Genomic DNA, 144,179 nt, shown 5'->3' on the forward strand with positions numbered 1-144,179 from the left:
AAGGATTCTGGGAGGTTGGTAGGACATGTGGACTGGCGTCTCCTCTCTCATTCTGACCTTCCCGGAGTTCTTCGGCTTGGTGGTGGCTTGTTAGTTCTGTGTTCCTTACCAACATCTCCTGTTGTAAAATAACTCATGTAAATTGTTACTCTTTCCCTGGCCAGGACGGGCGGTTTTAGTCAGTGTTTCCCTTAACAGATTCACCCCGAGAGAGTCTGTGGAGGGAACTTGGCCCTGTGGACACCTTGATTTCAGACTTCTGGCCTCTAAAACTGAGAGAATTAATTTGTGTTATTTAAAATCACTCAGCTTGTGGTAATTTGTTATGGCAACCCTAGTAAACTAATACAGTGAAAGGAGTCAGACGTGCAGGAAGGGAGCGAGGATCCTTCCTAGGTTTAAACGAAAGAGCCTCAAGGTGTGCGAGGAAAGGGGAGAGGTGAGCTGAGTGAGAGGAAGCATAGGGACCACCCACGATTTCCTCTTCCCTCTCCCTCCCTCATCACCGTAAAAGCCTATGGTGGCTCTCCTGTGTTTTAGGTGATATAAAGATGGAAAGCTTTTGCACTTGCACCAAGCTGCCTTCAATGTCTGCCCAGAGCTTTGTCCTTAACAGAGAAATTTCAAACTCATAATCACATTTGACCCTAAAAAGAATCCATTTTACTGTTGAGAAAGCTGAGGTGCAGAAGACTAAATGAATTATTCAAACTTATAAGTGTCTGTGTCAGTCTAAGTCTTCAAATTCCACGTTATTACCATTCCACCATTTTGTTGTGGGACAATAATTCTTCCATAAAGAAAAAAAAAAAAAAAAAAAAACAAACCAAAACGAGAAACAAAAACAAAGAAGCAAACCCAGTTCATGAAATTTGGTCATGAGCAACAGAAACCATCGGAGATTGTGGGCACTCAGCTCCTGTGTCTGGATGGGCGGAAACAGGACATCCTTAAAAGAAATTACCTGCACTGAGACTTGGGTAAACTTTGGTATAATCATTCAGCATTCTTTAGTCACCTTCCTTTGAGGAAATAAAATGAGGGTAAGAGCTTTGCCTGAATGTATAGTGTTAAATGAGTCAATATAATCTTTGAGGGTTTGTGTGCTAAATACGTGTTTGTTTCCAGCAAAGACTATGGACGGATTTCGGCAAGCGTGGTTTGTTTGGTAAAACGGCAGACTATAAAGAGATTTAACTTTGAGAAGGCAAGCGCCTGAAACTTCTTCATTCATAACTCGGTTTTTAGGACCAAGTTACAGTTTTTTCCCTTCTTAGTCGGGGAGGGGGTTGCCATACCTGCCTGGCAGGAGGTGCAGAGGCCATTCTTAGCGGGGGGCTTCTCCTCCCTTCCGCTCCCTACTTCCTCCACACCCCGGGCTGGGGCAGCCTCCTTTGCAGTATTTGCTTTCAACACTTTGAATTCAGTTTGTTTGACCTCGCAGTTTTTTTTTGCAGCTTGAAATTACACCCGAAAGAGACCTGTACGAGATTTCGGTTCCATTCCATTCAGGGACGATCTGGAAACCCTGAGAGCCTGATTTTCTAATCTGCTACAGTCCCAACATCCCTTCTCCCGCTTATTCTTAAAAAAACAGATCAGGTTTCTAAGAGGCATGAACCGCAGTGAAGTAGATACCCGTACGAGGTTTTGCCCTTCAGTGTTCTAAGAAGGGCTAGCAAGGCAGCGGTGCGGGGACAGGAGTCCCTGGAGGCGCGCGTCAGCTGGGAGAAGCGTGCGCGGGCCTGGCGTTTTCCTGTGGCTTCTGTGCGAAGCGTGATGGGTAAAAGGTAGGGGAAGCGGTGGTTGGAACTTTGCCCCAGGAAGAGAGCGACCCTCAGCGGAAGGATTTCTGTGCCAGGGAAACGGCGGCTGAGCGCTGTCGGCGCCTGGCGGAGAGAGCTTTCCCCTCTCGGGAAGAACAAGATCTCCGCCCGGAGCTCCATAGGGGAGGGAAGGGAAGGAGGTGGGAGAAGGAGGGGTGGGATGTCTGGAAGCGCAGGCAGCCGCAGCTCAGCAGCGCCCTGGGCATCTCCCTCTCCTTGCAGGCCCTGCGGAGAGGTCGTTTTATAGCCACACGAACACGACCTTCTCGAGCGTCCCGGACACGTCAGTAGTTTCTTCTGGGGGGTGAGAAAACGCTAACGTTTTGCAGATGAAAACTCGGCCGCCTCCCTGAAGGAGCTCCGCTGAGAGCGCTGGGGAGGCGGGGCGCGGGGAAGACGGGAGGCCGCCCGGGAGGCCGCGGCGCTTTCCGTGCACACCCCGCCTGGAAGCTCCCGGTTGGGTGGCGGAGGAGGTGGGGCGAGGGCGGGGGGCAGAAATAGGGCGCCCGGCGCGCGAGCGCAGCCCGCCCGCAGCGCGGTCCTCGACCCGGCGCCCGATCCGCGGGTGTGCGGTGGTGCGCCGCGGCGCGCCGCGGGGACCCTCGCTCCCGGAGGACCTCCGTGAGTCACCGCAGAGGTGTCGCAATCGCCACCCAGAGGAAATCAGGCACAGGGTGGGGCACGTTCCCCGCTGCGCTCGCCCCCAGTCCTCGTCTCCCGGCCGGCGCTGCCAGGGCTGCGCACGCGGCGGCGGCGGCTTCGGCGGGGGCCTGGGCCGCCAGCGGAGAAAGAGTTAACTGGCCGCGGCGAGGAGGAGCCCGAAGAGGAAGGAAGGAAATTGCTGTCCTTCTGAAAGTTTTTTCCTTCCTCTCTTCTTTTTCCTCCAGAGGTGAGTGCCGGGAGGCGTTGGCGCTGACTCCCGGGACCCGGGTTCCGCGCCTCTGCTCCGGGAGCTGCCTTCCCGACTACCTGGGGACAGGGACAGCTGTCGCGCTCAGACCTCCTCCGTGGACCCCTTCCGAGTGCGCCGAGCCATGGATGGCGTGGAGCTGGCCGGGACGATCCTTTACACCTGGCTGACCCTGGTGCTCGGCCTCATACTCCTGCCGTCGGCCTTGGGGGTGTCTTTGGGCATCTCCGAGCTCTACATGAAGATCCTGGTGAAAACTTTAGAGGTGAGTGCGTGGAGGGATGCTGCGCCCCCTCCCCGAGGGTTTTAGGGAGATTCTGGGCTTTGGGAAACGAGAATGGAGCTGAAAGCCGAATAGACGCGAGGGGACCAGTGAGGAAGGTCAGTGGTTCGTAGGGGTGTGCGTTTTAGTTTATTCTCGGCGGCATCCCGCTTTTCCCGCAGAGCTGGAGGGATCCGGGCTGAGACCACTGGACCACCCTGTTGTTGCTGTGGTTGAAGGCAGAACTACCCCCACCCGCTGCTGTTATTATTATGATGATATTTTACTGATCAGAATAACAATGCAAACGCTTTTTCTATCACAGAATTTCTTTATATCCTTTATGCAGGACAGTTGTCACCTCAGTCTCCTTAGTTTTTACAGCCCCAGGTTTCAGAGGTCCTTTCATGGACTAAGGCATCCTGTCCAGAAAGGCATCATGTTCTAGTTTATGCTCAAGATAAGAAACCAATTACTGGATGGTAGAAAGCAATCTGATTATATTTTAACAGAGTTATGGAAATTTAGTCTAACCAATGGCACTTGAAATGTCATTGAATATCTATATTCATTGGCCTCAGCTCTCCCTACACTCCTGTTTCCAAATTTTGCAAAGAAGGGTGAATGAAAGCACTAGATACATAGGAAATGCTCAAATCTCAGTGGCGTTTGAATTGGCACACTCTTCGGTTGTGTTTTTGGGGGTTTTTGCTCCTGTGTGGCTAAGATTTAACCTATCTTCAGGTCTTTAGTGGGTCAGCACACACACATAGTCAGAGCAGCCTGCTCCTGCCTTTCATTTTAGTTTTTATTCTTTGCCTTCCCGTCTCCTCCATCCACCGATTAGTTTCCTGTCTTTTTAAAAAGGCAGGGCAATAATTTTCAGGTGGTTAACACCTCTAACACTCAGGTATTACCCCTGCTATTGGAAATATAATAAATGCTAGAAGGCCATGACTGTAAGTAATAATAAAGAAAAGCTACCAAAGCAACATGCTTTTCAGTTAACTTAATTCTACAACACCTCTCTGGGAAAGGGTCTGTTATTATTCCCATTGATAGCCTGGGGAATGGAGGTTCAGAGAGGTGGTTTGTCTGGACAGTGGCATACAGCTGTGAGTGGTAGAATCAGGATTTTAATCTGAATCTAGAGCCTGAGTTCTTACTCTGCCAAGATGACAGTCTCTGCTGAGAGACTTTTATTTTGCTACAAATGATGGCCAGCTATTATTTAAGTCTAATCTTTTGAATTTTTATATAATTTTATACACTTTTCCCTTTTTCTTTCCCTCTCTTCAGTCAATTCTTAAATGTTTTTTTCAGTGTGAAAACTGAAAGTTGAATTGTCTTGGTGACGGTCACATTTTTGCAAGCTTCTGGCCTAAGTTTTAAAAATTATACTTAACCCTTTCTTTTTGGTGAAATGTGGATAGCTACTTATTTTCTTTTTTTTTTTAAGAACTTTTATTGAGATACAGTTAACAGACAATAAACTGCATATGTTTAGAGTATACAATTTGGTATTTTTTTTCTTATTAGTAATGTATATATGGCAATCCCAATCTCCCAATTCATTCCCTCCCCCAGCTACTTATTTTCTGAAATAAGGATTTTGAAATTAAGTGGCATGACAACCTGATTGAAAGTTGTCACCCTCCTTGGTAGGGGGAGTGAGATGGGAGTAGTGGCCGGGATTGTTAAAAGCTGCTACCTTCAGGGTCCTTTGCAGATAGAGCTGCATCTTTCCTGGTGCCTTCAGGTAGATGTGTCCTGAGATACCTCAAGAAATCTAGAACCTCCAGAGAGAGATTCTTCCTCTGTATTTGGGCTTACCTGATCAGCTAGAGAAGCTGGCGTGGTGAAAGAGAAATAGCTATTTATTGGGAGATGCACTGATAGTTTGGAAAAAAACTGATCATTTTGGCACCTATATAGATGTGGGGTGTGGGGAGGGAGGAGAAAGCCAACATTTTTCTACTTTGTGGCCAAGTGTGTGTTGGTCATTGGATAGATTATCTCCTTTAGTCTTTACAACATCCCTTGGTATTGTTTAGAGATGATGAAAGTTAGACCCCAGGAGGTTAAAGTCTTGCCTGAGATGATTTCAGCAAGGAAGTGGCAGAACTACAGTTCACGTGTACTTTTGTCGGTCCAGCTGCAAAGCGTAGGCACTGGGCCACTGTCACTGGGGAGTTAGCCCAAAGAAGAAAACGGTTTTCCAGTACAAATTCCCTTTGGCATTAAGTGACTTATCCTCCAGCCATAAAACTTGCTAATCTTGAACATGGTAGCTACATTTTGGAGGACAGACTTTGCAGTTAGCCTTTCAGGAGAGGGTCTGTCTTCTTCTTTTTTTTTTTTTTTTGGCACACGGGCTTAGTTGCTCCGTGGCATGTGGGATCTTCCTGGAGCTGGGATCGAACCCATGACCTCTGCATTGTCAGGCGGATTCTTAACAACTGCGCCACCTAGGAAGCCCTGAGGGTCTGTCTTCTGAAACTTCTGATGCTGGCACAGAGAGCTCTTTGGAGCAGATGATATTATTGGGGGACTGCCCCCATATTAGTTTGCTGCCATAACAAAGTCCCATAGACGGGTGACTTAAACCATGGAACCATGGAAATTTATTTTCTTACAGTTCTGGAGGCTAGAAGTCCAAGATTAAGGTGTCAGCAGGTTTGGTTTCTTCTGAGGCCTCTCTCCTTAGCTTTAGATGGTGCCGTCTTGCTATGACCTCACATGGTCTGTCCTCTCTGTACATTCTCTTCCTCTTATAAAGACACCAGTCATACTGAATTAAGGCCTCACCCCAAGGGCCTTATTTTAACTTAGTCACCTCTTTAAAGGCCCAGTTTCCAAATATAGTCACATTCTGAGGTACTGGGGGTTAGGGCTTCAACACAATAATTTTGGGGGGGCTTGGGAGGACACAGTTCAGCCCATATTAGCTATAGAATACCAATATTTTCCATCATAAGAGCATGGACTAATTGTCCTAGTCTAAGGTAATTACTATTTATAGAAAATGTAAAATCATATGCCCACAGTGAAAAAAGTGAACTCCAGGATAAGGATGATTGATTGTTTACAAAATTTTATTTTAATCATATCTTTGGTCTACTTACAATTGATAATAGGTAACAAGGCTTTAAAATGAAAAACTATGGAAATAAAACTTTACCTGTATTGAGAAAAGATGGGAAGTATAAGTCCAGAGTTTGAGAATTCCTGCCCCAGATCAACAAGGAAGAGAAAAGGATGCAACCAGATTAAGACTCTGAGCCTATTATCATTTGTGACTTGCCACTTGAAGCCGGGAAGATTAGGCCTCTATTTATAGGTTGTTTTCTAAGCACAAATGGCATGTTCCTACTTTGCTCTTTGGGATGTTGTGCAGGGGTCCTGATGTAGTCAGATCATGTTTTCCTCCTTGACTTTCATGTACACGTTTTAGGTTATATATTCTCTATCACTTATTTTCTTATTTGAGAAAAAATTTTTACTTCTCTGCTTGGTCCCTTCAAGCCCAGCAATAACTGAGGATTTTGCCTTGACATATTTAATAAATTCTGTCTTTTTGCCTCTTCAAGGGTGACTAAGTCCTAATTATAATTATTACAGTGCCTTTTACCTCTTGTTTTGCTCTTCTCCCACCTCCCCAAATCAAGTCAATTTAGGCATTGTTAGCTTCTAGAATTATAATCATTTAGATAATATTTTAATTGTTCCTTTTTCTAAACTAGAGAAGTAGCCATTGGGTTTTCTGGAATGGTGTCAAAAGAGTTCACTTGCAGCCTTTTTTTTTTTTTTAAGATTTGTTTTATTATTTATTTATTTTTGGCTGCATTGGGTCTTCGTTGCTGCACACGGGCTTTCTCTAGTTGTGGAGAGCCAGGGCTACTCTTCATTGCTGTGCGAGGGCTTCTCATTGTGGTGGCGTCTCTTGTTGGGGACCACAGGCTCTAGGCATTGTACTCCTATTTATATTCAAAACAAAATGGGAGTTAATTTTTCCTGTTCTTAAATTCTGTCAAACCTGTGGTTCCTTATAATCATAACATTTTCTGTATACATCTTAGTAGGTAAGTGACCTGGTGGGCAGATGTCTTCTTACTTTTTTTGTTTGTTTGTTTGTTTTTTAATTTTCATTGAAGTATGGTTGATTTACAATGTTGTGTTAGTTTCAGGTGTACAACAAAGTGAATCAGTTATACATATACATAAATCTACTCTTTTTTTAGATTCTTTTCCCATATAGGCCATTATAGAGTATTGAGTAGAATTTTCTGTGCTATACAGTAGGTCCTTATTAGTTATCTACTTTATATACAGTAGTGTGTATATGTCAATCCCAGTCTCCCAGCAGATGTCTTTAGTTAGTGATTTCATGGATTCCTTTCCAATTTTCCAGGTCTCACACTGCTCCTTCTGCGAGCTTCTGTCTAATACAGGCAATTCGGCATCTTTGAGTGTGTCTCATCCTTGAATGCCTAATTTGTTATGAAAATAATATTTTTTGTGCCCTGTGTTTATGTCTTTACATGTGTTAATCTTGTTTAACCCTCATAGCAACCCTACAGAATAGGAACTATTATCCTCATTTTACAGATGAGGAAACTGGGGCTAAGAGGGATTAAGTAGTTTTAAAGCCAGATAGGCTTGATGCCATAGTCTGTGCTCTTGCCTTTCATGCTTTCCAGCCTTTCCAAGGAGTAATTTATTGGGCTACCAGGTGTGTGTGAGGGGTTTAATAAGGTAAACATGATCTTTTCCTCATTTTATTTGGTCATTATCAGTAACTAATACAAGAGTATGCCTGGGACTTGGTATACTATTGTATCAGAGATTCGGTGGGGTATCTTTTTAATTCATATAGTACCAGGGCTTAATGATTAATTTCATGTCTATATAAGCATGGTTTAAATATTCTGCATTCTGTCTGTGGCACGGTTTACATTAATACTTCTTGTTTTTTGAATAGTGGGCCACATTACGAATTCAAAAAGGAGTCTCAAAGGAGTCAGTTCTTAAAAACTCAGCTTCTGTTGGTAAGTCTTCCTTTTCATTATGATGGTTAAAGTATCCAAATTGGGTAAATTTGTGTCTACCCAATTTGAATTTGAAATATGCATAGAGCAGTGCATTTTATGGGCCTTGGATTATTCATAATTCTGTCCTTTATGCAAAATAGCTGCCTTCTGAGTTTTGGATGAGTTTTTACTGAATGGTGGTGATATGTGTTGGTCCATATATGTGTTCTTACTGGGTATTTTTAAAGATATGCATTTAAAGGTGGTCACCTTTGTTAGTTAATGGTCTTAAGGGGAAGAAAAGGCCAATTGGACTACCTGGGGTTAAGTTAAACCTAGGTTCGAGGTTTCATTAGCACCTTATTCTAACTTGTGCTTCTCAAAGTACAAGGACGAGTCAGAAATTATCTGCACTCTGGCTGTAGAATTTATTTTAATTAACTTTTAGAAGAGACAAATACATCAGTTTTTGACATAATCTGCTTGCTTTTCAGTACACTTTGTCCATCTGTCAACAAGCTTTTGTATTCCCTCATTAAAAATGTTTTAGGCCCTGAATGCACCACTGTCTTCACTTCTTCATCAGAAGTGAATCTTCTTCCTCATAGGGCTGCTTTCAGGGGACCAAACAGGTGAAAGTCCGATGGAGCAAGATCAGGACTATAGGGAGGATGCTTTAACACCTCCAAACGAAGTTTTTGCAGAGTGTGGACAGAAGTGTGTGGACGTGCACACACTCAGACCACAGAAAACGAATCACTGCATGCTGCTCTCCTTTCGTGCAAATCACAAGTGAGGCATCCATTTTTGTTTGCATCTTTGTTACAAAAGAACTGATGTAACATGTTCACACCTGCACAGCAGTGACTGGGGAGACAGTAGCCTTGAAGGGAAAGTGCTGATAAGCTCAGTCAACAGAAGTTTTAATATAACAGGAGTGCAGATAATTTTTGACTCAGCCTCGTATATTCTGCAAAATATTTTCGTACTAAAAACTAATTAGTAACTCATGAAATAAAAAAATAACTCCCTTGTGAAATAAGCTTGGGAATCACCACATGCTACACATTCCTTTTAGAGACTAATAATGTATAGTAACAAAGGCTCAGAAAAGTCCTGTAATAAAGGAACTCGCTTAATTTTTGTTAGAAGTGAGTTAACAAATCAGCTAAGCTAACCAATCCCTGCTTTTATTTGTGTGCTTTGCCTCTGTCCCAATAAACCCTTCCACTTGGGTTAAGAATTTTAAGACTTTTTTAAGACACTGGGTTCACAGGGGAGTAGAATTCTATGGAAGCGATGGCTGTGAAATTAGGAAGAAATAAACCCTTAATTTAATTAAAAGATTAAGGCTTTATGTGTTTTTCAAAAGTAATATGGAAACAATTTTGTGTCCATTTGGTTGATTAAAGATGGTCAAAATGTTAAACACTTCACTAGAAGGAATTTATCTTCTGAAAGACTGTCTAGAGGAATTGTGGAAATTATATATTATAGTATGTTTTGGAAATAAAGAATTTGAGTGAAAACATCTGTGCGTTTTTGTGTAATTAGATTGTTACGTTCAAATGATTGAAGAAACTAGTAGAGCTTCATGGTGTCTACTTAAACACCAAAGGATTAGAATCAATAACATTTTAACCATGTTTGGATATTTCTGGCTATACTTGATCCTCTTTATTTTTTTGGATCCTCTTTTTATTGCCAGATACCTTCTCTTAGGTATAGCAGATCTAGTAATTTTTTTTTCCTGGTTTCTTTTTAAATGTGTGCCCTTGTAATTTAAGGAGAGAACAAACTTTATTGCTGACTTTCTGTTGTACTTGGTGAGACTTCGGGCTGTCATTGATCTTGGGTGAAATTCTATGGGACCCTATAGATTGGGGTGGTGATGTCATATGTCTTGGGCCGTGAATTTAAAAGGGCACAAAGTGTTTCAATTTGGTAGGTTAAGAGGATTAAAAAATCACTAGGTGAGTGTGTTTGTAGCATTGTTTTAGTTTTTTCAGCTTAATGGGAGTGACTATTTCCACTTGTCGAATTTTCTTTTTTTTTTTGTCATGCATCTGTCTTTTCTGTTTTTGGTCTTTGCCTTTTTCTTGTTACTTCCAGGAAAGAGTGGAAGTGAGCGGGAGGAGAAATATATGTATAATAATGGTTTAGAGTAGGCTGATGCCTACAGAATTTATTATATTTCATTCAGAGTGGCTGTTCTTCCTTTTAGCCCGTGCAGCTGGCAATTGCAGTTACTGAGCATTTGCTATCTTTTACAGGGGATCCAAAGATGATTGAGACATGGTTCCTGTGGGGAGACAGGCATCTGATAGGCCACTGTGATAAATGCTAAAATAGCCGCATAAGCAGAGGAGGATGTGAGAGCTCGTTTAGGCTCTGCTGTGTGCTGCTTTTCTCTCTATTAATCCCACAGCTGTGCATGGTATGCTCCTCTACTCCCATCCTGACTTACACCCTGCTTGGGTCGCCCGGTGGCAGGGTGTGTGCCCTGTTGATACATTCTGGTGTTTGAAGTCAGCAGAGAGGTAGTATCACAGTCCTAGACAGAGGCAGAGGGTGATGAAGCACTGAGCACTTGTGTGCCTGGCTGGTGCATCATGTCTCTGTACCGCAGCCAACCAGAGCACAAGTCAGTGTTGAGCCAGTCAAAGTTTAGGCAAGGGTCAGTGTCAGGCCACAGGCTCCAGAGGCGCGGGTTGGATTTTGAGATGTCTGAATGATATAGTGCTGATGATAGGTTTGGAAAACCGAGAGGGGGAGAGGAGCTAAACAGAGACAAGAGTTATGTTTATTTTCTGCACTAGAAAATTCTTTCTGCCGCTCTTTTACTTGGTGAAGCACATTTTTGGAAACAGTTTTCAAATCTCCTTCTCCAGTTAAACCCCTCTTGTATTGTATTTCTTCTGTGCTTTTATTGAATAAGCCAACTGAAAGCCGAACCTCGGGAAGTATTATCTTTGTGTTTAAATACTTCTTTGCTTTCCGTGGCTGTACTCTACCGTGTCTTTTATTAAAACACTGTCTAGCTCATTGAGCTTCAAATATGATCATGAATAAGAGCTCTTTAAGAAGCTCTCTCATTGTACCTTCCTCTTCTGGGTTTAAGGACTTTTCGTCATTGTTAATACAATGGTGAATATGAATTTTCTCCTCTCTTCAAGTAACTGTGTTATAGATAAGCATTAACCTTCAGTGGAGAATATTCTACCCTAGTTTTTGTTCCCTGAGAACTGATGTGCTAGAAGGTAAAAAGAGAAGCGTCTTGGGTCTTTTGCTCCTTTGCATCAGTTATACTTTTAGCACTCTAGCCACAGAATAAGTGAATCTTTTCATACCATGGCTTGTGGTCTGATGGAGATTTTAACAGCTTTTATTTTACTCTGCTGTAAATAGTGCAAGGGACTGTTTGACTTTCAGGAGCCACCAGTCTCACTCTTTGGGTACCTGAGTTCCAGAACTTATGCTGTCAGACTTGAATGAGTTAGTAATTTTTTTTTAAATTAATTTTTTATTTGCGTATTTATTTTTGGCTGTGTTCAGTCTTCGTTCCTGTGCGTGGGCTTTCTCTAGTTGTGAGCCGGGGCTACTCTTTGTTGCAGTGCGTGGGCTTCTCATTACAGTGACTTCTCTTGTTATGGAGCTCGGGCTCTAGGCGAGTGGGCTTCAGTAGTTGTGGCTCACGGTCTCAGTAGTTGTGGCTCGCGAGCTTAGTTGCTCTGTGGCATGTGGGATCTTCCCAGACCAGGGCTTGAACCCGTGTCCCCTGCATTGGCAGGTGAATTCTTAACCTCTGCGCCACCAGGGAAGCCCTGAGTTAATAATTTTGATTGTGATTGAAGTGAATGTAGTTAATTGTCATTTTCACGACTCAAGGTTAATTCCACTGTAATTGCATTATGATACTAGGACATCATAATGATTACCAACTAAATGTCGACAGTCAGGAGTTAAGGCCTGCGTTTGCCCTTGCCTGGAGTGAGTCACAAACAATACAAATAAACAGAGGCTATGGCTCAGTCCTTCTGACCAGGTTCCCTGGAGTGTGCTGCTGGCCTGACTCAGCATTGTCGGCAGTGGGAAATGCACTTAGGTCCTCCATGTTGCCCTGTTCCAGCAAGGATTTGGGGTGACGTGGCCTACCATTAATTAAGCCCCTGGGCTACATTTCTCTTCTGCACCGTATCTCTTGTCCCTCAGCACCACCGCCCCCCCCCACCGCCACTCTCCCCCCAAACGCACACAAAAGACAAAATGCTGTGTTGAAGCTTCTGATGTTGTACCTGTTCAGAGAGAATTCAGGCTACCTAGTGTTTCCCTCTAATTTTACATTTGAAATTCTTTTGTGAGAATTGACTAACCGTGTGGATACCAGTACAACATTGGTTACATCAACATTAATCAGATCTCTTAAATTCACAGAAGATGTGGGGTAGTACGTTGTAACAAAAATTTGAGGAGTGTCATTTTCTATACTCATTTTGTCTTGGGTGGGCCATTTTTGATCGTCTGTTTAAATCAGCTAAGTTGATTTAGTACTGTAGTCTTGGTGTAAATTCTCTGAATATAAATCAGTGTCTGCTGTCCTCAAGGAAGTGAACTATAATGCATCTAATGGGGCTATCTTGCTCATAAAATCCTAGAACTTGTCTAACTACTTGAAGAGAGAAAAATAATCCAGTTATGGTATATGGAAGGATTATAGGTTGAGATTTTCTTGATCACAGTCAAATGTCTACCTGCTTTTGTTAATCTGTCTCTTTTGGTAACTCTTGTGCCTGATGGTGATGACAATTTTCAAACATACGCGAAAGTAGAAAAATAGTATAATGAGCCCCATGTGGCCAACTTGTTTTTGGTTTTTGTTTGTTTAACTGAAGTATAGTTGATTTACAATATTGTGTTAATTTCAGGTGTATAGCAAAGTGATTCGGTTATACATATATATGTATCTATCTATCAGTATTCTTTTTTGCTTTGATTCTTTTCTGTTAAAGGTTATCACACAATACTGAATATAGTTCCCTGTGCTATACAGTGGGTCCTTGTTTATTTTGTAAATAGTAGTGTGTATCTGTTAATCCCATACTCCTAATTTATACCCCCCACCCCCGGCTTCCCGTTTGGTAACTCTGTTTGTTTTCTATGTCTGTGAGTCTGTTTCTGTTTTATAAATAAGTTCATTTGGGCTGTTCTTTAGGTTCCACATATAAGTGATGTCATATAATGTTTGTCTTTCTCTGTCTGACTTACTTCACTTAGTGTGATAAACCACATAGCCAACTTTTGTCAAGATTTTGCCACACTTGATTCATCTGTCACTCCTCAGTTTTTGCTAAAGTGTTCAATGCAGATATACGATTTCATCTTTAATAAAAGGACTTTAAAAGATAACCACAATGCTTTTCTCTCTTTAACAAGCTTAATAATTTCTTAATGTCATCTAATATAGAGCCCATATATAAATTTCCCTAACGGTTTCAAAACGGTTTGATAATTGATTGTTTGGCTTGAGATTCAATCACAGTCCACGAATATATTTGCTTATTTATTTATTTATTGACACTGCCTTTGTTGGCCAGAAGGAGTACAGTTTCTCTTCTTGGAACAAAAATTACTTAATAGAAGGCGATTCTGAAAAAATTCACTAGCATACCATATATTTTAATCCTCACATCTTAATGTAGTTCTGCAAAAGGCAAAGGTGTGATTCTTTTTTGTTTGCTTGTTTGTTTGAAAGGTGTAAGATCAGTCACCTGCATTTCTAAGTGCAATATAATGAAAACGTAGTTCAGTGACACTTTGGAGAGCAGTTTGGCGATTCGTAGCACTGTAACCCCACAATTCCACTTCTCTTAAGATATCGAACCTACCCAGACTCTCAGCATGTATGTGTTAGGGAACATGTTACAAGTGCATACAAATAGTGGCAACGTGGAGACGACCCAGTTGCTCCTTAGGAGGAAAATTATGTAGGCTGCTTTATCTATACTGTACAGCGATCAAAATGAATTACCTGAAGAAAACAAAATGGACAAATTTCAAACACTATTGAGAGAAAAGAAATGTATAGTATAATAACAGTCGTTTAAAATTTAGTACCTTAGATACTATATATTGATATTTATGTGGATGTATGTAGGTAAGTATAAAATAACACGTGGAAATGATATATCTGCTAGGAGGGAGGAGAAGAGTTGGGGAGGTGTGCCTCAACTGTACCTATAATTTTTTCCTTTAAAAAATATCTGAAGCAGATATGACAATGAGTATTTTTTCTTTGTTGATCTCGTATTTTTTTTTTTTTAGTTAAACTTGTATTTGAAACAAACATTAAGAAAACCAACCAAACGAAATATTAGTACTCATTCAGCTAGAGTCAGTAGTCTGATGAACGGAGTAGTTTCATGTGAATAGAAAATAGGTACCTGTCTCTGGGGTGTGATTGATGCTCCCGTGCTCCAAAATACATTCCCCAGTCCGCGTGCCCAGTGCCTGGAATTTAAACTGAAACCTGTGGAACAAAGGCGTTGTTAACTGAAATATATTACCTCTTAGAGCTGGGTTTCGCAACCTCAGTACTATTGACATTTTGGGCTGAATAATTCTTTGTCACAGGGAGTGGTCCTTGGCGTTGTTAAGATGTTTAGCAGTGTCCCAGGTCTATCCTTATTAGATCAGGGAATCCCCAACCCTCTGCTGTGTGGAACGGGGTGGGGTGGGGTGTGGGGGGGCCGCACGGCAGGAGGTGAGCAGCGGAGAGTGAGCAAAGCTTCATCGGCCACTCCCCATAGCTCCCCATGGCTCACATCACCGCCTGAACCACCCCCCCACCAGATCCGTGGGAAAATTCTCTTCCGCAAAACCAGTCCCTGGTCCCTGGTCCCAGTAAGGTTGGGGACCATTGCACTAGATGACAGTTGCACACCTCTAATGTGACAACCAACAGTGTCTCCAGATATTGCCAGCTATCCCTTAGGGACAAAATCCTCCTCTTCCCTCCCCCATCCCTCCTTGCATTCCTTTGGGAAACACCTCTCCTAGTGAATAATGCATTAATCTATAGGTACCCACTCTCACTGGCATAATTTATTTTAGTTTTCTAGCTAATAGCCCCTTGAAAGAGCAGAACTTGATTTCTACAGTTTTTGATGGCTGGTTTGGGGGAAGATGGAATGCAAGATAAGGCATGGGAATCACAGGGTTAGCAGGGTCACTGGATGGTGGAAGAGGAGGCATGTTCCTTCAGGAGAAGGAGAAGGGAGACAAGGGAGTCGTCCTTCAAACTTCACCTCATAATCCGATGAAAACAGACTGCGTCTTTTGGAGGAAACTTTAGAGTGGATTAGAGACTTGCATGTGACGATGTGCTCTCACCTCTGAAAACAGATGACACATATAATTCTGGCATACCATGAGTAAGTGGGATGGAGTGGGTCTGGCAGGAAGGAGGAAGACAGAATGTCAGAGCAGACTAATGGTCTTAACTGCATAGTGAGCGATGGGTGGAAAAAGAGCAATTTAAGCAGTAAGTCACAGAAAGGAAGGTTCCCATCCTAATAAACCAGTTTTTCCAGTATGTTTTAGCCCATAAAACATGCTCTATTATTTTTCAGATTGTTTTTCTATTCATATAGCTGTAACCAAATGGATGATTTTCCTTGTGCCCTGTCCCTATTTTCTGTGAAATTAGTCTTTTTAAAAAAATGTACTTCATATAAGCAGGTTTTTAATCTAGTGTTCCCAAAACCAACCTCCCCACCCACCAAATCCCTTCTGGCCACACTACCCCACAGAGAAAACCCTAATCAAAACTCCAAGACTTCTCCATTTTGTTACTACATTATAGACAAGAGCTTACCAATAATAATAATAATAATAATAATAATAATAATCATAATAATAATCACCATTTCTTAAACAGCGACTCCAGTGTGCAAAATTAATTTACATTATTTATGTGAGGATAACATCTTGTTAACCCTCATTTTACTGATGAGAACACTGTAGGTAAAGAAGGTCAAGTAACTTGCTTCAGATCATATCGCTAGTCACAGGTAGCCTGAAAAGGAATCCCAATTTGTCTTTCCTACTCAGAGTCCCTTGCCACCACTTTCTACCCTGAAACCATGCCTTCCTTACCAGCCCCTCTGAGTGTCAGTGCCCTTCTCATTCTTCCTTTGAAGGTTGAGGTGACTCTTCCACAAATGGAATGTTCTCTGCTGAGTGTTGGCTTTATCACATCCTAGGAAACTCATAGCATTTCAGTTCTAAATCATCAACAGAAATTTTAAAGAAACAAATCTATTGACTATCCAGCATCATGATCAAAGATACTGTACATAAATGTCAAACCATAAGGTTGACATTTTAATTGAATGAATGGTTCATTTGATGATAAAGTTTTATGGACACTTATGTATTGTGGGATTTCTTGTTTAATCAGATTACTTATGTCCCAATCAACTAAGTTAACGTGGATGTCAGTCAAGATATGGGTCAACAGTGTATTGAATGAGATGTTAAAATGTTAGTTGTTAAAATGAAACTCTGCCTGTTATTACAGATGCCTGTTGGTTTCTCTGCAGTATTGATTGACAACTGATTACAATGTCCATACTTCCACACCATTTATGCTTTAAAAAGGTATAAACACATATTTAATTCCATGAGTAGTATTTATATCTGGGGCTAAAATCCTCCCACTTTGTAATTTGCATTGATTATTTTGCAAGTTTCTGGAGAACTACTGGGGTAAATAATGGTGAAAAAGGAGGTAGATTTTCTCATCCACCTTTCTCGAGAGACTATAAAAGTACATCTCCGGTACTTCTGGCTTAGTGCTTTTATTAGTCTTGATGACTGAGAAACACTAATAGAAAATTACAATAAACACAGGCAAATTATTCCATTATAAATATATAAACCATGTAGAAATCAGGGAAATAGAGGCTTTATTTCAGTAAAGCTTTTGATGCTATCTTAATCCCAGATAGCAGGGTCAAATCCATTCTACCTGTTACCCTTCCCATGACCCTGGCAGATATCACTAATTGATGACGTCTTTGTCATTGAACCAAGGTGTGGCCTCAAAAGTCTTCCTTAGCACAACCTGCAGACAGCTTCTCACTCTGGACTAATCTGGGGTTGGCCTTCCTCATGAAACCTTGTCACACTCCTTATCTGGAGATTAGTTGCAGCTTCTCACACTGCTCACTGGAGGACTACTAACTGAAAGGAAGGGAACCTGTTAAGTATTTGGGTTTGGCTTAGATTTGGTTGTATTGTTTGAGGTTGCATTGATGACTTTGACATCATTGAAAGTGCAGTGTGGTAGGCCGAATGCTCTTAAATTAGTCAGGCTTTAAACAGCCTAGGAAAGAGGAATAGAGTTTAAAGTAACCTTGATGGTTCTGATGAATGAACAGTCAGAGAGAGGGAAAACATTCAAGATCCCTTTACCCAAGGAGGATGCTCCAAAATGGGATAGGAAACCAGGCTGATAGGAAAAGACTGGCCCTTTCAGAAGGCCATAGGCAGAGTTTTATTTTATTTAATTTTTTATTTTTTCTTTACTTTTTGCCTGCATGACGTGGCATGTGGGATCTGAGTTCCCTGACCAGGGATTAATAGAACCTGAGGTGGTCCCCCCCACAGTGGAAGCGCGGAGTCTGCTGGACTGCCAGGGAAGTCCCAAGGCAGAGTTTTAGATGAGCAGGCAGTGGAAAGCAGGGCAAAGCATAGAACCTAGAATGATGCTGCAGTGCATAAAAGAACCAGCGTGTTTAACTACAGAGCGACGCGCTGCTTTGAATCAGTGGCCCTGGTCTCGGCCGTGAACAGTGCTTCCTGAGTGTCTTCTGTGTGCCTCTTTTACATTTGGAACTATGCCCACAAGCAACCCTTAGTCTAATTACAGAGATATCACCAAGATCCAGATATCCACGTGGCAGCTGAGAATCAGGCAGTATTGATGTTCTTGAAGTCCACATACATATAAATATAATTAATTTGAGGAAGAAACTTCATGAGCGTAGAATGATAGGAGATCATTTTGGATAGGGGATATCAGAGAGGGGTTTTTGTGGATGTTTGGTGTTGAACTGGCCATGTGGAGGTGGACTGGGGTTAAACTATGGTGACGGCTTTCTAAACTGGGAAATGGAGGGAATTGTTTAAATAGCAGTGGGAGTGAGCTTCGTTTATAGAAGAGACAAAACGTAGAAATAAGATGAGGTTATGAAGGGCCTCAAATGCAAAGCAGTTCAGATGTGATGTAAAGGCATAGATAAGTCCAGGTTTACTGTTTGTAATGAAGGGTGGTAAAGAGGAAACGCTGAAGCCTTTAAAGAGGGTTAAACGAGATTTGTGGGGTTTGATTATTGGATTTAGAAAAAGAAAAAAAAAACAACCAAAAAACGAGGGATGATACATTTTTCAGTTGGTTAATTATTAGAAGGAGGAAGCCATCCCACTTTTCCTCCATGTCCATAGAAGATGGAACAGAAAGATTGGCTTAAAGTGAAGTAAAAAAATTGGTAGAGGTCAGAATTTCTTGTTAGCAAAAAATGATCAGAAAACTGGACCAGGCTAGTAGGTAGATTGCTTAGAGATTTTTTTGCAAACAGGATAGATAGTTGAGGATTTGGGGAGAGGTATGAATTATATAACAAAACTGGTTTCATTTTTTAGTGGTGCCTTGTTGTCTTGGTTGTAACAAATTCCCTATATACGTTTAAGTATTTCAGTTTTCAATGTGGTGTTTATCTCTGTAACATTGATGTCTGCTTATGGGTCACTGGCTCTATGGGCAGAGAAAGCAAGAAAGCTCTTCATCAGTTCTTTTATTCTGACAGCAAGTAGCAACAACCCCTCAAGCCTTCTTCACCTTTTCTCCTTTCTTCAAGAGATTTTGTAATAACATTTCCCTATTTTCTGGGTTTTTTGTTTTTTTTTTTTTTTGCTAAGTTTTTGAACCAGCAAGAACGTGAGGGGCCAGGGCACCAAAGCATGCCTCTTACACAGAAGGCTGGGGAGATGGGGAGCAGATAGATCCCACTGGACTTGTGGTTAGACAGTTTTTTCCTTGGGTTGGGGTAGGAAGAAGCCAGTGATGTCTGGATGCCCTGGGGGTGAGCAGACCTCTTAGGCAGGGGCTTCCTCCTTTGTGTGCCAGCCTCAGAACAGTGTGATGAAAAGCTCTACTCTGGACCCCTTCACTCACTTTTCTAGGTCAGGTGCCTGGTATCTCTGTTTCTCTTTCTCAAAGCTGTTTCCCCCAGAGCTTGGGCTGGCTAGAAGAGAGCTTCTGTGCTCTGGAGTCCTAGCTCGTTTTCTGATGGTTCCTCAGGGAGCAGAACCAGTAGACCCCTTGTGTCTCCTGTAACTTATGGGATACCTGATGAACAAGAGTAAAGAACGGGATGCTCTTCTGTTAGGGCCTTAGAGCCTTCTTCTTTTCCAGGCTCTGGAAACAGGTTTGCCTCTGGACTTCTCTGATGCTAATTTCACCTGGGAAGTAGGAGTGGACCCTGATGCCTGAGGATGCAGGAGATTTCTTGGACAAACTTTGTGGGTGGATCATTTGGCTTTATTATCTTTGAGTATCTGGAAAAATGCATTGTATGCAGAGGACAGCAACTTGGAGGAACACGGCTTCAGGCCTTTACAAAAAGTTAAAGTACCTTGGAGACACTGCTCATATATAGCAAATGACACCTTTCTTAAAGTTGCAGGAGAAAACAACGTTATGGGCAGTGATTTTGGGTATCCCTTTGAAACCAGTGGCATTCTCTGGGTTTAAGTAGAGGTGAGGGACTTCCCTGGTGGTCCAGTGGTTAAGACTCTGCGCTCCCAGTGCAGGGGGCCCGGGTTCGATCCCTGGTCAGGGAACTAGATTCCGCATGTCACAACTAAAATCCCGCACTTGGCAGCGAAGAGCCCGCGTGCTGCAACTAAGACCTGGCGCAGCCAAATAAATAAATTAAAAAAAAAAAGCAGAGGGGAAGTTGATAATTCATTCCAGAGAGCATCTCTTAAGAAAAAGGAGAGAGAAAATAAGATTAAGATTGGAGAGAGAAAATAAGATTAAGATTGGTTAGAGAGCACAGGTGTTGGCTGTGTGTGATTAATAGCATTCACCTGCTTGGTAGACTATGTAAAGGGTAGGTGTATGTTCTTTTTTTCAAAGTGTGGTAAACTTTTTGTTTATTAAGTTGGTATCTGTTAGTGTATCATGCAGATGAATCCTTTCCTCTTCCTGCTTCTGCAACAGCACTGGCACAACTTTACCTGAATAAATGAACGTCCTCATTTTCAGTGACGCACGTGTTCTAAACAGCGAATTTCCTTGCCAATCAGTGGTCAACCCACATGACCCTTGACGACAGACATCGTGTGTGATGCCAGCAGGCATTGTGAAATCCCAGTGTGTGACGGTGCTCAGCCTGGGATGCTCATCCCCACGAGCCTGTGCCCGAGATTGCTAATCAGTAGAGAAGCATGTGTATCAGGGTATGTGTGCAAGAGAAAAACACGCATTTTGTAACCAACAAGAAGAACTAACAACCTTTTTTTTTTGGTGTAACATGGACTTTTCCCCCCATCTTTGCTGATAATCACTTAAAACAACTCCTGTATCATATAATGAATGGGGTTGGTGGTTCATGGGCTCAAGGAAAATGAAAAAGGGGAAAATGGAAGTTGGCTGATGTGAAGAATCTTCCTCAATTTTAGGGAAAGAGGTATCAGGTAGAAGAAATTGTAAGCAAAGGCAGGAGAGTAGGAGAGCCTGAGAGATATTAGGGGCCCAAGAACTGATTTAGTCTGGCTGGAGCTAGGATGAGTGAAGATGAGTTGGAGGTGGAAAGAGTCGACATTGGATATTTCAGACCTAAAATGCCTTGAATGCCAGGCCAAGACATTACTTACTTAAATTTAGGACAAATCTGGTAGCTTTGTGGAAGTGGGGTTAGACAGGAAGAGAGTGGGGGAAGTGGAGAAAGGAGGGTTGTAGATGGAAAGCCATTCTGGAAGGTAGTGGGGCTTTGAACCAGAGCCATGGGGCTGGTGCAGAGGTGCACAGTCTGCTCAGCCATCTAAAAATGTGGGCCTTGAGGAAGGTCAGGACTAGAGGTGCACATTTGGGAGTGTTTTGCAGAGGGTGAAAGTTGAAATGGTAGATTGAATGAACTCACCAAATGAAAGACATTTATAGCGGCCAGAGGAAAAAGCCGGGGGGGGGGGGGGGCGGGGGGGGGGGGAAGGGCAGGAAGAGATAAATGAACCGGATGAGGCTCAACCAGGGGAAGAGATTAGGAGCAGAGGGAGTAGAAACTCAGAGGAGAGAGAGTTTTGACTTGGTATTTACTCTCTCCTCATTCCTCTGCCCACTGATACTCTTTCGTGCTATATTTTTCAATAGGTATTTTCTATCAACTCCTTTTCAGAAATAAAAACAGTGAATACCTTATCTGTAAACTGCTTTTCTGTGAGTGTATACACACGTGAGGTGGTGGTAGGGTTATCAGGGACTTCTAAGCTAACACAGAAATTACATATTGTAGGGTAAGATTTGAAATGCAGAGGTGACCCTGGTTATGTGGAAAGTGGTCATAATACAGTTTCACTTTGTTGCATCTTTGCAGTTCTGCATAGGCTGAGTCATTAGACTCATGGGATTCTGGGAGACCCAGCAGATGGCACACAAAGGATATGTGTGTGCAGGTGCTTGTGTAAACATTTAAAATTTGGGTTTGCACATCTTTTAAAAACTTTTTTGCATAGGTGGTATTTACATTCACGTGATACAAAAGTCATAGCAATTTAAAAACATGCTTTGATAAGTGTAGCTTCCAGCCGTTACTTTCTACCTCTATGCCATGTTAGTCTTATGGATGTTCCAATGGTTCCTTTTTTTTTTTTTTTTAATTTATTCATTTATTTATTTATTGGCTGTGTTGGGTCTTTGTTGCCGTGTATGGCCTTTCTCTAGTTGCGGCAAGGTGAGTGGGGGCTACTCTTCATTGAGGTGTGTGGGCTTCTCATTGCGGTGGTTTCTTTTGTTGTGGAGCACGGGCTCTAGGCATGTGGGCTTCAGTAGTTGTGGCACACGGGCTCGGTAGTTGTGGCTCTCGGGTTCTAGAGTGCAGGCTTGGTAGTTGTGGTGCACGGGCTTAGTTGCTCCACGGCATGTGGGATCTTCCCGGACCAGGGCTTGAACCCGTGTACTTTGCGTTGGCAGGAAGATTCTTAACCACTGTGCCACCAGGAAAGTCCTCTAGTGGTTCTTTATATGACCTCAAACATGCTGTTGTAATGGAAATGTTTGTTATTTTCTTGAGTTGCTAATACCAAAGATGACGTACAATAAACACTACTCTGAGCCTTGTGTTTTTCACCTATAGCCCTTTCCATATTATTACTTAGAAAGTTTCTTCTTTTTTAACAGCTACAAGAAATTTCATTACATGAATGTAAATGTTTTTTGCCTGTAGTTCTCCACTTTTTGCCGTCAAAAAAATACCCAGCGATTCACACTATCTGTAACATAAATTACATGCAACATGAATCTGTGGCATGAATGGACTTGCTCTGTCAGAGAGCATTTGTAATTTTGATTGATGGCCAAAGCACCTGTCATTAATGGTTGTACTGTTTGTACTTCCACTAGGAGTGTATGCAAGTGCCTCTTTCTCTACACCTTCACCTATGGTGTAAATATGGGTTTGTGCCAGTCTGATAGGAAGTGGAAACTCGGTTTAGTCTTAATTTACATCTCTTTTATAGAGAGTGTGATTTGGTACACGTTTTATGTTTAAGGGCCATTTGTATTTCTTTTTCTGAAAACTGTCTACTCTTTTGGCCATTTTTCTCTTCTTTTTGGCCATTTTTCTCTTTCTCTTGATATCTGTTTCACTTTGATTTCTAGGACCTTCTCATATATTAAAGTGATTAGCTTTTGTCTGTGCTGAGATAAAAATACTGCTTTCAGTTTGCAATTTGTATTTTTCCCTTTGCTTATTATGCTTTTACTATGCAGATATTTTTCATTTTTTATGTAGTCAAATTTATCAATATTTTCTTTTTATAGCTTCTGGATTTTGATTTTTTTAGTAGAAAAATTTTCCCTCAGCCAAGTCTTAAGGGAATTCTCCAGTGTTTGCTTTGATTACTTTTATGACTCTAAAAAAACTTTAAATCTTTGATTCATTTATTCCAGTGTGTTTGTCCAGATGGTTTTCCAGATGTTGCAACACTGTGTTATAAAGCCCATCTCTACACAACTGATTGGTGATGCAACCTCAATAATTTTCTGAATTCTAGTATAGTTTTGGGTCTATTTCTGAACTTTCTATTTTGTAATGTTTACTTGTCTACAGTCTCATGTACTGGTCTGTTTTAATTATTGCCGTTTTCATATCTGGCAGGGATCGTTGTGCTCATTGCTTTTCCTTACAGAACTGCCTTCTTAATTCTTGCTTTTGACCCGTATGATCTTGAGATTCAGCTCATCTATGATGCAGAGGAAATACAGCTGTCTATTTTTATTGACATTGTGGTAAATTTCTAAATTTACTGAGGGCAGTTTGACATGATCTGTATTCAGCCTTCCTCTCCAAGGACATTACCTCTTTCCATTTGTTTAGGTGTTTTTTTTGTATCCTCCAGAGGTGTTTGAAAGTTTTTCTTAGACAGTGTACATTTCCTCTGAAGTTTGTAATTCCAGTTGACATTATAAATGGACTATCTTCTTCCATTGGATCTTCTAACTGATTGCTGTTTGTATATTGGAAACATACAATATTATGTTTATTGTATGTTTATTAACATACAATATATTACAGTATAATACTTTTGATATTAGTAAGGTGGAAGGATATAAAAAACTAAGAATTCTCCTACTGCATGTAGGTTTTCAGATTTCCTTTTTTTTTCAGTTATGCAGCTGTTTTATCTTCAAATAGTGATAATTTTACCACTTCTTATTCAACTTTAGTTTGCATTTTATTTCTTTTCCAGTTTATACTTTATTTCTTTCCCTTGTCTAAGTGTGCTGGCTGCTACTCCAATACAGCATTGACTAATAGTGGTGTTAGTTGCCCTTCCTACTAGGGACAGGCTGCAGTGCCTGCAGCGTCTTCTCTGTAAGCATCAGGTTGGCTTTGATCTAGTTTTCCATCTTATGGTAAATACTTCTTGATGCTTGTTTTGTAAATCAAGAATGTTGAATTTTTCATGCTTTTTCAGCATATTTGGTGGTGAGTATATATTCCCCCCACCCCCTTAGGCATAGTATGGTAATTTACATTAATAGCTTAATATTAGAGTCATCTTTGTGGTTATGGACTAAACGTTTAGTCATAATACCGTGTTGGAAACTGTCTGCCACAATTGGAGTTAGGATTTTTGCAATTGATCCTTATACTTGAGATTAGTGTGTTACCTACCCACTTACTTCCCTCCTTCCTCCTTTTCTCCCTTCTCAGATTTAAAGTTTTGGTAGAATTCCTGTTAAAACAGTTCGGGTCTCTGACAGGTAAAATTTCTTTACTCCCCACAACATTTCATTTGTGCAAATGGTTCTCTTTAGAGCATTCATCTATTGGTGTCAGTATTAGTAATGTTTTCTTAGTTAGAAAGCTATCCATTTTGCCCAGCTTTTTATTAAATTCATTTGCATAGGAGTTTGTGCAAAGCTGTTTCTTATGATTTTTTTTAAAAAAATTATTTATTTATTTTATTGGCTGTGTTGGGTCTTTTTTGCTGTGCGCGGGCTTTCTTTTTAGTTGCGGTGAGTTGGGGCTACTCTTCGTTGTGGTGCACGGGCTCCTCATTGCTGTGGCTTCTCTTGTTGCGGAGCACAGGCTCTAGGCGCATGGGCTTCAGTAGCTGCAGCACGTGGGCTCAATAGTTGCGGCTCACGGGCTCTAAAGCGCAGGCTCAATAGTTGTTGCACATGGGCTTAGTTACTAGCTACGCGGCATGTGGGATCTTCCGGGAGCAGGGATTGAACCCGTGTCCCCTGCATTGGCAGGCAGATTCTCAACCACTGTGCCACCTAGGAAGCCCTCTTATGATTTTTATACTTTTCTGTTTATGTTATTTCTTCTTTTGTGTTATATGTGGACTTTTTCCCCGTCCTTATTTTGTTTTTCTTACTTGGATTAACTACTAGGATATATAGGTGTTTAAAGTAAACTCTACCCTTTTCATGTTAAAAAAAGAAAAAGTTGAATGTGACTCAAATGTGCCAACTGGGGAAACATTACTGGGGGGAGCATGAGTAGTTTCATAACTCCAATGCTTTTTTAAAAACTAGGCAATCATGATTGAGTAGCTCTTAGGGAACCAGAGGAGATGCTAAGTCAGCATTTATTTTGAGCACATTTCATGTATATGATGGGTCATGATAGTTCTGCTGATTTTGCCCCTTTTCTTTTTTTTTTTTTTTTTTTGGCACATGGGCTTAGTTGCTCCGCGGCATGTGGGATCTTCCTGGAGCTGGGATCAAACCCGTGACCTCTGCATTGGCAGGCGGCTTCCCAACCACTGCGCCACCTAGGAAGCCCGCCCCTTTTCTTTTTATTGGACCTATTGTATGGTACATACGAATCTCATTCTAAAGCAGGGACACCTGTGAAACTTTTATGTAATGAGGTTTTTTTTCCCAGTTTGCATTGTATTCATATTTCTGTTTTTTATCCTTACCAATCTCTCTACTTCCAAGAACAGATAAACTTCAAACCTTAAAACAACAACCAGAAAATGACGTAGCCAACAGCAACCCCTCTTACAAGTGCAGTGCTAAGTTGACCATCAAATAGATAAAAATATTACCAATCCTAGGTGAAATTAAGCAGAAAGGAGTTAATGGGTGTCTGTGAACTCTCAGTGTTCTAATACTTATTGGTAATAACATGTTTCTCTCATCCTAAGTAGTTCTAAATCATTTTAGGTTGTAGGGTGAGGGGTTAACATAGATCTGCCTCTCGTAGCAATGAAATGATAATTTGATTCACAGGCGGGCGCCAATTCAGGTTTTGTGGGGGTCTGAAGCTTATACAATTGGGAGATTTTCTTTTAGAAAAAGAATACACAAAGTTAGGTGTGGGAGCTTGTAAGGGGTCATGCAGGTGAGGAGACTGAAGCTTAACCTTATTAGCTTCATGGGCAGTCTGTCTTTAGCTCAGAGACCTTGAACTCAATGTAGAGTCATGGCTGAGGATATAGCAGATGGTATAGAGGCTGTTTTCTACAAACCTTGGCTGGGTGACAGTCCAGGTTAATGAGGATGTAACAGAGGTAGGTAATTTTAGAATATACCTTAACAGTGACAACAATAAAACATCAAGGGTGATTATCCTTTCTAAATCTTGACTAACCTGCAAGATGCCTGGGAGAGGACTTGAAGAGGAAGGATACTGGCAGGACATCTGTGTGCCAAATCATAAAGTGGAAAGAACAGCCTCCTTGGACAACTCGGACCTGGCTGAATTACAAACTGAGGGAATATTAAGTGGACCACTGCCCAGGGGCTGCCTTTTGTCAGGCTTGTTGTAGGAAGACCTAATCAGATGTGCTTCAGGCTGTAAAAGATCCCTGACCCAGCTGGAAAAAAAAAATAGTGACTTGAGTTCTGGCTTCCTGGGAGGGATGATTAAGCATAAATCAGTCAGTGGTAACTGCATGTCCAGATTTATGACACATGGAGGCCATGTATAGGTTTTCCTGTATCAAAGTTCTATTTCTTCCTTCAAAGATAGGAGAGATACTCAGTAGAACTGCTACTCAGGGCTTCAATTTAGCAGGGAAGAACTGGAGCTGATGTCAAGTTGATGGGAAAGATCTTACATCTTTGAGGTTTGTCAAAGAGTGACATGGAATTTGAAGGTTTAGGATATGAGGGAACATTTGGTTTTGGAGTCATAGACTTGGTTTCAAATTCTGGTTCTATTCCTTTTTCTCCCCATGGCCTCAGGCAAGTTACCCAATCACTCTGAGCCTTAGTTTCCTAGCCTGTAAAATGGAATAATAGACAATACCTCATAGGATTATGAGGATTACATAAGTGTATGCGTCAAGGGTTTAGCACACAGTCTGGCATCAGGAAGCATTCAATAAATGTCAATTGTCTTTTAGTTTAGGAAGGAAGACAAAGATATTCATGGGAAGGGTAGGTATGATTGGCTAGAGCCTCTAATTGGGATTATAGCTAAAAGTTGTGGAGACTCTTAAATGTAACAGTTTTCTTTATATATATTTATATCTATGTGTGTGTGTGTGTGTGTGTGTGTGTTTAGGCTGCGCTGGGTCTTAGTTGTTGCACAGGGGATCTTCATTGTGGCATGTGGACTTCTTAGTTGCAGCATGAGGTCTCTTAGTAGCAGCATGCATGCGATCTAGTTCCCTGACCAAGGATTGAACCCAGGCCCCCTGCATTGCGAGCTTGGAGTCTTACCCATTGGACCACCAGGGAAGTCCCTATGACAGTTTTCTGATTCCAAAAAAAAGTTGAGGCATAATTAACATACATTAAACTGCACAAATATCAACTGTTCAACAAGGTGGATTTTTACATATTTGTAGACCCACGTGACTACCACCCAGATTCAGCCAAAGAACGTATTCATGATCTCAAAGTTGTCTCCGGCCCCTGCCTAGTAGACGTGACTCATCCCTCAGTCCCCATTGTAAACTCTCTTTTGATTTCTGTCATCATTAATGACTTTTTCTTATTTTTGAAATAAACATAAATGAAATCATACAGGATGGGCTCTTTTGTGTTTTTTTTTTTCATGCAACATAATGTTTATGAGATTTCTCCATGTTGCATGAACCAGTGGATTTTTAAAAAATTGCTGTGGAGTATTTCTTTATACAAATACATAATAATATGTTTACCCATTATTGTGTTGATTGACATTTGGGTTATTTACAGTTTTTAGCTGTTAGGAATAAAGCTGCTATGACCATTGTTGTGAACCTGTTTACTTGTTTTTCTTGGGTACATACCTTGAAGTGGAATTGCCGGGTCATAGGGTAAGCAAGTGTGTTTAACTGTTGGAAACTGCGTATTCCAGGGTGGTTGTACAGTCTCAGAGCTGTGTCTGAGTTCCATAGCCTCTTCAGTGCTTGGTATTTTTGGCCTTTTAAAATATAGCCATTGTGGTGGATAAGCAGTAGTACGTATCACATTTTGGTTTTCAAAAATAGCATTTTAAGTACTTTTCTCTCACTATGTAAAATCATACATATACTTTATCGAAAATTAGACGTTGCAGGTGTATAAATAAGAAAATTAAGTCACCCACGTGAAATGTTGTTACTCAGAAACGACCGAATATTTTGATGTCTTTCCTTATAATTTCCCCCCATTCCTATATATTTAAAAAAAATGTAGTTAGTTTAGTAGATTTGGGGTTGGACCCTGATTTCTTTATTTTTATAGATTCCAAAGATATTCTGATTTGCAGCTATGCTTGAGAACTACTGAGTTAGTTGGACTCCCTTTTTTCCCTTTTCCGTCTGTGTGTTGAATATTTTAGTGCCTGGCACTGTCTCTGTAGTGACTGACTGACTGAATGAATGAATGAGTGCTTTTGATTTTGATGAGGAAATTGATTCCCAGCTAAATTGACTTTTCAAATGGGTTTCTTAAATAGGTTTAAAAAAATATAGTATTCATTTTTAAAAAGTAAAGAGAATAGTACAGTTAATTCCCTTATAGCCATCACCAAATTTAACAAAAATTTGCTTCATCTAACCTTTTTTGCAGTTCTAACTTTGTGGAAGTATTTCATTTAATTAAAAGTTTAATTGCAGATGCAGTATGTGGGCAATGTAAAAAATCAGAGAATACAGATAAGCAATCAGAAACACCGTATTCTCACCTTAATGAATGTCCTTTTATGGGAGTATTTTAAAACTAGATGTTATGTCATTTTACCTCTAAGTACCTTAGTATGCATCTCAAAAATCTGACTTTTTAAAAACATAGTCAGGATACCATTCTTACACATAACTAAGTTAATAACAGTAAGCTGGATTTTTAAAAAGTACTTAGGTAGGAGAGCAGTGGTAGTCAGGAACACAAAGGATTGTGAAATAAGCACAGTCAAGTTGCCTAATTTATGTGCTGGAAATTGTAACTTGACTAACGGCCCAGGGAATTTTTTGCACATGCTTAGCCTTGAGATGGTAAATTATTTTGAAAAAAAGGTGGCAAAAAATGGACTGGAAACCTGTGCAGTGGGGTGACTGCATAGTTGATGCACTGATTAGTGTGTTAATATCTGTGATGACTAATGAATTGGAGGAGAATGAGGACAGAGCTCAGTGGTCTGTTCAGGGATCTGTCCTTGGCCCTGGCTTGTTAGAATTGTATCAAGACCTTGAACTACGCCTTAGTGATTGAACATGGGTCTTATCTCTCTGGAGGTTGGCACTAAATATTTACACTCTTTAATCCCAACTGCCCTGAGCCACCCTACTCCCCAGCCCCAACCGCATACAATTAATCTCTACAGCTACTTTACCCTGATCTCTTTAATCAGGCCAATCACATTTATGGATCAGGAAGGATATTGGGGCACCAGAGGGAAGAATGTAGACTTGGCTTTCTTGCCAGAGCCCTTCAGAGGAGAGTCTCATAGCAGAAAAAAGACCTTGCTACCAGTAGTTGGTACTGGGACAGGTAAACTCCTTCCTGCCTGATTGGTTAATAATTGAGTAGGGGGATATAGAGTAAACCTTTTTTTTAAGGGATGTAGTATTTATTTAATCCTATGATACATGAATCATGGAAATGGGGATTAACGGACAGTTGTCTCCTTCAGTTCTTTTAATGAAGAATTAATTAATGTAAGATTTACCCTCTTAACAAAATTTTAAGTGTATGATACAGTGTTGTTAACTATCGGCCATACTGTACAGCAGATTTCAAGTACAATTTTTTAAAAATTGAAGCATAATATACATAGACAAGAGTTTAAAACTATAAATGTACAACTTGATGGGTTTCCCAAAGTAAAGGAACTCAGAACTGCTAATCTAGATCAAGAAATAGAACATTACCAGTGCCCCAGAAAGTTTCCCCTTATGCCCACTCTAAGTCACTACAGGATGAGGAACATTTTTGGTTTTGTTTATTCCAAACAGATTTAATTTTAAAATTTCTTGTGGAAATAGTGTTAAAGAAGATTTGTATTTCATGGTACTGCTACTATATGATCATGTATATTTTGGGTTAATTAGGCTTATGATTGGATAGAATTCTAGCTCAAACAGACTAATTCAAACAACGTTTTCGTGAGAGAGTGTTTTAAACTCTGAGCCTCTGACTTTTGGAATACAGTTCAATGGTAGGTTAAGGATCAACTTCTACATATAAGCCTGTTACTTCCACTTTTGGTCTGTAGTGGACCCTGATTTTCTGTAATGCTAACCTAGAAAGCATACTTTATAGCTGGAAGATGGAAAAACTAGCATGATTTATAAATGGGCAGTTATTCCAAGAGTTCACTCAGCTAATTTAGAGTTAATTTTATTTGTGATGGTTTTAACTTCAGCCTCCGTTTCTTTTAAGAGGCCTTTCACAGCTGGTATTATTTATGTACCAGTGACTTGCTCAAGGCAGGTGGCACAGGCAACTTGTGCAACCCATCTCTTGCATTAGGTTTAGTTATTCTAATCTCTTGCGTTAGATATAGTTGTTCTAATTTTATTTTCATCCAAGCATGAACCTTGTCGAGTTGGCCAGAGCATTTGGTATAAGGACAAAGTTCAAATGTTTATGGCTTTCTTTTTTTGAAGTTAACTTGTGAAACAAAAGGAAATATTTTCTAGAATCAGGGTTTTACCAATTTAAGAACTATGGATTGCTCTGAAGGATCAGGATTAATTTATTAATAATAATGAGGTTTCCTTAATGACAATAGAAACCAGTATAGAAATTGTCTGTGCTAGTTAAATCTGATATGTATTTATATCTATATTTTGAAGACTTTTGGTCTACTTATGAACATTTTTTGGTGTCAAATATTTCCTCTTTTTCTAAGGTGTATTTTGGTGCTTGATACATAATGAGTGCCCCTATATGTGGATTGAATTGAATTTTTTTTCCTGTTAGACATTCATACTTAGGGTGAATTCAGTCAGTATTTCTTTTTTTTTTTTTTTTTTTTTATTTTATTTTATTTTTTTTGGGGGTACACCAGGTTCAATCAACTGTTTTTATACACATATCCCCATATTCCCTCCCTTCCTTGACGCCCCCCCCTCGATTCCCCCCCACCCTCCCTGCCCCAGTCCTCTAAGGCATCTTCCATCCTCGAGTTGGACTCCCTTTGTTATACAACAACTTCCCACTGACTATTTTACAGTTGGTAGTATATATATGTCTGTACTACTCTCCCGCTTCTTCTCAGTTTCCCCTTCACCCCCCGCCCCCTCCCATACCTCGAGTTCTCCAGTCCATTCCCTGTATCTGCTTCCCTGTTCTTGTCACTGAGTTCATCAGTACCATTTTTAGATTCCGTATATGTGAGTTAGCATACAATATTTGTCTTTCTCTTTCTGACTTACTTCACTATGTATGACAGATTGTAGTTCTATCCACCTCATTACATATAGCTCCATCTCATCCCTTTTTATAGCTGAGTAATATTCCATTGTATATATATGCCACATCTTCTGTATCCATTCATTTGTTGATGGGCATTTCGGTTGCTTCCATGTCCTGGCTATTGTAAATAGTGCTGCAATAAACATTATGGTACAAGTTTCTTTTGGGATTATGGTTTTCTTTGGGTATATGCCCAGGAGTGGGATTACTGGATCATATGGTAGTTCTATTTGTAGTTTTTTAAGGAACCTCCAAATTGTTTTCCATAGTGGCTGTACCAACTTACAGTCCCACCAACAGTGCAGGAGAGTTCCCTTTTCTCCACACCCTCTCCAACATTTGTGGTTTCCAGACTTTGTGATGATGGCCATTCTGATTGGTGTGAGGTGATACCTCATTGTGGCTTTGACTTGCATTTCTCTGATGATGAGTGATGTTGAGCATCTTTTCATGTGTTTGTTGGCCATCTGTATGTCTTCTTTGGAGAAATGTCTATTTAGGTCTTCTGCCCATTTGTGGATTGGGTTCTTTGCTTTTTTGGTATGAAGCTGCATGAGCTGCTTGTATATTTTGGAGGTTAATCCTTTGTCCGTTGTTTCATAGGCAATTATTTTTTCCCATTCTGAGGGTTGCCTTTTAGTCTTGTTTATGGTTTCTTTTGCTGTGCAAAAGCTTTTAAGTTTCATGTGGTCCCATTCGTTTATTCTTGATTTTATTTCCATGATTCTAGGAGGTGGGTCAAAAAGGATGTTGCTTTGATGTATGTCAAAGAGTGTTCTGCCTATGTTTTCCTCTAGGAGTTTGATAGTGTCTGGCCTTATATGTAGGTCTTTAATCCATTTGGAGTTTATTTTTGTGTATGGTGTTAGGAAGTGTTCTAATTTCATTCTTTTACATGTTGCTGTCCAATTTTCCCAGCACCACTTATTGAAGAGGCTGTCTTTTTTCCATTGTATACTCGTGCCTCCTTTGTCAAAGATAAGGTGCCCATATGTGTTTGGGCTTACTTCTGAGTTCTCTATTCTGTTCCATTGATCTTCCTTTCTATTTTTGTGCCAGTACCATACTGTCTTGATCACTATGGCCTTGTAGTATAGTTTGAAGTCAGGAAGCCTGATTCCACCAACTCCATTTTTCCTTCTCAAGATTGCTTTGGCTATTCGGGGTCTTTTGCATTTCCATACAAATCGTAAGATTTCTTGCTCTAGTTCTGTGAAAAATGCCATTGGTAATCTGATCGGGATTGCATTAAATCTGTAAATTGCTTTGGGTAGTACAGTCATTTTCACGATGTTGATTCTTCCAATCCAGGAACATGGTATATCCCTCCATCTGTTTATGTCATCTTTGATTTCTTTCATCAATGTCTTAAAGTTTTCTGCATACAGATCTTTTGCCTCCTTAGGCAGGTTTATTCCTAGGTATTTTATTCTTTTGGTTGCAATGGTGAATGGGAGAGTTTCCTTAATTTCTCTTTCTGCTCTTCCGTTGTTAGTGTATAGGAATGCAAGAGATTTCTGTGCATTAATTTTGTATCCTGCTACTTTACTAAACTCATCAATGAGTGCTAGCAGTTTTCTGGTAGAGTCTTTAGGGTTTTCTATATATAGTATCATGTCATCTGCAAAGAGTGATAATTTTACTTCTTCTTTTCCAATTTGGATTCCTTTAATTTCTTTTTCTTCTCTGATTGCTGTGGCTAACACTTCCAAAACTATGTTGAATAACAGTGGTGAGAGTGGACACCCTTGTCTTGTTCCTGTTCTTAGAGGGAATTCTTCCAGTTTTTCTCCATTGAGAACAATGTTGGCTTTTGGTTTGTCATATATGGCTTTTATGATGTTGAGGTAATTTCCTTCTATGCCCATTTTCTGGAGAGCTTTTATCATAAATGGATGTTGAACTTTGTCAAAAGCTTTTTCTGCATCTATTGAAATGATCATATGGTTTTTATCCTTCAATTTGTTGATATGATGTATCACGTTGATTGATTTGCGTATATTGAAGAATCCTTGCATCCCAGGGATAAACCCCACTTGATCGTGGTGTATGATTTTTTTAATGTGCTGTTGCAGTCTGTTAGCTAGTATTTTGTTGAGGATTTTTGCATCTATATTCATCAGTGATATTGGTCTGTAGTTTTCTTTTTTTGTTACATCTTTGCCTGGTTTTGGTATCAGGGTGATGGTAGCCTCATAGAATGAGTTTGGGAGTGCTCCGCCTTCTGCAATATTTTGGAAGAGTTTGAGAAGGATAGGTGTTAACTCTTCTCGAAATGTTTGATAGAATTCGCCTGTGAATCCATCTGGTCCTGGGCTTTTGTGTGTTGGGAGATTTTTAATCACTGCCTCAATTTCTGTACTTGTGATTGGTCTGTTCATGGTTTCTATTTCTTCCTGGTTCAGTCTTGGAAGGTTGTATTTTTCTAAGAATATATCCATTTCTTCCAGGTTATCCAATTGATTGGCATAGAGTTGCTTGTAGTAGTCTCTCATGATGTTTTGTATTTCTGAGGTGTCCGTTGTGACTTCTCCTTTTTCATTTCTAATTCTGTTGATTTGCATCTTCTCCCTTTTTTTCTTGATGAGTCTGGCTAATGGTTTATCAATTTTGTTAATCTTCTCAAAGAACCAGCTTTTAGTTTTATTTATTTTTCTTATGGTTTCTTTCCTTTCTTTTTCATTTATTTCTGCTCTGATCTTTACGATTTCTTTCCTTCTGCTCACTTTGGGGTTTCTTTGTTCTTCTTTCTCTAGTTGTTTTAGGTGTAAGGTTAGGTTGTTTATTCGATCATTTTCTTGTTTCTTAAGGTAGGACTGTATTGCTATAAACTTCCCTCTTAGAACTGCTTTTGCTGCGTCCCATAGGTTTTGGGTTGTTGTGTTTTCGTTGTCATTTGTTTCTAGATACTTTTTGATTTCCTCTTTGATTTCTGTAGTGATTCCTTGGTTGTTTAATAGTGAATTGTTTAGCCTCCATGTGTTTGTATTTTTTGCAGTTTTTTTCCTGTAATTGATATCTAGTCTCATGGCGTTGTGGTCTGAGAAGATGCTTGATATGATTTCAATTTTCTTGAATTTGCTGAGGTTTGATTTGTGACCCAAGATGTGATCTATCCTGGAAAATGTTCCGTGTGCACTTGAGAAGAAAGTGTAGTCTGTCGTTTTTGGATGGAATGTCCTATAAATATCAATTAAGTCGAGATGGTCTAATGTGTCATTTAAAGCTTGTGTGTCTTTATTTATTTTCTGTTTGGATGATCTGTCCATTGATGTAAGTGGGGTGTTCAAGTCTCCCACTATAATTGTGTTACTGTCGATGTCCCCTTTTATAGCTGTTAGCATTTGCCTTATGTATTGAGGTGCTCCTATATTGGGGGCATAGATATTTACCATTGTAATATGTTCTTCTTGGATGGATCCCTTGATCATTATGTAGTGCCCTTCCTTGTCTCTTTTAATAGTCTTTACTTTCAAGTCTAATTTGTCTGATATGAGTATTGCTACTCCAGCTTTCTTTTGACTTCCATTTGCATGGAATATCTTTTTCCATCCCTTCACTTTCAGTCTATATGTATCCCTTGGTCTGAAGTGGGTTTCTTGTAGGCAGCATATAGAAGGGTCTTGTTTTTGTATCCATTCAGCCAGTCTGTGTCTTTTGGTTGGAGCATTTAATCCATTTACATTTAAAGTGATTATTGACATGTGTGTTCCAATTACCATTTTCTGAATTGTTTTGGGTTTGTATTTGTAGGTGTTTTCCTTTTCTTGTGTTTCCTACTTAGAGAAGTTCCTTTAGCACTTGTTGTAAGGCTGGTTTGGTGGTGCTGAATTCTCTTAACTTTTGCTTGTCTGGAAAGCTTTTGATTTCTCCCTCAAATCTGAATGAGATTCTTGCTGGGTAAAGTATTCTTGGCTGTAGGTTTCTCTCTTTCAGGACGTTCAGTATATCCTGCCATTCCCTTCTGGCCTGCAGAGTTTCTGTAGAAAGGTCAGCTGTTATCCTGATGGGTTTTCCCTTATATGTTGTTTGTTGCTTTTCTCTTGCTGCTTTTAATATTTTTTCTTTGTGTTGAATTGTCGTTAGTTTGATTAATATGTGTCTTGGTGTATTTCTCCTTGGGTTTATTCTGTATGGGACTCTCTGTGCTTCTTGGACTTGGTTCATTATTTCCTTTCCCATGTTGGGGAAGTTTTCCACTAGAACCTCTTCAAATATTTTCACAGACCCTTTCTTGTTTTCTTCTTCTTCTGGGATGCCTATAATTCGAATGTTGGTACGTTTAAGGTTATCACTGAGGTCTCTGAGGCTGTCTTCTAGTCTTTTTATTTTTTTATCTTTTTCCTGCTCTGTGGCGTTTATTTCTTCCATTCTATCTTCCAACTCACTTATTCGTTCTTCTGCCTCAGTCATTCTGCTGGTTAGAGCATCTAGAGTATTTTTAATTTCAGTTATTTTGTTATCCATTGCTGTTTGTTTTTCTGAGTTCTTATGAACTGTTTCTTGTACTTTCTCTAATTTGTTATCCAGATTTTGTATCATTTTTACTATCATTACTCTAAATTCTTTTTCAGGCATTTTTCCTATTTCCTCCTCATTTATTTGGTCTTGTGGGTTTTTTTCCTGCTCCTTTGCCTGCATGGGGTTTCTTTGTTTCCTCATGGTTGTCCAAGCTTTTGGGGTTGCTTGTCCTGGTGATAGAGGTGTTTATAGAAGACTGTCCAAGCCTCAGACTAATGTCCAAGTATTGGATTAGACGAATATTCAGTTTGTATTCACAGCACCTGGAACAGTGCTGGGCACATCATAAATATTCAGTAAATGTTTGAAGAAACTCCCAGCTGTTATAATTTGTCTCATCCATCGCTCTCTTGTAGAACCAGCCTTTGTTCCTTTTTTTCAGTGCCAGGGACTTGCTGCGTTTCACCTGATGTGATTTGTCCAGGCATTAATAATGCATCTTCAAGATGCAAGATGCATGAATTCCTTTAGTAACAGATCTGCTGGCAGAGGGCTGTATTGTATTGCATGGCTTTGCTTTTTTTTTCCTGTGCGCTTAGTCTGGTTTCACTGGCTCACAGGACGCCGCGCGGAAGCCTCGCACCTGCCCCTTCACACCAGGGCTCCCCGTGCAAAATGGCTGCACAGTCAGTATTTCTGACTCTCAGTAGTCAGTATGTTTCAGGAAGGAAGTAACATTATAAATTCAGTAGTGCTTCTTTTGACATCTAATTTTATAATTCCTAATTTCAGATTTTGTGTGCCTTATTAAAAAGCTCCTAAACTAGTACCTGCTCTCTTACAATATAGATTTCATCTTGGGAACAATTGTCAGTTCCATATTACTGTTTTTTTTTTTTTTTTTTGGGTTATAGCACATGTGTAGCCACCATCTAATTTAATGCATAGAACTTTACAAAACAAATTCTTCTGTTTATCCCTTCCTGATTCCATTGCCCTGCAAACCCTGAAACTATACTTTGATTTTGATATTTATTATTTTTATGCGTATTTTCATACTTCTCTTATACATGTATGTATCCTTAAAAAATACATAGTATTTATTGTTTTGCATTATTCAAACTATAAAAATATCACCTTTCACATACTACTCGGAGCTACTTGTTCCTTCTGATGTGTGTGAATTATCTAAGTTGGTAAATATTTAGTTAGTTTCTAAATATTAGAAAGTGTATACTACTGCTATGTCTTATACACTTCCTATATCCATGTTAAAAATCATGACCTGCCACTTATTTAGGTATAATTGACATATAACATTATATTAGTTTCAGGTGTACAACACAATGAATCACTATTTGTGTGTGTGTTTATGTGTATATATATTAATTTAATTTAATTTAATTTACTTTTTCTTGGCCATGCCATGTGTGCAGCATTCGGGATCTTAGTTCCCCAGCCAGGGATTGAACCCGTGCCCACTGCAGTAGAAGCACAGAATCTTAACCACTGGACCTCCAGGGAAGTCCCGATATTTGTACGTGTTGCTATATATCCACCTACTGAATGAACCTTTGTATTGATTCCACTATTTTGCTATTATAAGCAGTGTGGCAAGATGTTCTTATATATGTCTACTTGTGCACCATTTTATAAGAATCTCTTTAGAATATAAGGAAAAAGCTCTTCCTTAAAGTGGAATACCAAATAATAAATGTGAAAGGAATGAAAGAGAGAGAAAATACTATTTTAAAAGACACATAGTGACAATTTATTTGGGGTGAAAGTTTGAAGAGCAAGGTATTTCTGTAGTTTCAAAGCATCTCCCTTTTATAGATACTTATAGGTAATAATTATCTGCTTATTAATCAGAAAGAGAAAAATAGTAACTTCACAGTGGAGGAACCCTGAAAGCACTGACTACCTTAAACCAAGTGATCAAAGTTAAACGTCACAAATCATGGGACAAACTGACATCAGTGCCTCCCCACGTGATGTATTGAGAAGGATACAGCATCACTTACATAGTATTCCTGCCTGAAGTGTACAATCTGCATCTAATCATGAGGAGACATCACATTAACCCAAATCAAGACATTCTCGTATAAAATAAATGGCTTGTACTCTTAAGAAATGTCAATATCTTGGAAAACAAAAGCTGAGGAAACTTTTCATATAATAAGAGACTACAGAGACGACATGTAAATGTATTGTGCAATCCTGGGTTGAATCCTGGACCAGGAAAAAAATGCTGTGAAAGATACTGGGACCACTGTCAAAATTTAAATAAGGTCTGTAGATTCTAGCATTGCAGTAATGTCAACTTCCCTGATTTTGATAATTGTACTGTGGTTATGGGCGTTCCCTGGCGGTCCAGTGGTTAGGAGTAGGAGCTTTCACTGCTGTGGCCCTGGTTCAATCCCTGGTTGGGGAACGAAGATCCCACAAGACCCGTGGCAAGGCGCGCCCTCCCCCCCCCCCCAAAAAAAAAGTACTGTGAAGTGAAGTGTCCTATGAAATAGGACCTATGAAATCTATGCTGAAATATTTTGTGGGTAAGGAGCATGATATCTGCAATTTATTCTCAAGTGATTCACAAAAAAGCATTGTTTTATTCATACAGAGATATAACAGTAAAGCAAATGTGAAAAATGTTGGCAATTTGTGTATCTGGGTAACGTGAACTATGATTGCAATTTTTCTGTGTATTTGAAATTATTAAATACAAATCTTCCTGAGGTGTACCAGGGAGTAGAATTGCTGGGTCTTGGGCTGTAAATATCTTTATCAGGCAGTGCCAAATTGTCTTCTGGTGTGACTGTGCTGATTACATTCCCATCATCCCAAGTCTTTACCAGTACTTGATATTATTAAATGAAAGATTTTTATCGGTCTTTATGGGTGTGAAATAATATCTCATTGTTTTAATTTGCATTTCTCTGATTATAGGGAAACTGAATATCTTTTAAATAGTTATTTAAAAGTCAGTTAGTCATTAAGGCTGACTCTTTTTATGAATTGCTTGCCCTATTATTAAGCATTTTTTTTACTGAGTTCTTTGACTTTTTTAAATTAATTTTTTGTATGTCTTAATATATTCTGGAAATGGATCCTTTGTCAGTTAGATGCATTGCAGTTACCCATGTACTTTCAAAAGAGGCTTAAGGAAAGTAAAAAATTGAGTTATATTTTGAGTTACACAAAATAAAGTAGGTCAGGGGGCAGAGAAAACATTGCACATCAAATGTGTAGGGGCTAAGGGGCTGGCTTCTATTTACAGATCTCTTCTCTCCTGGCTCAGTTAAATAAATATGAGGCAACTTGTACTCTTATCTCTGGTCCCTCTGAAAAAGGTTATTTTTAGAAGGGCTGTCTCCTGTCTCCAGTGTGTTTCATTTAGTGATTTCCCAAATAACTGTTCATCTCTCCCCCTCTTGGCTTAAAAAAAAAAGTCTATATACATTGCTAAATAATTAACTCTTGCACTGCTAAATATTGGCCAATGCTTGGATTGAGTAATTTGCTCTCAGTGGTATTTCAGTACCTACAGAGCAAAGAGGGTAATTCAGTAGCAAAACTATTTGGTTCATTTTCTAATACCGATTAAACCTTTTCCGAGATGAAGAAACATTAAACCACTTGGACTATGCTACTGAAAAAGATAACCTAATGATCATTCAAGAACTTACTTCAGCGCTCTCATTGTTATGGTGGTTAGGTATTAGCTTTGCATGTGGACAAAAACAAAACCCACCAAAAAACTCAAAAGTAAAATCAGAAAACTTTAGCCTTTGTAAGGATGCTAAACACTTTCCCAGCCCCTTCCCAACCCCCCCCCCATTTACAAAGGAGGACGAGTTCGATGACTTATTGGTTACCCCCAGTCATAGAGCTGGTGGTTGTCCTAACGGAAGTTGACTTTGGATTCCAGATCCTCTTTACTTTCTACTCTAGTGCATTATGCTGCCATTCCTTCAAAGAACGGGTATGTTACAGCTGCTACTACGGATGCACATCCAAGTTCTCTGGAGGGTAGATAACAGCTCTCTCCACTTTCCTCATTGACTTCCTAGTAAACTGAAAAATGAGAAAATCAAAGGGGATCTTCTTTCAGAGAATTTAACATCTTAAATCTTGACTTTTCTAATTAATGTAGGAAGTAAATTCATTTGTGATACGCCCCATAGGGACAAATGGATAGCTATATCACTGTGTATATACTTACTTTTTATTCTTTGAAGATCTGCTCATCTATTATTTTTATTCAGTGGGTAGAACTGGGTGGCAGTAGTTGTTTTTCAATTTACCAAACTTACTCTACTTTAAAAAATCATTGAATTATTTTCTTCATGGAAAATACAATAATAGTATAAAGAGGAAAACCTAGTCCTGTTGCCCAGAGATAACCACTTAATGTTTCCTTCTTGACACTTTTACTATATGTATATTTCATAGAGTTCAGAGTAAACCATGGTTTAAGATCCTGACTTTTTCACTTAACATTGTACTTTTTATTAATGGATGCACTGTATCCCATTGTCTGGGATCTATTACGATGGAAATGCCACAGTGACCACTCTTGCCTGCGTTTCTGATTATTTTCTTATGACATTCCTAGAATTGGAATTATTGAATCATCAGTAAACCTGTTTTTAGTTTCTTCATGCCAAACAGATTTTGACAAAATTGCTCTTAGTTCCACACTCATACAAATTAGGTATGAGAGTACCTGTGTCATTTCTGTCTTTGAACTTTATCCTTAAACAAACATGTTGCCGATTTGATCATGCAAATAGCCACTCTTCGTCTGATTCACGTTTCTTTGATTACTAGTAAAAAGGCTTTGGTATATTTATTAACTATGTTGTTTCTATGAATTCAGTTCATGAACTTTACTTTTTTTCAGAAGCCTATGTTTTTCTTATTAAATAATTTTTACATATTAAAAACATCAAACTTTTGCCATTTGTGGTAAATACCTTTTGCAATTTTGCTTGCTTTCTGGCTTTATAGTTTTTATGTGGGGAAAACATAAATCTTTGTTTCTACGTGGCCTAGATTTGTACTTGGGGAGAGTTTGTTTCTGTGAGTTCTTTTGCTAATGATTCGTAGGAAGAAAATGTAAGCAAGAGGGTTATTGAGGACCAAATTCCTCTGTAATGGATTGAAATGATTAGATAGAAGCCATTTCATGCAGACGCAGTGATTTTACCTCTTTTCCCACTGCAGTCGTTTGTCTTTTATTTCTGAAATCTGTTTTATGTTACCCATTAGATTTATTTACTTGTCTTCTGCATAGTTAAAGTAAGTAGTCTCTTTGATCAGTTGTTCTTCTGTCCTATGGCATTTTCTCATGTCCTGATGCTTTCTTTTAAGGTATTATCCAAAGAGATGAGTCACCCATGGAAAAAGGGCTGTCTGGTCTGCGAGGAAGGGACTTTGAGCTGTCTGACGTGTTTTATTTCTCCAAGAAGGGATTGGAAGCCATCGTGGAAGACGAAGTGACCCAGAGGTTCTCCTCAGAGGAGCTAGTGTCGTGGAATCTCCTCACAAGGACCAATGTAAATTTCCAGTACATCAGTCCGAAGCTCACCATGCTGTGGGTGCTCGGCGTCATAGTGCGCTACTGTGTCCTCCTACCTCTGCGGTACGTCTCCTGCCTCGTGACTTGATGGTACAGTTGGTTCAGCTTGCTTTTTAAATCATGTATGTAATGGCCACATGAGAGTATTAATGGTACTAATCCATCCCTTCCTATTTAGAGAACACCACTAAATGTTTCCTCCACAAAAACGTATTATTTATTCTCTCCCATTTTCCCCAAGTGAAAGTGTATATTCAGAATCCAATATATATTAACTGCATCCATTGTTCTTTGAGTCATGGAAAATTTGAGGATGGATAGAAAAGGGAAGTTAGAAAAAAGAGAAGAGAGAGGATTTAGAGTTTCACATTTACTAGAGTATTACCTTAATTGTGACTGCCTCTCTTTGCTGGTCTGTAGCCGTTCATAGCTGCATAGGAGAGAAAAAATTCCCGAGGGTGGTTACCACACGGGAGAAAGATATGTGGAAGAGTGAATTTGTTCCACCTAATTCCATTTTGATCACTCACTTTTCATATTAAAAGTTCACCAATTGGGCCCCGTTTTGGCTCTAAGTTTGCATGCTGCCTCACGAGGAGGTAGCCTCAAAGCCCAGTTTCCTGGAACCACAGTGTGGAACGTGACTAGAAGCGGTGACACTGGGCAGCGGGGTGAAGTGGTTCAGGTCTGTTTAGCGTGGTAGTGGCAGGTAGTAGCATGGGTACCAGTCATGATATTGCTGGTTGTCTTGCTTCATGTCGCTGGATATGGCCTTGGTGAGCTCTCAGTATAGCTTTCCAGACAGTTGCTTCCAACCAACTAAAATTGGCACATGAGTTGAAACCACTTTATCATCCCTAGGGTGGCCTATCCTTGCCTCATTCAGATTTATTATAAGGGAAGAGATTGCTTAAGTGTAGGCAAAGGCACATTTCTCAAAGAGAAAGGCTCTTTCTCTTTTTTTGTGTTCATGTTACCACTGTCAAGATGTTGGGGTGTGTCTTTGGGGAATCATTTCAGCTGTGATAGCACAGTGAAATTAGGACACACTAGCTTGAATGTTAAGCCAGTGTTCCCAAAGTGGGGTTCATGTACTCTGGGGATGCAGAAGATTATCCATTAGTGTGTAAGAAGGAAATGTTTCAGCTTTTATTTATTAGAAGTTTCTAGTCTATTTATAATTAGCGCTTCCATTGGTTTTATTTTTATTCTTACAAAGAAATGAAATTTCAGTAAAATTGAATACATAGATGAGCTCTTACATCTTCACTTGGTCCCTGGATCAGGCACCGTATCCAAGGCAACCTGAAGAAAGAGTGAGGATTTTACAGCCCAGAGTACTTGAGATGCTCTCATATATTGGTTAGCTTTCACTTGCTGGGGGTGCCCACCAAATAGTGGTATGAATCTATTATCTAGTTTAAATTAATGCTCATAAAATAGTATGTGACATAAAAGATTCTTGCAAAGAAACCACAGATTTAGGATAATCCAGTAGTATAAGCACCCCAAAACAAGAAGAAAATGGCAGAATCATGTGAAAGAATTGCTTTGAAAATGATTTTTAAAAGGAACAGTTGCTATAAAGTGAGCATTTAAAAAACAGATTGTGCTAATAAAATTGTGTTGATGGCTATATAACTCTGTGAATGTGCCACAAGCCACTGAATTGCCACTTTAAGTGGGTGAATTGTATGGTGTGTGAATTGTATCTCAGTGAAGCTCTTAAGCAAAACAGATTACTGCAGAAAACGTGTCATCTGTGAGAGCTCTCATGTTGGCTCACTGAGGCTGGGAAACAGAATTTTCTGTTAACTTAGCAAATAAAAATGTTCAATAGTTTTGAACCTGATACATGGAATATTTATAAATGGAATGGAATATTTATAAATGGAATATTTCCTGCCATATCAGTACACAAAGGATGTCACAGTCATCAATGATTGCAGCCCTCCAGTGAGCCCTGAGGAAACTCAGGGCTGAAAAGAATACCTGCCATCTAGCAGCCAACAGACTACTGCCACTCCCTATGCTGAGCCCTGAGGAAATTCAGGATATGAAAACACAGGATACTGGCTCTAGATAGCTAAGGTGCATATCGAAGGAATGACTTCAGTGAGCCCGGACGCTTGCATCTTCCCATACATAGAAAAGCCTGAATTCCTTAACTTGAGATATCTGGTTTTCTTTATTTAACAGTAATCTCTTGACCTTCCCAATCACCCAGCTCTTTGTTGAGCTCTGTCTTATTTTGCTGCAGTCTTCATTTTGCCCCAAATAAAACTTAACTTGCAACTCTCATGTTGTGCATATATTTTTTAAGTCAACAAATCCAGTTGTTAAACATGTTAAAATATATAACCTCTTCTGATTTAATGTGTGGGAACAAGTGATTCTCATTAGGGCAAGATGGCACAACATAATTTGAAAACTTTTACATAATTGATGGATGAGTTTAAGCAGTCATTTATTTATAACAGTTATTTAATGTTATTGCGTTAGTGACTGACATGAAAATATGGCAGCTAAAGAAAAATGAATCGGACCTTCAAATTGCAGTGTCAAAAGATGTTAAACCAAGACTTTAACAAGATTTAACAACCTAACAAGGTCTCTATGAGGAAGCCCCATTTATTTCGAAAGATTTAAAATCTCAGCTTTTTCTTTTTGAGTAGTTCTATTTACGTTTCTAAATATGACCGTTTTTCTTTTTGAAGTGATTGGCACGGCTATTAAAGCAGTTTTCAAAAATGGGAAAGTGCCTGTGGAGATGAGAGGCGTTGTCTGCCTTGTTTACTAACTTCTGAGCTATATAGAACCACACGGGCACAGCAGTTAGATGTGCATGGAGGGACTCCTACGTGGTGATATAATTTGGTATTCTTGTTATGAAAGAGCCTTTAAATAAAACTTCCTTGCTATTTGCTATACATTTTAAATTTCTTTGAGGAAAATTTGAATTGTACCCTTTTGCCTCAACATTAAAAAAACACAGGAAAACAGGCTATATTCAGAGCTTTACAAGACATTTCCTTTTACAGCCTCACCACACCACACCAAAGAATCCTGAACAAAATAACTGCTTTCAACCTGAAATGACTCCTTTATACAACATAAGACTCTTTTCTTATATTATACAAGAAGTTAATATGTGTATATTTTTAAAAATTTAAAAAATACTTCAGAAAAGCAGAAGGGAAAGACTTTTAATTTATTCTCTTCACTAACCCACTTAACCCTTGGATGATTGCACAGATTGAATGTGGCAGTTTTGTGAACAAATTTCCAGGCCTGCTATGTGCATCTCTAGACTGGTTATGGTCTTGCCGGTTATTTTGAAATTGTGTCATACTGTGCACATTATTTTGAAATGTACTCTGCTTTTTTCCTCTCAGAATGTACCCAGAACCATTCTTCCATGTCAGAGTCGATTGATTTGCCTCATTCTTTGAATGGCTGCATCGTATTCTGTAGCATGGATGCTCCTCAACTTGTTTACAGTTTCATTGTTTATGAAATTTATATTCCTTCCTTTTCCCCTCTACTCCTTTTTTTTTTGGATGTACCACAGGTTATTTATTCACCGACTGAAGGATATTTTGGTGCTTCCAAGTTTTTTTTTTTTTAAAGAACTTTTATTGAGTTACAGTTAACATACAATAAACTGCATATATTTAGAGTTTACAATTTGGTATCCCAATCTCCCAATTCATTACCCCCCAACCCTCCCCACTTTCCCCACTTAGTGTCCATATGTTTGTTCTCTACATCTGTGTCTCTATTTCTGCCTTGCAAATCGGTTGATTTGTACCATCTTTCTATAGTCCACATATGTGTGTTAATATACGATATTTGTTTTTCTCTTTCTGACTCACTTCACTCTGTATAACAGTCTTTAGGTCCATCCATGTCTCTACAAATGTCCCAGTTTCATTGCTTTTTACAGCTGAGTAATATTCCATTGTATATATGTACCACATCTTCTTTATCCATTCATCTGTGGATGGACATTTAGGTTGCTTCCATGTCCTGGCTATTGTAAATAGTGCTGCAGTGAACATTGGAGTGCATGTGTCTTTTTGAATTATGGTGTTCTCTGGATATATGCCCAGCAGTGGGATTGCTGGATCATATGGTAGTTCTATTTTTAGTTTTTCAAGGAACCTCCATACTGTTCTCCATACTGGCTATATCAATTTATATTCCCACCAAAAATACAAGAGCATTCCCTTTTCTCCACACGCTCTCCAGCATTTACTGTTTCTCGATTTTCTGATGATGCCCATTCTAACCGGTGTGAGATGATACCTCATTGTATTTTTGATTTGCATTTCTCTACTAATTAGTGATGTTTCAGCAGCTTTTCATGTGCCTCTTGGCCATCCGTATGTCTTCTTTGGAGAAATGCCTATTTAGGTCTTCTGCCCATTTTTTGATTGGTTTGTTTGTTTTTTTGATATTGAGCTGGATGAACTGTTTATATATTTTGGAAGTTAATCCTTTGTTGATTTGTTTGCAAATATTTTCTCCCATTCTGAGGGTTGTCTTTTCATCTTGCTTATAGTTTCCTTTGCTGTGCAGAAGCTTTGAAGTTTATTAAGTCCCACTTATTTAATTTTGTTTTTATTTCCATTATTCTAGGGGGTGGATCAAAAAAGATCTTGCTGTTATTTACGTCGAAGAGTGTTCTTCCTATGTTTACCTCTAGGAGTTTCATAGTGTCTGGCCTTACATTTAGGTCTTTAGTCCATTTTGAGTTTATTTTTGTTTATGGTGTTAGGAAGTGTTCTAATTTCATTCTTTGACATGTAGCTGTCCAGTTTTCCCAGCACCACTTATTGAAGAGGCTGCCTTTTTTCCACTGTATATCCTTGCCTCCTTTGTCATAGATTACTTGACCGTAGTTTATCTCTGGGCTTTCTATCCTGTCCCATTGATCTATATTTCTGGTTTTGTGCCAGTACCATACTGACTTGATCACTGGAGCCTTGTAGTATAGCCTGAAGTCAGGAAGCCTGATTCCACCAACTCCGTCTTTCCTTCTCAAGATTGCTTTGGCTATTCAGGATCTTTTGCGTTTCCATACAAATTGTAAAATTTCTTGTTCTAGTTCTGTGAAAAATGCCATTGGTAGTTTGATGGGGATTGCATTGAATCTGTAAATTGCTTTCAGTAATATAGTCATTTTCACAATGTTGATTCTTCCAATCCAGGAACATGGTATGTGCTTCCATCTGTTTGTGTCATTTTTGATTTCGTTCATTAGTGTCTTGTAGTTTTCTGAGTACAGGTCTTTTACCACCTTGGTTAGGTTTATTCCTAGGTATTTTATTCTTTTTGTTGCAATGGTGAATGGGATTGTTTCCTTAATTTCTCTTTCTGATCTTTCATTGTTAGTGTATAGAAATGCAAGAGATTTCTGTGTGTTAATTTTGTATCCTGCAACTTGATCAAATTCATTGATTAGCTCAAGTAGTTTTCTGGTGGCATCTTTAGGATTTTCTATGTATAGTATCATGTCATCTGTGAACAGTGACAGTTTTACTTCTTTTCCAATTTGGATTCATTCGATTTCTTTTTCTTCTCTGATTGCTATGGCAAGGACTTCCAAAACTATATTGACTAGTAGTGGCGAGAGTGGACATCCTTGTCTTGTTCCAGATCTTAGAGGGAATGCTTTCAGTTTTTCACCATTGAGATTGATGTTTGCTGTGGATTTGTCATATATGGCCTTTATTATGTTGAGGTAGGTTCCCTCTATGTCCACCTTCTGGAGAGTTTTTATCATAAATATATGTTGAATTTTGTCAAAAGCTTTTTCTGCATGTGGTTTTTATCCTTCAATTTGTTAATATGCTGTATCACATTGATTGATTTGCATATATTAAAGAATCCTTGCATTCCAGGGATAAACCCCACTTGATCATGGTGTATGATCCTTTTAATGTGTTGTTGGATTCTGTTGGCTAGTATTTTGTTGAGAATTTTTGCATCTAAATTCATCAGTGATACTGGTCTGTAGTTTTCTTTTTTAGTAGTATCTTTGTTTAGTTTTGGTGTCAGGGTGATGGTGGCCTCATAAAATGAGTTTGGGAGTGTTCCTTCCTCTGCAATGTTTTGGAAGAGCTTGAGAAGGATGGGTGTTAGCTCTTCTCTAAATGTTTGATAAAATTCACCTGTGAATCCATCTGGTCCTGGACTTTTGTTTGTTGGGAGCTTTTTAATCACAGTTTCAATTTCATTACTTGTGATTGGTCTCTTCATATTTCCTGTTTCTTCCTGATTCAGTCTTGAGAGGTTATACCTTTCTAAGAATCTGTCCATTTCATCCAGGTTGTCCATTTTATTGGCATATAGTTGCCTGTAGTAGTCTATTATGGTACTTTTTATTTCTGTGGTGTCCATTGTAACTTCTGTTTCATTTCTAATTTTGTTGATTTGAGTCCTCTCTTTTTCTTGATGAGCCTTGGTAGAGGTTTATTGATTTTATTTATCTTCTCAAAGAACTAGCTTTTAGTTTTATTGATTTTTACTATTGTTTTATTTGTCTCTATTTCATTTATTTCTGCTCTGATCTTTATGATTTCTGTCTACTAACTTTGGGTTTTGTTTGCTCATCTTTCTCTAGTTTCTTTAGGTGTAAGTTTAGATTGTTTATTTGAGATTTTTCTTGTTTCTTGAGGTAGGATTGTATTGCTATAACCTTCCCTCTTAGAACTGCTTTTGCTGCATCCCGTAGGTTTTGGATCATTGTGTTTTCATTGTCATTTGTCTCTAGGTACTTTTTGATTTCCTCTTTGATTTCTTCAGTGATCTCTTGGTTATTTAGTAGCATATTGTTTAGCCTCCATGTGTTTGTGTTTTTTACAGTTTTTTTCCTGTAATTGATTTCTAATCTCATAGCATTGTGGTCACAAAAGATGCTTGATACGATTTCAGTTTTCTTGAATTTACCAAGGCTTGATTTATGACCCAAAATGTGATCTATCCTGGAAAATGTTCCATGTGCACTTGAGAAGAATGTGTAATCTGCAGTTTTTGGATGTAATGTCCTATAGATATCTATTAAATCAAGCTGATTTATTGTGTCATTGTGTTTCCTTATTAATTTTCTGTGTGGATGATCGGTTTATTGGTGTAAGTGGGGTGTTAAAGTCTCCCACTATGATTGTGTTACTGTCGATTTCCTCTTTCACAGTTGTTAGCATTTGCCTTATGTATTGAGGTGCTCCTATGTTGGGTGCATATATATTTATAATTGTTATCTCTTCTTCTTGGATTGACCCCTCGATCTTTATGTAGTGTCCTTTCTTGTCTCTTGTAACATTTTTTATTTTAAAGTCTATTTTATCTGATATGAGTATCGCTACTCTAGCTTTCTTTTGATTTCCATTTGCATGGAATATCTTTTTCCATCCCCTCACTTTCAGTCTGTATGTGTCCCTAGGTCTGAAGTGGCTCTCTTGTAGACAGCATGTATATGGGTCTTGTTTATGTATCCATTCAGCCAGTCTGTGTCTTTTGGTTGGTGCATTTAGTCCATTACATTCAAGGTAATTATCAGTATGTATTTTCCTATTATCATTTTCTTAATTGTTTTGTTTATGTTTTTGTAGGTCTTTTTCTTCTCCTGTGATTCCGGCTTAGAGAAGTTCCTTTAGCATTTGCTGTAGGGCTGGTTTGGTGGTGCTGAATTCTCTTAGCTGTTGCTTGTCTGGAAAGCTTTTGATTTCTCCATCGAATCTGAATGAGATCCTTGCTGGGTAGAGTATTCTTGGTTGTAGGTTCTTCCCTTTCATCACTTGAAATATATCATGCCACTTATTTCTGGCTTGCAGAGTTTCTGCTGAGAAATCAGCTCTTAACCTTATTGGTGTTCCCTTGTATGTTATTTGTCGTTTTTCCCTTGTTTCTTTTAATAGCTTTTCGCTGTCCAATTTTTGTCAATTGGACTATTATATGTCTTGGCAAGTTTTTCCTTGGGTTTATCCTGCCTGGGACTCTCTGTGCTTCCTGGTCTTGGGTAGCTATTCCCTTTCCCATGTTGGGGAAGTTTTCAACTATAATCTCTTCCAATATTTTCTTGGGTCCTCTCTCTCTCCCTCTTCTCCTTCTGGGACCCCTATAATGCGAATGTTGGTGCGTTTAACGTTGTCCCAGAGGTCTCTTGGGCTGTCTTCAGTTCTTTTCATTCTTTTTTCTTTATTCTTTTCTGCATCAGTGATTTTCACCATTCTGTCTTCCAGGTCACTTATTCATCCTTCTGCCTCAGGTAATCTGCTATTGGTTCCTTCTCGTGTATTTTTCATTTCAGTTATTGTGTTACATATCTCTGTTTGTTTGTTCTTTAATTCTTCTAGGTCTTTGGTAAACTTTTCTTGCAACTTTTCCATCTTTGCATCCAGCTTTTTCCAATGTCCTGGATCATCTTCACTGTCATTATTCTGAATTCTTTTTCTGGAAGGCTGCCTATCTCCTCTTCATTTAGTTGTTTTTCTGGGGTTTTATCTTGTCCGTTCATCTGGTACAAAGTCTTTTGCCTTTTCATTTTCTCTATCTTTCTGTGGCTGTGGTTTTCAGTTCCACAAGATGAAATACTGCTGATACTGCTTGATTCTGCTGTCTGCCCTCTTGTGGAGGAAGCAATCTAGGAGGCTGGTCGGTGCTTCCTGATGGGAGGGACTGATGGTGGGTTGGGCTGAGTGGGTGGAGCTCAGTGACACTTTAATCTGCTTGTCTACTAATGGGTGGGGCTGTGTTCCCACCCTGTTGGTTGTTTGGCCTGAGGTGACCTAGCCCTGGAGCTTACAGGCTCTTTGGTGGGGCTAATGGCGGACTCTGGGAGGGCTCACACCAGTGAGCACTTCCCAGAACCCCTGTCGCCAGTGCCCCTGTCTCCTTGATGAGCCACAGCTGCCCCCCACCTCTGCAGGCAACCCTCCAGCACCAGCAGGTAGATCTGGTTCAGTCTCCTATGGGATCACTGCTCCTTCCCCCTTGGTCTTCGAGAGCATGCTTTTTTGTTAGCCCTCCAAGAGTGGAGTCTCCGTTTCCCCCAGTCCTGTGGAGGTCCTGCAATCAAATCCTGCTGGCTTTCAAAGTCTGATTCTCTGAGGATTCTTCCTCCTGTTGCTGGACCCCCCAGGCTAGGAAGCCTGATGTGGGGCTTAGAACCCTCACTTTAGTGGCTGGACTTCTGTGGTATAACTGTTCTCCAACTTGTGAGTCACCCACCCAGTATTTATGGGATTTGATTTTAATGCATTTGCGCCCCTCCTACCATCTCATTGCAGCTTCTCCTTTGTCTCTGGATGTGGGGTGTCTTTTTTGGTGAGTTCCAGTGTCTTTCTGTTGATGACTGTTCAGCAGTTAGTTGTAATTCCGGTGCTCTTGCAAGAGGGCGTGAGCGCATGTCCTCCTACTCCACCATGTTGATTCCTCTCCCTCCCCTGTACTCTTCAGCTAGATTTTGAATTACCGTTTCTTTTCTTTTTCAGAGTTACCTTGGCTTGCATTGGGATCAGTTTGTTGGTTATAGGAACTACCCTGGTTGGACAACTGCCAATAAGCAGGTGAAATGTTTCCTTCCTCTCAGCCATGAATAGGATTATTCCTTTTCTTCGCTGTGTCCACAAAGAGAATATTTGTGTGATTCCTATGTACTGCATCAAATTTATGGCCTCCACACACATGTTAAAATGCTGCTCACTTTATCTTCATAGTCTTTATTTGTTTTCCCATCACGCTTTCATGTAAATTGACAGAAGTTGCCTTTTCAAAAGGAGAAAGGAAGAGAAGGAAGCAAATGGACTGAGGGACTCAAGGAAAACCAGAGAGTCTTGTAGTATTGCCAGATTCGTTAGGCCGAGACCAAAGAAGCCTCAGCTTATCTTGGTCAGGATTTATCGTCAGTCTGGGTGGGAGCTATTTTCCATTAGAGTTTTGTCCTAAATGCCTCAGTGAGACTGTGAGAATTGAACTGTACGCTGCTGTGAAGGAGCACATTGAAGCTTTTATTGTATTCTTTCTTAGGGGTGCCCAGAGCTGCACGATAAAATGTTTTCTCTTTCCTTCAGCCTCAAAATGTGGCTGAGTGAACTGGTCCACCTGACTTGCTGCCGGATCTGTGTTCGAGCCCTCTCTGGGACCATTCATTATCATAACAAGTGAGTGTTTGCTACCTTCCTGCCTGCCTTTCTCTAGGTAAATCAGTGCGTGATTGACAGTAGTGGGTCGGAGGAAGCAGGTGAAATAGGAGTACTTCTGGTGTGTTCATCCTCTGCTTAGAGCGTCACAAGCATAACAGTGCACAAAAACACTTTTTAAAAGCAATCCGTTTGCAGAGGGAACATTATAATAAACGTGTAATGACCTCAGTAATTAGGCATTTATGGTGTGCAGGCCAGGCATGTGCTTCTCATAGGTCATCCCTATGAGAAGGTGCTGTCTTCCTGTTTCATGGGTGAAGAAATGGAAGCTCTGGGTTTGATTGTCTAGGGCCCCTTGGCTAGTAAATGGCTGAGTCAGGTTTTAAACTGGATCCATGTAAAAATTTTTAAGTGGTGAAGGTGACAGGCCTGTAGAATGGTGGAAAGAGGTCGAGACTTGGGAGTCCTGAGGCTGATTTCTAGTCTCAGCTCTGCCGCTTCTAAAATCCCATAACTAAGCCTTAAAACAGACCCAGCATTCTGCTTCCCTCACCCCAATCAGAGAGGAGAAAGGTAGTAAGTGAACTTATTAGCTATGTGAGGGTCATTTTGATTGTTTTGAATTACTTTTCTGTAAATTCAGGTTTTTTTATACTTAATATCATTATTTTGAAAGTTCCAGCACAAGCATCTTTGTTTTTTTACTGACTGGATCTTTAAAAAAGTTGTTTTTATTTTTATGCAACTTTTAAAGGCTACTTTCCATTTACAGTTATTGCAAAAAGTGGTTCTATTCCCCATGTTGTATAATACATCCTTGAGCCTATCTTACACCCAACAGTTTGTACCTCCCACTCCCCACCCCTGTGTTGCGCCCCCCCTCCCCCTCCCCCCCTTGTAACCACTAGTTTGTTCACTATATCTGTGTGACAGGATCTTTGTGTCTCTTTTGTAGACGGGAAACATTTCATCATTTGGCTTTACCATGTGTTACCAACATAAAAGTTCCCTTAAATTTCTAAAATTACATAATTTTGTGATTGGACTGTGAGATTTGGGATGAGGAGTAGAAGAAAATGCTTTGGGGGACTTCCCTGGCGGTCTAATGGTCATAAAACTTCACCCTCCAATGCATGGGTGCAGGTTTGATACCTGATCTTGGAGCTAAGATCTCACAGGCCTCACAGCCAAAAAACAAAACATAATACAGAAACAATATTGTGGCAAATTCAGTAAAGACTTAAAAAAAAATGCTCTGGTAAAAGTGTGATCAGAGGAAACAACTTCTACAGAAAAGGTGCTTTAATTACATAGAGAGGAGTTCACAACTTACTGTAGGATTGCTTCTGATTTTGAAGAAAACACACTAAAGTTGTTATACAGTTGGTTTGCTTTCTTTGTATGGGCCCAAAGAAAACTACTTTGCTTTATTAGTGTCAAATACTGTTTATACTTTAGGACAGAGGTCGTTGCACTAAACTATGGGCCTGTAGGCCAAATGTGGCCTGCCATCTGAAACACAGGTATACTCATTCATTTACGTGTTATCTGTGGCTGCCTTTGTCCGAAAACAGCAGAGTCCAGGAGTTTTGACAGGGATTGGCTGGCTTGCAAAGCCTTAAGTATTTACTGTCTGGTCTGCGATAGGAAGAGTTTGCCAACCTCTGTTTTAGGGGGATAGGAAGGAGGAAACTATGGTAGATTTACTCTGGCTCACCCTGAAGCCACTAAAAGTGACACATGAAGATTGAAATAATATGAAAATACTTATGGTAAAATAAATAAACCTTACACTTAATATCATAAAGTTTATTAAAGTTATAGAATATTTATAATTCAGACTAATATTTTAAAATTATTTTTTCATCATAAAAGAACAATGTGATCATTACAGAAAAGCAATATAAATATGTGTGAAGGGAAAATCATGCACCCCTCCTCCTATACTCTTACCCCACTCCCATCATACTGCCTGGAGACAACCTTTTTAAGATGAGCCCGTACACTTTGAAGCTTTATTTTTTTAGTGTACTTTTAAGAACAAAACAGCGTGAATTTCTACTTGCTATTCTGTAAAATGGTGGCTGTTTCTCAAGATTTAGTATTAACCATCGTTTGTAATTGCAGGCAGTACAGACCCCAGAAGGGAGGCATTTGTGTTGCCAACCATACCTCCCCGATAGATGTTTTGATCTTGACAACGGATGGTTGCTATGCTATGGTAAGAGCAACTCATTGCTATTTCAAGTAATTTCATGTTTTGTGGATTGTTCAAACTTTATTTTTGGCACAAATTAGAAACTTAGTTTTATGTTAGAAAGTGACTGGGTTATATTGCTATAACTTATAACTTATTAATATATTTACATGAAGAATATATACAGCAAGAAAAAGAAAGAAAATAGCCATTATATTTAAGGTAGTAAGAAATTAGCTTACTGAAATGTAGACATACTTGAGCATGCTAGGGCTTTATAAAGTTGATTCTATCTTGCTCCTAAAATCTCTGCAATATTTAATAAACAATAAAAAAGTAAGAAAAAAATACCTGCAACGTTTAATGATACTTTGAGACGTTAACGTCTTCCTCTTTAGAGCTGTACAAATCCCTTACTAGCCAATTAGTTTTATCTCCCTTCAGAGTCACATGCAATTAAAAAAAAAATCCTGACTCTTTAATGAAGATCAAGCAAGAAAGGCAAATATTCTTACCACGTTGCCTTTCTCAGTTCTTGCCTACAGCCCCAAAAGAAAAGGAAACAAAACCCATCAACAAACCACATAGCCCACAGTAAAATCAACCACCTCCAAAGACCTTTTTGTGGCATTTCTGGCATGTTTTCAAATGAAAGGGTGTTTTTTGTCACCCTGAAGAACTTGTAAAGATTTCTTTCATCTCTTTTATGTATGTGTCAGGTAAAATTTGGAGGATCACTAAGGATGTTCTTTCCTGCATGGTGGTAAATATGCCCTAAACTGGTGTGTGAAGTAGAGTGATAGGAGAGGAATCCAGGGGAGGAGTCTTCCTTTCATATCTCATGGTGATGGCTTGGGCTTCAGAGAGAACAGATGGATTTTATTTCACTTGTCAGCTCCAGTGACTGATAATCATGGTCTGGAGTGATTTTCTGGGAAGGCCTTTGAAGGGAACCGTTAATTAATTAATTAATTTGTTTTGAGGTATAGTTGATGTACAATATTAGATAATTTTCAGGAGTACAACATAGTGATTCACAGTTTTTAAAGGTTGTACTCCATTTATAGTTATTGTAAAATATTGGCTGTGTTCCCTGTGCTGTACAGTACATCATCGTAGCTTATTTTTCTACATAGTAGTTTGTACCTCTGAGTCCCCTCCTCCTGTGGTCTGGTGTGCTTTCCTGGGAAGGCATTTGAAGGGAGCCGTTGTTGATTTAAGTGTCTGCTGCAGGTAGGTGAGTGGGGGTGCTGGCACCTGTGTTGGTAGTTGATGATCCATGGGCTATACAGTCATTGTGGGGGGTTTGAAGACCTTTGTAAAGGCTCCTAGCTCACTGCCAGATATTTAATCTGTCTAAAATACAAGTTCAAATATATAGCTTTTGGGCAACCACATTTTAACATGTTAATAAATTTCTCTAAGTTGTGCAGCTCTTTCTGAATCTAAGGAAGCTTTAACCCCCTCTCTGAAAAGAACTATGGGAATTGGTAGTTCTTAACATTTTTTTGGTTAGCAATCAGTTAATACTTATGTATCCTTTTTTTAGAAAAACAACAACATACATTTGCATCATACAAACAAAATTTCAAGATGTTTGTGGATCCCAGAAGGCCTGTCCAGAGACCCTCATGTTAACAGTCCTTGAGAGACACCCCCCCAGTTGTGGGTGTATATAATAGTTCCTTGCATTTATGTGGACAAGCACTTTTACATCTCTTATATTTGACCTTCCCTGTAATCCAGAGAGGTTAGGGCTGAGACGTTGTAGTTGAGAAAGCAGAGGTTCAAGTATCTTAACCAACTTGCCTAATCATGATTTTGTTTTTCTGAGATAGTATTCATTCTGTGTCCTGGTCAACAAACAGTTGAGTGTAACTCATTTGTGATTGAGGGCCTCAGAATTTTGTTAACATTTTACATGCTTCTTGATCGTATATAACTGCAATTACAGCTGCAATATACAACTGAGTTACAGTATTAGCCAAGGCTTAGAAAAGTATAGAACATGCAAACTTTCCGATGGGTTGAGTGCTGGAAACTAAAAGCCAGTTGGATTTATTTTTTTAGTTTTAATTTTTTAATTGTAGTTGAGTACAGTGCTATGTTAGTTTCAGGTGTACAACGTAGTGATTCAGCACTTATATATATACATTATGAATTGATCACTAAGTTTAGTAACCATCTGCCACCATATAAAGTTATTGCAACATTATTGATTATATTCTCTATGCTGTACATTACATCCCATTACTTATTTATTTTATAACTGGAAGTTTGCACCTCTTAATCCCTTTTACCTGTTTTGTCCCATTCCCCCTCAACCGCATCCTTTCTAAGCCAGCTGGGCTTAAGTCAGAGGCAGCAGAGGGCAGAAGTGGGAGGAAGTGCACTGCTAACCTCCAGAGGTCATATTTGTCCTCTTTTGGCTAAACATAAACTATACATCTGAAAACATTCAACATCTCTTATTAGTGGCTTTTCAGAGTTTTTTTTTTCCCTTCCTAAACAAAGCTCTCTACTTTTTTTTTTTTTAAATCTAGAAATATTTTCTAACTTACAGAGAGATTGTAATAATAGGAATGTTGCATGGTATATCCATATGCCTTTTATGCACATTTACCTGTTGGTAACATTTTGTACCATTTGCTTTATTATTTACATTTTCATGTGCTGCTTTCTCTCTCTCTAAGTAAAAAAAAAAAGTGTGTAAAATATTTCTATTTTTAATGTTTACATGTGATATTTATATATGATATTAATATAGCATTGGAAATCTGAGTCTGTAACAATTCATTCAATTCATCAAGTTCTTTGTTAGTTTTCCCCAACCTGTATTTGTATCTTCCTTTTTTTCACAGTGAATACCCTGTTTTCCAACAATATCAACATTTACTCATTTTTCTCAATCCTATATAATACATCAACAGTTGCTTCAGAATTGCTTCACCTGTTTTACTACAAAAAAACAAATGTCGTAAGAAGAATTCGGGGTATTTGTAGTTCTTGGTACCCCACCCAAGATGGAGCAGATGTGGTCAAATACTATCTGTACATTTCTTGGATTTTTTTTCTTCCCCTTCCTCCAGTGTTCTTTTGTTCATTTGAAATACAGTTGGGTTCATTTTTTAAAATTTGCTTTCACTTTGCTAGTTGCATCCTTGTTGATTTATTTTTTGAATTTGTGGGACATTAATATGCTTCGAAATGTTAAAACTAGACAAAAAGGCTATACTCACAGAAGTCACTCCACCCATGTCCATTCTACCCCATTCCCTCCTATCCTTGTAGGTTTCCAAGTACACTGGTTTTGGGTGTGTTTTCTTTTTGTAGAGATAAACGAATATATGTGTATATTTCCCCTTCCATCTAACACAAGAGGTAGCATACTTTATTTGCTCTTCTGCAATTTGCTTTTTTCATTTAACCTTATCTCTTAGAAATCATTCCTTATCAGTCATAGAGATCCATCTTGTTCTTCTCCTAGCTGCATAGTACTCCACTGTGTGTATGAACCATAGTTAATTCATCTAAGTTCTCATGTTTGGATATTTAGGTATTTTCCAATATCTCACAATTACAAATAATGCTACAGTTATAACCTCGTGCATATATATTTCCATTTTGTTGGAGGTATATATTCAGGGTAAATTCCTAGAAGTGGAATTACTGAGTTGAAGGATAAATCTATATATAGTTTTTAGATATTGCCAAATTTGCTGCTATGGGTGTATAATCTCCTCATCCCAATCAATGTATGAAAGTGCCTGTTTCCCACAGCCTTGGCTTAGAGTGTATCATCAAGCTTCTGAATCTTTGTTGAAATGATGGATTTGAAATCGTATTTCATTGTAGTTTTAATTTGTATTTCCTCATCATGACTGAGTTGAAAGACCTCTGCTTTTTAAAGCTAGAGTAAAGTTAGTATAGCAACATAGCTTAAAATTCAAAGGTGCTATGAAAGACCACTTTGTGTTTATGTTCAGCCAGTCATATCCTTTGAGCAGGTTGAGAATGTCAATCAGTAGAAGGCCAGTCTTTTCTCTGAGTGGGGAATAGGAACTTACTGGTACTAAAAAGAAAAAAAGGCTTTCTTTGGATCGCTATACCTTTACAGTTTCTCCTTTTTCTCATGGTCTTTCTAGGTTGGACAGGTTCATGGTGGATTGATGGGAATTATTCAGAGAGCTATGGTCAAGGCTTGTCCACATGTCTGGTTTGAACGCTCAGAAATGAAGGACCGACACCTGGTTACTGAGAGGTAAGCACTGTCATTACTCGGTGTCTGTTGGGGCAGCATAAAATCTTTTAAGTCTTGGTTTTCCTGCCGAAGAAGGAGTACTAAAAGTTAAAACTAAAACATATGGAGCTCTATTTGTGGTTGGCCTTTTCTGGTGAATCACCTGTCTTAGCTAGATTTAAAAGTTTTTGAATTGTGTTGGCTAAGTAAACAGATGCTGGATTAAGTGTTTGCTGAATGACTGTTAGCACTTAAATCCATCTAGAGACAAACAGAGATAATGCTATGTATGGAACAGGAGGTGGAACTTTAGGGGTTTGGTGTGTAGTTAAGCTACCAGAAAGCTTTGTTTGGAAACAGCTTTTTGCCTGAGGCTTTTAACTGAAGGCACTCTGGTCATTGCTTCTGTAAAGATGAAGGTGGGACATGCTTTTCAGAGTAAAATGAAAAGTACCTGTTGAAATCTCTTTAAGGTTAGAAACTGTTCCTCATCTTGAGATTATTGAGCACTGGTATATACTCTGGCAGCTGTAATCTGTTTCAGCTTTACCAGCCCTTACACTTTTTTAGAAAGGAACCAACTTGAGTTTATTTTCTTTACTTGTATCTTATTTTTTTTCCTTACTGCTTTATAATTATATTTGTGCTAGTAGAGAGTAAAGAATACCAAAGAGGATTCCCACCTCTCTCTTTTTTAAGCTATAATTTTGATCCTTTATTTTTCTTCACAGACTAAAAGAACATATTGCTGATAAGAAGAAATTACCCATATTAATCTTTCCTGAGGGTAAGAAGGGGGAGTGCTCACCAAGTTATGTGGTTGATAACACATACCAAAAGTATATGAGGAGTTGGATTGTTCCAGAGTTGGCATTCTTAGTCCAGATCTATGCTGTCCTGTAGGGATGGGATGGCCTCTGAGCTAGTAATTCCCTGCTTTCTTTTGAGATTTGTTGGAAGGCATGGTACCTTTTTGACCTTAGAAGTTTTTTCTGGGCAGTGAACTTTGAAAGGTATCTTCCAGGGACTTCTAGGTGGCGCAGTGATCAAGAATCCGCCTGTCAATGCAGGGGACACAGGTTTGATCCCTGTTCCAGGAAGGTCCCACATGCTGCAGAGCAACTAAGCCCATGTGCCAAAACTACTGAGCCTGTGCTCTAGAGCCCATGAGCCACAACTGTTGAGGCTGTGTGCGGCAGCTACTGAAGCCTGCACGCCTAGAGCCTTTGCTCCACAAGAAGAGAAGCCACCTCAGTGAGGAGCCCACGCACCACAATGAAAAGTAGCCCCCTGGCTCGCCGCAACTAGAGAAAGCCCATGTGCAGCAATGAAGATCCAACGCAGCCAACAGATAAATAAATAAACAAATAAATAAATAAATTTGTAAAAAAAACCCAAAAAACAGAAAGGTATCATCCATGCCTTTTTAAAGTTTCTTATTTTAAGATGTACTGAAATTGTCATCTGTTGTGAAGAAATTGTATCTCTAGAGTAGTCAATAATAAAGTAAAAGTTTGTTATTAAACCTGCTTAGAACTGTCAAATTACTACTACGTAAATTTTTTTCTTTTTTAAAAAAATTAATTTTGATATGACTCGAATATTTTAAATTATTTTATATCAAAATGATCCCTTTTAGAAATGACTGCTTTAAAAAATATTTGCCCCCTACTGCTGTTTCCGTATAGGAACTTGCATCAACAATACTTCAGTCATGATGTTTAAAAAGGGAAGCTTTGAAATTGGAGGAACCATATATCCAGTTGCAATTAAGGTAAAACAGTTCACCCACCCTCACCCCCCAAAAATAAGGCAGTGACTTGGTGATTTTATTTTGATATAATTTCAAACTTAAAATTTGTAAGACTAAGGAATACTTGTGTCCTCTTTACACAGATTCACCAGTTGTTTACGTTTGTCCCATTTGCTTGATCACTTTTTCTCTCTATTGATATATGTGTAGATATGCGGGGCAGTACTGTGTGCCCGGCCAGTGCCTGAGTACTGAGGACACCATGATAAGCAAGACAGAAAACTGTTCCTACTTTCGCCCCACCTTCCAGTTAATTGGGGGGACAGATATTTGAGTCCTGTCAATAGCCCTCCTGTCTCAGCACTCTGTGGCTCTAGTCAGGGAGAGCTGCCTGGCCTGGTTTGCTCTTTGTTTTTTTGTTTGTTTTTAAAATTTTTATTGGAGTATAGCTGATTTACAATGTTGTGTTAGTTTCAGGTGTACAGCAAAGTGAATAGTTATACATAAGCATATATCCATTCTTTTTTAGGTTCTTTTCCCATATAGGCCATTACAGTATTGAGTAGAGTTCCCGGTGCTATACAGTAGATCTTTATTAGTTATCTGTTTTATATATAGTAGTGTATATATGTCAATCCCAATCTCCCAATTTATCCCTCTCCCCTCTAACTCCCTGTAACCATAAGTTTGTTTTCTACATCTGGTTGCAGTTTGGATCCTTTCTGTCAAGTGAAGTAGCTTCTCTTTTTGGGGGGGTCTGATAGAGATGTTTGGCTTGTCATCCATTGACATGGACAAGAGAAACTGCCACTTAATTCCTAACTGGAATGCATTTTCTTTTCTCTTTTCTCAGTATAATCCTCAGTTTGGTGATGCGTTTTGGAACAGTAGTAAATACAGCATGGTGAGCTACCTACTTCGAGTGATGACCAGCTGGGCCATTGTCTGTGACGTGTGGTACATGCCCCCCATGACCAGAGAGGTATTCCATAGATAAGAGTTGGTCTTTGGTGCTTTATCTAGTCAGATAAAGGCAAGAAAATTTTTACCTGAAAACCTGGGTATCTCCCTTCCTCACATGAGCTAGAGTTGGACCTTCTTTCTGCTTTCTCAGCATGAGTCATTAAAAAAAACCATACATATATGTGTATATATCTAGCTCTTTTCAAAATCAAGCTGGCTTTATATTCAGAGACTCTTTTCTGTAATAGTTTGTACAATTGCTGTTGGTTTATTGAACCTACAGATATTGTGGAATGTTGTATCTTGAATAAGGCTAATAAAGAGCATAATAAATATATATACACGTGATAAAAATAGTAAACAATACAGCTCTGCATTTTCTTGATACATCAAATGACATTTGCTGTGATTCAAAATAGAGCATATTTGAGCTAAAATGAATCTTATACTTTAAAACGAATCTAAATGATTGTGAGACATTTGAAAGCATTACTTGAAAACTCTGTCCTCAGGATGTACTTGTAATTTTTTTTTCCAGGAAGGAGAAGATGCAGTCCAGTTTGCTAACAGGGTTAAGTCTGCTATTGCTGTACAAGGAGGGTTGACTGAGCTTTCTTGGTAAGATATTTTTCAGAAGTACTATCGCTTTTAAATTAAGATGACTTTTAATAATGTCATTTGTTATGCTTGTTAGCTGGAGGTTTAACTGACACTGACAGTGGTTTATACAGCATAACAATGGCTTTACTGAGATAGAATTTTACTTCTCATACTTAAACATAGGCAGTCTAGACTGGTATAACAGTTCATTCTGTATTGGTCTACCATCCTCAGTGCGCTTCTGCTTTATGGTCCAAGACGGCTGCTCCAGCTTGACCCAGTGAGTACAGCAAAATCGCTAGCAGGGAGGAACTAAAACGAGAAGGATGTGTTCATGTCTTTAAGAGCGCAGGCTGGAAGCTGGACGAGCCACTTCCACTTGTATCTGTTTGAACTCAAGTCGTGTGATAACACCTTGCTGAAAGGAGGCTGGGAAATGTAGTCTTTGTTCTGCATGGCTACTTGTCTAGCTAAAATTTAGGGTTCTTTCACTGAAGAAGGAAGTGAGAATGGATTTGGGGGAATGGACCCTGGGAGGCAAGGGGCAACTTAACAGACTTGTTCATACTTAACTCCAGCCATGACTATATTAAAGAAAAAAGCTTGACAGGAAATAAGTGAAATATTTTAAGTATGGATATCTATGGCTTTAGTTTTTTGTTTCTTTGAGCAAGATTGAATGTAGGTGGGAGTATTAGTCTGCTCAGGCTGCCGTAGCAAGCTGCCATAGCAAGCTGCCATAGACTCGGTGGCTTAAATGACAGAAATTTATTTTGTCACAGTTCTGAAGGCTGGAAGCTCTCCGGTGTGTCTTCTTATAAGGGCACTATTCCCATCTTGAGGGCCCAACCCTGATGACCTCATCTAAACCTAATTAGCTTCTAAAGGCCCCATCAACAAATGCCATCTTATTGGGAGTTAGAGCTTTAGTACATGAATTTTGGCAGGGGGCGCACAAACATTTAGTCTGTATCAGTGAGGGTTATAATGCGAGATTGAATTCTTACACACACACACACAGACATTGGATTAGCAAACTGGCACAAAACAGTCCGTACTTCAAGTCCTGTAAGTGTAATAAAGTCCCTGCTGTCTGTCTTTTTGGTGTTCTGAAAACACTTGACATGTAAAGTTCATCGGAGGCAATTTTGGCAGTGTTGTAGGAGCAGCATGTGGTTAACCAAGTCAGGCTGTCAGCCAGGCAACCAAAGCCTTCTGAACCCGCAGAGGGACCCAGGGCTGTGTAGGGTTTAAGCCTCTGGAAGAAGGGCTGGCTGGATTCTTATATACCCTTTAATGCAAGGATGGAGAATGTCTCTAAAATATTTTGTCCATCCACATATCTGAATACAACTAATTTCACCCAGGAAAGGCTGTTTCTGGCATCTATCATGCTAATTAATAAACCACTAATTTCTACAGTGAAAGCCCATTCCTAAAATTCCTTCTGCTAGTTAACAGATCTTAGGACGTTGATGGGAGATCAAGACAGCTGAAGCCTTAGAGTGGCAACTTTAGAGGGTGGCCTTCTGATTAAATGTCTGGCTCACCACTCTGGGAGTATGAGTTCTTGATTTAGGGCAACTCACTGGCCCTAAAGTCAAGACTAGGGTTAAGACAGGTTAAGACTAACTTTTGTATGACACTCTCTAAACTGGAATATATGAAACTAAATTGCCAACATCCTACCATTGAAACTGTGCATCTCAGATTGGGACTTGAACCCACGTGCCGGGACTGAAACCCAGCCTAAACCCAGACTGGGACTCGAACCCACAAAGCTGGGGCTCATACCTGGCCAAAACCCTGACTGGGACTTGAACCCATGCTCCCAGGACTCAAACCCAGCCAAAACCCAAGGTCTTTCAACTGAGGTCACACACCTGGTCTCAGGACTTAATGAAGCTCAGGTTCTTGATATTTCACAGAAAGAATTCAGTGAGAGACAGAGTGATAGGTAAGAAGTAGATTTATTTATTTAAAGAGAAACACACTCCACAGTCAGCCATCTCAGAAGGTGAGAAAGGCACCAGGGTATGGGGTTGTCAGTTTTTATAGGGGTGGGTGATTTCATAGGCTGATGAGTGGGAGGAGTATTCCAGCTATTTTGGGAAAAGGGTAGGGATTTCCAGGAATTGGGCCACTGCTCACTTCTTGATCCTTATGGTCTAGCCTTGAAACTGTCATGGTGCCTGTGGGTGTGTCATTTAGCTTGCAGATGTGTTACAGCGAGCATATACTGAGGCTCAAGGTCTAGTGGAAGTCGACTTGTCTGCCACCTTGGACCCATTTGGTACTAATCAGTTTAGGTCATGTCCTCGGGCCATGGCATTCTTTCAAAGGTTGTGCCCTGCCCCATCCCCTCCTGTTTCACCATCACCATCAGGCTTACCAGTGCCCTAGTTTACAGATGTCCTAGTGACCCAAGTTCATATGTGTAACTGGCTTCCTCTTCCTTGTTCATTGTTTTCTATTCTTTATCTCCCTTACTCTTACCTGACATCCCAGCCCTGCTCCTGCCCTAAAGCCATTATGAAAAGCTTAGAGCTTTGGATCTATAGCCTCAGATCCAAGGAAATGAAGAAAGCCTTGAGAAACAAAAATAGCCTAAGGGAGTTAGCTCCAGGACAGACTCCCAGTCAGGTTGGCTTGAACAAAATGGCAGAAATGATCCTCAGAGTTTAAAATTTTTTCAGGTCATATTTTTTTTTCTCTTTAAATTAATTAATTAATTAATTTGGCTGTGTTGTGTCTTCGTTGCTGCACACGGGCTTTCTCTAGTTGTGGTGAGCAGGGGCTGCTCTTCGTGGTGGTGTGCAGGCTTCTCAATGTGGTGGCTTCTCTTGTTGCAGAGCACTGGCTCTAGGCATGGGAGCTTCAGTAGTTGTAGCATGCGGGGCTCAGTAGTTGTGGCTCTAGAGTGCAGGCTTGGTAGCTGTGGCACAGGGGCTTAGTTGCTCTGAGGCATGCGGGATCCTCCTGGACCGGGGATCGAACCCATGTCCCCTGCCCTGGCAGGTGGATTCTTAAGCACTGCGCCACCAGGGAAGTCTCCCATGTGTCGTTTTATAATAAAAGGATACTTTTAATTACCTGGCCTCTTCTTTAAAAAGAAAATAGGCTCACTGCCTTTCCAGATGTATTTGTCACTCACCTATTGGGTATGAATTAACATGTCTAGATTTTTTTCCCCTAGATTAAATGAGAGCTTAATTGTGTCATCTTATGCTGGCTTTTATATATGCTGTTGCCCTCCTTAAGAACTAACATCTGCTGCCATTGCGAGGGGGAATTGGGTAAAACTGTAAAGTCTCTAGGGGTGGCAAGTCACAGGGGTTTTCTAGAGCACTTGGGAGGGAGGATTGTATGAAAATAATGTCAGGATGCTCGAGGACAGATGTTGCTAACAGTGAATTTTTACCTGTTTTGGCCGGGACCTCAGGAAAGGAAGAATGGCCTTTCTTCTCTCTCCCTCCCTTCCCTAGTTCTTACTATTCAGAATTCACATAAATGCTCTGAATAGTTAGAGGCGGCTCCTGTGGATGAAAGAGGGTCTTGTGGACAATTCTGGAGACCTAATGGCAACTTATGACCTTATTTCATGGAAATTTCCTACAACTGGCCCCCTGGAAGATTTGTGGACCAAAGTCTATTTTTAAGTTGAGGACTCCTGATGGGCCACGTCTTAGTTTTGACTCTAGAGGCCAGACCGTTGCAGTGGTCTCAGGCAGACGTCTGTTTGTAGGTCAAGTTCTGTCTTCATGGCATTGAGTTCACTGGCTAACCTATGAGCCATTCATCGTCATTAGAGAGCACTTGGTAAACATTCATGCTTAGCTGGGTTAAAATTAAAACAGGCAGAGTATAAAGTAAGCAAGTTCTTGGTCCACGCTCTCCTAGGAGTTAAAATCTAAAACATGAGATTAGGAGAGAGATAGTGGTCCCAGTAGTCCAGTCCCCTTGCAGCTCTTCCAGCTTGTTATTTCTTTGTATTGTCCAAAGAAGGAAAGGCACTCAGAATCCTTTTAACCCAGGCAGGTCTGTTTTCACCACCCTGGAGAGAGTTCAAAGATTCAGAGGCTCTGAATTAAGGAATGCTGCTTACATAGGCACTATTATTGGTTGAATGCAATTTATGTTTTTGTTGCTTGTTTTATTTTGAGTCTGTTTTAGAATATGGAAGATTCTGAATACTTGAAATATAGCGCATTGACTCAAAACGTGACTTGTTTGACATAAGATTAGATTTGAATAATGATGAATCAATTTCTCTTTAAGGAGCTTACCCACACATACACAGTACTCTCACCATTTCTTATGTGTATATTTAAAAATTTCCATATGGCTTTCTAGTAAGATATAGGTTGATTTGGATTAAGAAACCTGGTACTTTGCTTTCCTTGGGGAAAAGATAGGTAAACAATCCTAGTTTTAATACAGTATCCAAATATTGAATATAGTAGCCCTAACTTCTAAAAAGAAACTGAGCAGAGAGGTCGTTCTCTATTTTAACCAAAGATCAGAGAGATCGTTCCTTCCTTAAAGTAACACAGGCCTGGTTGAGTGGCAGAGCAGGGATTGAAATCTGGGTCTTTCTGCTTCCAAATCCAGTGTTCTTTGTTTAATAGCTGACCAGCTGCTACATGGCACTGTGTAGCATGTAACCCTTTTAAATCAGTGCTGGGAGTATCTTTTATTTATTTGTCTTTCTATTCTCAGGGATGGAGGGCTAAAGAGAGCCAAGGTGAAGGATACCTTTAAGGAAGAGCAGCAGAAGAATTACAGCAAGATGATTGTGGGCAATGGATCTCTCAACTCGGAATCGGACTGAATGCCACCCAGGCTTTCCAGAACTAGTTCTTAGAAATGGAATGTGGTGGAGTATTTTTTGGGGGAGGAGGAGGGCGTGCTGTTTTGTTTTACCGTTTTTGTTTTTTTATTGTTAATCTTTTCTACAGGATGGTTGTCTCTACCTCTTTATGCCAGAGGCAGAACCCATGGTGCCCTTTTTGGCTTTTGTTGTTGTTATAGCATTAGCCTCGTGAAGTGTAAGGTAGTTTACTGAGTTTGAGCAGATTCTGTCTTTTGTAAAATGATTGTGTCATTGTGGAGTGAATGAAATATTTGTATAGGAAAAAGTGTTTCTAAAACACTTTTGGAACTCGTGTTTGGAACTCGTTGATATGGTAATTCTCAAAGGGATACCCCAAAGTTTCTTCATGATTAGCTTTCTCATGCTCTTTCCTCCCACTCCCTTTAATCACTTACACGGGGATGACGCACCAGTTTGAGTTACTGTCATGGTTTTGTTCTACTACAAGGTTGAGAAGAAAAATGGAGGACAGCGTTTAGGAGAAAGGACAGCTTTGTGCCCACTCGTTCTGAAAGTTGAAAGGGCATTCAGTATTGTTTACTAGTGTGTTAGAAGAGTCATACCAAAGAGAAGTGAGTCTGCGTTACTGTGTGTGCACATTTACATGTAGGCAACTTGCAAATAAACATATGTTAGCCAGCAACTGGTGATAAAGTTTTTAGTTTTCCTTGTTTGTATGCTGAAGATGTATACCTAAGGCCTCTCCCATCTAATGATTTGTTTGATCTTGTAACCAAACACATTTCAAATAGGAGGAGCCTTTGCCAACAACCACAAATCACATTGAGTGTCTTCAGTGGGGGTAGGAGTGAGTGAAACGTGTTGTACTGTCCTTCCGCCTCCACCCCTTTGTCCTTTATTTCAGAACTTTCCCAGTTTCTTAAACAGGAAAATAGGTGGTAAAATTACCTTTTGGAAACTGAGCCTTAAATTTTTTAAAGGGGAAAATAAGTGTTTCCCGACTCTGTAGCGTAAGAAATGTTGATAGCAATACAGTGCCATTGGAGTGTTATTTCTCTTCTGGTAACCATGTACAAAATGTGACACTGTCTTCCGGTGAATATAAATAAATTCTATATTTCTTAATGTGTGTTGCATTATTTTCCCCATATCTCGACCCTCTTTCCCTCTTCTGATTTTGAGTAAGTTAAATTCTTTCTCATTACAAACGAGGATTGTTTGTTTTACATTTCAATGACATAGTTAGATTTTATTGGACTGGAACATCTGGGAAATGAGAAACATGAACCACTGGTTTTAGTGTGTTTCTTCTTTTTTTTTAGCCTAGTTGTCTGGACTCTGACCCTTGGATTCTGTCTTGAGCAAAGTCATAGACTTTAGTTCTTTTGCAGGTGAACTCAGGCACCTCTGTCTTAACTGACTCTGGGTAGGCCTGCCCCTGCGGTATCAGTGTGTATTCTTCTTATCGAGCTACGTGGATTTGATCCCAAAGGAAAATTTGCAAACGGGTGACCATCATGGTCGGCTACCCTTCTCTTTTCACTTCCTCCCAGCTTTTCCCTTTGTTCTTGCTTTAACCTTTGCCCCTAGCACCCCCCCCCCCCAAAAAAAAAAAACAAAAACCACACACCAACAAATTCTGCTGGGGGTGAGCTTGACCGAAAATCAGCAAATCCAAATATGTATGTTGGGGGTGACTCTTTGTCTTATTTGTCTTTTCTCAGAAGATTGCCTTTTTCTTTTTGCTTTTCATATTCAATATAGCTTGAATTAATAAATCCATTTTATTAATTAGGTCAGTTCTCAGAAAAGCTGATAGAACAGCTAACAGCTGTTTTATTTAGACACCGATAATATGTATCTTTCCAAGGGCACTGTGAAAGCAATGATGCTATCACGTATTCACTAAAAAATCTAATGCTATTTTAATCAGAACCTTTGTCTTGTAGGTCTGTGACTTACACAACTCGCTTTTAGGTCGTTTTAGGAATCACAGTGTTATTGAAAACATGTTTTTAGAAACGAAATACTGCTCAGATTTAGCTTATGTCCCTAGAACTCCTTTGAACTTGCCTTCCCGAATATTATTTTATACCCACTTTAGAAATATTGTGCCCAGAGTTTAGTATTCCTGAGTCTTCTGTAACTGTATTGGGAAATCAAGGGTAGGCGGGACTTGGTAGAAAAATCCCATTAGGTAAGACCTTTCATCTAACCCTTGTACAGATTCATTCACTGAGCCTTGAGGTTGCCTTTTTTTTTATTCCTACCCTTTGTCTTGGTGACATGTATAGACCTTGGGTTTCAGAAATGCCAAGGGTTTCTGAAATGTCCTGACACATCCTGGGATTGGATGAGCAGCGATGTCTGAATCAGCATATACACTCAGAGCATAGCGGGAGTAGTCCCAGGTCACAGTCTGGTGCAAAGGGACAGCGGCGAGGAAAGTTTCCTTGTATAAGCAGACTCTCCAAGGCCAGTTCAACTTTGTCTTGGTGATTTGCCATTATCTCCTCGGTGCACATGCTGCGTTTGGGGCATTCTGTTGATACCTGGAAATATATGATAAGGGCTATTGGTTTCTTGTGACTACAGATAATATACAGTGATCATGAGGGCTGCCTCTTGACCAGGTTTGCTTATTTATTTGTTTATTTATTTATTTATTTATTTGGCTGCATAGGGTCTTAGTTGCAGCACGTAGCATCTTTTGTTGTGGTTCGCAGGCTCTTCATTGCAGCGTGTGGTCTTCTCTTTAGTTGTGGTGTGTGTGCTCCAGAGTGTGTGGGCTTAGTTGCCCCACATCATGTGGGATCTTAGTCCCCCAATCAGGGATGAAACCCACGTCCCTTGCATTGGAAGGCGAATTCTTAACCACTGGACCACCAGGGAAGTCCTGGCACTTTCTTAAACGTGGTACTGCAAATCTAACCTCCTTCTTGCTGGGTCTGAGTAACTTCTGTTGGGAGGCTGAGAGGAGGATGGGATCTGGGATTGGTACTGAAAACTAGGGGCCCTGTTAGGAACTTGACAAAAGCTATATGCTTGCTTTTGTTTTTTTAACGCTGGTTTCTAGTGGATTGATGCTACTGGTGTTTGATGTTATTTTTTTTGGAGTAATGGTTAAGATGGGATAAAGAGTCATAAAGACATTTTCTAACTGTGGCTCTGGCACTCATCAGCTTTTCAGCCTTTGACAACTTCTCTGATTCTCACTTGTCTTTATTTATTGTGAAATTCTAGAACACACACAAATGTATATGAAGATGTGCAGGTACACTTTAAGGGCAATGATAAAAACAGATACCTGCATACTTGTTACCAGGCCAGTAAGTAGAACATGACTGTATCCTGGAAGGTATGAAAAATCACAAACTATTATTTCCATATACAGTCAATGGACAGTAAGGTTCTTTTTTAGCTTATTGTAAACATGCTTGCTTATCTCTTGGTAGACGTGCTCAAGAGTTTCTCTAGTTGTTTGTGTAGTAGGAATTAGGATGGCTCCAGGATAGGGTATGAGCATTTCAGCTTTAGCGTAGAAACAACCAAACATTTCCAAAAAGGTTGTACCATTTTACACAACCTGTCAGCAGAGTATGAGAGCAGCATTTGCATTTAGTGTTATAACATACTTGGATTTATTTTTAATCTTATTTTGTGCTTTCTCTTTCTTCCATTTTTTAAATCTCTCTCTCCTTCTTGTCCTCTTTTGGATTTATTATTTTCCATTTTCTCTACTTAAATTGAAGTTTAATGATCTTATTTGCTTTTATTCTGTCGTTACTTTATAAATTTCAACTTGCATACTTATCAAAGTCTAAAACTGATGACTAGGACTTCCCTGGTGGTGCAGTGGTTAAGAATCCACCTGCCCACTATTTACAATAGCCAGGACATGGAAGCAACCTAAATGTCCATCAACAGATGAATGGATAAAAAAGATGTGGTACATATATACAATGCTTTTTTTCATTGCTTTTTACTCAGCTGTAAAAAGCAATGAAACTGGAACATTTGTAGAGACATGGTTGGACCTAGAGACTGTCATACAGAGTGAAGTGAGTCAGAAAGAGAAAAACAAATATTGTATATTAACACATATATGCAGACTATAGAAAAATGGTACACATCAACCGGTTTGCAAGGCAGAAATAGAGACACAGATGTAGAGAACAAACATGGACACCAAGTGGGGAAAGTGGGGAGGGTTGGGGGGTAATGAATTGGGAGATTGGGGTACCAAATTGTGCACTCTAAATGAATGCAGTTTGTTGTCTGTTAAAAAATAAAAAAAAATAATAAAAAAAATAAAAACACCAAAAGGAAATTAAGAACAAAAGCAGAAAAAAAACCCCAAAGAATCCACCTGCCAGTGCAGGGGACTTGGGTTCGAGCCCTGGTCTGGGAAGATCCCATATGCCATGGAGCAACTAAGCCCGTGTGCCACAACTACTGAGCCTGTGCTCTAGAGCCCGTAAGCCACAACTACTGAAGCCCTTGCACCTAGAGCCCGTGCTCTGCAACAAGAGAAGCCACCACAATGAGAAGCCCAAGCACCGCAACGAACAGTAGCCCTCGCTCTCCTGCAACTAGAGAAAGCCCGCGTGCACAGCAATGAAGACCCAATGCAGCCAATAAATAAAGAAATAATAAATAAATCACTAGCCTTATATTCCTGCGTAATACAAGGACCTTGAATTCCTGTCATTTATCCCTCCTGCCAATTTATAGATACCATGCGTTTTAATTACTCATATAATCCCACAAAATATCATAGTCCTTGTTGTCCTCATCATCGTTTCTGTTATTTTATATAGTCAGCGTTTACCTACACATTGACCGCTTTCTTTGTTATTCCTTAGCTCTTTTATCTCAGTCCTTCCATCAGGGCTCGCGTCCTTTATGGAGAGTTTGCTGGTGGCAAATTCAGTTTTTGCTTTTCTGAACGTTTATTTTGTACACATTCTTGAAAGTTTTTGCTGGGTGTAGAAGTTCATGTTCATATCAACAGTTATTTTTCTCTAAACACATCAAGGATCATTCCATAGTTGCTACTAAGAAGTCAGCTACCAGGCATAATTATCACTTCTCTGAAGGTAATGTTTGTTTGAGTGTACTTAAGATTATTTGTTCCTGTTATTTTACCACTTCACTGTGATGTATCTAGTGGATTTCTAGTTATTTATCTTGCTTGTGACTTGTTGGCTTCTCATCTGTGGTTTAGCATTTTTCATCAATTCTCAGATATCCCTTTTGATAATGTCCTTGTTCCGTTTGCCCTCTCCTGTCTTTTTAGAAGTTCTGCTTAAACAAATATTAGACTTTCTAACTCTATCCTACATGTCTCAATCTCTTTTTTATATTTTCTACTTCTTTGCCTCTAGCTAGACTTCTTTCTGGACAACCTTATGATTGTACCATTCACTAATTCTTCAGTTCTGTCTAACCTGCTGTTCTGTCCCTTCACTGAGTCTTTAATTTCAGTTTTTATATTTCTCATTTCTATGAGTTTGATTTTTTTTAATTGATGTACAGTTGATTTACAATATGTTAGTTTCAGGTATATAGCAAAGTAATTCAGTAATTCATATATTGGGTTGGCCATAACATCTTATGGAAAACCCAAACGAACTTTTTGGCCAACCCAGTATATATAGATATATACATATATTTATCTATTTCAGATTTTTTTCCATTATAGGTTATTACAAGATATTGAATATAGTTCCCTGTGTATTTGGTTCTTTTTCAAAGTGCTTACTCTTCAATAAGTTTTGAAGCATGTTTATTGATTTTATATGTTTTTCCAGCTGTCCCAAAGTCTTACATCTTTTGTGAGTCTGAGTCTTTTTTTCCCCCTTGTGGCTTCTCATTAATGGAGTCATTTCATTGTGTGTTTAGAGAATTTTCATAATGATGTCATCTTTGGAATTTTACCTTCCTTCATGCCTTTAGATCAGGGATCAGCAAACTACAGCTCATAGGCTAAATCCTGTGCTCTGCCTGTTTTTGTAAGTAAGATTTTACTGGAAGACAGCCACACCTCTTTGCCCACTCACCGTGTTCGCTTCTGCGCTACAGCAGCAGAGTTGAGTCGTTGCAACAGTGACTGGATAGCCCACAAAGCCTAAACTACTTACTCTCTGGCCCTTCACCTGGAGTAGTTTGCCTACCCCTGCTCTAGGGCATAGTCAATCCGGGACCACTTTAAACTAACTTATTGGCTTGAGGTTTATTGAACCATGTAAATAGTGAGAATTTAGCCTGTAAACCCAAATGAAGCCATCTGGTGGTTCTGAATTCTCTGCATGATGTTTTTGAGATTCATCCATGTTGTTATGTGTATAAGTAGTTTTTTTCCTTTTAATTGCCAAGTGGTTTTAAATCCTTAGGGAGAAATTATTTTTTCCTTTCACTTAGCGGTAAGGTTTGACACACAATTTTTCGGGCTGGCATCTGGAAGTGAGGGATGGGTGATTTCTACTTTCTTCTTACTTAAAAGGGTGTAGCCCTTTGAGAGCCCACCGTTCAAGGGAAGGGTTTCTAGTTAGACTTCCCACCTTGGGCTAGCCTTCAACTTTGTCTCTTGTCCTTAGGTCCTTGAGGCTGTGGAAACCACCGCTCAAGTTTTCTTGGCTCAGCCAACACCCTCAAGGTGAAAGCTGACAGCTGGCCTCTGCTCTGCTTATCTCCTGGGATAACCTATCTTCCTCCTATCTTTAGCTTGAGTAGTCATAACCTTGCTAGTTTATGGAATCAGTCAAAATAATTTTCTTTTATCATTTAGAAAGAGGGTGGGTACATATTGCTAGAAATTAAAGTTCTAGAAAGCAAGAACTTTCAAAAAAGTCATTTTTTAAAAATTTTATTTATTTGGTGGCATTGGGTCTTCATTGCTGCACGCACAAGCTTTCTCTCTAGTTGCGGTGAGCGGGGGCTACACTTTGTTGCAGTGTGCGGGCTTCTCATTGCCATGGCTTCTCTTGTTGCAGAGCGTGGGCTCAATAGTTGTGGAGTGTGGGCTTAGTTGCTCTGCAGCATGTAGGATCTTCCTGGACCAGGGATCAAACCCGTGTCCCCTGCATTGGCAGGCGGATTCTTTTTTTTATTATTATTTATTTATTTTATTGGCTGTGTTGGGCCTTTTTTTTTTTTTTTACTGTGCGCGGTCTTTCTTTTTAGTTGCGGTGAGCAGGGGCTACTCTTTGTTGTGGTGTGCGGGTTCCTCATTGCCATGGCTTCTCTTGTGGTGGAGCACGGGCTCTAGGCACGTGGGCTTCAGTAGTTGCAGCACATGGGCTCAGTAGTTGTGGCTCACGGGCTCTAAAGCACAGGCTCAGTAGTTGTGGCGCGCTTGCCCCGCGGAATGTGGGATCTTCCTGGAGCAGGGATCGAACCCGTGTCCCCTGCATTGGCAGGCAGATTCATAACCACTGTGCCACTAGGGAAGTCCCTCATTATTTTAATATAAAGAGCAAAAAGCTTTCTTTAGAATTACAACTTAATTTGAAAATTAAATACTCTGCTGAAGGCTTTTTGTAGGATGAAGCGATGTACAGGAAGCTATGGACTAACACAGGGAAAGTTATGAGATTTTTAGCATCCATATTGGATATGATAACCTAACAGCATGAAGGCAGCTGAAAGCAGCTGCAGTGGTATTTTCCTCATTTTGGGGTGAGTCACAGGTTCTCTGACTGCCCACGTTATGGCCAGGGCTGAGGTGCCATCAAAACCTTTGATGGCCCTTCATGGGGGTCGAAAATCCCCGTGATGGGTTCCCCCTACAGTTGTAGGAAGCATATAGCAATTCTGGCTACTTGCTGGCCTCTTGGCTCTATGACTGGAAAAGATGTCCAAGAGAGCTTTGAAAATAAAATCTTTATACTCTGTCGTGGTAAACAAAAATAGTTTGAATCCCTTTGAGCTCCAAGCTATGCTTAGGGTGTGAGATGCCTGGAAGACTGGGACCAAAAAGTCAGTCTCCTCGTAAGGTGAAATATGATACTACTATTAAAAAATAAGTGAACTTAATTTGTTTTGAGAAGCATTGAAAATTGTATCCCTTGACTTAAAATACATTCTCGCCAATTATAAAAATCAATTGGGAACCAAAGCTTTCTTGGGAAAGCATTCAAATTACTGTTTCTCAAGCTTTATCAAGTAAAACACATGTGTTTAGTGCCCGCTACGTGTGTCTGTGCAGAGTCTGGGAACACAGCAATGATAAAGAAAGATAAATTTGCTGGGCTTGTGGAAATCCACAAAAGCAGGTAGAAAACAAAAAATCAAGAAACATGTTTGGACAAAACCATCACAAGGGATTCAGAGTGATCTTTAATTTTTTTTCATATAAGCCTGGGATAGTAAATGCCTAGGTGTTCTTTAGAAAGGGTTTACCGAAAAGTATACTTCTCTTACAGCTAGAGTATACCATCAATGCAATTGAGCTCTATGACTGGGAGAAGAGAGGGAGCCTAATCTCTACGGAATGCACACCTGACAGTGCTCATTGCTGAGTGGACTGTAGGTTTGACCTTGGTTAAGACTTTGCTTATTATAGCAACCATCTTCTGATACAGGCAGCCCTGACATCTGGTTGTTACTAAATCAGGCACAAGTGAAGGAGTTCCAAGCTTCCTAACTGGAAGGAATTTTCAGTGCTGATTGTTTGCAAAGCAGGTTCTGAAAGTGTTCCTGAAGAGCCAGAATTTTATTCAGCATGGGGCAGAGGAAGGACTTTGAAACCCTGTCTTATCCAGCAGGTTCCACAGTAATTTGGTTAACCAGTGGAGTGACAAATGACATGCTGTAGCGTCACCCAATAAATCTCTTAGTTTAATATCTCTCTTTGGAAAATGCTTCTATTAAACAGTGATTTTGTTTAGATATTCAGCACATGCTTTATGAATTGCATACGGTGATTCAGACTCTGCTAGTACTCAGGCTCTGTGCTGCCCAAGACAGGAATCCAAGCTGCAGGAACTTAGAATCTGAAAGGGAAGAGAAACACCACTAACCACAAGAGGAAGTGGCAAGGCCTTTTTTTTTTTTTTTTTTTTGTTCTCTCTTTTTGGCCCAGGAGCAAAGTGCTATGGAGACTGAAGAAGTGGTTTATGCAGGGGATAAAAGGGGTGTGGAAGGGAGGACAGGGAGCTGTGGGGTGTGAGTAAGTGCTCTCTGATGAAATTCGGGGAAAATGCAGGTGACTGGACTCCTTGTTCTACGTGTACCACGCCCTCCCTTCTCGCCGCCCAAACAAAACAAAAACAAACAAGAACCTCAACAGGAGAGGGTTGTTTATAACCACAGAACTGTGTGCCTCTGAAACGTTTCCTGTTCTTATTTTTGGAGCCATGTACTCTTTCTCCACCATTACTACCCGACCTCAAGCCGTCATTGTCTTTCATCTGGGCTACAGTAAGAATCTTCGAACGGATCACTCTGCCCCTGCTCTTCTCTGCGAAATAGTCCATTTGATGAACTGCAGCTGGTCTGATCCTTTAGCATCATAAGGGAGTTATGTCACTTCGCACTAAAATGAGTCCTGTGGGTCCTTCCTCCATGGATGTTCTCCGCCCCTCTGCACAGGTTCTGACACCTGCGCTGGTCCACCAGGGCCTTCCCACCAGCAGCGTGGGGGCCCACCTTACTCTACACCACCGGTGGCTTTAGGACTGAGTGGTTCAGGAAAGGCAGAAACAGAGAAAGGGGAAATGGAAGAGCCATTCCTGTCTTCTTGTATTTTGCGGGGGCGGGGTGTTGGTTAGTGGTTGCACAGTGTATCTTTTTTCCAATCTCTATTTTCAATCTTATGCATTTCTTTAAATTACACACAGAGAAGTATACACGTTTAAGATATAGTCTCTTTAAATAACTAGGTCACTTTCCTGAATGAATTCTAATTTGGCTTTAATGAACGAAGAATATTAAAGATGTCTTAGGACTATGTTTTCTTTTGAAAACTGAGATCTGATACTACTGTGAAACAGAGGCCTGATATTACTGTGCTGCAGAGGGTAAATGTTATCTTTACTTTTGCTCATATTCTTTCCTGCTGTTGCCATGTATACAGCATTGGGCAAGTGACTTCTCCCACCACAGAGGTTGGTACATCCCCCCAAGGCTGGCCAGTTAGAGGATTTCCATTGTTCCCAGGGTGGACACATGACCTAAGAGTGTCAAGCAGAGTCTCTTGCAAGAGCAAAAGGAATATAGATAGGCTCTTATTTTTTCTGAGATTGCAGAAAAAGAACCATGCAGAGCTAGAGATGCCGGGGGTCATCTTTGCTGCCACATGGAATTACCTTTTGAGAATGAAGCCAACAGAGAGGAAAGTAGAGCGAAAAAGAGAGCCTCATCCTGATGGTATAGTGTGATACCCTTCATCCGCTCATGCCTGAAGCCAGAAAACCCTATGAATTTCCAGCTACAGTAGTCGATAAAATCTTTTCCTCCTACTTAAGCCAGATGAGTTTGCATTTAAGTGAGTTTCAGTTTATAGCTATAGTATGTTGAAAATGAAACAGTCCTAAAACAAATGGTTTTATAAATATGTATGTATAGTATATATACATATATGTGTACATACACAAGCACTTTTCCTTTTTTTAGCTAGGGAATTCCTTTTTTCTCCCCAACTGAAACTGCCCTTAGAACTTCAAAAGATAATACTTTCACTGGATCAGGGATGGGGTTCCAGACATCCAGAGCCCCATTCACTTGGTCTCCTTTTGCCTCCATAGATACTCTCTGGGGCAACCCTGTGAAACCCTAGGGCTCTGCAAGACCAAAAAGAAAGCTCAGGCTTGCAGCAAAGAATATGCATTTTTTGAGGAATTTCCCCTTCGATTACGTAGGGCTAATTTTTAAAAATATTTATTTTCTTATTGGGGTATAGTTGCAAGTAGGGCCTAATTTTAATGGTTTAAATATAAAGCAAGTACAATAAACCTTGTTGAATGTTTATAGAATTTAAATGTCTCCCTCAGAGTAGTTTTTTGGACAGCATCCGCTATTAAGCTAATTAAATATTAGTGTAATTAAACCTGAGTCTAGATAAGATAGATAGTTGTAGCCAGGAGCTTCTGGCAGCATCCTGCCTGGTGCAGAACTCCTGTCTGGGGTAGAGAAGCCAGTGTGGGGCGTTGCCGCAGACAACGGAGGCCACAGAGGCATGGATTCTCTCAGCAGCTGCAGAGCACAAAATCTCTGGTCAGGGCCAGGGCAGCTGGGCGGCCAGTCTGAGGCCGGGCGGCCAGTCTGAGGCCGGGCCGAGTGATCGCAAACTCATAGGAACTGGAGGAAGACTTTCCAGAAGCCTCCGTCTCCCCTTTTGGAGGGAGCTGGAGAAAAAGAGCATTTGAGGCCTCAGATGTCTCTCCTTGGTAATCTAAGCCTGTTTCCGCCTCTGCTGCCTGCAGAGTAAATATTCAACAGTAGACACACACATTTTCTAATGCCGCAGAGTGGAAGATTTCGGGGTAGAACACACCACTCTGAGATCTGAACATAAAAGGGATAACTGAGCAGACTCTCAGCGGGGTTTAATAATGCTGGGAGTTAGAGGTTCCACAAGGCTGTAGTTACATTTTGAGGGGACCACGCGAAAGCGGGTATCAGTGCTTTTCTTCTGTAAAGGAATCCCTGTTGTTAGCAGAGAACACTGCTTTGCAGAAAAGCAACTCCCAGAAAATCTCATAATGCGTCAACCATGACAGCTCTCAATAAAGCGATGTAAGAAGTAACCCGTTTTCTCACTGTACGCTGGGAATCTCAGTCTGTATCAAAGAAAAACGTTTTGGTTTTCTCTTTGACTTTGTTTCCTCTGGATCTTTGCTTTCGTCTATTTATAGTGTGACTCCAACACTCAGTCTGGCTTTGGTTGCCTGTGCTCAGTTCATTTTGCGTTGCTATTTTCAGCACGTTGTTGAGGTAGTTTTGGATCAAAGTCATATGTCTTGGCAGCATGAATCAAGCAGCTAACAAAGGCATAGTGATCACTGAAGTGAAGCCAAGTCAGATTTTCTTTTTTTTTAAGTGTAGCGTTTTCCGAGTAGTTGTGTGAATTGTAGTTAGATTTGCTTTGGATCAAGAAGCATTTATTTCCTAGTACTGATCTCATTTCCTTCTAAAGTGGCCTCATCAAATAATTGCTTACATCATTAGAAGAAAATCCAGTTTCATAAACACAGGCCAAAGTCTGAGGCCAAAATTTCAACTTCATCTTCTACTAAAAAGTAAATAATGTCATATTAGTAACTTTTTTTTTTTAAAGAATAATGGGAAATTGCCGCGTGACCAAAAGGTTTTAAATTTCTTCCTTCTCTCTACTTCTAATAAATTTCAATTCAGGAGATTTTGTTCTGCTGTGGTCATGTTATATTTACAGGTGAAATTGAGAGATTGGATCTTCTGGTGACAGTTCAAAATACTTTGTGGATTAATCACCTCTCCTATATCTACAGCTTCACTTTCTGCAAGCTGAGAGACACTGATTCATTCATTCATTCAGTGGTCATTGAAGTAGAACTTTTCCTGACAACTCTGATTGGGCAGAAACAAATGTTAATTTTCCATGTTGGGTGTCTCACCTGCTTGTCTGTGGGTGTGGCCTTGGGGGCAGGAGTTAAGGTTGCCTGCAGATCTTTCTCTGGTCTTGGGCTAGATGTCCCCCACCTCTCATTGTGGTGGTTGGGGTGGTTGGTGGGGCGGGGGGGTGGGGGGGTTTTGGGGGGGGGATGGCAGTGGCCGAGACTGGTGAGTCAGGCTTTTGAGCATGGCTCGTGAGGCTGTTTGCTAGTGCTCTCATGGAGGGACTGGATGCAGCCCAAGCCATGTTGGCAGCTGGCCAACAAACACCAACATGTTTGTGGGTGGCCAGTGGAAGCAGCTGGCATTTGAAGACTCCTGAGTTCAAATAGGGGTGAGGGAGGCTGTGTTTTTCTTTGCTTGTCCCCCAGCATTGGGTTTCCTACTAAAGCCACTAGATTCATGTAATTTCCTGGAAGGGAAGGGAACTTGACTTGTGGATGCTTCAACAGGTGGATCTGTTTGAGCCACACAGCCAGGCATGTGGTCACCTGCCAGGTGCGACTCTCTTACCCTTTTGAGTTGAAAAAGTAGGTGTCATTGCTACTGTGTATTCTGTATACCAGAGACTTTAACCCTGCAATGTAAGGATTATTATCCTCATTTTCAAGTGAAGAAAAGTGAGGTCCACAAAGGCTAGGAGGCCTACCTAAGGCCCCACACTTTGAGAGATGGAGCCATAAGTGGTGTACATTTAAGATATTTCTCTCATAAATATTTTGCCGCTATATTTTTAAAATTTGCTACCACTCCTCATTATTTGTTTTCCTTAATTCTAGTGGTTTGCCTCGGAGTTCTAATTGCTTTTCTAATTTATTAATACTGTATGTCTTTTGGTTCTTCTCTCTCACATTTTTCTCCCCATCAACTTGGCTGGCAGCATCTGAGCCTTCTTTACCCTGTCCTGCCCTCTTTGCACAATTGGATTCTTCCTTTAAGATCACTCCCTGTGGGACTTCCCTGGTGGCCCAGTGATTAAGACTCTGCACTTCCAATGCAGGGGGACAGGGTTTGATCCCTGGTCATGCTGCAACTAAGTTCGCATGCCACAACCAAGGAGCCCGCGCATCTCAACTAAGACCTGGCGCAACCAAATAAATAAATAAACATTAAAAAAAAAAGATCACTCCCTTATTTTCTTCTTTTCTGTCATCACCATTCAGGCAGCATTCAGATCTTTTCACTCTGTTGCTAGATTACAACAGTCTTAGAACTAAAATCCTCCAAATCTGAAGTCACCACTAGATTCAGCTTCCTAAAATGCCCCTTTCGTCATGTCCTGGTTTCTTATTAGATGCTAGGTAAAGGCCAGTTCCTTAGCGTGAAATTCTAGGCTCCCCACAATACAGTTCCAAACTACCGAAATTCTTAATCATCTTTCCTCTGGGTAGATGTGCATACTTGATGTTTCCAAAACATCCCATGGCAGAAACTATTTATTGTCCCCACATTCATTCTCTTCCTCCTTCTTAATAACAGAACACCACTTTTATTCATGATATCAGCATAGCCAACTGAAAACTATAACTCCCAGGCTCTGTTGTAATTAGGTATAGCTATGGGACTGAGGACATCAATCCAAATGTTGGATGGGACTTCTGGGAAGTATCTATAAAAAATATTTTTTCTTTCTAGCTGCCTGGTTTGAGGATGTGATGGCCGGAGCTCTAGTAGCCATCTTGGACCTTGAGGACAAGAGCCACACTCTAGACCATGCAGCCCAGAGATATGGAAGGAATCTGGATCTCCAGTGACTTTATGAATGTATATTATGAGCTCTGCTTTCAATGTTATTTGAGCCATCATTTTGTTCTTTTGTTATAGGAAACTGAACCCAGTACCAACTGATACACATGCTTCATGGAAGAGGTAGGGTAGCATTTAGATGGTCCCTGAAGGAAGAGTAGGATTTAAACAGACAAGAAGAGTAAAGAAATATCACAGTCAAGGGGATAAAATAGTAATAGATACCCATTAAATTTACAGAGTACTTTACAGCTTATAGAGTATATTCACATCCACTATTTCATTTGCTCCTCATAACAACTAAGTATGTTACATGCAAATATTATCCACATCATCATAGGTAATAACTTTGGAATCCAAAGCTGGACACACAATTAAATGAAAGGAGCACTGGATTTGTAGTCAGGAAATCTGAATCTGAGTTTCTTTTTGTGGTGGACAAACTTAAAGGTAGCCTCCATTTTCCCTTTCCTAATATTCATGTTTTTGTGTAATCCCTTCCCCTTGAGTGTAACTGGACCTGTGACTTGTTTCTGACCAGTAGAGTATAGCAAAGGTGATGAGATTTTACTCCTATGATTATATTACATTTTATATCAGTCTGTCTTGCTAGCTGACTTACTTTAGATTCTTTCTTCACTGCTGGCTTTGAAGAAGGAAGGTGCCATGCATCCTACAGCTGGAAGCAACCAAGTGTGGCTAAGAACCATGGGAGTGGGAAAGTGGATCCTTCCCTAGTTGAGCCTCCAGATGAGCCCTCAGCCCAGACGGACATCTTGACTGTAGCTTAGTGAGACTCTGAAGCAGAGACCAGTTAACTCACGATCAGATTCCTTACCCAGAGTAACTGTGAGGAAACGAATGCGCGTTGCTTTAAGCTATTGAGTTTGTGGTAGTGAGTTGTGCAGAAATAGATAGCTAATGCACTTACCTACTAGCTGTGCAGCCTTGAGGTAAATACATAACCCCTCTGTCATGGCAGAGATGATTATTCACCATAAATTTATGCTCCCTCTTGCACCAAATGGCATCATCACTGAGAAGCAGCTGCCCAGCCGAGAGCTACACTGCTCAGTGCCCCCTTGCTTCTAGGTGGAGCCATTAACTGGTTCTCACCAATGAGATGTGAGTGGAAGTCATTTGAGTCACTGCCAGGAAGAGGTTGCTTACAAGTGGCTGTGCTTTCTGTATTCTCTCCTTATCTCTTTCCCAGCTGGAGACAGAGGACTCTGAGGTTCTAGGGCCTGGTGAAGCCACAAGAGAGAAGGAGCCCAGGCTCTTCAATCACCTCATGCCGGAAAGCTACTCAGTGACCAGGAACACTGGCATTACGCTGTTACGTGAACGCGAAACAAACCTTATTGTGTTAAGCCACTGACTTTTTGCAGTTTATTTTTTATCTTTACTTTTTTTTGTTGTGATTTGTATTTATGTAGGTACACTATTGGTTCGAATCAGCTGAGATAGACAATTTTTGTAATTTGTTCAGATTGTGCCACACATCAGTGACAGCAGGTAAACCACTCCTGCTCATGATTACACAGTGGTTCTCTAAGAGCAAGGCAAAGTTTCAGAAGATTGTCGCCTTGCTGCTCTGCTACCCCCCCAGGCCATAATTATGACTCTTTACGATCCTTCAGTCCGTGTATTCATTCTACATACAGGTGGTGCGTTCAAACTCATCTGCAAGTTAAGAAAGAACTATTCAATTTGGTCAACAATTCACCTTGTACTATCTATCTATCTATCTATCTATCTATCCATCATCTATCTATCTATCATCTATCTATCTATCTATCTATCTATATGAAAGATATAAATTAAAAGTGTAATTTCCCTGAAATGATTTTATTTGTTTTAAACCTTTTCATTTAAAATTATATTCTTTACTTCATAATTATAAAGGAAAAGGCAATAATGCTTGAAATATTAACTCTAACTCTTAAAATTATAGTTTTGATTAAAAAAATGAATTCTTCGACAGTTACATGGACAGTTAAACTTCTCTACCACTACCTCCAACCACCTTTTATTTGAAATAAATAGGAAAAATTGAGCAAAAACATTTCAATTTACAGTACAAAAATGATGGAAGATATGACAGTCTTCAGGGAAGCTTATTATGCTAAAAAAGCATAAGAAACCAGGCAGTTGCATTAAACATTGATAGTTATATGATCAAAAAGCAAGTCACTAACAACAGAGGTGCCCATGTATCGAGCAGCATGGCCCCAGCACGGCCGAAAGAAGACTCTTCTGGTGGAAGAAGCTCCTGGGAACACAATTAAGGGGGACAATTCCAGTCACAGAAAACTTCCACAATTAGCCAGGGTATGTGCTTCAAGATTTCACTACAGAAAAGACAGTTTACTGTGCAAGTTCTGAAGAAGCAAAGATCGTGAATTCAGAGGTAACAACAGCCACAAGAACACACATTAGTCCATTATCCATGCTACATTATCCCAGAACACAATCCAAGAGAAAGTTATTCCAATGACGAGATTTTTATTTTTTAATTTTGCGAAAAAGTTCAAATCAAAGTGGCATACGCGTCAGACTCTTGCTTCCAAAGATTTTTTTTTTTTTTTGGCTGCGTTAGGTCTTTATTGCTGTGCGCAGGGTTTCCCTAGTTGTAGGGGGTGAGGGCTACTCTTCATTGCGGTGCGTGGGCTTCACATTGCGGTGGCTTCTCTTGCTGTGGAGCACGGGCTCTAGGGCACACAGGCTCTAGAGTGCACGGGCTCAGTAGTTGTGGCACATGGGCTTAGTTGCTCCGTGGCATGTGGGATCTTCCTGGACCAGGGATTGAACCTGAGTCCCCTGCATTAGCAGGTGGATTCTTAACCACTGCGCCACCAGGGAAGTCCCCAAAGATGTGTTTTTATTCCTGACTGTATCTTGAAGAAACCAAAGGTCTTCACAAGGTAAAATCACTGTCTCTGGTGATAGTCTGTCTTCTTAGGTACGTGCAGATGCTCGGTATTGAGGTCTTCTGCGGCATTTTTAATTAGTGTAACAAATGATTTGGAGATGCGATTTTAAAAAGCGAAACAAAACACACCAAAAAATTGGGGAAAAGTCACAAATTAAATGATTTTATGGAGATAGAAGTTAAAAAGAAAAACAGCAAAAAACGCTGCTCATGATTAGTAGGCTGAGACCTCACTCTGGAATAACAATCCTTTGTGCTGCTCATTTTCTGAGATCTCATTCCAGCAAGAGCTGTGCTCGGTCAGCGTGGCGCTGTGGCTGGGGATAGGCATACTTCCTGGAGATGGTAAACCTTTCCAGGTGCCGTCTTAAACGAATTTTGCTTACTGTGTCATAAAAGTTGGGCACTGAATGTCCTCCTAATTTTCCTTTTATTCCTTCTGGCACACATGAAGAGCCACAGCTCACAAGGATTGCTAGCAGGTACACGTCGGTGGCTGCATTCCAGGCCTTGTGAACGCTGTGATCCAGAGCCGTCGTCCACCTTCTCTCTGTAACCTCATGCATGGGGGCTGCTTGCTCTGCAGGCGGTGAGCGGCTGGGCTGCTCCTCTCGGGGCTCTTTCCCTCGCAGTCCTGCAGTTTGTTTATTATAGCCCTGCCTTTTCCCTAATACAGCATCAATTTTCTTATCTATAAAATGGGCTTAAATTTGTTGTGAATGAAATAATATACTTGAAAGACAATAAATTGTAAAATATTATACTGATGTGAGATATTAGTAGTACCTTCACAGAAAACCCTAAGACGTAAATAGGGATGGAATTATTTCTTCATTTTAGAGGGTATTAAACTAAAACAGATTGGTAACAGGATTTGAGGTCACTCTGTGAATTAGTGATGAAGGTAGGACTAGGACTTCTGGTTTCCTGGCTAACACGTTTCCGTGATGTCATGTCCAGTGTTCAGAAGAGTGGAAGGTGTGCAAAGCGTGGGAGGTGCAGGAAGATGTATTTGTTTAAACATGAGTGGATGAATGCAGTGATTTCAGAGCTGTCCCTGCAGAGTTGAGCCCAATGCATCTCTCTGCAGAGGCTGTATATTTGATTGTGAGTACATTGAAAAGAAACATAGCTACACTTTACGTATGTTTTAGTTAAATTAAAAGATTGATGTGTATTTATTTTGAGGTGATTGTTGAGATACCTTCCTTGTATGTAATGGAATTTTCTCCTTTTGGCAATGCTGAAGACAGTTCATTTAGCTGCATATGTTGTCAGTGAAATTTCCCACATGCTTACATGAAACATTTGTCTTCTCCAGATGGCCTGTGTAAAGCCCAGTTGTTCTTCCAAATAAATTTATAGTTATGACAAATGTGTTATCTCTCTAGACTAAATGAGGGTTTTTTCTTGGAAGAGGAAATGGTCTCCTTCCATTCAAGTGGGGAAAGTGGGCACCCAATTATTCTGAGGCTGAAACTTGGTGAGGTCTGAGTTTAGAGAAGTCAGTAGGCTAGGTGGGTTCTTTTCACCTCCCTCCACCCATAGAAACTGTGTGGTCTTAAGCTCCCTTCACATAAGAACCCCAAACATAAAAGTTCCTCAGAAAAGAGTCCACATATTTCTTTTACCTCTTGCTTTACAGCTTTTCTCCAGTAATGCTTTCCTTTCTTGTGAAAAATTCAAAGATTTATTATTCAATACATTAATAAAAAAGAATGTCTGTACCACGTATATATTAAGAAGCATACTAATAAATTGAACATCTGTGGAACCACCGATCGACTTTCGAGCTGGAACACGGCTAATGCTGTTCGGTTGATCTGTGGTTCATTTCTTTCCTCCTCCTTCCCCTCCCACTATGAACCACACTGCATCTTCCTTTCCAAAATTTTCAGGAACTGACTACAATTATTTATAAAGAGTTTTGAAAACCTTCGTGGGAGAATATGCAATGCAACTTCAGATGTGTATTTACAATAGTTCTTCACCTTGTGCTGAGGACTTCCAAGTCTACAAACTTCTTCGAAATTCACAACAGTCCTATGAGCTAACTGGGATGGGCACTTATACTTTTGCAGGTAGGGAAGAAAGGCTAACACAGGACTCATGACTGATGAGTAGGTAGCAGAGTTGAGGTTGGAACCAGAGCCTTCAGATCCCAAGTGCTGTGATCTTACACAAAATGGCATTGCCTATGAGTAAGTAGTTGCTACTGAGTAGACTTCCAAGGAGAAATCCTTGTTCCTGACCTGATAGAAATATCACTGCAGGTCACAGTAGCAGACCAACAGTAGCTTGTATTGTTAGCAGATCCAGTGACTCAGGGCTGGGTAGGGTACCTTATCTTTCCTTGTATTCTCAGCCCTCTGTGTTGTATCTGGAACACAGTAACTCCAGGTTAGAATCCTGGGCTCTGGCGTGGAAAACTGGCTCTCCACGTAGTAGCTCTATGACATTGGGCAAATAAATGAAACTCTGTACGCCTCAGTTACCGCTTTGTAAAATGAGCCTTATCATACCAATTCTCAGGGGTGCTGGAAGGAGTAAATGAGACAATGACTATGTAGTGACAGCAGGGTGTTTGCCATAGAGCAAGCACTGAAGAGATGGTCGCTAAAAATGAAAAGGGAGTGTCTGTTTCCATGCCCTTGGGCGAATCACTTGATTCCATCTGTTCCCCGCTTCCCAAAGCTTCAGCGCTTTATCTTTGTGGTGAAGGGGTCAGACAATGATGAATTCTCCAGGTCTTGCCAGCTCTGACTTTCAATGATGCTAGATATAGTTCCCAAGACTCCTGCTGACTTAGTTTAACTCGTCATTTGAGTTTAGAAAACCATATCCAAATGCCTTCATTGTTCATTTCCAAGTCCTCACATAACACGCAGACTAGTGTGACAAGATAAAATTGCAAAATAATAACCTATGCTTTTCTTTCCTGTAGTTTTCTTGTTGTCCCATAGGCTACTGCCTATTGGTAGCATTCACTGCTTGGGCCCTAAAAAGTGCAAAAATTGAGTTTCTGAATTGATTTTAAAAACGCACATGGCAGCATTTGTTATGATACTGAAAATCAGGCTTCCTGTTGGAAGAGTCAGACTTTTGAGAGAGAAAAGGAGTTCTTAAGCATTGCGTTTACTTTCTAACTGTAGCCTGGAGAGGATGTGCAGTGGGGTGGGAGTAGTTCCCCATCAGATAGGCATCAAAGTCTAAGTGACGTGTGGGAAGCCAAGTTTCAGAGAGAACATGCCCGAGACTTTGATGCTGTTGAGTGTCTGAGACGGGCCTCCTACACTGAGCCATGTGGTGGAGGTGGAGAATGAGAAAGGAGAGGCATTTTTAATATGTCTTGGAGGATATTAGGGCAGAGTGGACCTGCCCCTTATTTTCCAGGAGGAGCTGGAAGGCAGCAAGCCTTGAAAGAAGTCCTTCTGTCGCAGCCCCGACGCGAACGTGGCGCAGCTGAGGAAGAGAGAAGGGTGTGGCGTGTGTAGGCAGAATCTCCTCCCGCTGCTCGCCCGCATGCCCGTGTGAAGTTGCACAGAACAGTTACCAGCAGGGGTGTGGAACTGACCGGGAGCCGACTGGGACTTGGAGAAGCCTTGGAGTTGAGGATGAGGAGGACCCGTGATGACGTGCATGGGCGTGGTGACCAAAGGAAAGGCAGGGAGGCACAAGACACTTCTGCATGCAGTAGGCACCGAGGCCTGTGAAGCAAAGAAAGATAGGATGAATTTCGTACACAGCAAAACCAGCCTGAGAGGAGACGGCTCAAGAAAGGCTGGTGGACTGTGGACACTAGAATAATAGACCTCACGGCTTCGTCTGAGAGACAGACAGACAGACACAATTACCAGGAACGCTGTGTGTTATGTGTTGTCCTAGATTACATCCAAGGTGCTATTGAAACTGACCAACACATTTCTGGGCCTTCCTGGGAACAGACCCCCATGTCCCCCGCTTCTTAATATTAAACTATAATATTAATTTAAAAATATTAAACTATTTTCAGTCTGTAACTTCCTTTTGGGATTGAGGTTATCAGGCTCTTTGTTCTACCACTAAAAAAATCAAAAAACAACCCCCGCCCCTTGCTTCTCAAAAGCCCCGCTAGTCATCAGGTTTCTGGACTTGAAGAAGAAGAGTGGAGAAAGGGGAGAAAAGCCCTGAAATGGGAAAATGGTTCAGAAATAATACTTTATTAGCAATAAAAACACTATCTTATTTTTCTATGCATGTAAGCACCTTTGCCTATGTACCCTTAATTGATCCATGTGAATTAGGCTGTTACAGATGAAAAAGAAGAGACTCAGATTTCTAGACTGAAGCTCTCTCTACTACTGTTTTGATCAGGAAGACAGTGCCTAGAGATGTGTGTGTGTGTGTGTGTGTGTGTGTGTGTGTATGGGGGTGGGGGTCAAGGTGTGGTGGGAGGTGGGAGAGAAGGGAGATTTTTCTAGAGAGAAATGTCAATTACTTTTATTTTTATTTTTTTTTGAATATTTATTTATTTGGTTGTGCCGCGTCTTAGTTGCAGCAGGCGGGCTCCTTAGTTGTGGCATGCATGTGGGATCTAGTTCCCTGACTAGGGATCCGATCTGGGCCCCCTATATTGGGAGCACAGAGTCTTAGCCACTGCGCCACCAGGGAAGTCACAGAAATGTCAAGTAAAACAGCATAGTCACTCAACAAAGGCATGATGAATGAAGGAATAGAGTGATTTGCTTCCATAAGTCACGTGCATCTGGCTTTAGATATTTGGATAATGGCCATTTTAATTCCCATTTTCCTTCTGACTTCATTGCTTACTTATTGTTGGTCAAAATGTTGTGGGAGGGAAACTCTGGCGGAGCTCAGAGATTAGGCCCAGCATTGTGGAGACTTCTGAAAGAATATGATGCTTCACTTTGCTTAAGGGTACATGGCACGCTTTAGGACCCAACAGAATCTACACTAGATTTACAGGCCCTAAGGGACATCTGGACTTTTCTATTTCCTTTCCTTTGAGTAGCAAAAGCATTCCCCTAGACTGAATTCTTGGAGGGCCTGTCAATCAAGGTGCCCTTTCTTGGGTCAAGGGTTGATCTCATGATCCACTCTAGGCCAATCAGATTCCTCCTCTGAAGCTGGAGTCTGGACTGAAGTGGTTTACTTTGAGTGAGGCATCTCAAGGAGAATCTGTTCATTATTTCCTGCTACCCAGATCCTCCAAACTGCCCTGTTTCCTCCTTGAGGCCCGATGCGTCTCTGTTTCTTTTGATTCTATGAGTTATCACGTGGCCTTCTAATACACTGCTTTTAGTTTAAGTTGCCCAGAGTTAATTTTATTTTCTTCAGTCTAAGTATCTTTAACAGGTACAGCGGTAGTCAGCATTGCTCAGTATGTTCTTTGTTGTGGGCAGTCTTCATATTCTATGTAAATACTTCTGTATGTTTGCTAATTTGTGGAGAAAAAGTCCTTTTTAGCCAGGAGACAAGCTAGAGCCAGGTTAAACAGTTAATGAAAGCGTGGGAAATCAGAGATCACCAGGAATGAGTGGGTATAAGGAGAGACAAAACAGGAAAGAGAGGTTGGTTAAAAAGATGCTAATTGACTAAGAATCCTGTGTAGGGTTCAGACCAGGTTGAGTTTGATCCATCTTTGGCCAAGAGAGTTTAGGGAGAATTCTCTTTGGGACAGGAATAGACACTGAACTTCTTAGTCAGCTGCCTCCTTGGAGAGAGGAGAGTGTGTGCTGGAAATGGGTTGGACACCAGTGACTGGTACAGATCCTAGGCTCCCTGAGTAAGACTGTTCTCCCAAACTGGATTGGTTGGACTCTGGAATCGTTCTGTGAACCTACCATTGTTTATCAGGACATAAATCATGTCCTGACAAATAATTGCACCTGCTTTATAGTCACTCTGTATTCAGTAAATTGAGTCAGATTTGTGACACTATCATTTGTCTATTCATTCAATAAATATTTATTGAATGCCAGTCATTGGTATTGGTGCTAAGTACATAGAGGTACAGAATAGATACAGTTCCTCCCTCATGGACAGAGTAACTATAGAGAGAGGGAGAATAATCTTAAGCAAATAATTAAATATGCATGTATAATTACAAATTGTGCCAAGTGCTAAAAAGGAAACTTACAGGTTGTGATCTGGGTATAACATATGATGGTGTTTTACTATCAAAGAAGGCGGGCGATGGAGAAGGACTTTCCCCATAAAGAGGGTTCAAAAACTTTCATTCTGGTGGTAGGATCTTTGCATTTATCCAAGAGATTTGTCCTTCATTTTCATAAACTCACATCAAAGTATAATTCAATGGTATACACTATAAAATGTAGTATATTTTTGTGTTGACCTTATATGTAGTAGTTGTAATTGAAAACTGAAGCCGAGCATTAAGAATACTTCTTGGGCCAATTGGTGGACCTTAAATCTGGTTTAGAAACAGGGACATAAACTTGTGACTAAGTTGTCAACAGGGAAAATGATTTAAAAATAATATAAAGTTGTATTTGGCCATGAAGAAAGAACAGATAATCGGGGTGATTTCATGGGTGCATAATCAGGGTTTGGAGATCTCAGCTGTCATACAACGTGCTGATATGACTAAATTTCCCAAACACATTGTAGGTTGATCTGCTTTCCTGAAAGAAATGACCAAACCTCACCTTTTTACATTTGTTCAACGTGTTGGTGATTTGACTATCAGCTGAAGACCATTAAGTGTAAGATACTCTGTGAGGTACACTGTAACTGCCAGAATGCACATAGAATCACGTAGAATGGAACAATTTTGAAGCCTAATAAAATCTGTGTGGGGCATAAGTAAGACGTGAGGCTTTGGCTATCATCCTGGATGGCTGAGACGTCTTGGAAAGAATGCCTTAGGCGCCATCCTGTGGTCAGTATTATGAATGCATTGAATTCACTTCATCCTCAGCTGGCCAGAAAGATGGTTTAAAAAGTTTATGAGGACTTTTGGGCTGTTTGGACTTGAAAACTCTCCCCACAGGACTGGTGTCATAAAGGGAGGATCCCTTATCTGGCTAGGGAAAAACCCTGGTATATTAATCAGGTCTCTTTCAGTGTCAGGTGATGGACACCTATTTCAAACTAGCTTAAATAAGAAAAGTTCTGTGTTATCTCACGGAACTGAGGAAGTTGTAGCAGACGTGGACTTGGAGGCTAGATCCAGGACCCAGTGTCACCAAGACCTGCCCCTCTGTTTCTCATATCTGTTTGGTTTTATCCCCTCTTGCTTCAGAGAAGCCTGTTGTCAGAGGTCCAGATTTCATACCATTTCTGCTTTATGACTCAGGTACAAATAGAAGAATCTCGAAGGAAGGGCTCTGGCCTGATTTGGGTCATATGCCAGGCCTTGTACCAATCGTGTGATAAGGGTAAGGGGCACCACGGACAACCAGCTTGAGTCTGAGCACGCTGTGGTTGGGGTCGGAGGAGAAGGGACCTTAGTAACGTGAATATGTTACCATAGTGATAGAATCTGTGAGAATGCTTGCTGGGCAAATGAGCAAACTAAAGGAGCAACTCAACCCACTGCATTCCACTGCTCAGACACCAGCACACGTCCATACCCTTTCCTTGTGCACGCAACTCTGCAAGGGCCAAAATACTTTAACTTCCCTGAGTACAATGCAATAGCACAAACTTATCCCCTCTTCAAGAGGAGGCAACTCAAAGATGCATTGAGTTGATGAATTCAACGCCAAGCTTAGGATTTCTAGACAAAGCGCATTCGTCTTAGGTCCAGAGAGAGTGGCTACTCTTGGTGCAACAATCTATTTCCATTAAGGAGAAAAAACTTGACCACAAATTCAGTTCACTTGAATTGATCTGTTTTGGGTTCACTTAACATATCTTTGAAAATTTCCAAAAGAAAAAAATCCTGTGAGAAACATTTTAGTAAGTTAAACACTTCAGAGATATTCATCCATTTATTCAAATAAACAGTTATTTGAACCCCTAATTTTTGTCAGGTTTCATTTTAGATCCTAAGAATATGTCCTTGACTTCTCTGAATTTAAAGACATGAAAAACAATTACAATACTAAGCAGTAAAGGGCTATATTGTAGTATGAATTGCATATATGTTCAACCTGTAGCTTTTTTCAGAATTGTATGTATTTCACAAGTGGTGCTTATGGAAAATAAAAACCACTGAAATAAGAGAATCTCATTGATATACAGAATGGAGGTAAATAGAAACTCAAAGAGTTAGCAATACTACTGGGATTGATTCCAGAGTGGAAGATACCTGGCAATCGTTTGTCTAGAAAGATGGAATCCTTGCCTTCCTCTTTCTGGTTTTTCTAGTCTTTTGTTCCAAGCAGTGTTTGGTTTGTGTACTTGGGAGCTAATTAATCATGAAACAATATTGGAATCCATTTGTATTATTCATTAATTAGTTTCAGAACTCATTGTCTTGTTGGCATTTCTAATTTAAAACAAATTGAGTGGCTTATTTTAAGACCTACACGTAGCTTAGCCATTAGAGGAGAAGGATAGGCAGTGCTCAAGAGCATGGGTTTTGGCCTTCTATCGACCAGGGTTTGAATCCTGGCTCCACCCTTCCCAATTGTCCGACTTTCAGCACATTTTCTAACCAAAGTCTCAGTTTTCAGATCTGAGTAGTAGGAATAATACCAGTACTCACCTCATAAGGTTATTGTGAGGGTTCAATAAATGTGCAGTGGTACTGGTACCTAGTTAGGGTACAAAAAGTGTTAAAAGAAGAATCCGGTAAAAGCAAAGCTTTTCTTAAGTGCCTTTTATAGGCAGGCACTACATGGCTAAAATCCATTTATTAATGTCTTAGAGACCATTGCTTTAATGATCATTGTCTACTCATATAATCGATTACTCTGGTCTTTTTTCTTCTTTCTAATATGTATTTATTTTGGTGGCACTGGGTCTTAGTTGCAGCATGCAGGTTCTTAGTTGCAGCATGTGGGGCACTTAGTTGCGGCATGCATGTGGGCTCTAGTTTCCGGACCAGGGATCGAACCCCGGCCCCCTGCATTGGCAGCGTAGAGTCTTACCCACTGGACCACCAGGGAAGTCCCCTGATTACTCTGGTCTTAATTGAGGGCCAGTATCACCTGGAAAGTGCATTGGGAGTGTGGAAATGATAAGATTTTGTTTTTATTTGTTATACTGAGTGGTGCTGAGGAGGAATCATGGAACTAGCAAAACTATGTTAAAGTGCTGTTGACAGGATGTGATGTTGGTTGGTGGTATTGGGGACAGTTCTTCTCATTGTTGATGTTTCAGCCTGTGTGTAGGGAGCTCCTCCGGTATAATACTTTTGGCCTTTTTGGCCCCTTTGATCCTCCCTGGGGGAGGAGTCACTTATCTGACTGGCAGGTGTGGAAAGAGTAACTATGACCGTGTGACCCAGACGCTCCCCTTTTCTCTTGGGAATGAGCCTGCCTGCGGGAAGCTTGCATTCTACTCTGATCTTCCTTCCCATAAACATACCAGGGACATGCCCTGTCTCTGGGAGGCTTGTCCCTTTCCAGTGCTGCTTGTGACTCAGAAGATAAGTATAATGGAATCCACGTCCATAAAGGTATGAGCCACATCCTCCAGTTTTAACGTGCTATCCAGTCCCCTATCTGCTTTATTCTTGGTCTTTCTTCTTAATCGTCTCACAACATTTGTGGGGAAAATGGATGTTATTTGTAGACCCTATTGAAATCCCAACAGCTGTATCAACATAATAATTGCATAGGTTCCACTGGGGACCTCTTAAGAGCCTGAGTGAAATACACTTCAGAATTATCTATTGAGGGGCAAGGAAGCTGGGGTATTTATCCACCGACTCCCATTCCTCACTGATTGAGGGTTGCTTTGGGGGTGTTAATTCCCTGACACTTTTAGCTGGTCCGTTTTGTACCTAGCAGAAATCCTTAGTCAGGGAGGTGCAGATACCTGATGGAGGAAAACATCAGTGTGGCTACAACTATTGAGGCTACACGTGACTTTCAGTGTGGGTTGAGGGGACATGGGTGGGGTATTGTGCCTGCTAGAAAGTTGTCCTTGAATCCCCCTTAACTATGTTAGGTGCCCTCACTCTATGGTTCCACAGACTCCTATATCCTCGTTTATAAAACCTACCACATTGTACGGGTTGATCAGTAAATATTTGTTGACTGAATGTTCTGATCAGGAATAAATAAATGTTCACAGCGAAAAAACTACCTATACGAATATCATTAAAGCTAGTTTTGGTACTTTGTATTTACTACACGTGGGATAGTGCTGCTGAACTCGTTTGACACAAAGACATGAATGCTTGGTTCGAATCCATCTGATGCTGGTGTCAGACCTGAAAGGCAACTTTTGTCTTTTACGATTTTACGGTTGATGAAAAAAGGTAGAGATCAGATATTTTTCTCTTTTTTAACAAATATGGTAAGCAGGGAGTAGTTTCCATGAAGGTAAGATACAGTAAAAGTTTTATTAAATTTGAAGTCTTTCTAATCGGTTCTGTTTGTGAAGTTACTTGTCAAAGTTTCCCGAAGGGAGAGAGTTCAGCAATTTAGGACGGATTTCAAGGCTGAGAATGTGGTGGCGCAATGTGACAATTCAGCCAGTAGGTGGTGCTGTTTCACGAAGCAACTGAGGCTTTTTGGGTTTGGACTGTGTTGAGTTCACAGTATTAATCTCAAAATGAATTAGATTAGCTTCTGAAGGATTGATAGGATTTTAGCATCAGATAAGCAATAAGAGGAGAAAAGCCAGCCATCCCCCTCCACAAACAAAAAATTCAGAGGGAGATTCCGTCTTTGCAAATTATGCAACTGCAGCCAATAGTATGGGGAAGAAGAAATACACAAAAACGATGGCTAATTCTAAATTGATTATATGCTCTGGTGTGGCCTGGATAATTCCAGTTTTGAAAGGCTATTTTAGGACTTCCTAGGTGGCGCACTGGGTAAGAATCCACCTGCCAATGCAGGGGACACGGGTTCAAGCCCTGGTCCGGGAAGATCCCGCATGCCACGGAGCAACTGGGCCCGTGCGCCACAACCATTGAGCCTGCGCTCTAGAGCCCGTGAGTCACAAATATTGAGCCCATGTGCCACAACTACTGAAGCCCACGCGCCTAGAGCCCGTACTCTGCAACAAGAGAGACCACTGCAATGAGGAGCCCGTGCACCACAATGAAGAGTAGCCCCCGCTCTCTGCAACTAGAGAAAGCTCGTGTTCAGCAATGAAGACCCAACACAGCCAATAAAATAAATAAATAAATAAATTTATTTAAAAAAAAAAGAAAGAAAGACTATTTTAGACAGGCACATATTCCAGGAAAAATTTGGATATAATGGATAGCTTTTGCTGTAGGGTCAAGGGTTGCTTAAATATACAGTTTTAAGATGAACTGGGAAGTGCTGGACTTAGCTTTGTGAATTACTGCATATGAAATACATTTATGCTTGCAAATTATTACATTTCAAAACAACTCGTAAGGTAATTTTTAATGCTCTGATATTGCATAACTTGACAAACTGTTGAGTTATCTTAATATTTCAGTTGAATTTAACAAACACTTACTGGGGTCTACTATCACCAGGCAGTCTGCCAAGCACTGGGGAGCCACGAATTAGTAAAACAGAGCCCTTCCTTCCATGTTAGCCTTTAGCCCAGCTGTTCTCAGGCCTTATGGAGACCCTGCTTCTCCTCCATCACAGCTAAAGCTCTCAGTCCAAGGGCTGTGGTGCAAGGAGAGGAGCCAATACTCCCTAAATCCATGGTCCTTTCTGTAGCAAGGTCCCTATTTCTCTCATACAGAAACTTTGTGTAGTCAGAGGCTACAGAAGAGTAGGAAAATGTTAGGATTGTCTTTTCCCTCTTTGGAAGGGGGCAAGGGGAGTCAGTCACATGGTCATCAAACAATGTATAATGATGTCTGTTATCAAAATTGTGTCATTACCGTCGACCCATCATCTCCTCTTGGGTTGCTAGTAATTAATGCTCCTCATTTTGATGGCAATGTCAATAGACAATTTCATGGTAAAGTCAATGGGCAGATGATCTCAAGGGCTAATTCTGAAAGCATTCCTTGGCAAATCCAGAGTAGAGAGGGGCCATGTATATTTCTCACATGTGTTCTTGTACCTAGTAAACCGGAAAGCTGGCATTCTAAAAGAAACTGATGAAATGACAGATCACGTTGTGGCATCCCAGAGCCTTCTCATTTGCTGTGTGATCCTCAGCCTGCTGGCTTAAGTGAAGTGAGGAACAGTTTCTCTTCACATGCCATGGACAATATGGGAGCCCGACTGCTTTTGTTGCTGATGAAAATATTATGGCCTCGATTCCCTGTAATCAATTTACTGCTTTATGGACCCAAAGTCCTCCAGAGAATTTAATAAATTCACATAATGTTTCTAAGTGCTGCATTGTGCATTTGGAGCGCTGATTTAGCTGACAAATGTGAAAAATTCGTGTAGCTAGACAAATCCCCAGTGATTAGACACGTGTAGAAGCTAAAGAGAGCACGTTGCTCCGAGAAGGTCAGCATTAACATACGGCAGAGACCTTTCTCTGTGGTCTGCTTTGTGCCCCTCCAGCTCTGACAGATAATACCATCTGACTGAATATTTGGGGGGGGGGGTTCCCACTTCCAGTGGGGCTGCACTTTTGGTTCTCTAACAACCTGCAGCTTCTGATCTGCGCAGAGCAAAGAACAACAAAAATAAAGGCGATGGTGGAGCATGTGACAAGGATGCACCACTGGATTAAGATAATGAAATGGCCACTGAGTTATGGACATTTGACCCTAAAGATGTCAGAGGTTTCTAAGGGAGCTTTTTATGGGCTAGCATCACAGGTCAGTTGTTTAAAACTGGTTCCACTTAAGTTGGATTGAATCTTTCTGCACATCTCTATCTTCCATTCTAATTTCCTTCCAAACTTAAATTTACCCAAAATAATAAATATTAAACCATTTTTATTGTTCAAAATAATTTCTCTTTATTAATGTACATATAAGCATTCTGCCTAGTTACAATCAATCAATCGATTGCTTTGCCTTAAAAATACCATTTTATATTCCATTTTTCCTCTTTAATGTTATTTAATGCAAGCAATAATTTTATTTTATATCCATCTGGATGGGCCACAGAGCTGTGGTTTCAAATGGGTTTTTAGTATTGAATTTCTGCAACTTATCTTTAAGTTAGCTGTGTTGCTTCAAAGGCCAAGATTGTCCAGAATTACTGCAGATTTTATTGTCGATTTTTAACTTGAATTTTTATTTTCAGCTTGAGCTAAGACTTAGGATTTAGCTTCAGTTCTCAAGTTAGGGGAAATCAGCAATGGGAGTGGAGGTTTTGTAATAGGTGGTGTGGAAACAAGCCAACATCTGCCCCACCTCCCCACCCAGCTTCACGTGGCTCAACTTCTCCCTTTACTCCGGCAGCCTGTGAGAACTGAGTGGCTGTTGACTGTCTCCTGAGGGACCATACGGTTCAGGGCTGCCTCCATGGCTCTGGATCTGGGTGGGACAGACACTCAGATGGGTCACTGATTAAAAGGGAATACTGCTTCAGCTACTGGGGTGCTGAAGCAGTGTCATGTGACAGGCAAGCTTTCCATTGCTCACAAAGCTGTTGAAGAGTTAGGGAACCACAGTGTGGTCAGCTACTGACAACCAGCGATAGGACTGGAATGAATACCACTACATAGGGAATTTGGGATCATAAATATGGTTCCAGGTGGATTTGGTATTTGAGAAACGAACGTTGCTAATTTGGTACCTGGAGTAACAGTTACTAGCAATGGAGCAGGAGGTTGGATAAGTCATAGCTAACTCCTTTGAAGGGTATGTTTGTTTAAACTGCTCAGCAAGCTTCCTTCATCTGCTTTCATTTATCCGATGGAGAGACTGAGGCATAAAGATGACAGATGACTTGCTTAGGTTCCAAAACCTAGTTAGTGTCTGAGACAGGATAAAACCCAGCTTCTATGTTTCCCACCCATACTTTTCCCACCAGACTGATGGTTCTGACCTTTTTCAGTATGAGGACACTGTTGTTGTGTAAAAAGTTTAAGAACCCTTATATGGGACTTCCTTGGTGGTCCAGTGGTTAAGACTCTGTGTTTCTGCTGCAGGGGGCACGGGTTCGATCCCTGGTTGGGGAGCTAAGATCCTGTATCCCACATGCCACATGGTGTGGTCAAAAAAAAAAAAAAAAAAACCAAAACAACAGCAAAAACCTTATATGATAGTATATTTTTCCAAGTTTTAAATTGTGGTAAAATACACATACGTAAAGTTTACCATCACAGCCATTTTTAAGTGTACAGTTCTGTGGTATTAAATACATTAATAATGTCGTGCAGCCATCACGACCATCGATCTCCAGAACTTTTTTTCATCGTGTAAAGCTGAAATTCTATACTCATTAAATAATACTCCTCATTCCTCCATCCCTTCAGCCCTTTGTGATCACCATTCTACTTTTTGCCTCTATGAATTTGACTACTGTAAGTGCCTTATATAAGTGGAATCTTATGATATTTGTCTTTTTGAGACTGGTTTATTTCACTTAGCGTAATGTCTTTCAGTTTCATCCATGTTGCAGCATGTGTCATAATTGTTTTCCTTTTTAGGGCTGCATAATATTCCACTGTATGTATATACCACATTTTGCTTATCCATTCATCTGTTGATGGACACTTGGGCTGCTTCCAGTAGCTATATTTTTAGTATCTATTAATTGGGAAAATCCAAAATAGAGTAATAGTCCTTTATAGTGACACTGTAGCCTCTTGGGGTGTGCAGGATGGAAAATCATTGCATGAGAGATTTTAATTTTTAAACACTTTTTAGTGAACTCTGAACTGGATGGCAGCATGATGCAATGATCTTATAAACAAGATGTTTAACTGGGAAGCTCCCTATCACCCAGGAATTAGCAGTAGATGGTAAGAAATGGCAAGTTTGGAGGTTTAGTGAAGGTCCCTTTTAAGAGGAGATGACTTGCTAACGAACATGCTTTCTAGAGGTTCAACTTTATATGGACAATGGCACCCCGTGCCAAATCTAACTGTATTATATCTCATCATCCATCCTGAAATGGTAGAACTGGAATGCTTATACCAGGCAGACAAGATTCTGCATTATTACTCAAATGATAAACCCTTGTGACGTTGTGATTTTATTTTTGCCACTATTTTGTTGCTGTCATTCCTGACAAGCATGTCTCTATACTTGTCAAGTCGCATTTGCTGTCAATTGTAGTACATAAAATGCATACCTCTGTATGTACACATTTTTTTCATTTTCTAAAACGAACATCATAAAAAAGACAGAAACGTGACCTCAAAAGGCAGGATACAGACTCAAAATATTGTACAGCAGCTTCATCTTTTTATTAGATTTTCTGTGTTTTCTCCCCCCTTGTTGCTGGATAAAATCCATACAAATGAAATACTGGCTCACTCAGTAAATAATAATGAAAAGGTAAATTCATTTTACAGAGAAGCCAGTACATGTAAGACATCATCTTGAATGACTGTGATTTTCTTGAACTGATCACCAGGCTATTACAGTCTTTCAAAAATAATATCTGGCTTTTAGGCTCTCCAATTGTGCCTGCGACCTCTCCTTAACCCTTTGGCTCTTAAGAAAAATTGATTTTTTTTTAACCATGTGTGCAGTATGCTGCTAAAATTACACAGGTGCCATTTAGTTCACATCACATTGGTGTTCAAAGAGATGACAGTACACGTTGAGGGTCTTCTTCATGCCATCATTTCTCCCTCAAGTACACCCTCAATATTTGACCCTCAACTACAATACCCAACTATTTCATCTTTAGTAGTTATGATATAATACTTATAATTATTTCTTTAAAAGAAGTAGAAAAGAAATATCTTTAGGGCTAAAATCATGTTTTCTTTTTAAGTTTATCTTGTAGCTAATTATGGGTCTACACCTATGTTAGATTCTATTTTATGTTTTTTGGAAAAGCCTAAATGTGTGTGTATCATAATTTTGTTCTTTCCTCGGAGTGGTCCCTCAGACTGGCGGGAGGAATGACATTTAAGGAGATGTACATATGCCAGAGAGGATGATAGGATGACCACCCACTCCAGTTTGCCTAAAACTGAGGGAGTTCCCAGGACATGTGACTTTTAATGCCAAACCCGGGAAAGTCTGGCAAACTGGGATGAGTTGGTCAGTCTAGAGAATCGGTTTACTCTGGACTTTGTTTCTGGATGAGAAAAAGGTAAAATTCAACTCAGCAACAGTTTTTTGAGCAATTCCTATATAAAAGGCTTCCAAGGACAGAAGATTAACCCTCAGTGAGCTTTCTACCTGGAGGAGCTGGGGAATCACGTGTCCAGATAACAGCAGTCACACCTGCGCAAGCCAAGTGCAGAAGTAGCAGGTATACAGGCTGCGAGCATCGAAGGAGGGAACGGTCCCCTCCAAATGGAGGTGGTCTGTGCTAAGACAGTCATTTTCTAATTAGAAATAAAATACCTATAGCTCAGAAATGCCCTGCAAATAACTCAGTCTTTACTGAGCATCAGAGAAGATAAAAATGGGCAAGTAAAGTCCTTGAGTTAGAAAGAGTTTGTCCTCAATTCAAGATGAGACTGAGGCAGTATTAAAAGGGCTTTATTGAAAACTTTGAAGATGGAAATAAGTTGAAGACTTTTTTTGTGCTTGTCTCTAAATATCAGGTGAGTAAGCTGCCTGAAGAAACAAGCCTATACCTCCGAGAAGTGTGTCCAGGGTTAAGTGGTCTTGAATTTGAGGCAAGGGAACTGTGAGCTTGGTCCGATAGGCATCATACCTACAGAGAAGCCAGGCTGGCGGGGTGAGGGTCTTCAGACAGGGAATGCAGCCAAGTAGTGTGTGCGTGGAATCTGAGGGTGGGCAGGCCCTGGAGAGATTAAAATTACTACTAGAGGAAAGAGAAAGCATGGCTGAGGGCAGAATGTCTATCCTGGTTTTTGGAGGTGTGAAAAGTGGCCAGTGGCCAATGAGGAGAGCCTAAGGGCAGAGTCAGACAGTCCTTTATTGGAAGCCCTTTCCCCACAGCATTCCTAGCTTTGTATCTTGGGGCAATCGACTCAATCCCTGCAAACCTCCATCTTCTTATTTGTGAATAGGGGCACAATTCCTTCAAGACAGTTTAGTCATTACGGTTAAATAAGGTAATGTAAGAAATTTAGCTCAGTTCCTGGTACATAGTCAGTTCCCAATAAATAGTAGCTATGACCACTGTCATCATTAATAGCAGGGCGGCCATCTCATTCCCTTGCCATGATGAAACAACACTGGCTACTTCTCTCTCTTATCACTTTACACAATCTCTTTTTCTTCCTGAACGAAAAGCATCCTTTTATTGATATGTACTGTAATTCTGAGAACTGTTTTCTAGCTGATACACAAATTGAAAGCATGACGTATCCATTTGATAAATTCCTTAGGATTAAAGTTTGACCTGTGTGGCAAAGCGGCTGATCGAGGATTTCATCAGAACTATTACGTTTCTTCCTGGGACTCCTCTGGGATATAGTCTGTTCTCTCCTCCAACAGCTGTCTGCTGTCCTCGGCTGGGGACCAGGATGGAAAGTAGAGGGGAGACCCGGTGGAGAGCTGTCAGCACAGCATGTACATGTGACCGACAGTGGGAGCAGCCTCGTCTGCGCAAACCCTCACCGCCCGGTGTGCTCCGCTCTTCTCTCCGTGCAGCAGTTCCACTGGCTTTCTGTGCCAGGGACAGTCATCCTGGGGTCGAGGATTAATGCTCCTCAAGTGTTCTGGCAGAGATGAGAGCAGGAAGCAGAAACAACGAAGGCCAGGTTTGTGCTCAGGGAGAAGAGAGACACTTTGAAGTACCTGCCTTGGGCAGCAAAGCAAATTTATGTCATATCCTCCTTATTGGGAAGCTGGACACTGTACACAGGCCAGATAGTAACTGTGTCAAATTCACCCTCACATGGTTGAATTCTGTCACTAAGACGATTCTTTTGGTTTCAAAGGAAACTAGGAATTCAGTGTTTTTAAAATTAGAGCTACAGGGACTTCCCTGGTCGTCCTGTGGTAAAGAATCTGCCTTCCAGTGTAAGGGACGCAAGTTGCTCTCTGGTCGGGGAACTAAAGTCCCACATGCCGCAGGGCAACTAAGCCCTGGGAAGCCACAACTACTGGGCATGCGCACTCTGGAGCCTGCACACCGGAGCCCGAGCTCCACAACTGCCCATGCGCCCTGGAGCCTGCACGCCACAACTAGAGAGAGAAAGCCCACACACCACAGCTAGAGAGAAGCCCGGGCACCACAGCCGCTGAGCTTGAGCACCTCGATGAGAGAGGCCATGTGCTGCGAACTACAGAGCCCATGCGCCCTGGAGCCTGTGCGGCACAACTAGAGAGACAAAACCTGCACCCTGCAGTTAGAGAGGAGCCCACACCCTGCAACGCAGACCTGACGCAGCCAAAAAAAAAAAAAAAAAATTACAGCTACAAACTGGGTTGAATGAGTCTATTCTCTGCTTCGAAGGTGAATATTTATGTTCACCTTCTACCAGAAAACAACATTAAGCAGTTGATGGTGAAGCCTGTGGACTGGGCAAGCCACGTGAGCATCAGCTATGTCGGTAGCTGGGGTTCAGCGGAGCTGACAGCAGTCGATCTGCATAAAGTGCTGGGGAACCACGTGGGAGAGGACTCACCCCTAGACGAGGTAGGGACCAGACTTCATGAGCCCAGTCCCTGACCAAGCCCAGAGTAAGGTTTGGGGAGGAATACTATTTGAACATATTCTACCTCATGGATGAGTAATGAATATAAAAACAGTTGATTGAACTTGGTGTACCCCCCCAAAAATAATAAATAAATAAATAAAATTAAAAAAAGAAAAGCTATAAGGCAGAAGCGGACAGAGTCATGATGCTAACATTCTTACACTAGATTTACAAGCAGGCTGGAAGTGCCTCAACAATAGAACATACACAAGAGGGACAGAACTGCTGGGATATAAGGCGATGCTGCTGACAGGGAGGCGCGGAAGCTGGGGGTTGCCCACTGTGTTGAGCTGAGGTGGGTGTCTGTGAAGAGAGCATTTCTGACATGTAGCAAATGTGGAATTCACATCTACAGAATGCATGTTGCAGGTTGGATTCCTGGAAAGATGACTCTAAATCAGAGGTTAGCATGCAAGGAGTTTATTACAGCATGCTCTTGGGATCAGCACCTGCTGGGGAGGGACTGGGCAGAAGGAGGAGCTGGGTGGTGATGTGGTTGACCCCATGGTGAGCTCTGCATCTGCAGTAGACCTTTGGAGCTGACCCTACTTGGTGCTTGGAGGCTGCATTTTCATGTCCCTGCATCAACTGGTCATCACAGGCAGGTTGACCCTTGGGACGAGGGTAAGACTTTGGTTGAGGGGGTTGCATTCAGCCAGCTTGAGGGTAATTCCCAGGGGCTGAGATCTAAGGGTTGTTAGGGCAGCATGCCCAGGAAGTGGGGGAAAAAATTCCTTCAGTCCTAAAGTTGAGATTTAGGTAGTATAACACAGTCTATTTCAAGGGACTTAATTTTTCAGAGACCAATGGGATGTACTTGGTTTGGGGAGATAGAAGTCACTGTGGACTATCAAAGCAAACTGTGATAACCCTCAGATCTGGGAATCAGAGACTGACTGTGTCTTTAAACTAAGATTTAAGCAAATCAGATGGAAATGAATGAGCTCCAGTGTGTTCCTGTTGCCTTCTCATTCTGAGAAGAGTATACCCTAAGATTTTCTCATGCTCTTGTCAACAGTAGGTACTCCGTGCACTTCTAACATTGTGTGGTGCTATAGAAATAACAGCAGTAATGATAACAACAGCCACAACTAACACCAATGGAGTGTCACTACGGGCCAGCACTCTTCCAAGTGCCCTGTTTACCGTCTTCTATTTAATCCTTACAGTAGCCCCATGAGGTAGGCAGTTTTATTATGCTCACATTAAGGATGAAGAAATCAAGGCTCAGAGAGTTTAAATAACTTGCCCAAGGTTACATAACTGGTAAGTAGCATGCTGGGTTGCAAGCTCAGGCAGGAAAGGTAACACCGAAAAGGTCAGAACGAAAGCAAGGTGGTCTTCAAAAGAGATGGTCCCTGATGCTTTGAGAGTGCTGGTCACACGAGGTATCCTGAGCAGTGGCAGTGGCATGACTGGCCACTTGTATTTCAAGAAGTGAGTGTGCTGTGTCTGACCTGTCTGCAACTGCACCTCCCAGGTTAGCCCATGAAGGGCATGGGCCCCTGGGAAGCACAGCCAACTTGAGGTGTTCAAAAAAGATTTATTCAGTGATGGATGGAATGAATGTCCTGGAAGAATTATTTTTTTTTTTTAGAGTTAAACAGAGCTAAAACCCTGGACAACTTCCTTACTCTCTCTGTGCTTCAGTTTTTCATTTATAGAAAGGAAATGATGTCTTGGGAGTGATATGAGGTTGGGAAATAATCATTGCTCTAGCATAGAGTCTTGCACAGCATACACGCTCAACGGTGTGAGCAATTATTATCATTATTATTATTATTTATTTATTTATTAATTATTATTATTATTATTAATGATTTTGCTCCACATGCTGGAAGGTGCTGTTTGATTTAAAAACGACGAAGAAGAACTAAATGCCTCACTTTTTCATCTTTGGAAGGCTTGCCTACATTATCTCTAATGTTCTGTTTTAAAACCAAGTGTGGAATCCTAGATTTTCGTTTCTCAGGTGCAAAGTTTTTAAACAAATAATCTGTACTGACGTAAAAATGGAGTTTCTCGGTTTCGTCCAGCCCCATCCAGCCCCCTTCCGACGTTTTCAAGGCACGTCTTGTTTTATTACCCTTGCATTAACAAATCTACTTCAAGGAGCTTACCGTGACCCAGGAAATGGAGGCTGACTAAAAATGGAGGAGGAGAGAGGGCAAGGAGACATAAAAGGGATTTTATGTTCTTTTTTAGGAGTCATTAAAGTAGTGTAAAAGAAAAAAATCCTTAAAATGCCACACAAAGTAGTGTTTAGATAAGACTCAGAGAACGTTTTCTATAGACAGGTGGAACAAGCAAGGCTCTGTGCTTTTGACTGAGTTAACTCCTGGGTGGAGTTATGGTAAGGGGCGCTGTCAGTCAGGGCTTGGTTGGATATAGGAGAAACCTCTTCAGCTATTTTAAGCAGAAGGAAATTTCACACAGGGAGTAAGTGTGCTTACAAAATTATGGGAAGGATTAGAGGAGCAGGCTCCAGCTGGCCCTCCAGGAGCTACTACCGAAAGGACATCCCACACCAGCTTGACAAAGGAACCATGATTTCAGCACAGTCGGCAAGTTGGGGAATCAGGAGGCTACTTGGTCCACTGTTGGTTCTGGGGTCGTGTTACCTTAGCTGTGAGTCTGGAGTCAGGGTGTCTCTGCCTCCACTGTCGGTTCAGAAACACATCACCTGGGCCAGAATCTAGGGATCAGGAAGCTGGCTCCATCATTGTTGGCTCTGGGGCTGTGATCTTCTGGTAAATCTGCACCAGCACAATGAGTATCTCCCTCCCTGCTCGACTCAGGTTGGAATCCAGTTCTTGCTCAAATTCATCTTCATACGAGTCAGGGAAATAGAGTTTTTATCTTTTCAGATTCGGCAGTGCAGGAAGGCATGGTAGACACAAGTTGGGATGAATGTTGAGCAAATCCATCCACTGTTACCACCATAGTGGTTTACACAGTGGAAAGTTAGGAAGGTTTCGGTTTTCTCCTCTCCGTTAAGCTTGTTTTTGCATGTGTATGCAAAGAATAGAACATGAGCCTTTGGAAGCTTAGAGCACACACTATCTTTTTTAATTTTTTAATTTTTTTATTGGGGTATAGTTCTTTTACAATGTTGCCTTAGTTTCTACTGTACAGCAAAGCGGAGTTCCCTGTGCTATACAGCAGGTTCTCATTAGTTGTCTATTCTATACATTGTTTTCTTATCTTGATCCCATGACTGATTTCAGTGAACTCTAATGCCAAATCTGAATTACTTGGAGTTGGGCACTTTGGAAACACCAGACACATTTAGAGAGAAAAGACAATTTAAATATTATTGGAAAAAGCAGTCCCTGTCCTTTAAAACTATTAAAAAAAACCCAAACCCCATACCCATTAAGATCTCATTAGGAAATAACTAACAACTTCACTTCTTACTCACAGACAAGCATATGTAATAATGATGGATGTAATGGAGCTGTTGATTTTGTAATACACTTGGAAAGCTATTGCTTCTCCAGTGGCTGTCACCAAATAAGTGCCCCAATTGCTTCTCTCCAGACTCTTTGGCCATGCCTAGATGCTTGGATCATAATCAAGTCTCTTTTTAATGAGAGCACCATCAAACAGTAGTGCTTGGAGCCTAATTGCTGAACACAATGGCTTGTAATCTCTTTCATTTACTTATTTATTTATGGCTTGTAATCTCTATGAGGTCAGGGACCACATCTCTCAGTCCCCTCACCGTCTGCCTCCTACTGCTGTTGGTGCTATTTCCCAGGACCGTGGACATAGCAAGTGTGCAACAAGTATTTGTTGACCATTTCTTAACTGAATGATGGAATGCAAGAACAAATAATTGCTAAAGAGATCACATCTTGGTTTCAAATCGTGGTGAAACATTGGGAAATATAATAGAGATTTTCTGCTTTGGTAAAGTATTTTTGATTTCACAGGTCAATGCTCAGCTTCTTTTTTTTTTAAACAAGAATGCTTATGAAAACAGTCCATATATATCACAGACAATTTTTTTTCTCCCTCTGGCTTTTATTCTGAAATAGACACAATGATAAATGAAATTCACACAGTGATTATGCTTTGAGCTTTTCATTTCCTGGAAGATATAGCTGGGGACACAAGAGAAGGAACACATTCTCCCAGTAGCATTCTTAATCTAGCCTTCATTTCAGTACTTTGCATGCTTTTCATGCTTTCCTAAATTTCATAATTCACCCCAGAATGACTATGTCCTCAGCATTTTTCCTCACCCTGTACCCTAATCAATGCCATCCCATTTGACCTTTGCAGAGAGCAGTGGGCAAAGCAAAATTTTCCTCTGTAGATAAACTGCAAATTATTTTCTCCAGAGAGATTGCAATGAATGACTCAGAATAGTGTTCCACAATAGACATGTTCAAGCTGCATTATCATTATAAAGTCAAATACTTTTCTTTTGTATGAGATTTCTGATAGGAGCAAAGACATGAGTTGTAAGCAATATGGTCTCATCATAGTGTTTAATTTGTGTGCCTGAAGGAATGTGATAAATTACTAGGTAAAAAGATCAGAAATTATTTCATCATTAACCATCCCCAAACTATTTTTGAGTACTTGCCCTGTGGATCCTCAGGTACTGTTTTAGTTGCTAGAAATGCAGCAAAGAACAAAATGAACAAAATTCCTGTCTACACAGAACTTACATTCAAGTAAGGTGACACATTAAACACATGTATGCACGTATAATAAATATGATGTCAGGTGGTGCTCACTGGAATGAAGAAAAATAGCAGGTCAAGATAAATGCGATAAGGGCTATTGTTTAAGCAGATAATGACGTGAAGGGAAAGAGTGTTCCAGACAGGGGACAGTAAGTGCAAAGGCCCTGGTACCAAAATGAGCTGGAAGGAGGATGGTCGGGGGTCAGATGATGGAAGGCTCTCTAGTCCATGATGAGGAGTTTGGATTTTGTTTTGGGTTGAAGGGATGCCAATAGAAAACTAAGAGCAAAGGATCAACATGATAGAATATTTATTTTAAGAGATGCCTCTGCTGCTGTATGGAGAATAGACCATAGGTGGGATAAGGATGGCAGTAGGCCAACAGTAGGGGGCTACTGCAGTTAGCTGGGTGGTTTAACTAATGTATTCGCAGTGTGAGTGTTAAGAAGTGGTCACAGAACATTATTAAATAGAATTTGGGATTATATGTTACTGAATTGGTCGAATGGACCCCCACTTGTGCCCTAGCCCGGTGGAAGCCCCCTGCCTTGGTTGGGAAGGTTGTCGTTTGTTCGGATTCGCACAGCCAATAACAAAACCAATGCTAAACAGCACAAGCTTTATTCAATGGCCAGAGAATGGCAAAGTGGGAACTTAGTTTGCAAATCCACTTCTCAGTGCTACTGGGGCTGAGACACCATATGTAATATATGGGGGTCAAGGTAAAAGGGAGGGAATTGAGTAAAGAGAGGGAGGAATATTCATGTCTTATCTGAGAACCGCAGTGTGGTTTGCTCAGAACTAAGGCAAACACTCCTTTTCAGTCCTTGTAGGGGCTCTTGTGGTTGTTGTCATAGTAACCGTCAGCAGTCATGGCGCTGGTGGGCGTGTCACTTAGCATGCTAATATATTACAATGAGCCTATAATGAGGCTCAGGGTCTCCTGAAGGTCAGGTCGCCCACCATCTTAGATTTGGCCGGTTCTAACCGGTTCCAGCGGGCTCTTGTATTTCTCTTCTGGTGGTTTCTTGTAGGACAAGGGTAACACTTCTTTGCAGTTTACTTTTCCTCGAGGAAGGAGGAGGGTTAGAGCTCGAGGCTAACAGCCGTGGTTACAGTGTTAAGAATAGTAACAAAGGAGTTTTCATTCCTACTGTGCTGTGGACGTTACTGGAGGAAATGTGCTCAGATGGCAAGTAAAGAAATTTAGTTTAAGAGCAGAAAAAAAAGAGTGTCGAGGACAAATTTGGGATTGGGTAAATGGAGATAATGTGGGATATTTTTCTTGGAGATATTTCAGAAAAGTGAAGGACTGAGGATTTAAAGGAAGAAAATATTTAAAATAAAGTGACCATGTCTTTTTCCGTGTTGGAAAAAAATCTCAGCAACAACATGTTTTCTCAAGAAACTTTCTGCCCACTTGGGCTCCTTCCTTTCATCTCTTTTTCAACTAATCACTTAAACATGAGATTAGATTTTGTAAAATGCATTATCAGAACTTTGTCAAGGGTAAGAGGGAGAACAGTTTTACATACATGTCTAAAAAAGTTGGGGAGATTAAAAAAAATCTAATTGATTTGTCAAAGAATTACATAAGCTTCCGAAATAGAAAAAAATTTTGGAGAAAGCTGAACCTTCAAGGACAAATACCTATAGAAAGGTTCACAGAAGTAAGGTCAGAATTGCTAAAGCAGGAAATGAAATGCAGCTTCCAAAGTTGAAATAGAACATTCTTTTTTTTTTTTTTAAACTCTATCAGGAGCAAGAAAAGACTAAAGCAGAGTGTTTTTCTTTAATTAGATAGGAAAGTAAGAGACTAAATGATGACGTCAAAAGACCACAGGGCATTCAATGTCTTTGTAAAAAACCTTTCTACATGATCAAGTGAATGGGGCTCTACAAATAGGTAATGTATACTTTAGGAGAATGAAAAGTGAAAAAGAAGACTTGGGGGAAGAATCTAAATATGTGAGATCTGTATCTAAATGTGCAGACCCTGGTGATTTGCATCCAAGGATACTGAAAGAATTGGCTGAAGTATTGTGGACCACAAACAGAATATGAGTCAGCAATTTGTAATACTGTTACTTAAAAAAGGGAACACAACTGAGTGCTGTATTAGCAGGAGTATGACATGAAAAGGGCAAGCATACACTTGGCATTGATCAACCATTATTTAGACTATAATTACCAATCTTGGTCACTGTATATTAAAAGAGATGAGTAGGTTCAAGAAAAGAAGCACAAAATGATGAATGGAATAAAAAAAAGTGAGAAAAACCCATGGTGGGGGTAAATGGTTAAATTCTCCACTCTGACGTCATTTTGGTTAAGAATACCAACTTCCAGGTCACACTGACTTGGAACACCCAGCCTTTGCATATTAATGCAAAACTGTGATTGATATCGCAGTAGCCATTTCTCAGGTTAAAGGAAGTGGGTCATTTTATTTAGGAAAGAGACAGCTAACGTATGAGAAGGATTACCATGAAAACCATTCTGACTAACTGTTCTTCTTATTTTCCAGAGGAGAGTATAAGAGGGTTGGTATATATTGGTATTACAAGAGTCAGACCAAAAAAGAACTAAACTAACAGTATTATGTGCCAGAAGGAAGGGCTCATTTTCCTACAAATCCTTAGCATAATAATCCATGGTCCTTAAGCATATGCAGTCGTCCTTGGGTAACTGAGGGGGATTTGTTCTAGGACCCAACTTACATACCGAGATCTATGGATGCTCAAGTCCCCTGTATAAAATGGTGTATTATTTGCATATAACCTGTGCACATCCTTCTGTATGCTTTGTCGTCTCTAGATTGCTTGTAATACTAGTACAATGTAAATGCTATGTAAATAGTTGCTGATATATGGCAAATTCAAGTTTTGTTTTTTGGAACTTTCTGGAATTTTTTTTTTTTTCAGAATATTTTAGGATCCATGGTTGGACGAATCTGTGAATACGGAACCTGTGGATACAGAGGGCTGACTGTACTGCTTTCTTGTGTTGTCATAGAACCCTCTGTTCCTTGATTCAGTGGAAGAGCAATGATACCTATTAAAACAGATCCATATTTCAATAGAAATTCTGATATGAGGCTGAAATGGTTAAATTGGTAAGATTTGCTTCATATTCCTCCCAGTTACTCGTTAATTGTCTCCTTTTTCCTAGAACATCTAGAACATCCTAGAACATCTCTTTTCCAGAAGCCCAGGGCATTTAAGTTGCCCCTCCCTGCCAGTTCAATACCCTCCTCCTCGCTCACATCGATATTTTCTCCTGGAGTGGTGTTGGTGATGGCCCTTCACATCTTGGGCTTCTTCTTCCCCACATACTTGTCAAAACTTCCCTTTTCTTTGTCCCGTCATCTTCAGGTGACACCTGTGGTCGAATCAAGAAAGATCAACATCAGAGCATTTTAGATTCAATGAAATATGGGAAATAAACAGGGTTTGGAAAGAATGGAGATTTGGTGAAGAAATACTGGAAGTTTAGGAAACAGTAGCTTAGTGACCTACTCTTTCCATCCGGTGCCTGTATTTTAATAGGAGCTCTCTAGAGATGCAAAGCCTTAGCTTCAAGAATGACAGCAGTGATAGAAATGTTAGCCCTGTGGCTGGGTTGTGGTGGGTGTCTGGGAATCTTGGGAAGCAAGGTAGCCTTCTTTTACATCCCTTCAGTGCTCTGTGCTTATCAACCCTGTGTCTGTCCCTGAGGCTTGCCTGGTCCTTTGTGACATATATGTTATCCTTGCTCAGAAATTTTTGGGCACTGCATAATCAGGCTTCAAGCTTATGAATTATGAGGAAATCAGCTTTCATATGCAGAATGTTGTTACACTAGAATGTAGATCAATACCGCTGAGGGTTGGGGTATCTGCTTAGACTTGCTCCCTGTGCCCTGATGACTTATCATAATACCATCTGCATAGGAGCCTTTGAATACTTATTTGTTAAAGGAACAAATGAAGGCTGCTTACCCCTGGTCTCCCACTTACAGACTCCAGGTATAGCCATGCTGTGTGGCCTGAGCAGCTAGGGGCCAGCAGCAGCCCACAGCTGAGAGGGAGCTGCCTCTGAGGCCCTGGAGGGATGGCTGGGAATTTGTACAGCACACTATTTGCATACTCTAACGAGATGGGCTATAATTGGCCTTCATTGATTTTGTTTTCATTGAGCTAAAATAGAGTCAGAGCTTCTTAGGCTAGAGGAACTGATTGATTTGTGGTAGAATTCAGGACTATTCAGTTGAAGAAATAATTAATTATGTTCTTATTTAGTAATCATCAGGGCTCAGCCTGTTTCTTAGCAGGAGAATGTGCTCAGCAAAACTGGGCTTTGCTAAGGCAGGAATGCTTTAGCATAGGTACTTCAGCTAGACAAATGGATACCATACATAATACGTCTTATTTTTAAAGAAATCTCGATGCAGATTGAAGACAATAGTGTGTATACATGTATATAGAGAAGAAGACATGCATAATGTTTTCCCATTCTTCATTTTACTCCTCCTGTGAGCATAGGATCCATTTCTTTCCTCTCTCTCCATCTATCCATCTTTCATCCATACTTCTACCTGTCCATGAATCTTGACTCCATCCACCTATCTTCCAATGCTATGTAAGTTCTTTATGAGTTAATTAAGTCTGGACAAATGATGTCTTCCACCTTGTCTTTCATTTCTTGAGACATGGCAGTTGATCCACACTGGCCACAACCCTAGCGAAACACACAAGGGAATTTCAGTCTGCTTTGGTTACCCTAGAGCTTGGGACACTAAAGTGAGTAGAGATGTTTGACAGCCCATTGTGTGTCAATAGAGTAACTTGGAATTTTGAATTGATTATGACTAAAATCTTTCTAAATGTTTAGTTCAGTGTCAAGCTCTCCTTTTTAAAATTTATTTTGAAATTATTACATACAATTTTTGGATATTATCAGTCCTAATTAGAATGAGTTCTAGCCTCTAAATTGAGACTTTATATTCTTTGAGGAACAAGGTATAAATATAAACAGCCACATCCTCCTTTCACTCACCATTTATTGAGACACTCAATGTGTAAGGTATTATGGTGAGTATTGTAAGGGGTACAGACATACATAAAACACTATAGCTGCTCTGAAGCATCTTACAGGTTAGTATAGCAATATTGGTCAGAAATTCTTTGGTAAATCATTTATTTGGAACTACATAGACAATATTATACATTTCATGGCCTAGACCACAAAAATCTATTAAAGTGTTAGACTAAATCATAACATTGCCAATGTTTCACCATTTTTTGTCCTACAAAAAGGCTACTTCATATGGTTCAACCTAATATACACATAAAGCAATGTACCTTACTAGAGTATAAATCCAAGAGTGACTCCTGACCATGAATTGTAATAATTATGTGAGGAAAATGTGTCCAGAAACCTGTCTCCTCCAACAGAAGGCCTAGAAATGAAATAAGGGCCCCTACGTGAATGTTTCCACTTGGGGCCATAATTGAGATGGGAGTTTGCCTTGGGCAAGAATCCTAGCAAAGCTGGTGAGATAGTGGGAATAAGAAGGGGAACAGGAAAGAGGTGAGGACAGTGGTTCTGTGAGGCAGGCTGGGAGCTCCTGCAGGTCTAACTGGTGATGAAGCCCAATGATTGGGTTGTGACTGCTACTGTCTCTGGTACCAGAACTGTGTTGAACTTGCTGCTTTTCACACCAGCAAAATGATGCCCATGCCCTGCCCCTGAAGTCCCGCAAAGCTAGTGACAGGGCCCCTGCTATTGCAGCCATGGAAAAACCAAGTCCAATAACACCAGTGATGATGTAGCTCACATTCATGCAAACATGGATATGACATGATTGGCTGTCATCCTCTACCCACCCCTGTGTCAGCACAGAAGTGGGCTAAAGACCTCATTCTCTCTTGCAGCAGGTGGGGATGAGGGGTGGGTACGGCCAGGCAGGGAAATCCAGGCAATCCTATGACCCCTGCATCTTTGGTATTCTTCCTAACCTAATTTCTCTGGATGGAGGTGACAAAGATGAATGCTAACTAATCGGGAAATTTCTGGAATTGCCGCCACTGCCTTGGGGTTATCACTGATATTAAAGCTGGAACAACAGTTGTCATTGTTGACACTAAGCCTGAGGTGGGACAGACAAATTTTAGTTGTGCAGCTAGAACCTCAGAACTTCCCAGCTGTGTGGGCTTGCTCCAGTCACTACATTCATCTCATAATAACAGCAGCTTGCATGATTCAAAAATTTGAACCCACTTGTTACATTATGGGGAGTTTTGCTGAACCTCCATTATGTGCTTATTTGCAGAAGAAGGTAGTTGCCTAGCCTCCACCTACTTCCACCATCCAGATATTGCACAAGTTCATTGGATGGATCAAACCAAAATTGCATCTAGAGCTCCAGTTGTTTGTCAACTATGCTTTTTAGCTTTTCAGGCTTTGCAGTACAGGAAGATACTCTGGGAGGAGGGTGGAATGAATGTTGAATGCCTGTCCATCACATCTGCTACAGAACTATTTTAGTTTTCTAAGGATTTTTTAATCCCAGCAATGAGAAGAAATAGATGAAGGGTACAAAACCTATCTATGACCTTGACCTCATCAGTTTGTTCACTGCTCATTTCCATTAGGAAAAGGCAGCAAATATAGGAGCTGACAATGAATTTTCAGATAAAAAACCTGAAGATTTATTTACGCCCCAGAGGAAAATCCTGACTCAGCAAATCTCCTAAGCATGCCATCCCTCCAAGCAGGACAAGATGGTGACTCTGGGGAGTGGAGTGGAAACAGGACAGGGACTGGGCAGGCAGCCTGTGAAGAGGAGGAGCCCTAGGGTTCAGGCTTTCCCTTTCTCTCTCCTTCCCCTTGCTGCATCAGTCTGTAGTTGATGAAAGGTAGGATTCAGGCTGGGATAAGCCTGAGCTTGCTTTCTTCTTTATTATTATTATTTTTAATATTTTTTTTCAGGCTGCCCCGGGTCTTAGTTGCAGGCATGCAGCATCTTTGTTGCAGCATACGGGCACTTAGTTGCGGCATGCTTTAGCTGTGGCGTGCATGCGGGATCTAGTTCCCTGACCAGGGATTGAACCCCGGCTCCCTACATTGGGAGCACTGAGTCTTACCCACTGGACCACCAGGGAAGTCCCTTGAGCTTGTTTTCTATTTGTTATTTAGCACTGGAAAATTTTGCTTATTTTTCATGATGATAAGAAATATAAACAGAATAACTGTGGATGGTGAGGATGGCACTTTGGTCATACAGTCTCAGCTGGACTGGGTTCTCTTTTCTTCTTCCCCGGTGACTTGTTTATTTGCTGCACGTCTCTGCATCACTTGGCAGACAAAAATCTTAGTCTCCTTCAGTTTTTAATGGTGGTAACTGATTATTTTTGAGGAAGGAAAAAAAAAGGGCTCCTTTATTTTCCCATAGTGATTTCTTGGTAACTGTGCCTCCCCTTGTCAATGTCCCACAGCTTCTCTGGGTTATGATGAAGAGCCTAGAACAAAATCACAAGCCAGATGGCTACTCCTGCGTCCTTTCTTCAATTTGGAAGCATTCTGCCTTGGAATCTTAACTGATTCTTAGTTCACTGTTATTCTATAACCCCTTCAGATGAAATATAGCTTGTTCACAGTATTGACAAACTTATGAAAATGGGGAGAATGCAGAGGGTGGAGGGTGTAGGCTTTGTTCTGTGATGAAAGGTCACATCTATGAGGCTTCTCCTATCTTTCTCTTCATGAGGATTGACCCTCCCTCTTCTGTACCCTCCTCCCACTGAGCCCTGTACATTTTTCTCTTGGGCACCTGTAACATATTATTGATCTTGTTGTCTTATCTGTCTTTCTCTCCTCTGCTATCCTAAAGTATGTTAGGATCAAGGGCCTTGTCTTATTCATCTTTTTTAGATACAGCGTATATCTAGTAGGTAGATTTGCAGAGTTGGCTCTTAGGAAGTGAATTTTTGAATGATTGAATAAAAGTCTTATTAAGGAGGTACTAAAAAGAATGTATTTATTGTTTTTACAAAACCACTCATCATAAAATTCCAGCAAGATAGAAAAAATACAAAATAAAAGCAATAATCATGAATCCCATCATCCAGAAATAATCATTATTAGAATTGGTTATGTCTACATTTCCAGATGTCAGGAAAAGATATCATTGACTTATACAATAACAATGTCTAGATTAGGTAGGAGTAAAATTGTAACCTTACTTCAGACTCAAGAATACTTAGACTATTTAGGCATTAATATTATAAAAAACTCTCATAATTTCTGTAACATGACCTCTTGCTGAGAAAATCAGTGCATGAATCAAAAATAAAGATTATATGCTTCTCTTAGTGGAATTATTTATACGTTTATAATAATTTTGCACTGACAACATGTGTTTCAGCTCATCTGAATGCTAAATATCCTAATACCAAATAATTTAAAAGTAAAAACATCAGCTCATCCTTAAAAAAAACCCCAAAACAAAAAACTAGTCATTTACCATATAAGGAGGAATACCAGTAGAGAGTTATAAAGGATGATAATTTTGTCTGTATCATTCATTCATTTATGTATTCATCTCAACTCATACTGAGTATCTTCTACATTTCAGACGTTGTAGGTGATATACTTGCAAGTGAATTTTAGAGTCTTTAAAATATTTTTTTCTTTCATTCTAAGATCCATAGGAAGCCTACATTATCTTACTTTGGAGTATTTTATTGAGAAGGAAGATTATGAAATTAATGATGCTAACTACATTTTAACCCTACGTTGACCACATATCCTGTATTGACAGGAACGAGACCACGTAACATCGTTTTACCCTAAGAGCTTGATTCCTACTCATGTGTTTGTGAATATGCCCTAGACCACATAGCTCTTACATACCGTAATGTTGGCTGAATTTGGCTTAAGATTTCATTAGAGGTTTTCATTACATTCGAATTCAGTGATTTTCCTACCAACTTGGTAAATATTCCCTGGAATCTTAAAACTTTGTCCATCCCCTAAGGTGAGATAGAGCATAGCGCCAGGGAAAGAGTCTGGTTAGGAATCAGATCGGGCTCCGTAAGAGCAGATTCAAGTAACATTTCTCAGTATCTGTCATGTGCCAGATGTGAAAGTCAGCACTTCTGCATAAACTAGCTTTTAAAATTCTTACAGTAACTCTGCCAGGTGGATAGTATCATCCCCATTTTACTGATGGGGTTAGAGGCAGGTAAGCATGTAGTTTCTGGGTTTGTATCCTAGTTCTAGCATTTATTAGTGTGTGACTGTGAAGAAGTTTCCAGCCTCTCTCTTTCTCTGATTCCTTAATTATACAACAGTATGATCTTATAGGGTTTGGGGGAAGATTCAATACATTAAGTGCGTGAAATGTGTAGAGTGGTGTCTGACCCATAGTAAGCACTCAGTAAATGTGATCAGCCACTTTCAGGTGGTGCCTGCTATCTCTGTGACCTTGGGTAAATTATTAGCATCTCTGGATCTACAGTATCATATTTTAAAAGCCTCATAGTGTTGTTGGAAGGTTGAAAAGAGATTAATCAGCATGAAATTGGACAGTGGTGCATTATATAAGTATACAGGATTAATATTACATTGTTCATTATATAGTATATCCTTGTTATTAATCCCATTTTTGCTTTTTCTTGAAAATTTTATTAAAATATCCTAGCAAAGGAGACAAGTCTCAAGGACTCACTCAATTGTTTCTATCTTAAATTTTCCAAGTTTCTTTCTGCTAAGGTCTCAAAAAAAGAATTGCAATTCCAGTCTTATCTGTTGACCTTTAATACATGTTATAAATTTTGATCAGGGAGTAGGAAGCTTTATGAGTAGATAAGATATGCAATAACTATTTTTTATACCAAACTCAAGTTCAATAGTTCCTTGGGATGTATTATAATAACAACCCACATCTGACAGTAAGCATACTTTTCAATAGCTTCTACTTCCTTTACAACAATCTTTTAAGACAGGTGGGGCATGAGTTGTTGTCTCCATTCTACAGACAAGAAAACTGGGGCTACTAAAGTTAAAGAAACTGCCTAAGGTTTCATCTAAGAAATTAATGTCAGTATTATTCTCTTATCTCATGATCTATATGTAACACCATATGTATCATTTAAGATAAGAATGCCAATTTCTGGGCCTGTTGTATTGCACTGACATCACTGTCACAGATAATTTTCTGACAGCATTTCTGAGAATCTCTTCAGGTTTGAGAATTCACTAGAATGACTCAGGAAAGTGTTGTACTTATAATTACAGTTCTACTGTAAAGAATACACGTCGAGTGAGATCTGGGAGGTTTCGAAATACAGCTTTCATGTCCCTGACACACAGAATCAGGACACATCACTCTCTGAGCATATCAATGTGTTTGCTAACCAGGAAGCTAACACAAACATCAGTATCCAGAATTTTCACTGGCGTTTTATTGATTGAATTATTGGCCATGTGGTTGAACTTAATCTCCAACCACCCTTTTCTTTGTGGAGTTTCAGCTGATATCACCTAGCTCAAAGCCCCAAACTACTTGTCCTTGTGGTTGGTTTTTCTGGCATGATCAGCCCCTATTCTGAGTCATTTCCTTAGCATAAACCCAGGTATGGTCTAAGGACCCACGATGAATAATAAAGACACTCCTATCACTCAAGGAATTACAAGGGTTTTGAAGCTCTCTCCCAGGAATCTGGGACAAAGACAAATTCTTCATTACAACAATAATTCACATAGGTCAAGAATCAATAAATGCTTGTGAAATGAATACATGGAGGAATGAATAAGGAAATGAGTGAATTTGATGGACTTTCCGAGGGATTTGAACCAGGCCCTCCGCAGTCTTTTCTAGGGTAATGAACTTGGGAGCCACTGAAATTGCTCCATCCTTGAAGTGTCCTGAATCTGCCAGTCCAAATCCACATGCCTACAGTGGCCCTGCCTCTTGGATTCAGGGTCTTAGTTGGCCCTTCAGTTGGGAGTGGTGGTGATGATGGTGATGGTGTCCCCAGGGTGCAGCATACCTTGCATGTGCCACGCCGCACCACAAGGTTTTCATTGATTTAACAAATATTTAATGAATACCTCCCACATCCTAGGCACTGTTCTAGGCGCTGAGGATACAGTGGTTAGCAAAGTAGACAAAAATCCCTGCCATTTGGGAGCTTTCATTCCACCTGGGAGAAACAGACAGTGAGTACATAAGAATATGATAATCAAGTGGTGATAAATGCTTTGGAAAAAAAAAAGAAATTGAATGCCCAGAACCTGTTGCCGCTCCTCTGCAGGCTGTGCAGGTGAGGGCTGGACAAGCACCGACTATGGGGCAAGGTTGGTAATTTGTTGTTGCTGCTGCCTGCCCTCTGGGTTAGGAAAAAATCTGTCCCTGAATGTTTAGTGAGTTGGCTTGGCCTTTTGATTCTGCAGTGATTAAATGCCAGGCTATTGGGAATTAGTTTTATTCTAATTCAAGGTTAAATGTAGACAAGACCTCCCTTTTTTCCATCTATCAAAATTCAACTATAGATCTTTTAAGGGTGTTAGCCCCTCTTTGAAGCCTCCTCTGACCTCCCATCACCCTATTCATTTAATCCCTCCTTTCTCTTCTATCATGGCATTTAATTTATAGCTCTCTTGTATCACATTTCTTTCTGTCTTATACGGAATTACATGCTTATTGGCTCTGTTTTTCCAATAAAATTTGAATTTCTTTGGAGACAAAGAGGTTCTTTTTTACTCTCTTCTTCACTGTATTCATTTCCTCTCTCCATCCCAAGGAACTTGGTACATAGTAGCTGTTCAATTAATTATTGATTGAAAGAAAGACACCTTAAAGCATGCTTATCTTATTTGCAAAGGTGTACATTTCTTACCTAATTTCTGTTAACATCTGGATAAATGGAGTTTTCACTAGGACATTCTTTGTGATTGTTTCTTAGGAAAGTGTTCCAAAGTTAAGACTTTGGAAGGGAATAACAGTAGGCACTGGGAACAAAAACAACATTAATAAAAAAAATATACTTATTGTTTCTTTTCTCATTGTAAGAGAATATCTCCTCAGTGGAGAAAATTGAGAAAATGTAAATAAGCATAAACAAGAAGATAAAAATCACTTTCATTCACTCAAAAGGTATCTGTTGAGCTCTTATGACTCTCTAGGTATATACAAAGCACTGGGAATATAACAGCAAACAAGACAGGCCAAGTCCTGCTTTCAGAATTTCATAGAAGAGAGAAATTAAATAGATGCTGTGTGGCGTGGCCAAAAAATATATACATAATTATTATATATAATTTCCATAATTCTTACACATGGAGATAGTTAATGGTAACGTTTTTAAAATTTATTTTTATTTTTTATTCAGAGTATAGTTGCTTTACGATGTTGTGTTAGTTTCTGCTGTACAGCAAAGTGAATCAGCCACACATATACATATATCCCCTCTTCCTTGGATTTAATGGTAACATTTTAGTGTATGTCTATTTAAACTACTTATAAAAGCAATATATTCATAAAAAATTTAAAAATTAGATAATACTGTGATACTGTTTTCTAATCTGCCTTTTTAACATAATAAATTATGTGATTATTTCTTTAGGTCTTTTAATATTATTGTACAATAGCATTTTAAATAGCTGCTCATATTTTGTTTTAACAATGTTCCAAACTTTCAAACTGTGATGTACATTATTCACTTAGAAACAATTATACTGGGACTGGAATTTTTCTATCAAAGAGTCTGCAAAAATTTATGGCTTTGGATGAGAATGGCTCCACTGACTCCTCAGTCTGCCTGCCGACTGCCAGCGGGCACTTTTACGAGCAGTGTATGAGAGGGCCGGTATCAGCATTTTTTTGCATTTAAAAAGAAATTACCTTGTCTGCGTGGTTTTGTTTGTGAATGTGCTATCATTTCTTGTGCATTGATCTCTAATGAGATCAGCTTCAAAGCATAATGAATGAAATTTGTAATCAGTGTTCCGGCAGAGAAACATTTGCCAAGGCGGATGTCAGGACTGTTGGATGCTTGCAGCCCTTAAACCACAAGGCGAGAGAATGACTAATAGGCTTTATTCTTTATATTTACGTTAATTGATTCTTCAGTTTGGCCATCATCTTGCCGCCACATGGAGAGAGGGCATTTAAGGAATATCCTGGGCTAGAATGTCGGGAACACAAGGAGAGAGCTAGGGCAGACGGTGCCCGTGTCGCTAATGAGATTGCAAAGGAGAAGCGGAGAAGCAGACCAGCAGACCATGTACCCATGAGAAGGAGTGCAAAGAGCAGCTAGTCAGTCAAGAAGAACTTTTCCCCAGCCGGAAATCAAAGTGCCAGGCTGGAGGCAACATGCCCACTTGAAACAAAGTGTCCTGCAAGAGGACAATAGAAGGGTTGTATCTCCTCTCTGATAGTATCATTGTGGTCCTTGGCTTAAAAAGTGCTATGAGATTGCTACTTCATAGCAATATTATGTTCTAGGCTCTAAAGAGATTCTATTTTTCTTTCTAAAATATGCCAGATTTTCTTCACAAAAAGAGAAAGGAGCTGGTATCAAACAGGTACCAGGCTTGTGAGTTTTCTCTGATGTGGAGAGGAATGCAGAGCAGGTGAGAAGCAATGCTGGAATGCCAACCCGTGGGCTTGTCTTATAGTCACATTCTACTGCCACCTACTTCCATGACCTTGGCCAAGTCCCTTATCTTCTCACGGCTTCCGTCTCCTCATTTTGAAAGCAAGGAATTTGAGCAAAATGGCTTTAAGTTTTCTTCTGGCTTTAACTGTTCCTTGACACTTTGTCCCCTAAACCAAAGCTTGTGTAGGTTTAGATGGAGGCTCATCTTATTTTCCCTGCTCAAATATGGGGAATGATATGTGATTTCAACAGTTTATAGACTGTCATCTCTCCTAGGAGATTCTCTTTGGTGTTACACTAGAAAGAGAGGGCTTTGGAATTTGTAGCATAATTTACTAGCTACAAATTTAGTACCCACAATTTCTTCTTTATATTTCTGTCCTGGTCTTTGCAGTTGCCCTCCAGGCCTGGGTTCGTAGTAGCAATAGTACTAGTACTAGTAATGGTAATAATAATACTAAAGGAGGAATTCTTTCCCTTCCTCCTTACTTTTTTTCTCCACTCTGCAATTAATTTTCTTAACTTCCTATCTCACCTCATAAAACAATGACCAGTTTCCAATTTATTGAAACAGTTGTTCTGTAGAAGACCAGCATGCTCCAGTGACTCTCAGTATCGTTACATCTTCATCAGCCCCAGAAGAAAGAGTGAGCTGGTGTGTCTGTGTGCCTGCGTGAGCATCCACGCAGAGGTGAGGAACGTGGGTTACGCTGAGGGATGATTAGGTGGTTGGGCTTCAAAGAGAACATTTGTAGATTCTATCTGGAACACATTTTATTAAAATTGCAACAAACTTTATAAAATCAGATGTATGGTTCATTAAGGGAACATTACCTTACAATTATGATTAATTAGATTAAACTTACGAAAGTGTGTTATTTGTTCAAATCAAAAGGGTGGGGGAAGATGATGGATGATGAAAGAGTGTGATAAATGAAGAAAGCAGCTGAACTAAATTGAATGTGTATTCATCCGTTTTCACTTCATAACTAATGATAAATTGAGCATGTCACATTTAACAATACATGTCTGGGCTTAAGCACACGGTTTCAGCTCCTGTTTGCTGATGCTTTATGATAGGTAGCTGAGAGCAAAGAATTGGAATTTTAGCGCTTGGACTTTTATCTGCTTACATCTTTCCTTGGAAAACACAATGGGTGCTTACTAACTGAATTAAAATAATTAACAGAATTTATGTTTTACATAGTAAAAAACTGCACTTCTTCAGGTCATGTAGTCATGGTATTTAAAATTAGATTTATCTTATTTTCCCCCAAAATGGATGTTTCCCCCATTTGCAGGCCTAATCAGGTGGCAGAGGTGGAAAACACCCAGAGTTGTAAAAATATCTTTCCCCTCTTTCCCTCCCTCCAATGTAACCATTTATCTTGGCAAGTGATTGGAAGAAACACCCTGAGCAGCGCATTAGACAGTCTGGGAAATTTGAAAGTGAGGGGTAAACACTGAACAGTTTACATCAGTTTCCTGAGATCTCAAGTTTTGTTTGCAATATTTAAAAACCACATTGTAGTCTCTCAAGGACCATCTGAGATTTGGTGTTGGGGTCAGAGAGAAAGTGCATGGAAAATTATTTCCAGTCAGACTGAAAGTAGACAAGTTTGCCACATAGAGTCGGGAATGGTTTATAAAAAGAATCCACTTTTGCTAGAAAACTTTAGGAGGGTTATGATATAGGGTCTGACACACGAGCAGTATTTTCCTGCTCTTTAATTCTTACTGAAATTGGGTTAAGACAATATAAAGTGAGTGATGGTTTGATTTCTGAAAACATTTTTTTCTTTTTGTTTTAGTTTTCTAGAAGGATTTTGGCAAGATTCATTTTGAGTTGTGGTGAAGGTTTCTAGTCAGTTTTGATTTTTATCTATACCTCATCCATAAGCCCCACCTCAAAATCTAAGCATTCCTAGCTTAATATTTTCAGGAATGATGAGACTTTGAAGGGAATGAGTCTTCTTTAGACACTTTTCGGAATATTTCATGCTTGGGTATACACATAGATGAGAGTTTTGAACAAGAATTACCCTATTTCTTGGAGCAGGGGAGGTGTTCTGAAAGACATAAGGTGAGACAAACTGTGGCCATTTAGGAGTTTTGAAAAGAATGGCTGGTGGTGTTGTCAGAAGTAGATATTCAGTGTTAGTTACATGGCTAGAAACAAGATCTAGGGCTATGGGTCTTTTTTTTTTCTTTTTTTTTGGTGCACAAGCTTAGTTGCTCTGTGGCACATGGGATCTTCCTGGAGCTGGGATCGAACCCGTGTTCTCTGCATTGGCAGGCAGATTCTTAACCACGGCGCCACCTAGGAAGCCCAAAGCAAGAGTGTCTGCTGCGTCCCAGGACCACGGTCCCAGCCCACGCTGGGAGGCAGGGGCGAGAGACCAGGGGTTCAGGGCCAGAGGCCACACCCCTGCCTTCGGCACACCCCGACAGGCGGGGCGGAGGAGAGGCGAGGAGCCCGCGGACAGAACGAGAAGAGAGGTCCCATCCACCAGGAACATCCGTCCCTCGTCTGGCACGGCTTAGGCCTGGCCCGGCGGAGTGTGACATCACCACATCGATCAGTTTTATGGGTCTTAATTGGGGGGTGATGGTGGTGGCAAGTTTGCCTGCAGGGGACATTTGGAAATGTCTGGAGACATTTTTGGTTGCGAAGGGGTGCTGCTAGCATCTAGTGGGTAAAAGACCAAGGATGCTGCTAAACATCCTACAATGCACCTCACAATCCCTCACAACAAAGAATTATCTGAATTGTCCTGATCAAAATGTCTTTAGAGATGCGGTTGAACAACTCTAGTCTAGGATGAGGCATAAATTTAAGAATGGCAAATTGGTGAACTTGGTGAACAAGTGAAGATTAAATTTAAGGTGAATTACAACACTGATTTATAAAAATAAGTCTAAATTATATTCTTGAAGAGACATGACAAACACATCAGCCAATATTCTGCCGAATGAACCCTAAGCTCAACAACTTGACTATAACACTAATAACTTTAAGTAGAATATAGTGTAAATTGGCTTAGTCTTGGATTCCAACCAAAGCAACTTAATTCTGAAGTACCAAAATAATTTTGCTCAGTTAAAACCATTTTTGTAATGTATTCCCTCAGAAGTTGATTCATTAAATTGCAGTGAGGTTTTTAGGAGGTGTTATGATCATTACTTCTCCATAGAGGGGAATTGGAGGGGTAGGCTTTGGTCTTATGGTTAAATTAGAAACAGTATCTGAACCAGAGTTCAGCTTCCCGAGGTGTGTTGCTTTATTCTCCCAGTGAAACCACCTCTCTTTTCCAGATGAGGACACTGCTCCCTCTCCTGGGAGGAGATGGTCTCTATTAATGGCAAATAGTGTTGGAAAAGAATATCTTGAAGGTGAAGGAAGGTGGTAGAGCCTTGAGTCATATTAAACTATTCAAAAGAGGAGCTTAGAGGAAGAAACTGTCACACTTGTCTGAGTTCTGATGTGAAAATACATTTCGAGGCCAAGACAATTCATCTGTCAGGCTTCCTGTTGGAAGAATATTTACTCAGCTGTGAGAAGAGAGCTTCAGTGAACATCCAAGATAATGAAAGTTTGATAATACTCAATATTCTGGAAATAACCCTGAATCGGGTAGGTTCTTACTGTCAGGATGCAGGATGGTTAAGAACCTTGAGCAAACTTCCTGGGGAGCCGGAAGCAACAGAATCCACACCAACAGAGTTTTCCGACTGGGAAGCAAGGGTCCTGTCTTTGTCAGGAAGGAGAAAGAACACATTCAGTTCGCATCTTATTTTTGTTTCAACTCTTTAAAAAAATTGTGGTAAAATATACATAACATGAAGTTTACCATTTTAAATGTACAGTTTACTAGCATTAAGTACCCTCACAACAGGTGTAACCATCACAACTATCCCTTCCCGAAATTTTTCGGCTCCTGAAATAGAAACTCTGTAACTGATAAGCAGTAACTCTCTGTTCCCTCTCCCTTCAGCCCCTAGTAACCTCGATTCTAATTTCTGCTGCTATGAATTTGCCTATTCTAGACACTTTCTATAAGTGGACTCATATGATATTTGTCCTTTGGAGTCTGGCTACAGTTCACTTTTGCTCAGTGCCTAGTTAATGCCAGGCAGGAAAAGGTACTGGACAAATACATGTGGAATAAATGAAAGTCTTAGCTGGAGGATAGGAATAGCAAGTACCTTTGGGATTTCACACATTAGTTTTTATTTTATTTTATTTTTTTATGCTTAGTAATACTAATGACATGGCCTTGTATTTGACTAGTGCTGGGTGTTTCTTCAGAGAGCTTTGACATTTTATCTCATTTGATGTTTGAGTATTTGGGGAAAAAAGCCACTTTTAAGATAAGATTTAAGCAAAATGTGTATCTACCATCATGTTAGCATTTTGCTTTTTGTTAGCTTAATTGTACTAGAAACAGTTTAATTTGCTTCTCTTGGGAATAATTCCATGTGAGAGGCTGCTCTGGGGGCGTGAATGAAACGCATGCTTCATAATCATTTATCGATAAGGTTCAGGCCCACCTCTCCTGGGAAGGAAATTGAAGCTCTAAGATATTAAGTACATCCTTTCAAAGTCCCACAGGAAACTAGCAGCAGAGCCAGAATTAGAATTCACAGCCTTTAGGTCCCCAAGGCTCCACTGCACCCAGCTGCCCACCAAACACAACTTTCCTCTCCCCATGCGTCTATTCCCAGTGATCTCTAATGGTGCCTACAAAGCATGAAGCGAAAGCAACCATTCTTCCATGAATTCTCCCACCCGCACAAGCAGTGCAAATTGTTTTCTTTTGGGGTCAAAGCTTTGCCACCTGCCATTTCAGACTCGGTGGAAGGCTGAAATACATCATTTGAGGGGTTATACACTTTATCTCACCCGTTACTGACTAGTCCTGACTTCTCCCTGGGAGATCAGCTCCTTCTCCTGCCTGACCTCGCCTCCGGGGCCCTGGGTCTCCCGTTCAGCACAAGGTGCCTTCAAGAGATGGGAGGGACATTCTGCTCCACTTGTAGATGCAGTCGAAAGGAAAGGTTAAGCAATTAAATGAGTGCCCTCTTCAGTGCCATCTTTATTTGTCCCTGTTTCTACGATGCTATATATTTTTTCTTTCTGTGCTACCTGTGGTTTGACACAGCCTCACTGCACTTCCCCTCTGATATTGTCTCATAAAACTCTCTGTCGGTAATATAACTGCTGGACTAGCTTTCCAGGTTATGTGTTTTTTTTCCCCCCAAAGCACACCGGTAGAGAAAGCATTTAAGCTTGACACTGTGACTTTCCCCAGCTAAGTTCCGTCCTTTTATTGCAGAAAGGCTTTCAAGTATGCACTACAGAGCACTTACTTTTTTCTTAATATAACTTCCATCCCACCTTCCTCGTCTGCTTGCCAAGGGAGGAAAATAGACTTGTCTGCTTGGAATAATCAAATGAGACTGTGATAGGAAAAATAGGTCAGGGAATAGTAAGTAGCTAATTTACTGGAGACAATACATTCATTCCAGCTCAGAGGTTTTTAATCGACAGGCTTGAAAAAAACAAGTTTTAACAGCCATGGTGGTAGTTCAATGACAAGACTTGGGCCTTAGTAGGGACACTGATTCCGAGTTGGAGCGCAGAAGCAGGAGAAAAGATGGAGGCGTGAATGAAGCAGTGTTAGTAGGACAGGGCGATGCTTCTTCGAACATATAAGTGTAAATCTGTAGTATAGCCCATTAGAGTTTAGGTGATAATTTGGGGATATCATGTTTGCCTGGCCCTCTTGTCTTCCTCTGGGTCCTAAGAGGCACTTCTGCTGTATCTCCTGGGACTCACACAAGAGGATCCTGCATCAGCTACCATATCAACTCCTCACAAAACCCTGACAATTCTAATTTAGAATTGTGTCTTTAGTCCAGCCTGTTGTTATCTTCTCTGCTACTATTTTAACTGGACTCTCACTGGGTCTCTGAACATCAGTGATTCCCAAATCAGTCTCATCTTCAGAAATAGCTGGACAGTAACACACACTCACACACACACACACACACACACACTACACCACACACATATTCACAAACATATAGATAGATAGATAGATAGATAGATAGATAGATAGATCGATCCCCCAAGTCCACCCTTGTTGATTTTGACCCATTTGGGTGGGGCTTAAGAATCTCTATTTAAAAATATCCCTCCAGGGGCTTCCTAGGTGGCGCAGTAGTTGAGAATCTGCCTGCCAATGCAGGGGATGTGGGTTTGATCCCTGCTCCAGGAAGATACCACATGCCGCGGAGCAACTAAGCCCATGCACCACAACTACTGAGCCTGCGCTTTAGAGCCTGTGAGCCACAACTGTTGAGCCCATGTGCTGCAACTACTGAAGCCCACATGCCTAGAGCCCATGCTCTGCAACAAGAGAAGCCACGGCAATGAGGAGCCCGCGCACCACAATGAAAAGTAGCCCCCACTCACCGCAACTAAAAAGAAAGCCCGTGCACAGCAAAAAAGACCCAACACAGCCAACAACAACAACAACAACAAAAAATATCCCTCCAGGGCTTCCTAGGTGGTGCAGTGGTTAAGAATTCGCCTGCCAGTGCAGGGGACACGGGTTTGATCCCTGCTCCAGGAAGATCCTACATGCCGCGGAGCAACTAAGCCCGTGCGCCACAACTATTAAGCCCATATGCTGCAACTACTGAAGCCCACGTGCCCAGAGCCTGTGCTCCACAACAAGAGAAGCCACGGCAATGAGGAGCCCAAGCACTGCAACAAAGAGTAGCCCCCACTCACTGCAGCTAAAGAAAGCCCGTGCACAGCAAAAAACAAACAAACAAACAAAAAAAACCCCAACACAGCCAAAAAAATAAATAAAGAATTAAAAAAAAAATCCCTCCAGATCTTTCTAACAGTTAATCATATTTGGAAATGTCTTTCTTAGACCATTTCAACCATTTTTCAATTGGATGTCCTGCCAATAATGTGTCTTTAGCCCAGTTTATCATCTTCCAGGGTTATTATCCTAAAAATGATCATGTTGCCAAAATTTGGCCTCTTTACATTGGTCCTGGATTAAATCTCAGAGACAGACTCCTGGGTAAAGTAGGAAGGAATAGCTTTATTGCTTTGCCAGGCAAAGGGGGCCACAGTAGCCTAATGCCCTCAAAACTGTGTGTCCCGCCCTGGCGGGGAATAGTGTGGAGTCTTATAGTGTTCAAGGGACAGGATGTGATCAGCTCGTGGACATTCTTCTGGTTGGTTGGTGGGGAGATAATTGAGAGTCAGCACCATCAACCCTCTGGTTCCAACAAGTTTGGGGTCTGCGTGCTTGGGGGCAGCATATAGTTAACTCCTTCCACTTCGGGGGGGTGGTGGTGGTTTCAGTATCTGCAAAAGAGCTCCAAGGACATGGCTCAGAATATTATCTATAGTCCTTGAGGAAGAACTTAAGGCCCTTGACTTTTTGTTTAATGGCTAAAGTATTATTATTCTGTCTTGCTTGACTGTTCTCCTTTCTTCAGTTTCTCACTTCTCTGATTAAATTTATTCTTTGACAAGTGTTTCTACAGACAAAAGGCAGGTGGAGGACATGGGTGGGGGGTCTACTCTGGGAAGGCCTCATAGGGTCCTGCTCGGTTACCATCAAATCACAATACTCCATACCGCTGTTTAAGAACGAGTTTCCCCTCTCCCTTGTTCCAAGGATAAAATTCAGACTTCTTGGACTGGTATGTTGGGACCTCTCTGATGCCATTCCTGCTCATTCCCCAGCATCCTCTCCTTTTACTCTCATTATGAACTTCTCCACACTGAACTTCTCACTGGCCCTGGGACTTCTGCACATTTACATCCAAATCCCTCACGGATTCCTTGGCTTGGAATATTCGGCCCGCTCCTTCACCTTGAGGCAAGATTTCCCCCAAAGGGTACCTCCTGCGTGAAGCCTTCCTTGACTGGGTCAGACAAGGGTTTGGTTTGGTTCTTGACTCTGCTGCTTTTTAGCTGGGTGACTTGGCCAAGTCCTTTATCTTTCTGTGCCTCAATTTCCTAAGCTAGTACAGTGTTAGCTATTATTATTATTATAGCCATCATCATTATGATTTTTAAATGCTGGGGGACGATTAATGGGATATTCTCAGAGGGTTTTGGTAGAAATAATAGCATACAAGGTCTCCTTTGTGACCTTGGGCAAGTCACATGACTGCTATATAAAATGGTGATCTAAAACCCTGTTTGCATCACAGGTATGTAGTACGAATCAGAAATAACAATAGTTACCACTTATTGAGTACTTGTGTGGCAGGGGCTTTTCTAAGCATTTATACCTGTTAGCTCATTTAATTCCTGTAACACCCATCTGAGGCAGATATCCTTATATCCCCCTTTTACTGCCCAGGAAATTGAGTCACTTGCTCACAGCCACAAAGCTAGCATGCCACATGGCCTGCACTTGGACTCAGGCCTGTCTAGCTCCAAAATTGTACATAGAACTATTGTGCATAACCACATCCCAAATAAGATAGCAGCGTACGAGAGTGTACTGATTACACCGTGTGAAATAATTGGTCATATTGCTTTTACTTAATGCTTGGTTTGAATGTCATACATGCAGATAGGGAGAGCTTTCATTTGAATGTGCTTTGGGAGAGAAAGGAGAAGATGAGATTATTGCAGGGAAGCATTGGAAGGTGGGGGTCCAAAATGGGGCAGCAGATGTGGTGGGGAAATGGAAATATGTGTGAAGGAGCTAAATCTTGTGTACCACATTTTTTTGGGGGGGAGGGGGCGGCTAGCGCTGACCTTTGCTTAGAAACTAGCTAGGAAATAGAAGCTTTCGTTCAGGATGAATTATCTTTAGGGCATAAGGCAGAGGAGCACCTCTTGGCTCTGTCTTCCTATTGATCTGTCCTGGATAGTCTGAAATAAAGAGGAAGTGGAAGAGGCAAGAGGTGGCCTCAGTGACTTAGAACACGGGCATCTCAATGATGAGATGTTGCCTCTCCGGGCTTCGGAAAGAATCCCTCTCTGTGGATCTGGGAGTAAACTTCTGCTGGTTCAATTTCTAGACAGATGCTGACAGAGCAGATTTGGGGAGACAAATGACATCTATGCTTTAAATTCTAGGGACTGTGTAGGAGCCACTGGTAGCCAGCACTCAGGCTAGGTACGTATGATACCAAAACCAACCATCAGTTCAGTGCATCCCTTGGGCTGGGCAACTGGCTGATTGACTAAATTGGAACCTCTCACTATGACTTTGGTGCTATGTAGTAGAACAGGAAATGGAAGTGAGATGATGTCTCAAAGTATCTAATGGAGAAAAGAAAAAGTATGGTGTAATAGGGAGCATCCCAGACTGGAAGTCAGGAGACAGGGTGGGTGTTCAGGCTCTGATGGATTGTGTGGCCCTGGGCAGAGGGAGCCTCTCCCTGGATCTTCACCAGGAAGTGAGAGGCCTTGTAGGTATCACATTTTATAGTTTAAAGATATAGGTCAGATGACTTATTACTTTTTTTTTTTTCTTTAAAAGAAGTGTCAGGATGTATTGAGGGTTTTTTCCCCCCTGAATTTCTCATTATTTATGGATTGTTACAGAGGTCCTGAAAGCTTTTTTAAAAAAATTCTTAATTATTTTTAGAGCAGTTTTAGGTTCACAGCAAAATTAAGAGGAATGTACAGAGGTTGTCCATATACCAGCCCCCCACCCCCACTGCTGCCAAACATGTGCAACCTCCCCCCATTGTTAACATCCTCCACGGAGTGGTCCTTTTGCCACAATTGGTGGACCTACAATTGACATGTCATTATCACCCATAGTTCACATGAGGGTTCATTCTTGCTGTTGTACATTCCACGAGTGTGGACAAATGTGTCCATCATTATGGTATCATACAGAGTGGTTTCACTGGCCTAAAAATCCTCCATGCTCCACCTGTTCATTCCTTCCCCACAACGCCTTCCAACCACTGATCTTTTTACTGTCTCCATAGTTTTGCCTTTTCCAGAATGTCACATAATTGAAATGATACAGTAAGTAGCCTTTTCAGACCAACTTCCTGAAAGTGTTCTTAAAGAACACCCTATTACAGATGCAAACAGCATCTGAGCTCCCCTTGCTTTTCACGAGGGCACAGAAAAGGAGACTGTCTCATTTCAGTTATTCACAGTCTCCAACCCCAGTGGCGTTCTCTGCTTCTGGGAATTTCTTGTAGCTTCCTCCAGGCTGCTCTCTCCCATCCTCTCCCTTTAAAACCTCCCACCTCTCTCTTCTTCTTTTTTTTTTTTTTAATTAATTTTTATTGGAGTAAGATTGCTTTACAATGTTGTGTTAGCCTCCATTGGACGGCAAAATGAAGCAGCCTTACACATAGAGATATCCTTTCCCTTTTGGACTTCCCTCCCATTCAGGTCACCACAGTGCATCAGGTGGAGTTCCCTGTGCTGCACAGTATGTTCCCATCAGCTGTCTATTTTATACATAGTATCAATAATGTATATATGCCAATCCCAGTCTCCCAATTCCTCCCTCCCCACCCCCTTCCCTCACCTCTCTCTTCTGAGGCAAGTCTTTATGTATTCTCTGCATTTTACCCCTACCTCTGCTTTAGGGAACTTAGTTTATTGGTTTTCCCCTTTCTCTTCTGAGTTTTTAACCTCTCTGTCTTCACCTGTTCCTTCCTATAAATGTCTCAAAATGTTCTTATTTAAAAAAAAATGGGAGTGTAAGTAAAAAATGCTCACCTTGCAGTTAACTTCTGCCTTCAGTTTCAGCGTAGATAACACTACTTTCAGAAAGTGTCCTCTGATCCCACAGACCAAGGTTTCTCCTGCGTGCTTCTTCATCATCCTGCATTTCCCCGCTCATAGATGGAATCTCACAGTAGTGTAATAGTGGTCTGCCTTCCCGACTAGGCTGTGAGCTCCATGAGCACAGGGATTTTATCTTTTTAGTTATTATTTGTTGTATTTCCACCCTCCAGAAGAAATCCTGACACATGGAAGAACTTTTAAATGATTTGTGAATGAATTAACAAATGGGTTAAGCAAGGAGGAAGAGATACAGACTTTTTCTCTAATAGTGCTCACATGTTTTACCCTGTGGTACTCTATCTTACTGCCACTTCCACGCCAAAGGAATTGTATTTGTATCTTCAATCTGATTGCTTTGACTGGGAAAATATAATGGTGAGTGCTTTAATTAGTTGACATCAGGTGGGAGAGGAAGGTACTGCTAGCTTTTTTTTTTTTTGAAAGGGAAATATCCATTATAGGTTGTAAACATCTTTTTATAAAAATCAGTCATTTAAAAAAGATAAAAATTAAAAGAGATGAGATTTAGATGCAAAAACTGTTCACAAGTCTGGTGCCTTATCTAAAACTTTTGGAAGCAGAAATCAGACCAAATTCACAGGTGATTTTCTTCGTTAGATTTTTTTGTGTGTTTTCTACTTCTGGTTCAGTGAGAATTTTGACAGTGATTGTTTACTTGGAGACATTTTATGCTTCTCAGTAGAACTATATAGAGAAATATTATATGGAAAGTGAGGGATTTTCAGTGTGACATTATATAAGAGATGTTACTTATGGCTTCAAACTTCTGGTGACCCATTAGTTTGCACTTGTCCTCTGATAAAGGATATTGATGAGAGAGAAAGTAAATTCTCATTATGGCAATGTTAACAAGGACATAAGTAATGGAGTAAACTTCATCAAAAATTTGCAGTGTGCCAGGCACTGTTCAAAGCTTTCTACATACATTAGCTCATTTAATCATACCACATTTTGAGGTAGGTATCATTATTATACTAACTTTACAGATGAGGAATTGAGGTGGAAGTGAGGTGGGAAGACTTCTCACAGATAGTAAGTGATATAGTCCAGGTCCAGTGTCTCTTTTATAACCACTACATCACTACATTCTACCTACTTTCAATATGGATGGGGGCTGAAGACAGATTGCAGGTTTAATATGTAAAGTGCCTCTATCCCACATGTAGATTTTAAAATTTGATCCTGGAGTTCAATAAACTATAAGGAAAATAGTAAATTTAAGTGATAATAGGCATGTAAGATGTATTACATTAAGTTTCTGTTTTTCCAGGCTGACTGGATACATTTTGAGTATTTGAGGTATTGCTATATTCTAGACAACTGAGCACCATCTTTGGACAGCTTAGTTTTTTAACATTTTATTTTGAAATAATTGTGGAGCCACAGGAAGTCGCATGGAAATGTAGAAGGAGGTCCTGTGCACCCTTCACCAAGCATCCCCCATTGTTAAGATCTTACATAAGACATTATAGTACGATATTAAAACTAGGAAATTGACATTGTACAATTCTATTGTCACCAGTTACACATGTGCTCGTTGTGTGTATGTGTGTGTGTGTGTAATTCTATGTAGTAACCGCAACCATAATTAACTGCTTTACCATCACCATAAGGGTCCTGTCTGCTGTTGCTTTATAGTCAATCCTCTATCCCTAATACCAGGCAGCCCCTAATCTGTTCTTCATTTTATAATTATGTTATTGCACAGTTGTCATAAGAATGGAATTATATACTATGTAACATTTGGCTTTTCCCTTTCAGCATAAGTCCTTGGAGATGCATCCAAGTTGTTGCGTCTACCTACTGTTCTTTTTTCCTGTGGAGAAGTATATTCCATGGTGCGTATTGAAGGACATTTGGTCATTTCCAGTTTTTGGCTATTATGAATAAGGCCACTATGAACATTTATCTACAGGATTTTGTGTAAATATAAATTTTCTTTTCTTTGGAATAAATGCCAAAGGATGCAGTTGCTGGTTTATACAGTAGTTGCACGGTTAGTTCTTTTGAGAAACTGTCAAACTGCCTCCCAGAGTGGCTGTACCATTTTACGTTCCCACCAGAAACATATGAGTGATCCAATTTCTCTGCATCCTTGCCAGCATTTGGTGTTATCACTATTTTTAATTTTAGGCATTCTGATAGATGTGTAGTGATATGTTGTTGTGGTTTTAATTTGCATTTCCCTGATTGCAAACTATGTAAACATCTTTTCATGTGCTTATTTGCCATCTTATATCCTCTTCAATCAAGTGTATCTTTGTGTCTTTTAATTGGATTGTTTGAATTTTTTACTGTTCAATTTTGTTAGTTCTTTATATTAGATTCTAAGCTTTTGCTAGATATGTGGTTTGCAAACATTTTCTCCCAGTCTGTAGCTTGGCTTTTCATTCTGCCACATAGACTTTAACAAAGCAGAAGTTTTACATTTTCATGAGGTCAAATTCACCATTTTTTCCCTTTTATGGGATGATTTTGGTGTCAAAGTCCTAGGTCCTGAAGACTTTTTATGATTTTTTTTGCTTAGTCCTAGGTCCTGAAGATTTTCTATGATTTTTTTTTTCTGGAAGTTTTACAGTTTTGTATTTTACATTTTAGTCCAAGACTGTTTCTCTTCCATTGAATTGATTTTGATCCTTTGTCAAAAAATAATTGGGCATATTTCTGTGGGTCTATTTCTGGGTTCGTAGTTCTGTTCCATTGCTCCATTGTCTAACCCTCTACCAATGTAATATGGTCTGATTATTGTAGCTATATAGTAAGTCAATATTGGGAAAATGATTCCTCCCACTTTATTCTTTTTAAAAATTGTTTCGGCTGTTCTGGGACCTTTCTCTTTCCATATAAATTTTAGCATAAGCTTGTTGATGTCTACAAAAATCCTTGCTGAGATTTTTATAGGAATTGCATTATGTCTATAGATTCAATTCAGTTAAGGAGAATTGACATCTTTTTAGTATGTTGTGTCTTCCAATCCATGAACACAGCTATTTTTCCATGTATTTTAGATCTTTGATTTCTTTCTAAGCGTTTGTGATTTTTATCGTGCAGATACTGCTTTTGTTAGATTTATACCTATTTCATTTTCTTTAGAAAATTTGTAAATGGTTTTGAGTTTCAGGTTTCAGTTTATACTTATTTGTTGTCAGCATGTAGAAATGTAATTGATTTCTATGTGTTGATATTGCGTCCTGTGACCTTACTGAAATCATTTATTAGTTCTAGGAGTTATTCATGTAGATTCTTTTGGATTTTCTACATAAATTATGTCATTTGCAAATAGAGATGGTTTTATTTCTTTTTTTTCCCAATCTGTATGCTTTTTTTTTTCTTTTTCTTACCTTATTGCAGTGACTAGAACATCCAGCACTATTTTAAATAAATTTATTTATTTATTTTATTTTATTTTATTGGCTGTGTTGGGTCTTCGTTGCTGCACACGGACTTTCTCTAGTTGCAGTGAGTGGGGGCTACCCTTCATTTTGTGGTGCGTGGGCTTCTCATTGCAGGGGCCTCTCTTGTTGCAGAGCACAGGCTCTAGGCACGTGGGCTTCAGTAGTTGCGGCACATGGGCTCAATAGTTGTGGCTCATGGGCTCTAGAGTGCAGGCTCAATAGTTGTGGCGCACGGGCTTAGTTGCTCCGTGGCATGTGGTATCTTCCTGGGGCAGGGATCGAACCTGTGTGCCCTGCATTGGCAGGCAGATTCTTACCCACTGTGCCACCTAGGAAGTCCCAGCACTATTTTAAATACAATTGCTTTGAATTGACTATTTTGGTGAGAGTGGACATTCTTGCCCTGTTCCCAGTCTTACAGAGAGAGCATTTAGTCTTTTACCATTAGGTATGATGTTAGCTATTGGCCTTTTGGAAATGCTCTTTGTGAACAATGGCCAGAATGTAAGAGTTGGTTCCCTGAATCTAGCATTAAACATGGCTTATGATGAAGGCAAGACACATGATTCAATCTGTGTAGAATAGGAAAAGTTTCTCTCTATTCCTAGTGTGCCTATTTTGTTTTTTAAATCATGAATGAGCATTGAATTTTGTTAAATATTTTTTCTCTGTCAATCGGTATGATCATTTGATTTTTCTTTTTTAGCCTGCTGATATGGTAGATTTCATTGATTTATTTTTGGATATTGAATCAGCCTGCATTATCTGGAATAATTCCCGCTTGTTCATTGTATATTATTCTTTTGATATACTGTTGGATTTAATTTACGATTGGCTCTCCATATCCTCAGGTTCTGCATCTGTAGATACAACTAACCATGGATCAAAAAAAAAGAAAAAAAAAATTCCCAGAAAGTTCCAAAAAGCAAAACTTGATTTTGCTACTTGGTGGCAACTATTTTTCATAGCGTTTACATTATGTTAGGTATTATAAGTAATGATTTAAAGTATACCAGAGGATGTGCATAGATTATATGCAAATACTATGGTATGTCATTTTATATACAGAACTTGAACATCTGAGGATTTCTGGAACCAATTCCTTATAAATGCTGAGGGACAGCTGTACTAATAGTTTATTAGGATTTTGGTGTCCAAGTTTACAACAGATATTAGTCTGTAGTTTTCTTTTTATGACATGTTGTCTGTTTTTGGTAGCAGGGTAATACTGGCTTCATAAAATAAGTTGGGAAAGGTTCTTTCCTCTTCGATTTTCTGGAGGAGATTGTGTTAAATTGGTGTTATTTCTTTAAATGTTTGCTAAAATTCCAAGAGAAACCACTGTAACCTGGTGATTTCTTTTTCAGGAGTTTTAACATTTTGAGTCCAAGTTCTTTTTAGTGATTATAGGATTATTCTGGTATCCTATTTCAAATTGCATCTTTTTGGTAGTTTGTGGTTTTTGAAGAATCGGTCCATTTCTTTCACATTGTCAAATTTATGAGAATAAAGTTGTTTCATAGTACTTTTAATGACTTTAAAAGTACTTTTAATAGTATCCTCTTAATGGCTGCAGGATTGGCTGTTGATATTCGGTTTCATTTCTGTGTTTTCTCTCTTCTCACTGAAAACTCCTGACCACTGAGCAGCATCTTTGGGCAGTTTGGGTAGTTTTGGTTTTTTTTTTTTCTCTCCCTGCACAGGCCTTAATTCGAAGTCGACACGTGATTTTTTAAAATTGGTAAAAGGCAACTCCTGGAATTAAAATAAGAGAAAAAGATTGGGAGTCTTGATTGCTGACTCCTCTACCCCGAGTCCACCTTCCCTTACAGAGTGCAATGGGAAAACCATTGCCATAGAACATGCGTTACATGTTGTTTGTATGATACGGTTCCAAGAGAATATCATCATCACTGAAACGATGCTGAACAAGATTAAATTCCTTTTCATTAAACCCTGACGGACTTCAGGATTGTGTTATGTCCAGGATGATCATGATGAACAATGATCACCGTGTTTTATAAAGAGGAGAAAGTATAGATGATTTGACAGACTCTGTACTGACTCTACTGTATACTTACTATACTACCTGGTTACCATCTGCAGCCGTCTTGCCCCTTGACACTGTAATACCTTTGGTTATGAAAGCTCAAAGCTCTTTTCTGATATCTGCTCATTTCTAGGCTTTGTACTCTTTGTGGTCTGGATCTTGCATCGAAAAGTTATACCCTATCCCACCTAAATTTTCTTGTTAAGGAAAATTGTCCAAAATTTGGAAACAAGGCAAAGAGTGGGCAGCATGTCCTTTTAACATCCTAGTGGAGTATTTTTTACAGGTCTTCTCAGTAATTTATTTAATCATCTAGGGCAGAGGTTGGCAAACTTTTCCTTAAAGGGTCAGATAGTAAATATTTTAAACTTACAGAACATATGATCTCTGTTACAACTACACAACTCTGATGTTGTAGCTTAAAAGCAGCCATAGAAAATATTTGAACAAATGAACGTGGCTGTGTTCCAAAAAAGCTTTATAGGCACACCTTGTTTTATTGTGCTTCACTTTATTATGCTTTGCAGATACTGCATTTTTACACATTGAAGGTTTGTGGAAACCCTGCATCGAGCAAGCCTATCAGCACAATTTTTCTAACATTTGCTCGCTATTCTCACAATATTTCAAGCTTTTTCATTATAATTATATTTGTTATGATGATCTGTCATCAGTGGTCTTTGATGTTACTATTGCAAAAAATTACAACTTGCTGAAAGCTCAGATGATGGCTAGTGTTTTTTAGCAATAAGGTATTTTTAAATTAATGTATGTACATTGCTTTTCAGACATAATGCTATTGCACACTTAATAGACTATGGTACAGTGTTAACATAAGTTTTATGTGCACTGGGAAACCAAAAAAATTAATGAGACTCATTTTATTGCGATATTCACTTTATTGCAGTGTTCTGGAACCAAACTGGCAACATCTCAGAGGTTTGCCTGTATTTATAAAATCAAGTGGCTAGCCTGCAGGCCACTTTTGTCAACCCTCCAAAGGGGGAATACCTTTTTTGACTTACTGTTTGCTATGATTCAGAGCCCAGACTGAAATTAATGTTAGCCTCTGAATTTTTTACCTAGTAGAAATACAAATGATTTATATCCTTAGGTTATGCAATTTTTGTCCTGTAGGATACTAATTAGTGTTGTATCTAATCTAAAAATGTTATCCTAATATTCTCTTTCACATGGTATAGACACTCAACTCCCCAATGCTCCTGGAACCAGCTGTCCGTTCTACTGGTCCCCTCATCAATGAGGTGAATAAGTCATCGACTTGTGTTTTATGAGAATTAAAAAAACTTTTTGAAAAGAATACTTTCACATCCCATACACAAGGTTCACCCTATTGGAGTGATTTTCTCTTCCCCTACAAGGTGACATGCAACAGAGATCTAATAATATTTTATCAGCATTTGCTAAATATCTGAGGAGATGTTTCAAGATGGGGAGTTATTGCAGAGCATGTGGTCTCTTATCTGTTCTTTTCTCCCTCTCTCTCTCTTCCTCCCATTTCTCTTTCTCATTTCCTCCTTCTTGGAATACTGACCGCTTCTTTCCTCTCTCTAATGTTAATTCTCTCTTTTCTACAGAGTAGCTCAGTTGAATGAAGCCCTGTAAGCTAACACGATCTTTTTTAATTATAGAGCTGTGAGGTTATATTTTTTTTCTCCTGCTACATAAAGAAATTGCTTTTTGATATAAACCCTTGATTAATTTGTGTTTTTTTTAACCTCTTTATTGGAAAATAATTGCTTTACATTCTTGTACCAGCTTTTGAGGTACACCAAAGTGAATCAGCTGTATTTATACATATATCTCCATATTCCCTCCCTGCCGCGACTCCCTCCCTCTCTCCCTTTCCTGGCCCACTAAGGCATCACCCATCATCAAGTTGATCTCCCTTTGTTATACAGCAACTTCACACTAGCTATCTATTTTACAGTTGGTAGTGTATATGCTACTCTCTCACTTCATCCCAGCTTCCCCTTCTCCCCCGCCCCCCCAACCCCGTGTCCTCCAGTCCATTCTCTGCATCTGCATCCTTATTCTTGCCCTGTCACTGGGTTCATCAGTACCACTTTTTTTTTTAGATTCCGTATATATGAGTTAGCGTACAGTATTTGTTTTTCTCTTTCTGGCTTACTTCACTCTGTATGACAGACTCTAGGTCTATCCATCTCATTACATATAGCTCCATTTCATTCCTTTTTATGGCTGAGTAATATTCCATTGTCTATATGTGTCACATCTTCTTTATCCATTCATCTATTGATGGGCATTTAGGTTGCTTCCATGTCCTGGCTATTGTAAATAGTGCTGCAATAAACATTATGGTACATGTTTCTTTTGGGATTATGGTTTTCTCTGGATATATGCCCAGTAGTGGGATTACTGGATCATATGGTAGTTCTATTTTTAGTTTTTTGAGGAACCTCCAAAGTGTTTTCCATAGTGGCTGTACCAACTTACATTCCCACCAACAGTGCAGGAGAGTTCCCTTTTCTCCACACCCTCTCTAACATTTGTTGTTTCTAAACCTTTTGATGATGGCCATTCTGACTGATGTGAGGTGATACCTCATTGTGGCATGGCCATTCTGACCGATGTGAGATGATACCTCATTGTGGCTTTGACTTGCATTTCTCTAATGATTAGTGATGTTGAGTATGTTTTCATGTGTTTGTTGGCCATCTGTATGTCTTCTGTGGAGAAATGTCTATTTAGGTCTTCTGCCCATTTGTGGATTGGGTTTTTTGCTTTTTTGGTATTAAGCTGCATGAGCTGCTTGTATATTTTGAAGATTAATCCTTTGTCCGTTGCTTCGTTGGCAAGTATTTTCTCCCATTCTAAGGGTTGTCTTCCTGTCTTGTTTATGGTTTCTTTTGCTGTGCAAAAGTTTTTAAGTTTCATTAGATCCCATTTGTTTATTCTTTTTTTTGTGTGTGATTTTTAAAAATTTTTATTGGAGTACAGATGCTTTACAATGTTGTGTTAGTTTCTACTGTACAGCAAAGTGAGTCATATATACGTATACATATATCCCCTCTTTTTTGGATTTCCTTTCCATTTAGGTCACCTCAGAGCATTGAGTAGAGATCCCTGTGCTATACAGTAGGTTCTCATTAGTTTTCTATTTTATACATAGTATCAATAGTGTATATATGTCAAACCCAATCTCCCAATTCATCCCACCTTCCCCTTTCCCCATTTGTATCCATATGTTTGTTTGTCTATGTCTGTGCCTCTATTTCTGCTTTGTAAATAAGATCATCTATACCAAATTTCTCAGATTCCACGTATCAGCATTAATATATGATATTTGTTTTTCTCTTTCTGACTTACTTCACTCTGTATGACACTCTCTACATCCATCCATGTCTCTACAAATGACCCAATTTCGTTCATTTTTATGGCTAATATGCCATTGTATATATGTACCATATCTTCTTTACCCATTCCTCTGTTGATGGACATTTAGGTTGCTTTCATGTCCTGGCTATTGTAAATAATGCTGCAATGAACATTGGGGTGCATGTGCCTTTTTTAAAAAATTTTTATTTATTTATTTATTATATTTTGGGGGTTACACCAAGTTCAGTCATCTGTTTTTATACACATATCCCTGTATTCCTGTCCTCCCTCGACTCCCCACCCACCCTCCCTAGAGTCCCCCCCCACTCTCACCGTCCCAGTCCTCTAAGGCATCTTCCATCCTCGAGTTGAACTCCATTTGTTATACAACAACTTTCCACTGGCTATCTGCTTTACAGTTGGTAGTATATATATGTCTGTGCTACTCTCTCGCTTTGTCTCAGCTTCTCCTTCATCCCCCACCCCCTCCCAAACCTCGAGTTCTCCAGTCCATTCTCTGCATCTGCGTCCTTGTTCTTGTCACTGAGTTCATCAGTACCATTTTTAGATTCCATATATGTGAGTTAGCATACAATATTTGTCTTTCTCTTTCTGACTTACTTCACTCTGTATGACAGACTCTAGGTCTATCCACCTCATGACATATAGCTCCATCTCATCCCTTTTTATGGCTGAGTAATATTCCATTGTATATATATGCCACATCTTCTTTTTTTTTTTTTTTTTTTTTTTTTTTCATTTTATTTTATTTTATTTTTTTTTGGGGGTACACCAGGTTCAATAAATTGTTTTTTTTTACACATATCCCCATATTCCCTCCCTTCCTTGACGCCCCCCCCTCGATTCCCCCCCACCCTCCCTGCCCCAGTCCTCTAAGGCATCTTCCATCCTCGAGTTGGACTCCCTTTGTTATACAACAACTTCCCACTGACTATTTTACAGGTGGTAGTATATATATGTCTGTACTACTCTCCCGCTTCTTCTCAGTTTCCCCTTCACCCCCCGCCCCCTCCCATACCTCGAGTTCTCCAGTCCATTCTCTGTATCTGCTTCCCTGTTCTTGTCACTGAGTTCATCAGTACCATTTTTATATTCCGTATATGTGAGTTAGCATACAATATTTGTCTTTCTCTTTCTGACTTACTTCACTCTGTATGACAGACTCTAGGTCTATCCACCTCATGACATATAGCTCCATCTCATCCCTTTTTATGGCTGAGTAATATTCCATTGTATATATATGCCACATCTTCTTTATCCATTCATTTGTTGGTGGGCATTTAGGTTGCTTCCATGTCCTGGCTATTGTAAATAGTGCTGCAATAAACATTATGGTACATGTTTCTTTTGGGATTATGGTTTTCTCTGGGTATATGCCCAGTAGTGGGATTACTGGATCATATGGTAGTTCTATTTGTAGTTTTTTAAGGAACCTCCAAATTGTTTTCCATAGTGGCTGTACCAACTTACATTCCCACCAACAGTGCAGGAGAGTTCCCTTTTGTCCACACCCTCTCCAACATTTGTTGTTTCCAGATTTTGTGATGATGGCCATTCTGATCGGTGTAAGGTGGTACCTCATTGTGGCTTTGACTTGCATTTCTCTGATGATGAGTGATGTTGAGCATCTTTTCATGTGTGTGTTGGCCATCTGTATGTCTTCTTTGGAGAAATGTCTATTTAGGTCTTCCGCCCATTTGTGAATTGGGTTATTTGCTTTTTTGGTATTAAGCTGCAGGAGCTGCTTGTATATTTTGGAGGTTAATCCTTGTCCGTTGTTTCATAGGCCACTATTTTTTCCCATTCTGAGGGTTGCCTTCTAGTCTTGTTTATGGTTTCTTTCGCTGTGCAAAAGCTTTTAAGTTTCATGAGGTCCCATTTGTTTATTCTTGATTTTATTTCTATGATTCTAGGAGGTGGGTCAAAAAGGATCTTGCTTTGATGGATGTCATAGAGTGTTGTGCCTATGTTTTCCTCTAGGAGTTTGATAGTGTCTGGCCTTACATGTAGGTCTTTAATCCATTTGGAGTTTCTTTTTGTGTATGGTGTTAGGAAGTGTTCTACTTTCATTCTTTTCCATGTTGCTGTCCAGTTTTCCCAGCACCGCTTATTGAAGAGACTGTCTTTTTTCCATTGAATATTCTTGCCTCCTTTGTCAAAGATAAGGTGCCCATATGTGCTTGGGTTTACCTCTGAGTTCTCTATTCTGTTCCATTGATCTTCCTTTCTGTTTTTGTGCCAGTACCATACTGTCTTGATCACTGTGGCCTTGTAGTATAGTTTGAAGTCAGGAAGCCTAATTCCACCAACTCCGTCTTTCCTTCTCAAGATTGCTTTGGCTATTCGGGGTCTTTTGCGTTTCCATACAAATCGTAAGATTTCTTGCTCTAGTTCTGTGAAAAATGCCATTGGTAATTTGATCGGGATTGCATTGAATCTGTAAATTGCTTTGGGTAGTACAGTCATTTTCACAATGTTGATTCTTCCAATCCAAGAACATGGTATGTCTCTCCATCTGTTTGTGTCGTCTTTGATTTCTTTCATCAGTGTCTTATAGTTTTCTGCATACAGATCTTTTGCCTCCTTAGGCAGGTTTATTCCTAGGTATTTTATTCCTTTTGCTGCAGTGGTAAATGGGATTGTTTCCTTAATTTCTCTTTCTGCTTTTTCATTGTTAGTGTATAGGAATGCAAGAGATTTCTGTGCATTAATTTTGTATCCTGCTAAATTCATCCTTTACTAAATTCATCAATTAGTGCTAGCAGTTTTCTGGTAGAGTCTTTATGGTTTTCTATATATAATATCATGTCATCTGCAAAGAGTGACAATTTTACTTCTTTTCCAATTTGGATTACTTTTGTTTCATTTTGTTCTCTGATTGCTGTGGCTAACACTTCCAAAACTATGTTGAATAATAGAGAGAGTGGGCATCTTTGTCTTGTTCCTGTTCTTAGAGGGAATTCTTTCAGTTTTTCACCATTGAGAACGATGTTGGCTTTTGGTTTTTCATATATGGCTTTTATTATGTTGAGGTAATTTCCTTCTATGCCCATTTTCTGGAGAGTTTTTATCAGAAATGGATGTTGAATTTTGTCAAAAGCTTTTCCCATATCTATTGAGATGATCATATGGTTTTTATCCTTCACATTGTTGATATGATGTATCACATTGATTGATTTGCATATATTGAAGAATCCTTGCATCCCAGGGATAAACCCCACTTGATCATGGTGTATGATCTTTTGAATGTGCTGTTGGATTCTGTTAGCTAATATTTTGTTGAGGATTTTTGCATCTATATTCATCAGTGATATTGGCCTGTAATTTTCTTTTTTTGTGACATCTTTGCCTGGTTTTGGTATCAGGGTGATGGTGGCCTCGTAGAATGAATTTGGGAGTGTTCCTCCTTCTGCTCTATTTTGGAAGAGTTTGAGAAGGATAGGTGTTAGTTCTTCTCTAAATGTTTGATAGAATTCTCCTGTGAATCCATCTGGCCCTGGGCTTTTGTTTGTTGGGAGATTTTTAATCACAGTCTTAATTTCTGTACTTGTGATATGTCTGTTCATATTTTCTATTTCTTCCTGGTTCAGTCTTGGAAGATTATATTTTTGTAAGAATTTATCCATTTCTTCCAGGTTATCCAATTGATTGGCATATAGTTGCTTGT

General features: G+C 40.1%; 1 protein-coding gene across 3 annotated transcripts; it reads left to right on the plus strand.

Annotated features, from left to right (window-relative positions):
- Positions 1 to 1,822: 1,822 nt before the first annotated feature.
- GPAT3 (glycerol-3-phosphate acyltransferase 3) lies at positions 1,823 to 67,568 on the plus strand. Of its 3 annotated transcripts, XM_057729438.1 has the most exons (14): positions 1,823 to 1,966; positions 2,049 to 2,130; positions 2,714 to 3,001; positions 7,980 to 8,046; positions 41,501 to 41,771; positions 51,206 to 51,280; positions 51,785 to 51,874; positions 53,984 to 54,077; positions 58,199 to 58,314; positions 59,025 to 59,080; positions 59,982 to 60,067; positions 60,900 to 61,028; positions 61,548 to 61,627; positions 66,329 to 67,568. In XM_057729438.1, exons 3-14 carry the CDS (start codon positions 2,861 to 2,863, stop codon positions 66,438 to 66,440), a joined length of 1,317 nt encoding a protein of 438 aa, XP_057585421.1. In that variant the 5' UTR covers positions 1,823 to 1,966; positions 2,049 to 2,130; positions 2,714 to 2,860; the 3' UTR covers positions 66,441 to 67,568. The 3 variants fall into 3 exon arrangements, with proteins under 3 accessions (XP_057585421.1, XP_057585422.1, XP_057585423.1); XM_057729439.1 differs by lacking the exons at positions 1,823 to 1,966; positions 2,049 to 2,130 and adding an exon at positions 2,326 to 2,500; XM_057729440.1 differs by lacking the exons at positions 1,823 to 1,966; positions 2,049 to 2,130 and adding an exon at positions 2,391 to 2,447.
- Positions 67,569 to 144,179: the final 76,611 nt, after the last annotated feature.

The sequence above is a fragment of the Hippopotamus amphibius genome, chromosome 3 (assembly GCF_030028045.1).
Source record: "Hippopotamus amphibius kiboko isolate mHipAmp2 chromosome 3, mHipAmp2.hap2, whole genome shotgun sequence".
NCBI lineage: Eukaryota > Metazoa > Chordata > Mammalia > Artiodactyla > Hippopotamidae > Hippopotamus > Hippopotamus amphibius.

What these genes read in the sequence shown, in the direction of transcription:
- GPAT3 (XM_057729438.1), top strand. Translation starts at nt 2,861, where the DNA reads ATGGATGGCGTGGAGCTGGCCGGGACGATCCTTTACACCTGGCTGACC. An exon ending in TCCTGGTGAAAACTTTAGAG is followed by an intron (nt 3,002 to 7,979) that starts GTGAGTGCGTGG and finishes TTTTTTGAATAG; the next exon opens with TGGGCCACATTACGAATTCA. An exon ending in ACCATTCATTATCATAACAA is followed by an intron (nt 51,875 to 53,983) that starts GTGAGTGTTTGC and finishes TTGTAATTGCAG; the next exon opens with GCAGTACAGACCCCAGAAGG.